Source organism: Pithys albifrons, chromosome 1 (genome assembly GCF_047495875.1).
Source record: "Pithys albifrons albifrons isolate INPA30051 chromosome 1, PitAlb_v1, whole genome shotgun sequence".
NCBI classification, from domain to species: domain Eukaryota; kingdom Metazoa; phylum Chordata; class Aves; order Passeriformes; family Thamnophilidae; genus Pithys; species Pithys albifrons.
Window position 1 is genome coordinate 115,779,420 of NC_092458.1, and position 121,898 is coordinate 115,901,317.

General features: G+C 41.7%; 4 protein-coding genes across 4 annotated transcripts; 2 read left to right on the forward strand and 2 right to left on the reverse strand.

Annotated features, from left to right (window-relative positions):
• Positions 1-45,938: 45,938 nt before the first annotated feature.
• Positions 45,939-57,312, reverse strand: C1H3orf38 (chromosome 1 C3orf38 homolog). The gene is made up of 3 exons (XM_071564323.1): positions 57,032-57,312; positions 54,252-54,472; positions 45,939-51,459 (listed from the first exon to the last, which is right to left on the reverse strand). Exons 1-3 carry the CDS (start codon positions 57,162-57,164, stop codon positions 50,884-50,886), a joined length of 930 nt encoding a protein of 309 aa, XP_071420424.1. The 5' UTR covers positions 57,165-57,312; the 3' UTR covers positions 45,939-50,883.
• Positions 57,313-62,998: 5,686 nt separating this feature from the next.
• ZNF654 (zinc finger protein 654) lies at positions 62,999-97,068 on the reverse strand. The gene is made up of 9 exons (XM_071564337.1): positions 96,897-97,068; positions 87,003-87,148; positions 82,708-82,789; positions 80,463-80,598; positions 76,282-76,484; positions 75,455-75,594; positions 70,797-70,938; positions 66,257-68,582; positions 62,999-65,579 (listed from the first exon to the last, which is right to left on the reverse strand). The coding sequence occupies exons 1-9, from the start codon at positions 97,026-97,028 to the stop codon at positions 65,572-65,574; spliced, it is 3,315 nt and encodes a 1,104-aa protein (XP_071420438.1). The 5' UTR covers positions 97,029-97,068; the 3' UTR covers positions 62,999-65,571.
• Positions 97,069-97,374: 306 nt separating this feature from the next.
• Positions 97,375-104,301, forward strand: CGGBP1 (CGG triplet repeat binding protein 1). The gene is made up of 2 exons (XM_071564353.1): positions 97,375-97,512; positions 99,854-104,301. The coding sequence occupies exon 2, from the start codon at positions 99,876-99,878 to the stop codon at positions 100,377-100,379; it is 504 nt and encodes a 167-aa protein (XP_071420454.1). The 5' UTR covers positions 97,375-97,512; positions 99,854-99,875; the 3' UTR covers positions 100,380-104,301.
• Positions 104,302-108,732: 4,431 nt separating this feature from the next.
• Positions 108,733-118,790, forward strand: BTLA (B and T lymphocyte associated). Its single transcript, XM_071573136.1, has 6 exons — positions 108,733-108,972; positions 115,161-115,472; positions 116,421-116,456; positions 117,113-117,244; positions 117,522-117,568; positions 118,253-118,790. Exons 1-6 carry the CDS (start codon positions 108,813-108,815, stop codon positions 118,568-118,570), a joined length of 1,005 nt encoding a protein of 334 aa, XP_071429237.1. The 5' UTR covers positions 108,733-108,812; the 3' UTR covers positions 118,571-118,790.
• Positions 118,791-121,898: the final 3,108 nt, after the last annotated feature.

Genomic DNA, 121,898 nt, shown 5'->3' on the forward strand with positions numbered 1-121,898 from the left:
AGGGTGGCACAGGGTTTGTAAACAGGTCCCACACGGCTGAGAACAGCAGTTTGATATTCCTGGATGGCAGAGAGCAACCCATGAAGATTTCTGGGGCTCCTCCTCTTTCTTTCCACTGTTTGGAAATGACCCACATACTGAAAACTGCAACACCCAGCAGGTTTTCACCCCTTTATTTCCAGCTCCAGCTGGCTGGAATTACTGAAAAATTAAATTCATTTCAGCACAGAATCAACACTGGGACACAAGTAAATGCCTGGTGTAGTGAAAAGTCAAGCTGTTGCAAAGCTAAATAACATCTCCCTTCTTCATGTCACCCTCTGAACTCCAGCCCTCATCCTGCAAAGCCAGACATCAATAATTACTGCCCCAAGCCAACGAGACCACCATGAACAGGCAGACCAGAGCAATGGCTTAAGCTTCTCATTGCAACACTGGGGAGAATTTCCATGCCTGTTTCAGAAAAATAAATTCTGCAACTGCAGTTATTTGATTAATTCTATAAAAAGCTCCAGTTCTACATACAGTAGAAAAGTCCCTCTCTAGGATCATTTCTCTATTAATGAGCAGGTCCAAGTGAGCCCAACACAGAACAAGAGTGACTTTTGAAACAGATTCCCTTCTCATTAACTCCTAATCATTGCAAATATCAAACTACAGCACACGATGGGAAATCAAGGCATTCTTTGGCCTAAAAATTCAGATAGGATGAAACTGCATTTGGGGAAAAATAGGTTTTGCAGCACCATATCCATTAAAAAAAATACACATTATAGACTTTATAATGAGTTGTCTCCCCATATTAAGAAATTTCTGAAGGATATGTGACAAATCATGAGGCTGATGACAATTGCAAGAAGTGCAAGAAGGAAGCACAACACCAACAGCCTTGTTAGACCTGGAGGAAAAATGAGAGAGTCTTTTGGGGGCTGAAGAGGTTGGTTATCAATTTTTAATTTAAGTAGGTTAAGATCTTACAGGTCTTCCTCGTATTCACTTCAGATACCAAGGCAATCCTTGATGTGGGGTTTGTTCCTTAATATGAAAGTCTGGGTTTATATCTGTAATTCAATCATTGACATTCTACATGAACATGAAAAAATAGATCACATTTTTCCATGATCAAGCATTCTATATGTGGGGACTTGTTGAAATTCCACACATTTTCTCCCCTACTATTCTAAAAACTGAAGTTTTCCCTCATGGATACTTCTGAAAGCAACTTGCTGTCTAGAAAAATAATTAATGGAAACCCAAGTCTTAAACAAGAGTGGAAAGACAGTCACAGAGTTGTGTTTGCAAATCTTCCCAAGGCTGCTCCACATTTTCGCCTTTGAATAACAGCAAACAAAGAATGCTTGACAGGTCAGAAGGAAATCAGGAGTATTAAATTATCACCTACTCACACATCTCATTGTATGGGAATGAAACAAATTCTGGTTGGTAAACAAAGACTTGTGTGAGCAGAACAATCAACTAAAAAAATAATGAGTATTGTCTGGGACTCCATCCTTGCACCAGTGGTTTTATCCAGAAAATATACATGTACTTGAAGAATATCTTATTTTTACTTTCCTAAGAACCCTTCATGCCAAGGTGTATAGAGTTGGTTAAAAATAGCCACATCTGTCTTTCCTATGAAACACATGAGGAAATTACTTCACTGCTTCTACTCATCTTAAAACACAGAAAGAAAAAAAAGGTAAAAATAATAGACATGCCAGGTAGCAGATTAACTTAAACATTAAGTGCAGACCATTGAGAAGAGAATGAGTAATTATACTTAACTCACTGGTGATGGCTCTGGTCTCCAGCTCTCCACTGCTCTCAATCAAGAGCAATTCTGCTCAAGTTAGTCAAATTGACTGAGGTGAAATTGGTGCAAGATCAATATCCAGTTCAAGAACTAATGAAACCCAGAAGAGAGTTTTTGTAGGGTCTTTTGTTTTCAAGAGAGAAGGTCAGTAGGGGAAGAGGCAGCAGTTTATTGTAGACATTTAAAACTTGGCTCAAGTTCAGTCCTTTCCCCATAAAATATGAAAAAGAAAATTGATGTCTCAAAGTACCAATGTTTTTTCAGTCTTGTTTTGGGGGTCCTTGAGGAAGTTTTTGGATGTTGTTTGGTGGAGGGGAATGGTTGTGTCACTATTTTTAACAGAAACTCCAGAATTTGATGACATTTTAGAGTGGAAAGAAACATTTGAAGAAAATGTTGTCTAGCCTGAGGATTTAAATACAGTTTTATTGATAAAGCTTTTATTCTTTAGCATTGGAAAAACACCATATGTTACACTCTAGGCACATTATCCAGCCTTTGTAATCTTATGTATTTATTTATTTATTAGAATAGTTTAATGCATTTCTGAAGCTGGAAATGGAAAATGGGTTCACTAACAAGGCTGGTCCCTCCCTGGTGCTGCAGGGCTGAACTCCTCCTGCCCACCCAGCAGTGGGACAGAGCCCTTGTGCAGGGGGTGGGCACAGGGCAGGGCCTGCCTGCATTTCAGCTTTCAGGTACCTGGAAGGATCAGGAAGATGCTCAGACTGCAATTTTGGGAATGTAAAATTCCAGTCTGTGATACATCCCAAAGGTTTTACCCTCCCAACAGCTTCTCTCCCTTCCCAGCACATTTACAAAAAGCTGTACCATGAGCCAGAACATACATCTCAGTCAGCTTTAAAACCCTAAAGAACCTTGAAATAACAAAGTCCTCTGGGTGGTTTTTTCTTTTCCCAAGTCAGTCAAGCCCATAGCACATCAAATAAATGTACCTCCAAAGACACAGGGAAGGGAGGGGAGGGCAAAGCTGACTGTCTCTGTGCACAAACATCACAAGAGACAGGGACTGCTGAACATGAGGGCTCTGCAGGGAGAGCCAGTCAGAAACAGTCCCTCTGCACCTCACCTTGGATCAGGAGAGAAGCATTCCCTCCTTGTGACTTCCCTAAGTGCCCCTTTTAATGCCACTTTCTCCAGGAATAGTCTCTACCAACAGGATTCAGCAAGTGCTGCATGCCCAGGAGGACTCCAGCTGGTCTTCGGCCACCAACAGCTTACAGCTCTACACATTCACACAGAACTTACCACCAGACTTAGAAAACTGTGGTGAAATTCACTTAACACATCCATCACTCAAAGTATAGTTAAAAAACCTAAAGTTGGTCCCATGTCCTACAATTCTTCCCCAATTCTGAAGAAGACACAGAATTTGCTCTTTCTTTCCCCAGTTATGTGTTTGGGGAGACTCCATGCTTACACTGACACATACAAGAGCACAAGTTTTAAAGGGGAATTCGTTTTCTTTGGAGGGGTAGGTGGGATTTTTTTTTGTTTGAGTTTTGGGGTGGGTTTGGTTTAGCATTTTTTTGGGGGGGAGGATGTTTTGCTGTGGTGTTTTGTTTCTCTTTTTTTTTTTGGGGGGGGGGGGGGAGGGTGGAGCAGGGGAAGCAGAGGTGGTGAGTTTTTGTGATTGGTTTGGTTTTTGTTTATTTGGGAGTTTTTAAGTGAATAACTTGCCACAACAGATATTTGATTTTTTTAAACACTGCATGAGCTTATATTCACTCCTCAACATCATAACACCAGCTAGCAATTTTACAGGATGACATTTTCAGAGGTAGTACTTCCACATGTCAGAGCTGACCCTTCAAGAACCTGAAATTTTAAATGTGCTAGAAAGTTTACTTTTTAAGTAAAATTATTTTTTTAATAAATTTGTACTCATACTCATCACAGAGATAACATATAAATGATGCCCTTTGTCTACAGCCATTATAGACTCCACTGCCCATCTTCCATACACATAAAAACAATTTAATGTACCAATTTTGCAGGTATGCTATTTATCGGGGTCCTAAAGGATTTACCAGCTGGCTCTACAGCCTCTTTATTTAGCAGCTACATTGGTCATCTGCCCCTCACTCTATCAGCCACATTGCACAGCAAAAGTGATCCCAACAGCATAAACTAAAAGAAACTTTTTCCATGGGTAAGAAGGTTGTACAGGACAGAGGCGAGTACCAAGGAAAAGAAAAGGGCACCCAAATAAAGTCAGAGCTTGAACAAAAGAAGGAAAAGGCCACAAGAGCCTGGGGAGTTGTAACCCTCAGAGCACCTCGAGGGTCACAAATAGTTCCTCCTTTGCCACCAGCAAAACAGCAGCCTCAGCTTTTTCTGCCCTGCCCAAAATCTCCTCACGGACTTCCACTGCCAAAGGCAAATCCCTGTTATTTCTGTGCCTGGACTCGGCTCTGGGCAGTTTGCTCTGTATCTGCTCTGCTGGAACAGCCCTTATCTCTAAGGTTCATTAGGCAGAGGTGAAAACACTCTGGGGGCCACTCTCTCTGATAGGAGGAGCTTCCCTGTGCTCCAGGGGCAAGTGAGATGTACTCAACCTCAGAGCACAATTATTTATAGGAGTGATATTTAAAACACTAACATTTATGCTAAGTGTACAAATAATCAGTACTCCTGTAAAATTATATACTGATATAGACAATAAAAACCAAATTAAAAGGGTTTAGTTTTGCCTTTTAAAACAACCTTGAAAATACAGATGAAATCACACCCTGCCTGAAATCATCAAGTAACCATATACCAAATAAACTCCTCCAAAGGTGATCTATGGTGCTTATTACTGGTATTAAAAATGTGCTTAGTGTCATCTCATACCATCCAGTAAAATATGCATTTACTGTATTCAAGCACAACAATATAAAAGAAAAAAAAAGCAATTCTCGCTCTGGAACCTGTACCTTTTCCCTCTTTCCTTTTGATTTGTTTCAGTGCTCAGAGAATTGAGTATCTCCAAGAGAGAGATGTCCCATCTCTCAGCAATCCCTGCTACAGCCCTGTGTGACTGGAAAACGCCGAGTAGCCACAGAAGGAACCTCTGAGAACCCAGAGCTGAACAAAGCCCCTGAAGCAGCCATGGGCAAGCCTTCCTGTCACTGAAGGGGTTACCAGGAAATACAATTACAGCAGTTGAGCCAATTCAGATTTTTTATTATTATATTTATTTTTCCCCATGAACTGCCTCCCTTGTCCTGGGCCCATTCCATCTTTACCAGCAGATTAAGATCAGTATGTCCATCCACCCACTGCAGATCTCTTCATGATCACCACACACCTCTCTGTAAAAGCTCACTTTTCACATCACATGCCTGCTGCTTCATTTTCCCAGTTTGAAAAGGCACACATCTAAAAGTTGAATTTGCTCTGGAGAAACGAAATCCAAACCTCAAAAGAGACTCCCACCGGCCAAAAAAAAAAAACAACAACAACAACACCCTCCGCCCCCAAAAAATAAAATGAACAAAAAACTAAAACACAAAAAACCCACACCAAAACCCCTCCAAAACACAAAAGAAAACAAAAACTAAAACTTGTACTAAACTGGATGTGGGGAAGATGGCTGGAGACAGACAAATCATGTTTCCATACACACTGGTATAAGTAATCCTGGGAATATTCACATGTTCACCTGTCACATGTCCATTGAAGTAGCTTGACAATGCAGGCAGTGATTCCAGCATGGGAAGTCTGATATGATTGTGCTCATGTAGACAACTTCTGGCATGTGCAGAAATTCCCAAGGGTAGCTACATAGTCCTGTTTTCCTTGCAGTGGGGTCTCCAGAATACCCAGAGATTAACAGAATAAACTGGCACTTACTGTCCCTAAGTTATTTCTCTCAAAAGATAAGGAAGGATGGATATAATTGTTTTCCCATTCATATACATGCTGTCTAAAAGTCATGGAAATCTTTGTTCCTGGCTTCTCCATAGAACACTCTACTCTCAACACCACAATTCCCCACATGGAAATTGGTTTCCTGGGCTCAGACTTGTGAGGCAATGATGTCTGTACTATGGTGTATTGTTCAAAACTATGACACAAGACCAGGGGAAAAAAAAGGCAGAGAACAATAGTGCACCTCTGTTGAACTATTATTGCATTCTTTTTGGTTTTCACAAGCTGTCTAAATATTTTGACCAAAATTTCATCAACATGCAGGTATGCAAAATTTGATTAAAAAAAAAAAATCAAGCCAAGTTAGAGATTACTACTATTAAAAAAAATTTTAAACCCAAACAAACAAAAAAATCAAAACAAAACTCCACTCCGGATTTATTCAATATTCTGCTTTGTATATCCACAATTTATGATAATCCCATGGTCAGTTTGTTTCCTTGGGATCCAGAGTGCCATCACAGCACACTTGGAATTGCTCTACATTGTATGCCTTGAACTACCAGAGTCACATTAAAGACCAAGTGAGGCTTTCAAGGAGAACTTTTGACAGATTTTGACAAAATTAAGACTATAGAGGGCCTGGTTTCCACAAATTACTTCATAGCTGTGTTTTATTGGCTTCTTAGACAGGAAGAGAAGCAGAATTTGCTTCACCCACAAAAGCAATAGAAGGTTTTCCTCGTTGTTAATGAGAAACATTATCTTACCAGAGAGCTGGGTCTTCTCATTTTCATTTATACAGGAGATTGATTAACACTTAACTAATTGGCACATGCAAATAAGCATTAGCCTGATTTGTTTTTCTTTACAACTCAACTACTATAATTTAGATACTCATTTAGATTAAAATCTGTTATTATTTTTGAAGGTAATCATCTGCCTGTTGTCGAAAATAAAACAGCAAAATATATTACTAATTCTATCTTGCATATGTTTCAGAAAACAGGTCATTAACTTGACTTAAAAATAAGCACAAAAAGAGCAAAGCTTCACTTCACAATATTGGAATCAGGTCTCCTAATACAGGAGACACATTTTGGGTATTGAAGTAGGGTCAAATAATTAGAGGATAACTATGCAATCAGATGCAATCACATCTGAAGTGATGAAGTTTTCCACCAGAAAACTTCTGCAATGTAACTGGAAGTAGGTAAGAACCCAGACTGGCTTTGGAATCCCCACAGCAAATCAAAGAGATGCAGAACAGGTTTTCTAGCAGTGATTTATAAGGAAGGTCTCCAGGGTGTTTATTCTCCCGCCCACCTGCCCTTTCCCACTATTCCTGGCAAGGCTTATTTCAGGGAACATATTAAGAATGACTGTGTGGCTGGATGGGACAGGGCAGTTGTTTTTCAGGCATTTCTGTGGTTTGAAGTCCTTTTTGGATATTTTGGGTTGAGTGAGAACAGGTGGTTGGATGCTGCTGTTCAGCAAATCAGCAGTACCAGAGCAGAGACCTCACAGCAGCAACTGTGTGTGGCTCAGCTCATTTTGTGACTTAGGAAACAACACACCCTGATACAGAAATTATTCCAAAAAAAACTTTCCCTCTGCTGTCTTCTTGCACTTTTACTGGTGGAGAGAAGACTTGAAGGGATCAAACGGATGCAAATAATTAATTTTATTACTTAGTGTCTCATATATAACTAACGTAGCTTAAGTATGTACTTTGCATTATAAAGACTTAAACTTTCCCTGGGTGTTCATCCACTTTCTCTTCTTCATATATCTCTTTCTTTAACAAGCCAGTACCAAGATAAGCAGCTTGAAGTTATTATTACACCCAAGCACATCACTGACCTCTTGCAAACTGAATTAGAAAGAGCAAAGCAAGGACACCTCCTTGTCCTCCCTGGGACAGTTTCTGTGCTCTCTGCAGAGCTCAGCATAATCACTCTCCACAAAGCTACTTCAGCAATAAAAATGGGCTGTAAACATGTCAGGAGATGAAGGTGTTAACTCCAGACAATAAAATATTGAAACTGGGGCACATGGTTTAAAGCAGGACTAGTGCTGGTAGTCAGAGTGGCAGTGCTGGATGCCAGGTCAGCTCCCAGGCAGAGCACAGCACCACATTAGTTTCCATTCATTTTAAAATCCTTCTCTGTCAGCTCAGAGCAAACCACTCTTAACACTACCATGGCACGTCTCAGCGAAACAAATGTTGCCCAGGATCAACATGTTGCTCCCAGATCCATCTCTGAATGTTGTTGACTCATTTTGGAAGTCATTTCCCTCTGGGATAAGGACATTACCTCTTACACACTCTGAAAAGCAACACAGGCAGATCGAGCAGAAGTAAATGGGCCTGTTGTGAGGACCAGTCACCTCCTCAACTTGTATAAGGAATGGTATAGGGAATGTATATTCCCTTTGGTGTAGGGAATATAGAAAAGCTGACCACAAAAAAATTGACTACACAGAGCATTTTCTTGTGTAAAACAGTTCATCACACTCAAGAGGAACAGGTGAAAAGGAATCATGAGAGACAGAACTTACCACTCAACCTCTACACAGAATCAAAAACTACTTAAGAAAAACTTAAAATTTCTAAGTTACAAGTATATAGGGCAGATCACAATCAAATAAGCTCTACACCAAACAACTTGAGAAGGTTACCAGGAATACAGAAAAAAGTATGTGCAATCTCCATTAAAGTCTAAAATAATTTAGAAGCTTTAACTAAAATGTCAGCATGTGTCAAGAAATATTAACTTATATAATAGTGCAGCATTTTGCTTGCCAGATAGTTAGAATGCCAAGTTGCTATAATATTACTTCATGCTTTTCAAAGTGTTCTTACATGACTACAATAACTCAGCATGATTGAAACAGCAGTAAATTTTTTCCTGTTTAATTTGCACTTTCCATTTTATCCTACAACTGCTACGAACACAGCTATATTTGGTTACAATTCCAAACCTGTAATGACTTAGATTAAGAATGCATGTTTTCATATACCTAGACTGAGCTGGTCTTTAAGGAGCTGAACACTTCAGCACTCATTCAATCAAATAGCTCATAATTCTATATCATAATCTTATACAAACCTTTGCATCCCTATATGCCTTGAAACATAAACACTGAATCAACCACCCTTTTAAGGATCCAAGTCCACAAGGACCTCCGTTTGACAAACACCTATTAGCACATCTAAGCTCTCAGAGGAACCAGTCCCAGGGCCATACAACAGTTTTGGTGATTACTACCAGAATATTAAGGTAGAGTAGAGCCCTTTCCTTCAGCATAAATACAAGCCTGAATCATCTGGACCTTAAAACGTGGCAAACAGTGGACAGAATTATATTAAGACTTAGGAAAGATGTTCCATAATACAAAGTAGCTGTAAACTAGCTTTGATCTAGGCTAAAAGAGGATTGTTTTTTAACCAAGAACCCCCTAGAGATGCCTGAAATTCTGTAACCTGTACCAGACAGCAAAGCCATACAGAATTATCCTACCCCTTTGCCAACACCCAGTGCATTTTTAATTGCACTTCATATGTTCCTTTCAATGCCCAATTTAAAATCTTTGAGACAAGATGGCTGAACTGGCAAGGAAGTAACAAAGACTAAAAGAAGGTTCTGTCCTGCAAGGCAGAACTGGATTTCCATAAATATATGTGGCACAGACACCAAACTCCTGGTGGTTACCACAATGATCACTGGATACATCCCGTTTTTTAAACGTGGTCATAATTTATGTCTGTTTTTCTGGGAACCTGAATCCTGTGCCTGCATTTTAGCTCTCCCTAACCACAACTAATAAATTAATAAATGGATAGTTAAATAACTTGCTAGACAAACCATTGGGACCACTAACCAGATAGGAGGATGAATACAATATTAAATAAAAGGGGGGGTTTACCTCTTAGTTGTTAGATATTTATTCAGCTTTAAAACAGTGGTATTTTAAAGCCAAAAAGCACAGCCAGAGCCAGCTGCATTCAGTCCACATTTCAAAAACATACAGACTTAAACATATTTGGTTTTTTAAAAATATTTTCAATCTTCCTTCCAAAATGTATCACATAATTAGATATTGTATATTTTTTAATAGGAAATACAGTACATGTGAATTGATAGCCTGACACAGAAATCAATATATCATTATCTGACTTTTGCTTCCAAGCCACCAACAAACAAGAAAACACTGGAGATTAAGAAGGTAGAATTTCCTGCTGGCAGCATTTTAGTAACTGGTGCAAGATATGACACGGAATCAAGGCCAGTAATTTCCAAACTGGGTGCAGGTAGGTCTGTGCAGGCTGTCCCAGACCTCTGGAAGCATCCACGGGAACATGTGGAACTCGACATCCAACAGAGGACTTGGATTTACCAGGCAGTGCAAAGGACTTGGGCACACCTTGAAAGCCAGAACACTTAATGCAGAATATACAGCACCTGATCTAATCTGTTCAACTCTGACCTTGGGATGTAAACAGAGTTCCCATGGCCTCAGTGAGCTCATTGAGAACAAAACAATGCCCAGATGAAAGTGGGAGATTTCAACAAGGTATAGGATTATTTCCTTGGGAAGGGTTCTGCTTGAACAATTCGAGAAGTGGGCCCATGTACTGAAAGAAAAAGGGGTTTGAACTGACAGAGTAGGTTTGAATTAGATATTAGGGAGAAATGATTCCCTGTGAGGCTCATGAGGGCCTGGCACAGGTGGGGCAGAGCAGCTGTGGCTGCCCCAACCCTGGGAATGTCCAAGGCCAGGCTGGATGGGGCTTGGAGCAACCTGGGATAGTGGGAGGTGCCCCTGCCCATGGCAGGGGGTGGCTGGAACAAGATGAGCTTCAGGCTCCCTTCCAACCCAAACCATTATACAATAAATAACCATGAACCAGAAATGGCACGAAATGGTGGAAAAGCCAAATGAAAACAGATCTTGTTTCACACTGGTTTTTTCCCCCCAGTTAAAAAACAAAACCAAAACAAAACAAAACCAAAAACCCCCACATTTTTACAGTTCTATAACTTTTCAATACAGAATAAAATCATCACTAAATATAAGCAACTTCTAAAAATCCACTCACCTAAATGTCAAATTTTCAGTCTGTACATATCATGTACTGTGAGTCAGTGACAACAAGTAGTTCCCACAGTAATGGAACAACTGCTTAAAAACATGAGCAGGTTTTTCAACCACAGTTTTTTCAAATATGCTCTGGCTGAAAGTATCTGTGCCAAATTTCGATTCACAAACTGTTTCCAAGGCTGAGATATCATCTAGGTAGGAATGAGGGAAGGAAAAAACAACAAACCACCACCCACACTATTATGACAAATCTAAAGTTGAATCTAAAATATACACACATTAAAAAACAGAACCACATGAGCACACAAAGATTTTAATGCTGTCCCATAACCAGATACCACAGAGGTCCATAGCAGAGGGTGAAGATGTGACTGCTCCTAAGGAGCTGGAATACAGATCGTTCACTGGGACACTTCCATGAGAGTTCTGAATTTGGAAGCCAAGCTGAATTCTCTCCACAAGAAAGCCTGTGTTCCAATTATACTTAATCATCCCTCTGTACCTTTTAGTGCTAATTTACATGAAAACTAAATTTTTTTACTACCAGAACAGCTGTAAGGAAAGCCTGGGAGGGGATCTATCCATGCAGAGAAATAAGAGGTCTGCACTTAGAAGTCATAGAAATTCAGAATTTTACTTAGTTTCATTGCAACACTTTTTAAGACAGTCACGGGTCATTCTTAGTGTGCCTGTATCAGAAATAGAGGCAACTCCACTGAGTTCAGTGAGGGTGTAGAAACTTGACATGAACCTGGTCTGTAACCCAGAAAGAAAACAGCAGCCCAGAACATTATTCTGTTGGTCCCTTAAAGGTCTCTTTGGCAAAGTCCACAAAGAAATAAGGAGAACTCAAGTGGCTTGCTAGAACATGATCACAAGAAAGGGGAAGTGGGAACATAAAACAGACTTTTTCAAGGGGGAAAAAAAAAGGAAAGAAAGAAAAAATTCACTTGGGGAAAAAAAATGGACTAGTTTTATATTCATGTTTTGAGAAGTCACAGCTACATCTCTTTCTGGAGATGAGCAGAACAAAAAAGTGTGACAAAGCAACCTATCAGCAAACTACTCTAGTTTTTGACTGTGAGGGACGTTGCAAGGATGGATTTAATTCTTGGCACTGTCAGCCACCAGCACACTTGGCAGGCAGCTCTGGATTTGTAGTGCTGAGGGAGGGGACTGAACTTGGGGACCTGCTGCCTTGATCTTTGTCCTGTTTCTGCACAGCTCACCCACAGATGTGCTGCTGCTTCTGCTGCTTCCACTCAGTGTCAGACACACCCTTTTGTTTACTTCCACTCTGCTCCCCTCATTGTTGTTCTCCAACACACAGAATGTTTCTTGCCCAGTGCATGTATTTATCTGTGCATGAAGTGATGTCTAGTTTGCAGGGACAAGCGTATCACCTGAAGAAATCATCTAACATTGATTTTCAGGTCCAGCATTTCAGCTTCCCTGCTGCTGTCATGAAGAATAAGGCTGCCCTGCCTGAAATCCTGAGCTCAAACAAAAATACAGACTTCCTCTTTCTTTTTAATTTCTCTGAAATTAAAATCTGAAAACCACACAAGGCCAGAAACCTACTCAAAAAGAAAAACAGAAGTGTAAGAATCTCTTGCAGCTCCCGAACTCCAAACCCAGAACTGCTGAACCACTCGAACATACTTCTGCATGGTGACATCTGGTCAGGATTTATTTCATTCTAACATTTAATTCTACTTTATTTTTCAACCATCCTAATTTAAAAATTCTCCTAAAAAGAGTGAAGACCACAGCTACAGCCTGGGAGAATGTGTGTGTGAGACCAAGGCAGCTGCAAAGCTGAGCAAACCTTGCTTGTGCCCTCACTTTTGCAGCTCACCAGAGCAGCAGAGTTTGCTGAACCTGCATCCTCACAAGCTCTGACACATTTCCCTGTGCCAGTAGATTTTCATACAAGACAGATGTGTGTATGTAAATAGTTAATAGATCATGTCCTTTTCATAAAGGCAGCTCATCTGACAATAATAAACAAAAACTTGCAAACACAGCACATAAGAAAATGCCTGAAGATACTCCAATTTACATTAAAGACAGATGTTATAACCTCAAGCATTCTGCCTTCCCAAGGATCATTTTTTGTTCTGTCAAGCATACCTGTATGTTTCACACAAAGTTAAATTAAAAAAAAATAACAACCACACCCAGGCAAGCAAATCTGATACTACTTTTTATTTCTTGTACATGAAACAGAAGATGACTGTAAAGGGCTCAACAGACTTGAGCTAAAGGTGGATGCTTCAAAGTTGTCAGTTTGAACATAAAGACAATGAGTGCACTGTCACAAAAGCAAATTTTACATGAGATTTTAATGGGGAACCTTATTCTACTTATTTGGTTTAGCCTTTTCTTTCACCCAAATAAGGATTTCAATTTGCAAAAACCCTCCCAGCCATGTCCCTCAAAAGAAAGGAAACACTTCATTCCAGACATATTCGGGGAGTTGGGGAGCAGGAAATAGGTCAATGGTTTTGCAAGACATTTACATTTTAGCCAAACATGTTTGAATGGGGTTATTTTTTGTCCAGTCAGTTCTACCCAACACTGTGATTTCCCACCACCCCTGTCACTGCACAGCACAGAGGGGAGGCAGGAATTTGTGTGCTCCCATGAAATGCAGCTCATGGGAGGCACTGAAACCAGGCAAATGGCATCTGTTGGATGCTCCCTCTCTCCCTCCCCTGGCACGAACCCCACAGAGCTGGAGCACAAGTGGCTGAGCAGCTGCTCCTGGTGGCTCTACTCCCAGGCAGGAGCTGCTTCTCCTGCAGCCATACACTCAGACTGGATGCTGGGCAACCTGCTGCTGGAGCCCTCTCATCTGTCTTTCTTCCTGGGAAACTGCATTTCCTACAGAACCTGCTCCTCATACTCTCTCTGGGTCTCTCACTGCAGCTTCTCTCTTCTCTCTTCCCACTCCCAGCCCTCTCCTTGCAGTAGCTATAACTGGAACGTGCCTTTTCACAGCACAAGTGGTTTGTACTCACAGGCACTGCCTCCTCCCAAAAAAACCCCTTGAGATCACTGTTTTCAGGCTACACAGTGCAAAATGCATCATACCCCTCTGTGCACACTTTGGGCACTGGCACAACCAAAAGGCAGAGGCACACACAGTCTGAAGATTTGTTTTCAGAGGAAGAAAGAAGGTTTGTTTTTTTTCTTCCTCAGTGGATAGCATAGTCCATGCCCCTGGGGGGCAGCCCCAAGGTAACCAGTCGTCCCAAAGAGTGAATCCTATGGCCATTCCTCCTGTTTTGCTCCATCTACACTAAGCTGACTGCATAAGAACTCAGCTCTGTTGTGCCAGGTATCCTTCATACATTATAATTTTACTTTCTGCTTGTGCTACCAGAACAAGTTTCCTCCCAAGTTGTTTTTTTTGTCTTGCAGAAAGACAAAGAATGTTATAAAAAGTTTCAACTTTCACTCCTTAGAACTGGTTAGCAGAAATTATTGTTATCTTGCTATGTCATGTGATTAAGTCTCAAACATCTTTTCAGATAAAAGGAGTTTATCATTTCACACTTTAATAAGAGCTGAGTGAGAGCCTAAAGCTAAAAAAGTCCTCATCACACCAACAAGAAAATGATCCAGAACCATCTTAGGCAAATATCTTAATAAGTAAAGGAAAACTTTCACCCTCTCACTTTAGAAACAGAGATAGACCAAATTAGTCAGATCCTCTTTAAAGATTTACTTGGGAGGAAGGAAGGGAAGAGAACAGAGGCAAATAGTTGGAGTAATTTTCAAAAGAAACTTCCAGCAGCACATTAGAGACCAAGAAACATTGGTCTGCTCCCATTTATACCACAGAAATGCTAGTTCTGGGCTCTAGCATGGATTTCACATCAGACAAAAGACCACACACAATTTCCCAGCACTGGCAGGAGTTCAAACAAGCCCACACACTTCTGGGAGGGGACAAGCCCTCAATAGCTTGACCTAAACTAGGAACAAGCCTTAAATCTGCTGCAAATATGCAGAGCAAATTTAGACATGCTAAGTACTTAAGCTCTGAAAGTGGGGGAATCTGTAAATTAAAATAAAATAGAGGAGGGGGAAATTATGCTTTGCAAGTGATGGTTGGTTGAAGTGCAAGAACATCAGAATGCTGTGGTAGCACTTTAGTCTGCTTGGCTGGGAGCCTGTCAGTGGAGAGGAAGCAGAAATATTCCAGCTAGTCCATTGCTCCAGGTAAACTATTTTCCTGGAGCAGAATCACTACTCATTCCAGCTGCAGAATCCCTCCCCAAAAAAATCACTTCAATCCATCTTGAATTTTTTAATAAACAAGTTTTATAGACCACATAGAAAGCATTCCTCATGTCACTCATGTTCAAGTTTTTGGGGGTTTTTTAATCCCTGATGAAGCCCTAAAGCATATTTTGCATAGGCCAAGGAGGAATCCATATGAAACAGATGCAGTTACATAAAATGTGGTCAAAGACTTCCTGACTCCAAGATCTATGAGGCTGTGGAATATTCTCCCAAAGGAAGCAGAGGAGGCTCCAACATGTGAGACCTTTAAAACTGGTACCAGCAGAAGAATGGCAGACGTTAACTCTGTAGTAACTAAAGGATATTGCTGATATAGTAGCTGCTCCTGGAATTTGAAGTTTGTCATGGTTACCCTCAATAGGAAGGCCAATTAAACACTGTAAAATCCAACAAAGGACCGTATAAATCTATTTGCATGGTTTTCTTAATCTTTAATAGGTTTTTGCAGCACAGGAACCAGATGTACTTTTATTGAGCTGGGACCTTAAATATGGTGTAATTCATATGGCCAAAATAACTAGGTAATAATAGTGAATTTACATGGGGACCATAATAATTATGGGATATTTCTCTTTATGACACATAAGCAAAAGTTAACCACAAATGTAATTTACAAACTAATATTTTCATATATGAAATAAGCTACATAAGTAAGTGGCAGTGGGACTGCACTGAAAAAGAAAACTCCATTTCAGGAAGGAAAGACATTCTGTGTTACCATAGCTGGATTCTGTTTATGTCCCAACTGAACAGCAAGGAAGGGACCCCCCTCCAAGTGTGGATCCCCTTCCTGGCCAGGGGAAGGGAAGGAAATCCTCACCTCCCAACATCACCTCTCCCCAAGGCCAGGCTTTAAGATGGAGCTTTACAGCCCAAAGGCTTCCAAGTTCCATCTCAAGGATTAGGAACTCCTGAGCACATCCAGTGAAGCCACACGTGGAGCTGCAGAGTCCTGGGCTGTGAACAGAGCCCTGAAAATTCACCCTCATTCTCACATTGCCAGAGCAGCCTCTCAGGCAGCCAATGCTTAGCCTTTCATTCCTTCATGTATTTAATAAAAGCCATTCCCAGCCCGATTGGCTTTGCGCCTTCCCCAGACTTTTCCTTGCAGCTGCCCCAAAGAGATGATTTCAGAAAAAGGAAAAAAATCTCAGCACTGACTGCCATACACTGCTGTCTATTTGTGCAAAGGACTGGCTGGGTAAATAACACCTACAATTTTCTCCCTTTTCTCTTCAAGAGTTGTGTTCTAATACAAAGTTTCTCCCCTAAAAGTAACAGGATTTAAGTCAAATTGCACCATTCTTCTATTGAGTCACATAGATCAGAGAATAATAGAAGAGCAGTTCTTAGTACTAGATTAAGGCTGTGCGTTTATAAGACCAGATTTTTGTTTCTTCAAGTGATATTCAGAAAAAGGCACCTGAAAATCATCTGAAAACTTTCGATGAATTCTGATTGAAACAACAAAAATAGCAAGTTAAGTTTCTCATCTGCATTGAGTTTGCATCATCAGGTGACAGCTCAGGCAGCCAAATTAGTCAAACACAGTAATACAGGGACAGTAACACCTCATCCATGACACTGTCTGCTTTAACTTCTCAGGAGGCTTTTCATCTATGCAAAAATTTTATTAAATTTTTTCTGACGCTTCCAGATTTATTGATAGCCTAAAATATTTTACTCTTTACAGAGAGCAGCATTCACTGGAAACAAAGATTTTTACATTGTAAATGGGAAGGGGCGGGGAGATTCTTATTACCCTACTTTAGTTTAATTAAATCAAATCATTGAAAGAAGGACTTTCAAAGTCCTACGCAGCATTAACAACTCTCTCAGGGTATTAGCTTCTAACAAGTCTCTTCCAGAGTATCACAGAAATTCCCCATAAGTAACTGCCTCTACACTGGATAGAAATACTCAAGCTCGTTTTGAGTACAATGGATAATGTACCAGTAATCTTGGAAACTGAGTAACTCGGCTTTATTAGAGGGCTCTCCTATGGCAACTATACCTGTTACAGAATCCCAGACTATTCCAAGTTGGAAAGGACCCCCAAGGACCATTGCATCCAACTTTTCAGTCAATGGCCCACACAGGGGATTGAACCCAGACCTTAGTGTTATTATAACCAAGTTTTAACCAACTGAGCCAATCTCAGGGTCAAGCACCACTCCCTTCTAAAAAAAAAAATCAAAAGTTAAAGCATATACAGTTGTCATAAAAGGGGATAAATTCTGTTAACTCCTCAATTTAACTACAGAGCAGAGGAGGTGGGCTGGAAACCAGCACACAACTCTCAGCAAATGCACCTTGGTCACCTTGTGGCAGAGTCTGTGTCCAGCCCAGGTAACACTGACAGCCTTGCAGGGTCCCACTGCTCACCAACACCATTTTTAAGGTGCAGATACACATCCTCCACCACACAAACTGTGTTGGTATCCAACAGTCCATCAGCAGCACCTTCATCACCTCAACAACTTGTCTGACTCCAGATAAGAAAGTGTTTGCAGGGGAAAGGCTTTGTTCTCCATCACCCATCACACACCACCTGCTCCTGCCAACACCCAGATATTAATTGTGCAGCATTCCCAAACAAGAGCTCCCTGCTTTGTCACCATTCAAAAATCAATTCTGCCAAGAGCAACTGGAGCTTATAAAGCACAGCTAATAATTAATTACACTCCAATGGTCTTCCAGCTAACTCCCATACATCACAGGCTGTTGGATGCTTTTAATCAAAGTGCTTCATTATCATATAGCAATGTATCACTTTTTTTCTTTTTAAGGATGGCATTTTTATAGCAGTAACCTTAAACTTTCCAGCCACACATCTTCTAGTAAAGAGATGCCATGAGCAACTAGAGCTGTGATAGCAAACTATTCATTCCTTTAGTAAGTGAAGTGGCATCCACACACTTTGGGGAGAAAAAAATAACATTTTTCCTGCTTCCATCCAGCCATATGAAGCACCTGTTCTATCAGCAGAGGGTGGTATTAATGAATTCCCTGGTGCAGTGCTGCAATCCATATCCTGTGCAGGGATAGGAACTGGACTCAATGATCCTTATAAGTCCCTTCCAACTGCATATTCCATGAATCTGTGGTATTCTCTATGTTAACCAATCTAATCCACCACTGAAAACCCAATCCTGCACAAATGGTCAAAGCTTTCACATTTCCTCCAAAGCACTTTCCTCAGGGGGCTGGACAGCAGGGACAGCACAAGACAGAAACCACAACTTAAAAATCTGGATTATGAGACAACCACCAGACATGAGGGGTCATGTCTGGTCACCTCTGCCATTGAGTTCTGCATTTTCTTCTGTCAAATAACACAGATTCCTTCTCACACATGCTCAATGTAATATCAACTAGTCTCCAAAATGCATAATAAATGCTGTCTTAAAGCCCCTTCTAAACCATTCCCAGCAGTGGAGTTTCACCCTCTACACAAATGTCTGTTATGAAAGAATTGGCCTAAAAGTGAAAATACATATCATAGATTCATTTAGGTTGGAAAAGGTTCCATAAATGTAAAAAACACCACATTATACAGAGTTTTATTTCTGCCCTGCTGTTAATCTCTTCTCATCTCTAGAGTATTTTAAATAATGCAAGTTAAGATCCTTTTGCACTCTCACAGAAGGCATTTCTGGACCAAACAGGCAGATACAGAAGTTTCTGTAGCACCACACACCCTTGCTGGCACTTGGCCTCAATTCTTGCCTGCTTGTGGTGTGAGAAAGGGTATTTGCAGTGTTCAGAAGCAATCAAGATACAACATAAATAGCAGAAGTATTTTAAGGAAGATTTCTAGGCAGCTCTGCCCACCATGAAATGAATTTTAAATTGTCCCTTTAGCAAATAAGTTACTTTTACACACATGGTAATAGAAAGATAAGGAAAATATAAGCTAATGCTGAGACAGTGGCACTAAATGTCATGTACTGAAAACCCACACATGCTTTTACCTCGTCCTCACAAAATAAACAGTGTTAACATACAAGTCAACTTGAAAATTTGAGGTATTTTCAATTAGTGCAATCACATCTCTACTCTCACAAGTAATCATCATTTGGGTTCTGACAACATCTGGGACTTCTGTTTCCAGAATGTTTATAAAATTCACCATCCTACAACATTAAAGCAAAACAAGCAGTTCAGAAATATGTTTTCCAATAAGATATATTGAGGTAAGAATGAACAATTAAGCTCCAACTCCTCAAGCTGCAGTGTCCAAGTATTTCCTCAACTACAGAAGGCATGCAAAGCCTTGGTTCATTTGAATACACTAATTGCCCGTGAGATGCACCATTTCCTGACCTTCTGTTGCTCTTACACAAAGGTCTCATCTCATTTCATTAAAGCTGGTTGGCTGGAGAGCATTTGTGCAGGAACAGGGACTGCTGCCAGCACAGCACACGTTGCTGCAGAACTGGGGAGAGGTGAAAGATGTGGGGTACTTGGCTGGACAAACACTGTAGGTCCCTCCTGACCAAAAATACTCTATTGTTAACCAGCATCTGTGCCCTCCAACAGCAGGTGGCCAATCTGCCCCAGGAGTCAGGCAGGTTGGGCTCCAGAGAGTGCCAACACTGATGGCACTTCCCTGTTTGCCACTGCTGCAAAGCTCGGGATGTGGAGGACAGCCCTCCCTTAGACACACACACACACTTTTCATCCAGTGTTTAAACATCAACTTGTCCCATGGATTGCCATTTCTCACCATGATGGCCCCATCTGATGGTGCCAAGCTAACCAAGGAGGTGAGGTGGTTCCTTTTCTCCTGCACGAATCAGAAACCAACCCTTGGCCTCACACTGACTCCCAGATAGGTTGTCCCTGACATTCCTAGGACAGAAATGTTTGCTTCCTGACACACAAATACAGCTACATGATAAAACAGCTGGCAAGAGATGCCTCCTGGGAAGGAGAGTTCTCATGAGAGGCTAAAGCCCCAAGGGTTGGTTGCTGGGAGCCATCTCCTGAGGTGTTGCAGTTGCTGAGCTCACATGACTGATGCTCATCCCCTGATCTGCAGGAGCCTGGAGTATTGGGATGGGACTCCTTGTCACTGCTGCTCCTCTGACAGACCTGGAAAACCTGGGGGTCTGGCAGCACTTGGAACATCATAAGCACCCTGGGTTCCTCTTATTATAAATATTTAGAAACCCAAGATTACTTAGTGTCCTAAGGCATGCTCACCCTGAAATGCCAGCCTGGGCAGTTGCTGCCCAGGTGCAGGTACTGACAGGCTCTCACACATTTCCACCTGAGGCACAAATGTGTCCACAGGGTATAACTCACCTCCTGAAAAGTCTCTCTTTCAAATCTATCTGCCCATTGAGAGATGTCATTATTCAAAACAACAAGCTTAAAGAGGTCGAAGGCATGGGAATAATTCTGAATCAGGGGTACGAAGTTACTGCCACAAATGAAAGGTCATTTTGCCAATTATCTCCTGCACATATTTTGTATTAAATTCTGCATTATTATTAGGTTCACTGGGTTTTCTTCTGATTGCTATATGGAGAACTATTTACATAAAGCATAAGGTTAAATTATAAGTCACTGGAAAATTATGATGATGGGTTTCAGTTTAATAAGCAGTGCTATAAGGAAAAGTATATGTATGCATATATATAAAATGCACATATATAAAATAGATATACTGTGCTTAATTGACTGAAAAAGCCTTCTTAAGTGCTGTCCTTCCCAGGCAAGAAAAGCAGCATAGGAAGGGTTTCAGATCAGAGTAAGTGATTAAGGTAGTTTAGAAGAGTTCAGTTTTCTTTATGACTTAACATTCTGATTGAGAAATTTTTTTTAATCACATTGTGCTACCATTAACACCCAATTTCAATCCTGAATAGAAGTCTCTGAAACCATAATTAAAGCAAAATTTTGCACTATGGGTTTTTTTCCCCTCACTGCCCCCTCCCAGTTTGTTTCAAAGCAGTGGCCTGAGTCAGAGCAGAGAAGCTGGAGGGCACCAGTGCCCTGCTCACCTGGGACTGCTGGTCATGGGTGGGGGCCAGGCTCGAAGCCCACGGGCTGCTGGTGCCAGAGACAGATGCCTCTCAGAAAGGAGTGTGGAGCTGTGCAGATGGCACCAGCAAGGCATCCTTGGCTGCTTTAACTGAGGGGATGTTGTTATCCCACAGAGAAGTGTCTCTGAGCAGAGAGAAGAGGAGCAGGGGAGGGAAGGATCTGCTTTCAAGAGGGAGAGATTTTCAGCCAGATTGAATAGCAGCAGATAAAATTCTCAGGCTTGAAAAGCAACGATCTGGCCCAGAGGGCTGAAATCTGGAGAAGTGATAAGTAACCATGATAGAGTCTATCAGAAGAAGCAGCAGTGTGACACTTTGGGGAACTTACTTAGATGTCTGAAGAGTAACCCTCTGAGCAGGGGAAAAAAAGGAAGGGGGGAATTAGAGGCTCTAATACTTGAATCAGTACCAGGAGAGATTTTCTTGGGCAAATTCGGTAGAGCTGAGCATAATTTACTGTATAGGAAGAAAGCTCAAATTTATTAATTAAATTTTAAGAGTAATTTAATGTGAAATTGAGTTAAAAAGATGAAAATAATGCCAAAAAAACCCACCAAGGGTGATGTCAATAATGACATTTTATTGTGGTTAGATCAAAAACACCCCAGGACAACCCACTGTTCCCTGCTGCACAGGGCAGAGAACTTCACCTAAGTGCATGGGTAAAGCAGCACAGCCACACTGACCAACTGGAATCCAATGGGATAACCTTTCATCTGGATAACACCCCCACCCCTGCCAGAAAAAAAATGCAGAGAAAATAACAGAGAGGAGTTATTTCAGCTCTAGTCCTGACTAACAGGGGAGTAGGAGAATATCAATTCAGAATTTGACATATGGGAGTAATAAATAACACTTTGAATTAAAGCAATCAAAAAAAGCACGTGTACAGATATATATACACAATTATTTTAAGCAAAACAGCCTTCCTTCTGATCTAGAGGAACAGAACGCATAGCAAGACCACCACAGCTGTGCCAGAAAGAAGCACTTGAAAACAGAAAGAAACATAAATCATATGTCAGAAACAAGTTTACATGACTGAGGAATACAAAAGAACCAACATTAATCAAAGTGCATTAAAGACAAGACACAAAGCTAACCAGAAAAGAACAAAATGCATCAAGAATGACTTGGTTGGAAAACAACAAGAGGAAACAAAGAAAAGTGAGGCTTCCTTTCTAAGGAGAAGGCAATGATGCATTTAGTGCTTTGTGTCCGAGATTTCAGCAAGAGGGGAAATGCCCTCCTCCAATGGGAGAGCAGAGCAAGGGCTGCATAGATGGTTTCAAACCAGCTGTAACATATGGACAACATTCCCAAGTAAGACCTAAGAAGCTGCAGGAAGGGATCTCCAAAGAAGGCAGGAGCATCCTTATGAACCAAAGAGGCACAGAGAGAAACCAGAAGGCTGGAGGGAGGCAAACAGCACTGAATAATGATGAGGAAAGACCACCTGCTCCTTGTATGGGGACAGAGAATCTCTCAGCCCAAGGCCACTGCAAGAACTACCCCAGCCCTATAAAACTCTTGGTACGTGGTACCTGATGTGATCCAAGGGTGCAGGTTCCCACTGGCAGCCCACCCTCTGGGCTGTTAGGGAGGACTCTCACTTGGATAAAACACAGTTTCCTCACTTAGTAGGGTACAACTGTTGAGAAGCTGGACAGCTTTCAAGAAATTAAATTCCTAAATTAATGGCAACAATAGGATAAAATTGTCTTTTCTAGTGTTTTCTCCTTCTCTCCTCATTTTCCTCCTGTACAATGCCTTTCAAAGGCTAAATAGACAGGTACTTCTCTGCAGTTCTGCAGTGCCCACTTGATCTCCATGGGAAGTTCTCCATCAATACAGGATAATTAGGAAATTGCATGCTGCTTGGATCAGTAAGAGCACACATCTTTCTGTAGTGCTTACAAAGTGGTAGGCTTGCTCCAGTAACACCTAAATTAGGTCAGCATTCCCCTATCATTATCTTTGACTCCTCTGGGAAGGCAAATAGCAGAGAGGAAACATGTGAGTGCCACCTCTAACCCAGCTGTGCCTGCACACCTGCCAAGGACCCAAACCCTGCTGGCCTCAAACACACAGCACATGCACATCTGCAAAACAAAGGGAATTTTAAACAGTGTTGGGAAGTAAACTACAACCAGTAAGATCTCTAAAACAAGTTAATCATATAAGACATGTGAGAAAGTGTATTTTGAGACAGCAGAAGCTGCTGTTAATCTGATGTGCAGTTACGTGTATGGTGATGCATTGCATGCCCAGTGTGGGAGGATTCCTGAAAATCCTCCTTAAACAAACATTAAACTCTTTGGAAAGTTAAAATGGTGGAGAATTTTCCCTACACTAATACTAGCTTAAATCAGTTTCCATAGGAGAAATACATTTCCACTCTAGTAGGTAGAAAATACTAGACCAGGTTTATGCTTTCAGCATGATTAACAATGCTCACTGCATGAGTAATGCCAAGAATGCACCAGCACTGAGGTTTTAACTACTCACAGTTGAATAAAGTTTTACATTTTAAACTGTTGCTGCTGAAATGTTAACTGTAGTCTCTTTATATTTAATAAATTTTCCATTTCTTGGGAAAACAATGTTATTTCATTAAAGTTGTAGCTCACAAACCCCAGCTCCAGAAGCTTAGAACTGGATAAACTTGATCCCATCTGATCACCAGGAGCTCTGCAAGGAGGGCAGCTCTCATCATATCACCTCAACAGCAGCAGAAGGCAGAGCAAAGGATTTGGGCTCAAAGAAAAACGCTGTAAACATCAGTCAAGTGATTTCTACGGGGCAAGTCATCTACATATTCAAGGGTAGACAAGTTTTCATTTGCTTCACAAGATATACAAACCAGATTTTAGGAAGGAACAGCAAGGAAAAAAAAGCAGCACATTTCCACTAAGGACAACTTCAGTGGACTTGATTGCACTCTGGGAGACTACTTTTTTTCATGTTTCCTCCAGTGTTGTAGTTCAATAAATCTATCTCAAGATCTTCTAGAAATCAAGCATGAGATGTTGCTCCTGTAAGCCCCAACCAGGCACCGCAGTGGTGACGTACGGGAACAGCTTGTCATGATTTGATCTCAAATGATTTTCAATAATGCTTTGCTGTGGCAATAATTTGCATTCTTATTAAGATGAATTAAGATCATCGTGTTGTATCATGACATACCTAATTAATACAAAGCAACTTTGTAGCTTTATCAGTAACGTGAATTGCCAGGTAAAGCCCAAAGTCCTTGCACTAAAAAGCTTATAGTGTTGTTACCTTTCTATATTTTCACTGCATGAACTCTACAAATCCTTTCTGTGGCTTCTTTGTGTATTATAAAGCATTGCATGGGCACAGAGGCAGCATTTTGCTTAACATATAGTGGGAGTACAAGTATTGTCTTAATACTTGTACTGTTTCTGACTGGATATAAATACACTCCAGTGGATTTAGTTAATGGAAAGATAACCATTTATAAAACTTGATATTGGATCCATTTGGATCAGGACCAGGTATAGGAGCTCTGTGTGAAAGTAAGTGATGGGGAATAGGAGGCATTCCCTCTACCCCCATATGCTCTTTTCTTTTGACTTGGGAACACGATATAATTTTAAATACAGTCTCTCCAAGCAGCATGATGGAGAAATTTCCTCTCTAAAAAGCAGGAAGCTATTTTTCAAAGGCTACCTTTTAATTTTGAAAAAGACTGCATTCAAGCCAGAAGATCAGCTACCAATATTTAAGTGATCTGAAGCATGACAAGCTTAGCCAGCAATAGAAAACCCATACAATCTATCCACTATTGTCTGAGGGTTAATATAGTTATAGCAAGCCTATTACTTCTGAGCCTCCTAATGAAAAATGTTCTATTTAACAAAGTGAACATCAACATCCTGAAGAGGTTCTTCTGCTATCTGTCTTCTACCTTTAATTTTAATTAAGGAAACAAATGGACAGTAAATTTGAAGCAAAGAATCAACATTAATCTCTAAATCAAAACGATTTACATTGAGATTACAATTAATCACATGCATGAAATATCTTATTTAATAGGGTGATGCCCTCAGTTACTTTGTTTAATCACTAAAACAATTCAATTTCCAAAATTAGAATTTGGAAGCAGTCCAAACATAACCCATTAGGATTATCAATCCAGCAAGAACAGTGACACTAAACCTCTGAAAAAATAAACTCCTCAAAACTTTTTTATTCCTACACTGAAGAATGTAAAGTGGGCCCAGACAGAGTGACCCTCAGCTAAAAACAGGGAGGGGCAACACAAAATCTAATCAAGGAGTGACCCCAGGATGTTTGCAGTGACACTTGTGGGTGACATTACTCCATCCCCATTCAAAGAAAGGCCATTAGCAAACAGAGAAACTTCACCATATCCCACAATTTCCCTCCAATCACACTGGATGTGTGCTTGGCTAATTAACACAGACAAGATTTTTGCCACCACCAGCAGAGAGGACACAGCCTGAGATTGCACTCAGAATTGCCGGCTGCCATGTGGGATATTGCACAGAGCTCAGATGCCCAGACAGGCTGGCATCAAAATGTGGGCTCCAGGGTACAGCAGCAACACCTTCCACAGCTGGAGGAGCCTTGAGTCCAACCTCTTCCTTCAGCCACCTTATTTAGAGTCAATATAACCATTGTCCATGCCTTTCTGTTGGCAAAAGGGGAGAATCGCATCTCCCTAAGAAGAATCTCCTGTTCTGGAGGTGTGTGGTGGGATTTCAGAAGGCAAACCAATGCAGGATTTATTCTCTCTGTAATATTTTAGCCAGCACATCAAAACATGGCTACAACACTTCACCAAAGCATCAATTTACACACACACGTGTCTTTTACCTCAAGCCAAATGCCATAAGTCTTTAGATTCTGCCTCAGCAAGATTAACACAAGACTATTCATTATGTGATCAATAAGCCTGTCCTCTCACAGGTTCTTTTTCTTGCCCCACTCAACTTGCACTCTGTGGCAGGAGAGATGTATTTAAAGGAGGGGTGTACATTAACTGAAGACTGTTCAATGATTTCTGTTCTCATCTTGTACTCTAGCACTATGTCTCCACACTTAAAAAAAAATTTAAAAAGAAAGAAAAAAGGAACGGGGAGGAAAAAATCAAGAAGAAACCAGATCATGGTGCTCTTGGTGGCCCAAACTGTTTGTGTGTGCCTGTGTCGTATCTTACTAGAGAGCAGTCACATACTGCTTTCTTACCTAAATGACACTCCTCATCTAAAAATTCATTTTTCAAGTTGATTTTCCGTGCTCCACATCTTCAGAGCTGCACTGCCAGCAGAGGAGAACAAGTCCTTCTGGCTCCCTGCCCCCTCCATGTGCCAAATCTCCTCCAGTGGCACCTCAGCCACTTTCCCTTTTTCGTCCCTCAGATGGTTCCAGCCACTCCCTGCTCTGCAAACCAACCGGCAGAGCCAGCAAAGCAAAAACACCCCCAGCTCCAAAGCCAGACCTGCCCCTGGGACCCACCCCAGCACATCCCCACCTTCAACCCAGGCTGCCAAAACCTCACGGGGAGACACTCACTCACCTCAGCCAGGGGACAACCCCAACAGACAGCAAAAATTAGTTACCCCTCAAACCATCAGCCCATCTCACTGCCCAGAACAGGTGAGCAAAACGAATCCTTCCTCCAGCTTTCAGGAACATACAGATTTACCCAGCAGAGCAGGGAGCCCAGAGGTGCTCTGGGCAGAGCAGAGGCAGAACCAACACACAGGGCATGAACACACTCTGGACATTTTCCTCAAGCACATGCTGAAATGCACAACAGAAGGAGAGGAAGTGGCAGAAACAAAGGGGCAGGACTGAAGTCCAGACCCACCACAGACCATGACAGGTCAGGGGGTCTCTTCACACTGGTGGGGAGGGAGATTGGATGGCACTGGGGAGCTCCTGCACCCCCACCCTGGGCCCTGCTGGTGGAGGTGGGCACTGGAGGGACAACAAGCAATTTGGCAGCCTTTCCATCCAAGCCCTACAGGAGGGGCAATAAAACCATGATGACCCAGGGCTGGAGCAGATTACAAGCCTAAACTCTCACTCAGTACAGTGTGTTGGCTGAATATTACCAAAATGCAAACTGCATAAGCAGCTCAATAAAACATGCAGGACAGTGAGGGACATCATTACAGTCTAATGAAAACCTCACAAATATGGGAAAGCTGTCACCATGCTCAATATTTTACTGCTGTGTTGTATTACGGGATTTTTAGGAAGCTTCAGTTTATGCTTCCTCAGGTAAAAATGTGCTTTTATATCACACAACTCTCTTGGGCAGTTCTTTCTGAGAAGATGACACATGCCACACAGGGGATTAGAGTGAGGACTGTTCTCTAACCAGTTTTCTAAAAAAATGTTGGGCTTTTTTTCCCCCTCCAGGGGCACTACAGGCTTCCATTTGCCTGGGTTGCTAATGTATGTGAAGGAAGTACCTTACCTGCACAGTTAATGCAAAAACATGACATTGGAGTGAGCACCATTTTATAAAAAACAAAATTCTTCCCAGACAGCTTGTCTTCCTGACATTTCAACTACCATGTTACTTTCAGGCAAGAAATAAAGAATATTAACCAACAAATCAAGTAAAGACACCTTGGGTGTTTTGGAATGCAACAAGTTTCCTAAATAATTCTTGCTTTTGTTGGTGCAAACCCAGAAGGATACACACAGAAGCAACACATCTTAGCTCTTCTGAACACCCACAGCAATTTAAAGGGACTCAAGAGCAAGGCATTAGAACTCTCTGTTTCACAAAATCTACTATGAAAAATTCAGCAAGAAGGTATAAAGATCTGGAACCAAAGGTGGTGAGAAGGAGGCATCCCACTTCCCAAGCCTGGCCACTTGCTCCAGCAAGACAAGTCAGCATTTCCCTCTGAGCTGTGCCAGCTGGAGGCTCCCTGGGCACTGCCAGTGAGTCCAGGCTGGTTGACAGCAGACTCATGGCCACTGCCATGCCACACAGCTTCCTCAGGCCCCTGGAGCTGGGGAGGGAGGATTGATCACATTAGTGGGGAAATGGGACACCTCACATGGGGGGAAACCAATCCTGCCCAGAGCAGTGCCAGTTCTGAGGAAAGAGTGATTAATGGGGAAGAATTGATCCTCCCAGTCCTTGTCAGGAGTCCAGCTGCTGCCTTAAACAAAGAGGTCTATGTGTAAAATGCTACCAGGCAGTCACTCAAATCATGCCACAGCTTATAATGCCTTCCCTCACTTCAGTCCACCCTTCCTTTTTAACAGCTACTTATGCATTAAAAACCCTCTTTTTCTACCCACTCCTAAACCTGACAGTGGCAAACACCCTTAGGTATGGCAGCCTTACCCCCACAGCTGCCCCCAGACCACCTCCCACTTTCTCTAACAAACAAGGCTATGAAAAGTTTTCAGAAAAATCCAAGGCGTCCAAAGAACAGAGACAGATGAAGGGAGGTCTAGTGGAGCTTCATTGTGCAAAATAAAGTTACTCAACAGATGACAAAGGAGATAGGAGGGAAATATGCATAGCTTTCCTGGCTGATGTGTACTGTCTAAAAATCCAGCTTGGGCTACACACAATAAAGTATTAATTGTTGTCTTTTGGAAGTACACATCTATGAAACTTAATTTCTTTAATCCTGATACATTTCCTGTATTAATTCTGTGGCGAGGCAGAAGAGTCACATCAATGTGTCTGTGAAGGGCAGGAGCACACAGCTCTCCTTCAGAGCCAACCCTCCAATCTCATTAACTGCATCAGCACCCTCAGGGCCCACTGTTGGCACAGGGTGTCCTCAAAAGAGGGAGAGCAGAGGAGAGCACCCCACACAAGCAGAGAGTTGACTGCTCCATCTGCCTCCAGAACAGTCCCCAGGGCAAAGCTCTGCTTACAAAAAGGGGCTTTGCAAATACCACGCGAGATGAGCACAGCAGCACACGCAGCTTTTGGCATCTGTTTATCATTAAGGAAAACCTCACCTGGATGGCTGGGGAAACAGCCCACCTGCTTTGAAAAACAGGCTTCATCTTTTCTCCCAGCAATCTGCTTGTGCTGAGTGATGCTTTAAAAACACACCAAGCCACAGTGCTAACACTGAAGCATTTCCTTACCCAGGCAGGCAGGGATAAGATCTGCATCTCACAAAAGGCCAACATATGGTGCTGATAGCTCCCTGATTATGTCAACATTTATTAGGTAAGTAAAAATCACCAGCTTTCTTTAAAGGAAGGAGCCCAGATGCCTGCAATTAATATTTCTCCACCCCAATGAAAAAACTGTAAGGTAATTCCTAATATCTCTACTTGAAAAGGCTCAAAACTCACAAATTATGTCATTAGAAATAGCAACTGGTAACAAGAGGTTCAGTATAATGTATTTTCATTAGCCGAGGCTAATTGGAGCCAAATGAGTAAAACAATGCAGTGAGAGCAGGCAACAGAAATCCTTGAGTCTTTAGGAGCAGAAATAAATGAGGGTAATCAGTGGTGGATGCAGAATACAACACGTTCAATTAATATAAATAGGAGAGCAGTCAACTGCAGCACTCCTGGGGCACAGACAGAGCTGGTGGGCAGCAGATGTCTCACAGTATCACACAAACACCAGCAGGATGGCAGCCTGACCCAGGGAACACACAGGGGTTTAAGGGACACCCAAAAAAACCCTCTCAAATTGCTACAGGAGGGAATTCTGCTGAGCTGGGTGGAGAAACCAGCCCAGAGCTCAGGAGGAGATGGGAAGAGGGGAGGAGGCAGTGCCTGTCACCTTGGAGAACAGACAGCCATGGCAGCTCTCCCCTTGGCAGCTCTGCCCCTTTGCCACCTGCACACACAGATATTTTGTGGGGGTGGATTGTCTGATCCATCCTCCTCCTCCAGCTTTTCATCACGTCAATTTAATTGTTACAGTAACGATAGCAAATTGATTTTGCAATTTCAGCTTTCAGACACTTCTGAAGTGAGAACAACCAACCTTGTCTTTCACTTCAATCTCCTCCTCAATAAGATCAAGGCTGCTGTCCTTCAATTTCCTCTTCTTTTACAAGGGAGAATAATGATGAGTTCCCTCTTCAGCATTTGCTTCTGGTCCAATGTGTGGCAGAGCATGAATTTCTTTTGGTTCTGTTCCCATTAGGCAAAACTCCTTTTTTAATATTATGCTTTGGGATTCAAGGCTTTCAAGACTATGTTGCTTTATAGCCCAAAAGTCGTGTATGCTTTTTTAAGTTACTGGCATTTTTATGCAATTTATATATATAATTTTTTTTTTGCAATTCCCAAATAGGAATAGCCAATAATTCTTTTTTTGTTTTGCAAGTACAAAGCTCAGAGACCCACACCCTGTACAGCAAACACTGAAGTCTACCGTGCAAAACCTGCTGAATTTAAGCAAATTATATGAAAGCTTAATGAGCTATCTGTCACTTACATCCACAAACATCCTGCCTTTCATATTCTTCAAAACAACAATAAAATTCCACATTAATGAAATCACAATTTCATGATCACTGACTCATCTTGGTCTTTCATCACTTACCATCAATTTAAGCAGCATATGATAAACATGTTTCCAGTTAAAGGCTGATTTTATATTATAGCAATTCATTTATTTTTGTTTTACCATTTGGAGTCACACAGATTTTGACAGGCTTTTTGTTCTTAACTCCAATATCCCCCTCCTTCCCATTCTCTCCCAGAAGAAAACAGATTTCACACTAAAGAAATCTGGGGGGGAAAGACAGATGTGCAATACTATGGAGGTCAAAAAGTCATGTCATTTTGCAACTGAAGGCGAGTTTTTTTCTCAGAGCATTTTTCTTTTGTGCTCTATTGCGTGGCTGGTGAATGAAGATTAGGGCAGACAGCAAATTAGACAGGAGCTATCTATGCAATTCAGCCACAAGAAGAAATAGTCAAACACACAAGAAGACACATCAGGAATGGTTTAGGGAAGAGTTGCACACAGGAGCAAAGAGTTAGAAGAAATTATGTGTACTCAGTCATGCAAAAGTACTCATGGGCAGCTGACCATTCACATCCATGAGCTGTTAAAATATGCTCCAAATTCCTGAAGCTTGCCCAGACTTTTGTCTATTAGGCCTATTGGTTGGTCCTAGAAATCCATCTATGAATCTACATCAAACTAAAACAAAAAAGTTCCTAGTGCAAAATCAAACAGCCCCAATCCTGCACCAGATTTTAGAAGGATGCTGAGGCTGCCTCATCCAAACAACATTTTAAGTAGAGGCCAACTTCAGACCCTGCTATTGCTGAATCTAGAAATTCACAGAAAAAGTTAAGCTGAAAAAAAAAAAGGATCCAAGTAATCCACTAAACGTTTCATTTCTTCTCCACCAGTCCAATTGTGCTGAGATACATTAATTTTTTGCTGTCCTGTGTGATGGAAACAAAACAAGGTCTAAGCAGAGCATGCAGATAACCTGAAATAAGTGCAAGTTCATGTCTGATCTGACCAAGGCACAGCCAGACAAAGGATCACTCCCTGCATCCCTTACAGACACTGCAAAAGAAGCCTGACAGGTTTAAATGATTTTTTTCCTGAGAACAATGCCTTCCAGAGATATTTTCCTGTGGAATACTGGAGAAAAAGAGCAGATGAATGATGTCCATGCACTTTTTTGGTCAGTGAAATGAAACAAATTCTGCTCCCTTCCTCCCTCAGTGGCATATGATGAGGAGAAACTTGAAGGAAATACCTATACATCCAGTAAGAGATTCAATAACTTATTTTACAGCAAGAGAAGAATCTGTAAGGATAAGAGAAGAGTTAACACTTATTTGACATGAATTCCTAGACCCAATTAAGATAGCAGTGAAGCTCCCAGGAAGTCTAGAGATTCGCCCCTTCTGCTCTTCTGTATTCCTCCTCCCATTTTTAAGTCATAAAGCATAAAAACAGTTAAAAAATCCAAACAAACAAACAACCTGAGTTATTTCTGTAAAACAACCTCCCCAAAAGACAAAACCTCAAACCCATACTCATTTAAAATAGTATTTAACCTAAAACCTCAAGAAAATGTAAAGCAACAGTTAAAATCCCTGTGTGAATACTCTCATGTGGAAAAAAATCTGGTGACATTTATTTCTGTTTTGGAAACTAATCAGGATGAGTATTTTTATTAACAAATATATATTCTGAGATAAAAGTAATTTTCTAGAAGTCAGCAGGAGGAAACATAAGTCAAAAAGTGTTATTCCCAAGCAGCATCCAAACCACCTTCAGGGCCAAATCTTACATTTTTTGCTATATAGCAGTGTTTTGCTTTCATATGAAATAGTGGAAGAAGGGACAAGGGAATTGACAGAAAAAATAATTTGCACATTTTCCAGCATATAACTGACATCTGTTTTTGTAGATCTTAAAACAACTCAGTTAAGTCCCCACTAGGAGAGTCTTGAAGGATCTGCTTAAGGAATGAAGTGCATCCAACTTCAATCAATCTCATGTCAGTGCATTGAACACAACAGTGAGTGCAGCCTGAACTCGCTTTTTTGAGTTTTAAGCTGCCCCTCTAAGATCTTATTCCTTCCCAGAACAGACACACTTCAGGTTCCTGCAGATAAACAGAGCTTGTTGAAGAACCTGTTTTCCCTCATGATACATAAAATTTGGTTTAGCTTTTACTATATAGGTCATAGTATGTAGGGCAAGCAACTTGTGAGCCAGATCATTGACACCAGAGGTGCTGCTACACAGCCTACCTGCAGCAATCCATTTTTCCAACAGCAAGTCCATCCCCAAGGTTTATTGGGCAGATTGCTCAGGTTCAACTCCTCTACTCCACATTAATAGACATGTTTGGGCAGCAGTGCCCAAAAGCTCCCTGTTTCCCACCAGCACTGCATCTTTGGCTTTGTCCTATATTGCCTTTGCTATGGAGGGAAAAGGAAATAGTGGCTTCCAAAGACAATAATAGAAGAGGGCACACTAATTGAAAATCACTCTCTCAGGCTTGGATATCAACCATCAAAACTGCAAGAGCTGCCCTAGTGACCTTCCTATCGATACCAGCTAGGACAGGCATCTTGGAACTTTATTTTCCTAGAAAAAATAAAGCCCTATTAAATCCACAGAGCCTGGTATCACTGTGTAACAGAAAAATATTACAGGTATTTGGTGCAATAAAATCAACCAGCACCCGGCTAAAGTGAAAGGCCCCAAAATTCTCCTGAGCAGCTTCTACTTTGATGAACATTTTCCAACTTTCAGGCACAAATACAAAGAGTTCTATTTCATTTGCTGTAAAGATATGAACATTTCAGCTGCAGTTTTCACAGGTGCTTTAAACATTAAAGCATCAGAGGAAGGTCAGCATGGTTTCTAACTGTCCTCCTTAGCATACAAGTTTCAACTCTCCTTTCTCCTACCTATCTCTTACAAAAAGTGATTCTCTGTCCTTTTTATGTTTAAAAAGGAGACCGCTTTGCTCTCGAGCAATACCATTAGTAATTAAAATTAGAGAAACTAAGGGATGAGAGAAAAAGAGCAACGAGACTTCATGAAGGACTTCCAATAGACATGAGGAATTAAGGGTTGTCAGAAAATTCACCAACTGCCTAAAAGCACTAAGACAAACAGAGGCTGTATTCATTAAAAAAAAAGGCAGATAATCAAAAATGCTTCACTCTCACCAACACTATGACAATAGCAACAAACTCAGCAGCCACTGAGTAACAAATCCAGAACGTTATTGCACTCAAAAGCACCACAGCACCATTTACTGCCATTGCTCCAAGGCAGATGTCCCTCACAGCATGTCCTCAGACCTCTCCAATTCAGAGCACCATAAAGCACAGCATTCTGTGTTCAGGATATACTAGAATTAAGACTTTGAGACCAAGATTAATTCCTGAATGATTTCAGAACACATTAGCTCATGGCCAGCAGCCACTGTTCAGTTCTGCAGACAGAGGGAGAACAAAGGCTGCTGGTCATGAGGCCTCTTCTATTCTGGAAGGGCTTCCACCACAACAGTGAAAATCAAGACAGTAAGGAGTAACTTCATCATTCCATCCAGTACCATCACCACTTCATTCAGCTACTTTTAATTTTTGCTCCAATAGCTCTCCACAAACAAACTCTAGTAAGGCTTTCTTCCTATCTCTAAAAATTATCAAACAAGCTCCTAGCAGCAATAACCTCTCTCCCTGATCACCATGTCTGTTCTGGGAGCCAGACCCACCTGGACACCTGAAAGAGCAGCAAGCAAGAAAAAGTGCAATGTGACCCAGCTCACATAGACTGGTTCAGTAACTCTTGGGCCACACAAAAGTATTCTCACCACCCACTGCCTTTCCCCAGTCTATATTCAATTCACACAAACCACACAGGATGAGATTTTTACACCATCTGAAGTGAGACACGTGCCACAGTTTGTTCGAAAGTTCACACAACGTTATTTTCACTGTTGTTTTTATCTGTGCCATCAGATGTGGTTATAAAATGTCAAAAATAAACTTTACACCTCTCTTTGTGAGAGGCTCTCACCAACCTTCTCTGCTCCAGGATGTCCTGGGGTCAGCCAAGGTGTCCTTCTGCTAGGAGAAAAGTTTGCTCCACACAGACAGGAACTCTTCTAAAAAATTCCAAGGAGGCCTCAGAGAAAAACTCCCTCCTGCTCCTGAGGAGATAAAACTTCACCCCCTGTGCTGCCTGATTTTTGTATTGCACTCCCATCATTCACTGCCATTGACAACTCAGATGCAATTAATCACCCATGATTGCATAGACCAAGACACCACACTAGACAGCAATTAGTAATTAGCATACACATGTAACTTTGCAGTCCCAGTAACACTTTACAAGCAGCAGCTAATCAGGGTTTAAACTCGTTTCACCTGTGCCTCGTTAGTCCCCTCCTTTCTCGCTGAGCTCTTGTTCACCTGCAGGGAATCTCCCTCCTCTCCCAGTTGTGACCAATCTGTATTCTGCCCTGACCACTCCTTTCTGGCTCCCTCATCTCCTCTTTTCCCACTCAGGCATCCTTGTTCCAATTGAAAAACCCACCTGGAGCAGTTGGAATATGCCTAAGTATCCTAATGAACAGTGAGATGTGGCAAAAGAGACATTTACAGCTTTCCAATGAAAGGAAACCTGACTGACAGGAAGAGGGTGAGGTGTGTTTGCCTCCACGTGAGAACAGCAGAGAAGTACAGAAGAGAAAGAATTGGCAGAAAAGAGGAAAAGGACACAGTGTCCATTAACATTTATTTTTTTACAAGCTTTTAGGTGTAGTGAGTTCTCTCATTGCAAGACACAGTACCATGTGAGCCCGCAGCAAAAACCAGAAGCTGATGCTGACAGACATTTCAAAAGCACACAAAATACATACCTCTGGTTTCAGTCCCTACAAATTTCCAGACATTCACAGAATTGAAGCAAGATGTGGATAAAATTCACCTTGTGTTCCAGAAAGAACAAAACCATAAAATAAATACCAAAGATTCAAAATAAGTCTTTTTCTTTCCATTCAGGATGGCGATAGATAGATAGATAGATAGATAGATAGATAGATAGATAGATAGATAGATAGATAGGAAGAACCAGAAATTTTAAGGAGAGAATGAATAATTTTGGGGATGTGTTTGGCTTTCAGAGCTATGGGCACACATTGCCAGCTCATGTCCAGCTTTTCATCCACGAGGACTCCCTCAGTCCTTTCGCTGTTCTCAGTAAGTTCATCTCTCAGTCTGTCCTCATGTCTGAGATTGTCATGGCCCAGGTGCAGCACTTTACATTTCTTTATCACCTTTACTGATTTATGAATAACTTTTAAAGCACTTTTTTGCAAGTTTCTAAGATTCTGAAAAGTGCAATTCTCAAAATGCCTTTTAAGCCAAATGATGAGGAAGCTCTGCTGCAGCTGCTCAAGTCTGACAACCTGATGGAGGAGACTGTCCAACAAAAGGCAGAGATCCATAAATAGCTCAGATGGTGATACCAGACCCCTCAGAATCCCTGAGGAGGTTCAGAAGAGGTGGATCACTCTTGGTCTCACCCTTGTTAGTGCCGCAATGGTTCCACACTTCCAGGTGCACTGTGGTCATGCACAGTTTCTAGCACAAACTGTGTTTCCTCCCTTGATAAATAACTTGTCTTTTTGAAGAACATTTCAGGGTTCTTGTGAGGTGTTGCAGACACCTAAGGTGGGAATTTGCTCATGCTCACACTGTGTGCTTTGGATACTCAGAGCCTGATTGCCTGGTGTGAGGCAAGAAACCCTCCTAAAGGTGACACAGAGTGGGGCCATTTTATTTCCAACTTTCTTTCACAAGACAATTTGATTTCCTGGAACAATCTGGCAATTTGACATAGGAAACCTCCCATTTTCCCAAGGACCCACAGTATTAGTTGATGACATCCCCCTCCTCTGCTCTATCCGGTGGCAAAAGGCAGCTGCAGCTGCTGGTCCTTCCTCTGAGGCTCTGCATGAAGTTCTGCAGTTTGGGAAACACCTCAGGGCTTGTGAAGATGTTCTGCAGGCACAGGGAGAACAGGGGATGAGAAAAGAAAAGGAAAAAAAAAAGATGGGCTAATATTTGTAAAGGGTAAAAAAGAGACTTTGCTAATTCATTGCTACCCATTCTTTCCATGCAGCAAGACAATGTGCTTTGGAGCCTCTAGAGTGTTCAAATACCACACACTCTTGGCCTTTTTGGAGGGTTCCCCAGGTGACACTGAGAGTCCACAAGGCTGTTCCCATCTCTTGCCCTCTGGGCAACTCCTGCAGGAATCCCACACATCCCATCCAGCCCCCTGGAATTCCATAGACAAGGCTCAAGCAGGTAACCTGCTGCCTCCTGGCATCAGGGCAGCACATCTGAGACCTTCGTGCTCTTCCACTTGGTCTTCTGGCTGGAGGGAATCTCCAAAGACACTCCCAAGTGCAGGCAGGGACTCCACCACAGAGCAGCATCTGCACCACAGAGCAGCACCTGCCTGGGTTGCACAGCAGAATGCTGTTTGAAAACCAACCCACGGGATGGTCATGCCAGGGATTACTTTAGTTTTCTGGTGACAGGAAACAAAACAAGTATTGTGGTGAAGCAGGGTCAATAAATTACGTGCAGCAGAGTTAATGCAGGTGTTCTTTCTTGGCCAAGGCTTCACATGGAGCAGGCAAGGGACTTGAGGGGTGACTGAGGCAGGGAAATTTGAGATTAGTGGTGCTGCCTTCAGCAGAAAACTGATTATTTGGAATTAATGTTAATAAATCCAGCTCACTTTTCCTATACTCACTCCCCCTTGTCCCACTCCTTCTACACAGACTCCTTGCACGCTGCTGGCCCATTACTGTAGCCAGCACCAAACAAACCTCTTCTCTTTTCTTTGTGTCACATGTATCCACTGATACAAACCTTTGTGCCTCTTGCCATGGCTGACGTGCCAGCCAGAGCTAGAAATCTTCACTTGGCATGAATTTCCATCTGAAAGGAATACTTTGAAGAAAGCCTGTGGGCTGGAGCCAAGGCAAAAAGCTCCTCACTGCCTGCAGCAAATGCTGCTTTTCCAGTGTGAAAGTGTGAGCCACTGCCCTCCAAACCACTCTTCCCATGGATCTGTCCCAGGCTGGAGCCTGTCATCATCACAGCAGGAGGAGGAAGAGGCTTTTACAGTGGGATGGGAATTGCCAACAGCACAAATATTGTTTCTTCACAAAGGAAACAAACTTCAGTCTGAGGTTTTGGCCAGCAATGTGTCCCTAATGCAAACAGCCCTCAGTTGCACTGCTCTGTGAAGGGTGACTCGATCTCACAGGGAGAGGCAGAACCACAGGCAGCAGCTGGAAGCTAAACCCAAGTGATTTAAAACAAAAAGCAAAGTACACATTTTTAACAGCTACCCACTGAAATGAACTGCCAGGGGTTGAAGCTTAAATTTTTTCAGATCAAGACTAGGTGCCTTCTCAGCATCAGAAGTTGTTGCACTTGGAAGAAAAGCAGACTTGAGCAAGACTTGTTGAGTCGCAAATACCCTTGCATGGGGTGAGCACTGCAAAAGAATGAAGCTTTGCAGAGCCGGGGTTTCAGCAGGAATATTAGAAATGGCCATTATTGGTGCTGCGACTCTTTTAACTTGAGCCATTAGCTGGATTTGGAGTCTTGTCAGCAGCGTCCCTCTGGAGAGGAAGTGGGCACTGGAGTTGGGAGAGTCTTCACACTGTTCGTCCCTGAGCACCGGACGAATTGCATAAGAACAGACAGTAACTTTATTGGAGAGTCAAAGCCCTTCACAGTCACCTCAGCGACACAAATCCTCTCTCGACTTTCATTACGAGCATCCCCATCAGCTTTTCTGCCGCCTCTCCAGCGCGTCTGATATCTGTTGCTGCAACAACCACATGGCTGTGCCCCAGGCAACTCCGACCCTTAAATTCCCCTCCAGACTCTGGGGCAAAATCGCCTGGGGTTTTTTTGGTCAGTATTTTTTACTGCTTCAGGCACCCATTTCTTGAAGAATCGCTTCCTCGCGGAGCGAGGCAGGGGGAGAGGGCAGAGCCCTCCCCGGCTCCATCTCCGCAGCCGAGCCGTGACTGCTAAAACATTCCAGTGCCATCGGCCAGGCGAGGTGGGCTCGCCCGGCACGGAGGATGCGGGCGGGATGCAGCAGCGCCGGGATCCATCCCAGGCAAGGGATGTAGACGGGATGCAGCAGCGCCGGGATCCATCCCGGCCGGGAGGATGTCTGTGCGTTACTCTCCGCGCTGCTGCTGCTGTCACCCCGCGGCGCTCGGCTGGGGCGCTCGTTCCCTGTCGCCGGGAGGTGCCCTGGCCGCGCGGGGTCCCTTTCCCATGGGATGCGGGAAAGGCACAGCGCGGTCCCGGCGCTAAATCGGCCCTAAGCCCGGCTCGGCACCCACAGTCGCCCTCTCGCGGCCGCGAGCTGGAAATGCAGCGCCGTGGCCACCGCGGGGCAACAGCGCCGTGCCGTGGCCCCCTCCCGCAACTGCAGTGAGCAAGTCCCACCCCGACGTTACCGTTTCCATCCAAGGTTTGCAATCCCACTTATTTCCTTGCAATTGCGGCTAGAAGGATCTTCCCCGGAAAGAATTTCCTTCGTGTAGAATGAATTTGGTTGCCACAGACTTGTTGTGGGCGGTTGTTTGGCCTGTGCGCCAAGTGAAGTGTGGTGTAGCATTGCTCTATGCTGGTGGTCATGAGCTTTGGATGTTAGTGCAGTGGCCCTGGAAGAGGTTATCAATTACTTTTAATGTGTGCAGTCACTTGATTCAAGACTTTTGTGCCGTCTGCTAACGCTTTCACTAAGGGTCTCTTGCTTGTAGGGCTGTTACTCCCTGAGAGATGAGTATGATGGTACAGACAAAGCATCCCGGACAGGAGCACTGCTGGTACATCACACGTGCTGGGGTTTCCATATTCATGACATTTGCCAGGCAGAATCAATCACATACAAGTACACCACACACCACTCAGGTATAACACACTACCCACAGAACGGCAGATTTCCCCACTATGACCCCCACAAGCCCATGCCCTGTGCCTATTCATGCTCAGCAGTGTACCCACTCCCACACTCCTGGCCCAGCTGGCAGGTAACCAGCTACTCTTCACCCTTCTGGTTCCTCTGCACTCTGTTCCCTTCACCAGAGGACTCCTCATCTCCGTGATGATCTCTTGAAATGCCTTTTGTCTCTGACAGCTAATTGCCCTGCCCCTCACCTGCTGAGATTAGCTGCTTTTCTACTGGGAAAAAAAAGAATAAAAAAGGAACTCTGAGAATAATAGAGTTCAGAAAGCTTTCAAGTCCAAAAATAGATAAATAAAGGGAAGGAGGGAGGGAGAATTGCATGCTTCTTTTGATGAATTCCCTCTCTCCCCCCACCCCCAAAGACCGTGTGGTAAATAAAATGAAGTACAGCCCTGACAGACACAAACCTTGACTGTCTGTTTATAGGTGGTGAGAGTGCCAATATTCCAGAGGGACTGTGCAAAACGAAGCTGTCAGTGAATTGAAGCACATGTTACAGAGTGTGAAGGTACATGCTTCACATTAAAAACAAATTCTTCAGACTGTGCAAAATACCCTAAATCTACATCTGCCACACTAAGTTATTTCTATTATGTTCTTAAAACTCATCCTGAATTTTATTTTCCACATCTTGGAAGTGTTAGATCTGCAAAACAGTGTTATAACTGCAGCTGCCGTGAAGTTCAGCTCTGAATAAGTACATAGCTGAGTGTTGGCTGGAATTCTGATTTGTACCTCTGAATACTTTTCCATCTTTTGGAAGCTGCCCCAGTTTGAGAGAAGCACCACTTCTGCCTCCCACTGCAGTGCTCACTGCCCCCACCACACATCGGGGTGATGTGAAGGTGTTATCTGTTCACACCTGACTCACCCCAGCTCCATCACCACCTTTTCCTATTTGCCTCCTCTCAGCCCCTCAGCAACTCCCTGTGCAGCTGCTTTTGATTCTGAATTTCCATTACTTTGACCCAAACTGATTCCACAGCCACTGGAAATACTTTGAAGGAGCACAAAGAAGCCTAACAAGGCCAGGCAAATGACTTTTTTCTTTAATCCTTCATTGCTGTTACACCTACTGACAGAGGCAGCAGACGCGAGGATGGTTTGTGCTGCACAGCAATTTACACTGTAAATTTTGAGTAAGGTCTTTGATCACACCAGAATGTATTATCTGTATTATCAGGCAAATACAACCCAAGAGAAATGTGCTCAGTTAGGAGATATGGTTTAATATCAGCTAATCATAATAATCAATAAATTGATTTTCATAGAATTGTATCTACATTATATAAAGTCACCTGCATGAGATTGCAGTTGGATTTTCCAAGTGCCATTTCTCAGCAGTAAGAATTTTATAAAAGCTTTCCTCACAACCAAAGCCACACACTTTTCTATCATCCTAATAGAACAGTGTCACAGGTTTGCATCTGCAGTTCAACAACAAATTAAAACTGATTATTTTTTTATCTGCACACACAGGAACACACAGGTTGCAGCACAGCAAAAGGCAAATCTCTTCCCCGTTAACAGCTCCAAAACAGGCCAGTTTGCTCCCTCTGATCCCATTTTTACTTGGAAGTGGAGGAGAAGAACACTGAGTATTTCTTCTCTGCTCCTACACATGGACAGAGCTGGAAAATATCATCTTTCTCTGGTTGGACTTTGCCAATGGAAATAGAACAAAACATTTTAGCTCAGCACTCCTGACTCACAGCTCTTCCTACAGGACATTGTCTGAGAAATCTCTTTCCTCAGAAAACAGTTCAACCCTTTCCCATCCTTCAGCTGGAGCCAAAGACATCAGCGCAACCTTGCCAGGTCTGAGTTGTGTCTCTGCAGATCATTCAAAGTCCTGACCTGACATGAAACAAAACCTCAAAAAGGAAAAAAAAAAAGAAAATAAAGACAAGAAAAAAATCCCTCCTACCTGTTATGGATTCCAAATCTTGGCTCAGGTATCAATTAAAAATTATGAAGAAAGCCACATGGAAAGAAGTGCTGGAAACTATTATTTTCCCTGACTTCTCAAAATCAAGGTCCCCAGTGCTTACTGGAGTTTTTTACATTACATTTTTATATCATTGCATCCTCCCCTCAGGTGTATGTTGTGAGCAGACAGACCACCTTGGACCCCACATTTCCCCAGACCCTGGAGCAGAGGAGACCAATCCCTGACCCTCAGGCCACGGTGGGTCACGGTCCCCTCACAGTTTGTCACTTTGTTTGCTCCAAGACACTCAGAGTGACCAACACCCTGATTCCAGCAAAGCCTTGGTGTTCCTTGTGCTGCAGCACCACCAGGAAAGCAAACATGGATGTGCCACACGGCAGGGAAGGAGGACTCTGCAACACCCACTGACATCATCAGCACCCTGTGTGTGGATGCTTTTGGGACAGCCACTGGCACCCTCTCCTACACACACCAGCAAAGCCACCCAATTCATCCTGGAAAGCTGCTCTCCTGACCAGAATCCCCCTGCACTGAGGCATTTTCTGCACATACAGCAAGTTTAGGTGAATATTACAATTCCAGGCATGTGAACTTCTCTGCACTACAACTACAAGTTGTATCTTGTTCACTCCAGCACTCAGAGCGGTGTATTGCAGAACAAAAAACACCTCCCACAAAGAGGCTTCACCTCAGTGAGAAAGATCTTGCAGAATCCTGATGAATGCTGTGAGGGCTTCCTGCCCTGGGTGCACACAGAGCTCACTCAGTGCTGCTCAAGGACAGGAACTGAACTGCTGCTTTGCTCTCAAGTCTGCCCTTCAAGGAAATTCACAGGCAACTGTGCTGTCAGAGGTGAATCCCCAGCCCCGAGAAAAAGGGCAGTTGTGTGAATAACTCCTCGGGGATAGCATGAAATTAGAAAAAAAAAAAGTGACTTGGTCAATGTGAAATGTTACTTTGGTTGAGAAGAAAAAGGGCCACTTCTGTCTGTACATTAAATATGAGAACAGATGCATTTAGATGCAACATTTGCAACAACCAGGACAACAATCCCCAGCACTACTGCAAGAGACAACTTGCTTCCCCTTCTACTTGCTTCAGGTTTTATGATACACCTCTGGATTTAGAAATTAAAAAGAAGAAAAAAGAGGGGGGAAGGAAAAAAGGATCTTAATGAGGTTGCAATATTCAGCCTGGCCTTGCTCCTTGAGGATACTGCCTGGTGTGCACTCAGCAGCTGAGATGGTCCACAAAGCACAAAGTTAGAGGGTGGCAGGCTGGGCAATATGGGAGTCTGTAAGAGCAGCACAGAGCAGGTCACATATGCATTCAAAGAGAAGAATGAACACAAGAATTTGAAATTAAAACATACTCAATACCAGACACTCAGGAGCACACAGTTCACCTGAAAACATTCACCTGCAGAGATCAAACTACAGCACAAAAAAGTAGTTACAAATAGAAACCAATGTAGAAGCCCTTCACTTTTGACCTGGGATCTGAAGCCATACTTTTCTGGCCCAATTTTACTGCTGTTCAGAAACTGTAATACTACAAAAATATCTTTAGAGAAAGCAATACATATAGTACTCACTTTTGCACCTGGCAAGTCTACCTAACCTAGTTAGGATTTGCCAGGTTCAAAATAGACACTGGAGATTTGAAGTGTGGCAGGTGACTCAGGCAAACATCATCTTCCACATACAAAACCCAGTTGATGGATTATTTTTTTAAATGGATCCAGGACAGATCTGCAAGTCCTTTTCTTACCACAGTGAACTACAGTCCACAGTGCAACAGAGGACTCTCCAGGTTAATGATGTTGCCCAAAGCACCCTGTGCATGGTGGGAGAAAGTGCAGAGCCATCTTCCCTCTTGAGGGAACAAAAAATTAGCTCAGAGAAGAAAAAACTTCCTTTAAACAAGTGGGAGTGGGAGAAGGGGAACAACCTTCCAGGACCACCAGTTCCCTTTTGCACACTGAGAGTGTATTAGCAGCTTGTGGGGACACTGAGAGCACAAGGAATCTATAAATGAAGCAAAACTCAGAATTTCAAAGTGAAAGAAGATAACAGCAGTAAAAATAATTTTCTTCTAAGCCCATTTCCTAATTTGCAATGCTCTAGTTACTGTCAGCAGATAGGAAAATGGGAGGGCTCTAATTCTCTCCAGTTGCAAAGTCCAGATTTAGGGCACTCTGTGTACAAGTGAATTGGACACACATAACACTCCCAAAACACTGATGGTACCTGCACCGCCTCCATGCAATTGCAACATGCCACAGTCACTAATTATACTCTCAAATTCATAGAATGGCATGAGAAATCTCAGTTTCTGTCAGTACAAACAAGCTGCAGGACAGCTTTGCTTAGCAACTTCCTACATGTGAAGCTGCACACACATCCAGGACACACCAGGATAACCAGACACTCTGACCTCTGCTCAGGTCTCCTGGAGGACAGGGCTGGTGCTGTTTTCAGAAGAGCTGCAGAGCTGTCTCTGAGTCATGGAACCACTGAAAACAGTCAATCCACAGACCAGTTTCTCCCCATGGAGCCTCAGACTACTTGGGGCCCACAGCCAGATATTTTCCATGACAGATCATTAGATAGAATAGATAGATAGTATATATATATAAACTATTTAAACCTCATACTTAGCAGTGTCAGCTGGCTGCCAAAATTTGTCAGCTAGAGCTTGTGAGCATCCAACATTCTTTAGGTTTGAATCAAAGCCTTCTGCTACATAGTGCAAAAGTATTAGGGCAAACAGTGATTGCACTCCCAGTGCAAAATTGCTTTGCTTGGTTTTCCCCGATGCAAAAACCTCTAGCAGTGTTTTAATTAGAATGCTCCAACATGGTATTTTTTATGATCCAATGGGTTTGCTGTCACCACTCAGTACAGCAGTGCCACTGCTTGTGTTCAGCAGGCAGCTGTCAGTGGGTGGCACACTGGGCCAGAGCAAGAGCTGCCTTGTCCGTCACTCCCTGCTCCCTTGCCAGCCCTCCTGGGCTCCAGCTACACAACCTGACAGATTCATAAGACCATCCCAGTTGGAGCCAATAATCATAGAATCATAGAATGGATTGGGTTGGACAAGACCTCTGAGATCATCAAGTCCAACCCTTGGTCCAACTCCAGTCCCTTTACCAGATCATGGCACTCAGGGCCACGGCCAAGCTCAGTTGAAAAACCTTCAGGGATGGGGAATCCACCCCCTCTCTGGGCAGCCCATTCCAATGCCTGAGCACTCTCTCTAGAAAGAATTTTTTTCTGATCTCCAACTTCAATTTCCCCTGGCAGAGCTTAAGCCCATGCCCCCTTGTCATGGAATATGGAAAATCAACTGAAATTCAGTTCACTTAGGGGAGAATTTGCCCTTCTGTTCCTCTGAAAGCCTTTGTCCTCACTATTAACCCTTCACGAAAACCAAAGTAATTTGTGTATTAGTCTCCTGCCTCCAGCAGAGCCCTTTCCCTTTGTATCTGGGGAAAGCAGATGTTGAAGTAAGCAGAAAGAGACTTTTACGATAATTACAGTAGATGCAAAGTCCTGTGTGCCATAGTGGCACTTGGATCACTGTCAGTTTGTGTCACAGACACCACCAGCAGTAGCACCAACACATTTCAATGCAGAAATGGGTCTGCAGGCAGCCAGGGGAACCCACAGCACCCATCCAGACACTTTGCAGGGGCTGCCAACACACTGGAAGGTGCAGGAGATACATGGAAAGAGGCATTGTTGGAGACACAGCTGGAGACTGCTTGGAAGGAGGTGCTTTATGCCCAAGAGGGGCACAGCTGAGGGACCCTCACTGGGGCAGGGACAACCCTGAGGGGCCACAGCCAAGCCACAGTGGAGCAGGGACATCCCTGAGTGAAGCAGCTCTCTGACCCCATGGCAGAGCTGAAGGTAACACCCAGCAAAAGCAAAGTATGAGAAGGACCAGGAAGGTGTTTTTGACTGAGGTTGAACCTGAGGAAGGGAGAGAAACAGAGCTTCCCTAAGCATTTTAATTCACTTCTTTTCTTTCTTCTCAACCCTCAAAACAGCAATTAAAACTGTGTTAATAGGCGGTAAATTCAGGCTTGTAAGAGTTCCTCAAGTCAAGAGAGTTTTGCTGGTGAGGATGCACACACTGCCACGCCCCTTTGCAACTGAGAGCTCACACTTTGGTCACTGTCATCATGTCCCAGATGTGACAGTGCCATGCCACAGACAAAACTGAAAATTGAACTGTAAATTGAAAATATTGAGATCCTTTTAGTGCCATAACATCTATTTTTAATGGCAACGTTTACAGTGTTTCTCATAAGACAAAGTTTCTAATTCCAGGTTAAAAAAATGACTGTTCATGTGAGCCTTTCAAATGCACGTCAGCTAACAAGTAATCAAAGTATTTTGCTGTAATAAACCTTCATAAGGGAACACCAGAGGAAAATCCTAAAGTTCAACTCAATGCATCATGCTAATCTGCAGAATGGGATTTTCCTGCCACTAATCTTGTTAGAGCAAGGGCACTGTGCAAATATATCTAAACACATAATTACTGAGGAGATATTAAAATGATCCATTTATTTCAATAAAAAATGCAAACTTTGAGAGGAATTCATTAATACTCAGAATCCAGCCACACAATAAATAATACTAATGAGCTGAGAAAAAGGAATAGATGAACAAGTACTGACATGATGTCTTATGCTTATTGCTGTTAAAGAGGAACTGACAATTACTCCATTTGAAATATAATTCTCACAAGAGAAACGCTAGAAAGTGAGAGAAAGACTTGTTAAAACTATGCATGTACATATATATACAGATTTGAAAAAGGCATTAGGATGAAAAGCAATTTAACTTACTCCTAAGGAGGCCATATGACCATTTTCATCACCCCTGGGCTGTGTTTACATTAGCAAACAGGGCTGTGCAACAGGAGCATGAAACAGCTGTTGGCAAGATGCTGCCAGCACAGAACTGTCCCTTTGCTGGGGGAGAACTGCCAGCCAGCTCCAGGGTGGTCCTGCACACTGCCTGCCTCACCCCAGGGGCAGGGGGAGCATCTCTCCAGTTCGGGTTTGTCCCAAGGCAATTCCAGGGGTGCTCTGTAATGTGAATCAGAGCACATTGACTGTGTGTGGCAGCAAACATGGAATCTCCTTCACAAACAGCCTCCTTGACTTGCACTGAATGTTTCCTACTCAGGACGTTGCAAATGGCTCACTCTGGGACAAACAGATACACTCACTCACACTTTCTAAATGATCCAATGGCAATGAGGGGCACCTAAAATAGCCTTTTCAGCAACAACGGGGCTGCGATAGTTGTCAAGAGAGAATTATTAAATATTCCTTATGCTCACAAGCTTCTGCAATTTGCTAAGAGGATAAATCAAACCTCCTGGTTTTGCATTTTGGAATTTTAATATGGCCATTGAAGTAGTGCACCTGGAGTTAGCCAGGCAGCTTCAGGGGATGTTTGCAAGTGTGTGGCTGTGGCACTTGGGGACGTGGCTCAGCACTGCACACAGGGGTGCTGGGCTGATGGTTGGACTCTGAAGTCTTTCCCAACCTCTATGATTTTATGATTTTATCCTCTGGTCTTTGAGGAGTAACCTGAGAGAGAAGAAGAAGCTGGAGAAGCGAACATGCAAAGACAGCTGTCATAAGTAGTTATTACGGTTATTATTTTGACCACAAATCTGCTCCCCCATCCCCAGAGTTTGTTTGTGTAGTTAAAAGGATTTAAGAGTACCTCAATCTACTCAAAAACAAGTCACGAGGTATCTGTGAAAATGGCTGTCCAGAGCTGAGACACTGCAATCCAGTATGACAGGCAAAAAAATCAAGTGGCAAACCCACAAAAGATACACTAAAAGAAAATGGAAAATACAAAGATTAAAAACTCTTCCTGACACTTACCTAAGTGGAAAGAGGCATCTCCTCATTGTTTTCTGTCTGCCACCTGCAAGTTTTACTCAATTCACCAGTTCTTATCACAAAAACCCTCAGCTTTGTTCTAATACATGTCTCTAAAGAGCCTCTGTAAGGGCAATTACCACTGACAAGTCCAATAAAGGCTCTGGCTTTTGTTCTTTCTGTAAGTTTATCAAGGCAAGGTAAGGACATTTCTTAGTTTTCATTCTGCTCTGTACAAAATGTGATGGGCTGGGCACGTCTGGCATCTCTGTTCAAACAGTTTCTAGTATATTTAATTTGGCTGTTTCCTTTGCATTTTTAATGAGAACTGGGGAACCTGAGGAGGGGAAGAAAAAATGAAGGTACACTTGGATCTCAGCATGATGCAGATACATATTACCTCTGAATGGAGGTAATTCTTCTCTTGTTGGCCTGAGAGGTGATTAAAATTTGAAATTATGAGCAATATTGAGAAAAAGTAACAATGCTGCCTTAAGGGTCCCAGTCATCACAGTTAGGCAGTCTGGGAAAAAAATAGGGAAGCGGATGGCAAAAGAAATGTATTTGTTAGCAAGTCAGCTGAAATTTTATTGCCAGGAAGCTCCCTTATCACCACAGTATTTCTCTCTACAACCCTAGAACAACAGGTATCCTGAGTATCACAGCCTGACGGGTTGCAATCTTTTAAAACCTCCTTTCAGATGCTTATCAAGGGCTGAGGGATTGCCTCCAGCTCCAGGCAAGCGATGAATCTGCCACCAGATGTCACCCACAGGCCACTCTGACTGCTGCGACTCCACCAAGCCTCTGGATTTCCTCCAGACAGAGCGGGGATGGTTATAGCGCTGTTGTCACCCCTGCAGCTACACGAGGTTGCTCCTTTCTACTACTGAGCTGAAAATGAGTTTTTAAAAAAAAAGAGGATTCCTTGCAATCAACCGGCATCACTGCATATTCCAGGTTTACTTTTGTGGCAGACAGGCTGTGGGATGATGGAGAGGTTTAAATCCAGAGGAGATGCAGAATTCTGGATGGACTGAGGTTGACATGCTCAGAGGATCAGAATGGAGACCACAGGACCTCCCTCCATTCTAATCCCAGCAGAAAGGAGGAACAACATTGTGGTACTGAGACCATACATCTGAGAAGGGAGAATCAGGATATTCTGCTGCTGAAGCCAAAAAACCATGTCAAACTCCCTCCTCAGGTGCCAAGCCACAACCACACCCCCGACTCCCATTAGGTAGAGCAATCAGAAATAAAAGGCATTTATGACCAGAGCCACTCAAACTCCACCCAAACGTGAAGAAAAAGTATTAAAGTAAGTTGAGGATAGGGGGAAAGTGGGAGCAGACCTACACTGAAACTGCTGGAATCAGTCAAGGGGCTGAGTCCATGTTCTCCTTGCATAGGGACACCTATAGTGAGAATTATATTCTATGTGCATGAAATGCTGCTTTTAGGACTAGACCTTTTGTTTGTGCTTACCTCAGAGCATATGAGTAAATTGCTTCATATCAGAGCTTGTGCTTGCTTAATATATATACCAGCAGATCGCTTTAAAGCATATTTTTGCAGCAGATACCATCAATGATAACCTTTGAACCTTATTAACATGTCACAATTTGTATTAATTGTGTTATTCTGTGAACTGTTCAGGTGAGTCCTTTGAGCTGCTGGCAGCTGAAAACACCCTGGCAGGGCCTGCTGAGGGGTCTGGGGTCTGCTGAGCCCTCCCTAAAAGGGTGGTCAAAGTACCCACTAACCTTTTCAACCTCTTGGTGAAGGGTCTCACTATGAGGAACACAGAGAGACAGGGACTGACTAAAGTAACAGGAACAAATTACAGTGCTGAACACAACAAAATACTTAGTAGAATTACAGACTGTCACGCTGACTGTTGGAAAGTCACCCATTTGGGCTTTTGGTAGGTTTTGTCCTCACCTGTACAGGAATGCAAATGTCAACACATAAAAGGAAACTCATTTGAACTTCAAATTTTGGTTGATTTCTAATTATTATACATCAGTAGCTGAAGAAGCTACAACTAACTGTTTATCGGCAAAGAACATTCCAACATAGTATTCGAACTTGAGCTTAGAAATTATTTTAGAAAATTTTAAGGATAAAACAAGATCCAGGCTGTTCATAACAATCAGTTCTGTGCATACCTGAATCTTCCTGTTTCCCCTCACCCACCCACACTTTACCATTTGTCCTCTTTAACAAACATAGGAAGAGTTCTTTTGGTATAGGGAATGTTTCCATTTTCACAGTTTGAATTGATGAAGCTATAAAATTAAAACAAAACATACAAACAATCCAAACAAGGTGCATAAAAAGGCGTTTTCACTTAATTTCACTTCTAATTCCATATAAATAAATAAAGTTAAAAAAATAAAGTTCTGCAATGTCAATAATTTCAGTCATTAAGTAGTATTTGGATACTTTTCCTAGTATGGCCTATTGTTGTAACCACCCAGTGTTAAGACACTGACTTTTAGTCCATGTAATAAAGCAGCTCAGAGCACAGAAAATACTTACTTTGAGGAAACATACAAAAATCACAGCTATTATATTAAGAACTCTGTTATAATGATATACTAATAACTATCAAAGCATTTGGTTCATACAGTGCTGCTGCAAGTCATGGAATGAACTACTTGATCCAAGAGAGTCAGTGCTAGAAATGGGTACCTGGGCAACCATCTCAAACTTGTCTGCCTGGGGACACAGATAGAACAGTTTGGATTCATTACAAAGCTGGAATCATAAGGTAAAAGGAAAGGAAGCTATTCATGCAAAGGAAACAAAAAGACTTCAACAATGCCAAGTTCCCTGCAATGTCCTATTGAACCACATTCAGAACACGAACAGCAGCTGCCTCCATTCCTCAGGCACAGAATTTTGTCTGCCCTCTCCAAAAGCTCCTAAAGCAGCAGATGGTTTCTTGGGACTTAGATGTCCATTTAGACACTCGCCCATGCCAAATTCCAAAAGCCAGATGCAATGACTTCCTTCTGCACCTCAGGTAAGAGTTTAAACTGGGGTCCTGACGAGAAGCAATCTGCAGTCTGTGGACCTGAAGTCCTCCAGCTCATTCCACGCTCCTGACAACCCATATCCAAATGTAACCATGTTTTGTAACATGAATAACCAAACTAACTCCGCTCTAACTACAGTGCAAACCCTGAAATATTTCGTAGCTCTTGGAAAGCTGCCCGTGAGCATCACCTCTGGTAAAACCTTAGACAGAGTGTCTCAGGAAAGAGCCCCTGCATGGCTGCAGCCACCCCACCCTTCATCCAGCTGTGAAAAAACTGCTCAGAATTTCTGAGGCTCAAACACAGTCAGCTCCTGCCCATCATAGAACGCTCGCAGCTGGTGTGGCTCATATTTTATGCAGGGCTTCTCAATTTGCATCCCAGGCTCCAGAGCATTGTGTCCCACTATTTTCAGATTCACAAGTTTTATTTTCCAGGTGTTATTCCTGACGGGACAGCTGATGAGTCCAAAGATCTGTTCAAAGATGCCCAAACAGGTGTTGTCCCTGTGCACTGTACCAGCCACTGCCACCAGAACCAAGCCATGTGGGGACATGGCACATTTCAGTCCACTGCCTTGCAAGTTGGGGTTGAAGAGAAGACATTCCTCTTTAACCAGCGAGAGCAGACGAAGGCTCACCATGTCTGCACCAACGTACTGCTCCACGTTTTTTTCCAAAGTGTTGTAACAGAACTTCATTTTGGCATCCTCCCAGAAATGCTGTGGTCCCCATGTTTCTCCAGATTTTACTCCCAAGGGATGTTGAGAATTCAGGAGTTCAAAGTACCACTGACAGAATTCTCCTCCTAGACCATCAAAGCCATCTGGTGGTGACTTTTGTCCCTCTCCATGACTCTGCAATCAAACAAAACTTTTTTAGAACTATTGAGTCTTAAAATTACCACCCAGAACAACATAAAATCATATACATACTTATTTTAAACATTTAAGTATTCTTCAAGTGTTCTGTGACAGTGTGTTTGAAGAGAAACATCAAAGTAAAATCTCATTTATTTTTAGAAATATGATTATCTTGAGAATTGAGCAGGTCCTTTGAATTACACTTAGAAGAGTTTTGTCTTGGTCTGCTTATAAACAAAAAGTCCTGGTTCTACAGAAAAAGGACAGGAGAAGGATTTTCAACAACTTCCATGAGACCGAGATTCTCATACTGAGACAAAACTTCTGCTGAGTGAAGTGTCTGGGTTAGTAACTCTCTGTTCTCCTTTACATTTCCAAATGAATGTTCCAGACTCAACCTGAAAATCTAACCTCTTATTAAGGCATATCAATTCACTGAAAAGTGCTTATAAATAAGCAATTTTGTTGACATTTTTTCCTGTTTCATGTTGCCTTCAGCCTCATCCTTTGGGTGGCTTTTGATTTGGTGAATAGTATTTCTTGAGAAGTTAATTTTTGAATAGTGCTGATTTATTATGGGGGTATTTCACCTGAGTCAGTGGGATGTGCCAAAAAACCGCACAACTAATCCAGGAAGAACTGAAACCCAAAGCATTAATGTGCTCCTGAACCTTTCCTCCACCAGATCATGTAACCCTGTTTGAAAATAAGACTGCCAAAAATAACCTAAAATATGTTTAGTCACTTTAACAGGTGATGTTTGTGGTCTTCACCATATTTCTAATAGGAAAAGCATCAAAGAAAACTGTAACTTATGTACATTTGCTCCTCCAAACAGACAAAAGACTTGAGGAACCTGTTACTTTTGCAGTTGTCCAACTGATCACTTCAAACAGACTGAGCCAATAAAATATTAGGACAGGAGGGATTTTCACAGGGCAGCACAGGCTTGCTCTGGGAATAAGGACAACTCCACTCAGCCTGCCAGAACATCCTTCCTTCAGACTGTCATAAAATCCTCTGATTTCTCTGAAAATAGGGAAGACTTTTTCTTCAGGAAAATGATCCAAATGAAGATGCATGACCTCCAACATTAAGGTGATGTGTTTCTTGGAACTAAATGTACAGTTTCTTTGTAGGGCTTCTCAGTATTTGTGACTTGACAACAATACTGGTTTTAGAAACAAATCAAATGACAAGTTGGTTAAAACCAAAGTCTAATAAGTATTAAATTAACAAGTAATTAAGCATGAAAAGTTTGGAGTCTTCTATATAAAAATGCTGTAATTGTTTCACATTCAAGCGTAATTAATTTCTAATTGTGTTACACAGGTTCAAGTGTGTAACACAATTAGAAATTAATTACCCATTTGCTCAAAGTGGTCAGGGCCACAGGAATGATGAGAAAACAAATGCAAAGAAAGATGTATGGGATAAATAAATCAGTTGAGTTTCTCCTACTTTGTGAATGTGTTTTAAGTACTTTGGAGACTTTCCCTGCTTATTACAACAGGTTTTCACAGCAACTGAGCTCAGACAGCCCAGGTGTTGGGGCTGCTGCCCACGAGGGCTCTGGAGCACAGCAAGGTGGCCAATGAGAACTGCAGGGCAAACATCCAGGACAAATGAAAATGTTGAAAGTTCATTACACTGCCAGGATTTGCTAAATGCCAAAGTTTTGAACTTCCAAATAACCCGGAATTACCAAAACACATTTAGTTACACTGTGTTAAGTGTTATATCAGGGGACAACAAAGGACATGGACCCGGCACTGCTACAAACTGGACATTTCAAGTATATAAATTTGGTAAAATCCACTCTGTGCTCTAAAACTGCAAGAAATAGAAGGAAAACAGCTTACAAAGAGTGAGTGATACTTTGATTGCACTGTCTCTAAAAGCAAAACAAGACCACTTTAAAAAAGGCACTTTTCTCTCTATTCCCTCACTGCCACCACCACATTTTAAACCACAGTCTGTCAGGTGTTCTTGCCCTGTGATCCACTATCAACACCGTCTCTTTGCTCTGCTCTGGGGTCAGCCCTGCCAAAGGGACCACTACTAGTGCCTGTGTGGCTGAAGGATGACTGGGAATCCTGGATCTATAACAAGAGTTTAAGAAGATCCATGCCCCTAAAAGATTACAAGGGCCTCTGCAGGCCTTCTGTGCCACTTTCACACTGCCTTCAGTTGTCCTTGAATCCACAAAATTTTTTATGAACGTCCTCTATTTTAATTTACAGTACAATTTAAAAATTAAAACCATGGAGAAGATCCTATACAGTGGAGTTCAAATGCACAAAAATACTGTGTAAAATGCAGAAGACTGTGCTCTACATTTCATTGCACTGTCATTGTGCTACAATCATGGTGTTGTCTCAGGAACTGGGGAGTTGTGATTATATTAGTGTGGAAATAAAACAGATTTCACTCCATTTCTGGCAGCCTTCAGGAGCCTGGGTAGAACTTCACTTTCACAAAATGCTGTGCATTGTCTGAAGTGGTTTAAAACTTTGGTATTAGAACTATTGTCCAAGGGAGTGCAGGAGGAATCAGAGATTATAGTGATACATTGGCACAGACACCTTTAAATGAGGTCCTTAAGAAAAACCAAAAACAAAACAAAAACAAACAAAACACCAACCAAACAAAAAACCAACCAAGAGCTAAAAAAGATTTGGTATCTTCCTAAATTTGTGAATAGCCATATATTGGGTGTGGATTACAACACTTACACGGGTCATCCTGCTGAGCACCCTCGGGTGGTTCCTGAGAGCAACACTCACCTCTGCCCATGGTTTTCTCTGCCCTGAGCCCGAGGCACTCGCTGGGAGCTGCCCACTCCAGTATTGCCTCACTCGCTCAATGAGGAGATGCTTCTCCGAGGAAGGAGGAGCTGGAATTCCTTGGGATGCCAAATACTTGAAGATTATTTCTCGGTAGACCTTCCTGCGCCTCAGAAGTTCTTCCACGTTTTGGCTGTAAACCAACACGGCATGAATGGCCTCTGCAAGCAAAGAAACTGAAGTCAGGAGTTGCTTCTCTCACAATAAAAACCCTAAACATACCCGACCAGCACCTGCAAACACAGTACAAGACAAGGCTAAATGAAATGAAGAGATTGAAAAGTTTGTTTGCAAACAAAACTGACCGAAAGGAATTAGACATAGAAGATACCCAAAGGCTTGCAAACACTGTTTGGAAAACAGTGGTAGTTTTACTGAAGACTTCGATAGCTTGTAATCCCTAATTCCAGTATTCATGGCTGCCTGGAACTTTGTATTTTTTAAGACTTATGAAATTAATACAACTTTTTCTTCCAAATAAAATCACTAATATTCTTCAAGCATTCTGGTTATAAAGTTCAAGTGCATCAAGAAGAGTAACAATTCTTGCACAGAACACACTTCACCTGCACTTCCTGAGACAGAGCCAGACTTAACTAGAACATAAGGTTATTTAAAATGAAATCATTGAGGGATTCCTCCTCCACATCACCACACAGCCCTCAGCAAAGGCTGATCTTGGTTTCCTTCTCCATTTGGGAAGCTCTGGGATATTCCAAAAGAAGCCATTCAGTTTCTTGGAAGCAAGATTACACAGGAAAAGAAGAACCAGGCAAATCTTTCATGGTTCCTCCAAAGATGGAAGGTGAATCATTTCCAGCATCAGTGGGTAGTTCACATGAGTTGGTCAAAGAATACATTGTTATTTTGAAAAAAATGCAAGTTTTCAAATGTTCCCTGTGAGCAGAACACTGACAGAAATGCAGGCAGAAAGATAAGGAAGGTTTGTCCCTTGGACAAGAGTTCTAACACCAGAGGTTTAAGGCATTTCAGACAATGCACAGCAGTTTGTGAAAGTGAAGTTCTACCCAGGCTCCTGACAGCTGCCAGAAATGGAGTGAAATCTGTTTTATTTCCACACTAATATAATCACAACTCCCCAGTTCCTGAGACAACACCATGATTGTAGCACAGTGACAGTGCAATAAAATGCAGCACTAGAAAATTCAGCTACAAGGCTCACTCAGTGGCAAAATCAGGAAACACAACAAACCTGAATTCAGTTTTAAAGTAGTTGCAGCAAACAGTTCTCACCTGCACTGAGGCTGGTACTTAATACGGGACCTATAAAAACCCTAAGTATAAGTCTAAAAAAACCCATGGGTCCTACAAAAACCTTCAATCTAAACAATAATAAAGGCTAAAGTTAAAAAAATCTATCTTTTAATATAGTCTATAACTACTACAGAACACAGACTAAAATGCAAGGAGAAAAATCTACCAGCAGACGACCTTTCAAAGAAATGTGTTTGGCAATTACAGGTCTGAGTGATGTCACATGAAACACACTCAAGGTTTTGGGATGTGCATATTTCAGGGCTACATACTGAGAGGGTTAGGGTTTAAAAAATTAACCTGGCCCTAATAAAAATAATAACACAATAAAATAACCCTAATAAAAAGGTAACTTTTATGAAACAAATCTCAGCAAAGCCATTGGGGGGTGGTCACAACCGGGAAGGGTTCTGTGCTGTGAAGAAATTAAGTTCAGTGTTAGATTTGTGTTTTACCCTTTTAGAACCTGAAAGCAAAGGTCATTAACGTCAACAGGAAGAGACTCCTGAGCTTTTGATACGCTTTGAGGGGACACAGAAGGTGCTGCCTGGAGGGGAGGAGGTCTGAAAGAGAAAAAGCAGCGCTGGAGCTGAAAATCTACCCCAAGCCAGGGGTGTTGGGGCTTAGAGATGCAAAAAGAACTGACAATAATTACAGCATAGAAACTACAGATAGTCAGTCAAGCAATTTTAAGAAACAAGAAGAAGGGAGACTGAGGAGCCAGCAAGGCAACACCCAGTTAATTCTGAACCACGTGCGAAGTTTTGGAGAAGTTGAGAGTGGTCACATAGAATAATCCCCTAGATAACATATGTATAAACCCCTAGTTAACATATATTACTATAATCCATCCTCCTTATTAACGTTTCCTGGCCACAAGAACTTTAAACTGCGTGTCACATGTTCAATAAACATTCTAGTTTTCACCTCCATACCTGGGATAGGTAGTTCTCATACACTCTCACACATATAGGCTAATAAATGTTGGGAAATGCCATGAACATGTAACAGGAACACAAAATGAATGACCACGAAGCCACACCGGGCACAGTGAGAACCCCTCGGTGGGCACCCCCGGGCACCCACCTGGGTGCTGGGCGGTGTGAAATAAAACACTGCGTGGCTCCTGAGACTCACAAATGGTGTGTTAGAAGTTAAAGCTTCCTCCAAGCGCCGCTTTCAGCCAACACCCGCGGCCACCTCAAGTTCCCCAGGCCTGATCCTCCCGAGAACTGACCCCCGAGGCCTGAACTCCCCCAGGCCCGAACCCTTCGGCCCGAACCCCCCCAGGCCTCTGGGCAGCGCAGCCCCGGTGCTGCCCGGCTTCCCGAGGCGCCCCCGGCACCCCCAGCACAGGGGCCGGCGCAGGGCCCGGAGCCGCCGCCGCAGAGCCCGCCTGGGCCCGGGCAGGCCCCGCCGCTCCGGGGCCGGCGCTGCCCGCGCACCTTGGCGGCTCTCCGGGTGAACCAGGCGGCTGGTGACGGTGTCGGTGAGCGCCATGAGCTCCTCGGTGTCCAGCAGCTCCAGCAGGTCCCGGCAGCCGGCCCGCTCCCGCTCGCTCAGCCCCGGCTGCGCCATCGCGGCCCCGCCCGGCACGGCCGTGGAGCCGCCTGGGAGCGCCCCGGGCCCGGCCCCGACCCGGGCACGGGGGGAGAGCGCAGGTATATGAAATGCAGATCCTGTGCGTGGGAGCAGTTTGGAGGTGTAACCAAGCACCCTTCCCTTCCGGCGGGGCGCGGAGTGGCGCTGATCCCCGGGAAAGGGACCTGGGCAGGGAGGGACGGGAGGAGGCAGCACCCTGGGGCGGGGAGGGACAACAGCCCTGTCCTGGAGCCGGGAAGGACCATTCCTGTCCCGGAGCCGGGTGGGACCATTCCTGTCCTAGGGAGCATCAGGGAGGGGATTGTCCCGTTCTGCTCTGCACTGGGGCGGCCTCACCTGCAGTATTGGGTCAGTTTGTGGTGACACAATAAAAGGAAGGTATTCAGCCATTGGAGTGTCCAAAGGAGGGCAACAACGGTGGGGAAGGGCTTTAGGAAGGGTACATGGTGTGTTCAGCTAGAGAAGAGACTCAAAGGAGACCTCACGGCCGGCGAAAACTTCCTCACGAGGGTAAACAAAGGGTAGGTGTTGATCTCTTCACTCAGGACCAGAGGAAGTTCACAAGTGTTCACTTCAATGACAAGTCTTCATCGTTGCTGCAGAGCCCACACAGTCCTGTCACGGCCTGGAACTGAAGGACTCCTCCAAACTCTTCCAGCAGGATCCAGCTGTGCATCAGATCCTCGGGAATGGCTCAGTGGCCTCTTGTGGTCCAGGCAGATGCTCCCGGCGGAAACAGCCTTTGGAAGTCAACTGAAAGGCTTCAAGCTGTGGTAGCATCAATGATCAACTCATCTTTGAGTATCTGAGATGCAGGCCCAGGGACACCAAGCAAGTCATCCACCTGTGGCTGAGGGAGCTATGGGATCCCTTGGGAATTAATGCCAAGCAGGAGATCTGTCTCCCCAGGAGTGGGAGATCTGACAGCACAGCACCTGCTTAAGGAAAGGAAGTTCTATGAACAAAGTTGCTTTTTTTCCACTTGCAAGGCCTCAACCTTGTGCTGCTCCTTCTCTTGGCAGTATTTGCTCCATTGGGGGCAGGACAGCCAGAAATGGTCATTCATGAGACAAAGGAGGAAAGATGAACAAAAAAGGGACAAGAAGTAACAGAAACTCCAGCTGAGCCAATTGCCATAAGCCAAGAAAAACAAAGGTGTGGCAGAAAAGGTGAGCACTCCCACCAACCGCCTGCTTTAACAGGGGTGTGCAAGGAGGCCACTTTTGGTGCTATAGCTGCCTGGGAGTTCAAAACCAGGAAGACCCAGATTCTGCAGACACACAACCTGTCACTTGCAGACAAAGTTAAAATTACTAATGATGCTTTTGCAAAAACCACTAACACATTGTGGCAGGCTCTGTTCAGATCTGTAGTAACAAATGCTTGCCCTCAAAATCCTGTAAACCAACAACAGAACACCTACAGGAACAGAGAACACATTGCTACTCCCTGTACCATCCATATGTTTTACATGATTGTTTCCTCTTTGAGATCTAAAAACAGTCCATGCAGATCTCCCAGGTTCCTCAGAAGGAAAACCAACACACGTTCAGCTTTGAGTAATAGCTGTTCCCTTGAGCTCAAAATAGACCAGAACAGCTGACCCAATTTTGCCCATGAATTTCAAGTCCAACGTTCAGATAAAAATTGAGTCCTAGAGCATCTGGAAGGACTGAACATAATAATGCTCATTGTCTGCTGGGCCAAATTTCCCCTCACGTGTACACTGATTTAATGTTCTTGATGTAGTTGGGGCAACCTGTAACAGCTTCTGTTGACAAACTAAAGCTCATGCATGGCCTTGCAATTCCATATTCCACACAGCCAGTTACTTGCACGCTCTTCATGGACAAGAAAGACCTCCCACCACAACATGGAGTGCATCATTCTGCTTATCTGCAGAGTTTACAGAGCAAAATTACTGGGGTCACCCTTTATTGGGGTAATGTAGATCAGCTTTGCGGTGGTCAGAGGAGGCAGAGACAGCTCAGGCTGCAGTGGGATCAGAAGGCTCACCCAAGAAAAAGGACTTGATTTCCAGTAACACCTTCACTTTTAGCTACTCCTGGATACAACCTGCCAGCACACTATTGGTCACTGGTTCACCTCACATACATGGAAAGATTCTACTGGCTATAAGACATCCACATTCTACAGGTGGCTCTCTGGTCCTTAAGGATGCACTCATCAGTCACCTCAGACCTTAAGAGATCCACACACACTGTCACCCCCACACAAAATCATCAAAAATGGGGACTACATGTTCATTTAGCTGTTGAAATTTTGAATCCTGCAAAATAAAAATTAGAAAATGCATCTGAGAAATTACCTTTTCTTCATTTTGTTTATATTTTAACAATTCAGATTTTTTAGATTTCAAGAGAGTAATATCTAAGTAAATCCTGTAGAACTTGGGGGTGAGGGGGGTGGAGGGGTGGGGGGGTGGAGAATAAAACATCAAGATGCCATTTTTAAAATTAGATTGTTTGCTGTATTTTCAGTAAGTAATGGGAGGGCAGGGGGTGGGAAGGGAGGGGCAGACTTGCCTCCAAATGCTCCCATTTCCACTAACCCTTAGAGAGGAAAAATGCATTGTCATCACAGAGACTGGAGAGACGTTTCAATATTCAGAACTGATGTCTTCCCCCTATCCTTTTTTTAAACCAAGGCTAGGCCTTTCAGCAGGATTATACCTTCTAAGTGCTTCCCTTTGGAGGTGGTGGTGGAATAAAGGAAATAATCTCAGAAGCAGGTTTAATTTTCTTCTTTGTCATAACTCAGACTTCCCTAGAGCTGTTATACAAACTTTTAACTGACCTGAACATTGAGCAGGAATGTAAACCAGCATTCCTAAAGGGGAATAAAAAGGAAAATTATTAGCCTGTATAAACCAAAGGTGAATAGAACTCCTGCAATATTAAACTGCTTTCATAATTCAAGGAATCACTGTGTGGGATCCCCTCTCTGGCCCACTCCCAGTTCAGAATTTTATTTACTGCAAAATACATCCCTAAAATGTTAACTGCCCTCTTATTTCCATATTACTCTGTGAAGTAACTGTGGCCAAAGAGGGATCTCTTCCTGTCCTTGCCTCGACCCACAAGCCTTTTGTTGTATTTTCTCTTCTATGTTCATGGAGTAGGGGAGTGATGGAGCAGCTTTGGTGTCCAGTCAAGGTCAAACCACCACACTTCCTTCAAATGCTACGCAAAATAAACGAGACATTACAATACAAGCAAACACAGACATTTTAGTGCCATCTGTAGCTGTTTTATGGGTGGGCAGAGTCATGAACTATAATAAGGATCTTAAACACTTAAGTGGCACTGGCCTCTGCAATCCCACCCTAAAATTTTCAGCAAGTTAGCTTAATGTTGATTATGCTGACAGGCAAAGGTGACATTTGCTGAAATGTATTATAAAAATAGAAAACAGCAAGTAGCAATCACATGATGCATTTTCAGTTTCACTGTACCTCCCATTCAATTACACTTCAGAACCTTCATATTTATATTCATAGAAAGATACTTACAAATATATATTGATATATACCTACAAATATATATTTATATATACCTACAAATATATATTTATATATACCTACAAATATATATTTATATATTTATACCTCCTGTCTGCCATAATTATTTTTTCTTACACAATTCTAAAAATAGTTCCCAATGATCTTCTCAACTTTCCAGATACTGAACTGTGTATGTACAAAATTATCTGCATACTCAAGAACCTCAAATCTGGCATTTGTCTTAAACTTCTGTAAACTTTTTCAAGCACCCCTGAGCACCTGTTTGGTCTTTCAAGGTCTAATTGTTGGGTGTTTCCGTGATCCAGACATCTCAGCCTTCCCTTGGGCTCAGGGCTCAGAGTTCAGTCCTCACAGTCCAGCTCTGTAACACCAAACTCAAAGAACACTGAGAATTTACAGCACTGTGAATGATAACTCTACATAAACCAGCATTTTTAGATTACAGTATTGAACTTTTAGAAGTAAAAGGAAAAAAAAGCAGCTGCACTGTCCTTATCTCTAGATTAGAGCATTCAGTCGAGGGGACTAAACATAGCAAGGAAAGACAAGTGTAGCACACCAGAGTTACTCTCTATTAGCAGCACTATCAGAAACAAACAGAAGCTCAGAGTGCACCAGCTGAGGCTCAGCTCTGTGTATTGGTGCCAACCCATCTGCCCAAGAGGTTTAGGCCAGCAGTTTGTACTTGTAATGCAAAATCACTGAAGAACTTGACTCATTTTATGATGGAGGAAGACAACCCACCAGAAGCATCTTTTAACAGCTGCATCCAGACTTGTGTGTGGCCTCAGATTTGGCTTTTGAGCCCTAGGAAATCACTTCAGCAGTTCAATGCCCCTCCCAGCCTCCCATTCTGAAGCTGAGTTTAGTCAAATCCAAATACCCACATACCTGACACACCAAGACTTGGCATCTTTACAGAGGTGCCGTGGGACTGTCACATACCAAACATAACACACCAACTGTGAATATTGCTGCAGTATTTTCAGAGTGATTCTCCAAAACACAAGATCAATTTCTATCAACAACAAGGACAATGTTTTATTGAACAAATCTATGTACAGTACAAAAAGGTTTTTAAAATGAAACACTACTGTAGATTTATTGCAGTTTGATGGCTCAGTTTTAATTTGTACTCTTATATAAAATGCAAAGTAAAATAATTTAACATTCAACAAGGAAGCACAAATTTCCTTTCTTGCTGAACCTGTAACAGCTTTTACAAATTAAGAGTCCCAAAATGCATACACTGCATTTAATCAGAAAGGTGTTATACAGTACCAAATAAATTAAGAAAATAGTAACACTACCACCCCCTTTGGGTCTTTTGTTCATAGCACTGGTGTTAAACAATAAAAGAAATGAGTACAGCTGAACCTTCAGTGTGATATTAAAATCACAAAGTTTAATGTTATAAATTATCCAAACTATACAATTTATATAATTTTAATGAATATGGCTAAAGAACCAAAGTACCAGTGGCCTTTTCCCCACAGATATGACCACTTTCACCCTACTTTCAGTATTCCTTTTTTGTGAGAGGTGCCTACTGAGCAGCAACTCTTTGCCATTAGAACTTACATGACCTTTACAGTGAAACATGATCGGGTTAGAGAAGAGAGTCTGAAAAGCAAAGTCCAAATCCAAGTTACAGCCAACTGGAGGAATGTTATTAGAATACAATTATCAGCAATGAATGCACAGACTTTGATCCAACAAAGCTCCCAAGCCCATGGATAACTCCAGGCAGCTTTTAGGGAATTGCAGGCTTACATTACACGTGTACTTGAGTATTTATTGAATCAAAGGGATACATCTTCAAGGATTTCTAATTATAGCATACAATGCTTAATGCCTGAGAAAAAAACCAAAACAAGTTTCAAATCTAGATTTTTAACCTTTTTCAGCCCCAAAAGTTGCAGGCTTAGTATATGGCAATACTCAACATACCAAAGAATCCTTAAAAAGCATGTAGAATTATCCCACACACATTACAAGTCTCTCTTTGCTTCTGATTAAAGTTCCTTAATACTGCAACTGAGAATACCTACAGGTATCAGAGAACAGCTTAAAGAAAATGCAATGTCTTTTGAAGTAAAAATCATGATTTAAAAATGTTACCACTCACTTGCTACTTCAGGTCAATTTAACCTATTTCTGGTGTTAGGTGATGCTGATTTTCACCTACAGAACAATTCAGGTTTCCTGTTTTCCAGAGTGTACACACTGAACATGATGTAAACAAATGGTGGTGTCCAAGAAAAGCATCTTTGAACAAAATGAGTTTAATGCAGGTACAAAAAATTATGGTCACAGTTTATGCATGTACACAGATGTATTTATCTACACACTTAAACCAAAGAAAATACAAGTCTCAATCATGTTTGTAAAGCATCTTCAAACACATGGAACTCCAGGGAAAAGGCAAAAAAGCACCAAAGATTAAAGGTACATTGGAAAGATTTCACACAAACATTTTTGTCATATCTATTGACTCAGTTTTCAGATTTTTAGAACTGCAATACTGTAAAATTAACCTTTTCTTTCCAGATATATTTAAGCAAATTTAACTAGATTAACATTGTTAAGCAAAGAAAGGGGAGCCTGGGAACATTCAACATGAAAATTGGGTCCTTAAAAATTAGTTGGTAACTTGAAAGTAAAAAATATCAAAGTGCATTTGTCTGATAAGGACCTCATTAATTTAAAACAAACTTCTAATGTATTTATATATGTAAATATATATATATAGTGTGTATATATGTATATATAATGAATGATGCATTTAAATCCGCTTTTTTGCAACTGCAAAAAAAATTCTTTGGTGCCTCAAATGTCATACAAATCTCAAAGTGGACCATCATCAGTATTAATGTAATGCACACATACCTGTGATCATAATTTTATCACCTTTTTTGTCAATCCAACTCAAAGTTAAGGCAAAAATTTCCTAGAATTCAACAGTAAGATTTTTGAATTTGCATTCTTTTTACCTCCCACAGGAGGGGAAAAGAAAGCAGAATTAATGCAAACACCTGTTTACTTTCACAGACCATGATTAGCAGAGGCGTTACTGAACTACTGAGTTTAGTTCCAGCACTACTGCCCAGCCTATCCTACAACAAAACCCTTGGGTTTGCAAGTGTGAGCCATTGCTACAAAGAACAGGGATTTTCGTGCACTTCTTGATTTTTTAGCATTAGTTTTGACATATCTGTTGATTTAAGCCCTACACACACTGTGATGAACTATTCCACAAATAAACCAGCTGAGCAGGAGCACTTGGGCTTTGCTATCCTACATTTCTGTGGTGATTCCACCTCTGAACACCAGTTCTCACCACTACATTCCCCTGCCTACAAACAGTAAAACTTTACCCGCATAGAACATGATCCCAAATAAAAAGCTGTTAGGTGGCAAGACAGGAGAAGATAAATTAGGGGTTAAATTAGCACAGTAATTGGACAATGTGCATGTTTGCCACACCTCTGCTTGGGGTGGGAAGACCAAAAACTACAATGGCATCCTTTGGGTTTCCAAATGTCCTGTATTTCAGTGTTCCATATAGAGCTGAAGGGCTCACACTTCCTGTCTTCAGATCCTGATTGTTTCTGTGAACAGTGAATTTCAAATAAAGTGCTTAACATTTAAGTAACTCCTTCACCAGTTTCTGGGAAAGGCAATCTTTTCAAGGGATGCTACTAAATAAGGTTACAATGTGTCTTAGAGTCCATATCTATTTTCTCCCTTTCTCCAGACAGTAAATAAGTAGTTACAGTACTGAGTTGTGACCTACCACCATTTACCACACATATGAGACAGGCTCCTCCTCATCTTTCTTTTCCCCCCTAACCTGACCTGTGCTCTGCTTTCATCTGCCTTCTCAAGTTCTTTTCAGTCATATCAACAGCTGAAGGACCCCTCTATCCGCATAACAATTGTTTAACCCTGCTCTGTAGTGCAAGCTTCACCCCCCTCAAAATTCTGCATGTTTCCATCGTTTCTGTTAAACCCCACGTGCTCTGTGCATGTGCTGTTTGCATTGGCCTTCCCACACTCACAGATGTTTTACAGGACACTCTTTATGTCCACCTTTACCTTGGCCTTGCAAAGGGCTTCTGTGGCATGGATCTGATTTCCACTGTGTATTGTATAAGTTTTACACTTCATATCACATCAACTCACTTTTCCTTTCATGTCCTGTATTTCATGATTTTTGGCTATTCCAGCATTCCATCTAAAGATTTCTTTCCACATTCCTCTTTGGATTCTGAGTGTAAGTTCATTAAATGAGCATATAATGGACTCAGCACTTCAACTTTGTAAAAACAATTCATGGTTCCTATGCATTTCTTCTCCACAGTATAAAAACTTAAAACCTTCTGGAATGATTCCTTCCCAGCTGTGTGGACAGACACCCCACTGACAACACAAACTAAAGCAGCTTTCAGAAGTGGCTGGGTTGATTTCCACAAGGCAATTAACACCTCTGCTTCCTCTGCCTGCTCACCTGTATGCCTTATTTCCCTTAAACCTTCCTGTTAGAGAGACTGTGCCATTCAGCTTCCACCATACATTTGGAATGAACATGGCTTTTCCAATAACTGGTACTTTGGGGATTTTGTAGCAACCTTTCTGGACTCAAGACCTGCAGAGCTCCTATTACTCCTCTGTGAGTTTTGTCTAGAAAATGTGCTTTGTCTTTATCAAGGTCATGTTTCTCTATAGAAATTTGAGACTGCTTCATGTTTAAGGCCAACAGGGAAATGAACTGATGCTTCTTCTCGTAGTGTTTCCTTACACCACTCCTTATCTGATACTTTTCTCCACAACTTTGAATCAGGCACCTGTAAAAGAAAATGCACTGGGATCAGAGAGTAAATAATTACTTAATCTACAACAATCCTTATGCTTTTCCACATGTTTAGTTTCAAATACCCAAGGAAAGGCAGACTGAATTGACTGAAGGGAAGTTCTGGCCAGGTGGGGGTTGGTCTCTTCTCCCAGGCACTCAGCAATAGGACAAGGGGGCACAGGCTCAAACTCTGCCAGGGGAAATTGAAGTAGGGGATCAGAAAAAAGTTCTTTGCAGAGAGAGTGCTCAGGCATTGGAATGGGCTGCCCAGAGAGGGGGTGGATTCCCCATCCCTGGAGGTTTTTCAACTGAGCTTGGCTGTGGCCCTGAGTGCCATGATCTGGTAAAGGGACTGGAGTTGGCCCAAGGGTTGGACTTGATGATCTCGGAGGTCTTTTCCAACCCAATCCATTCTATGACTCTATGATTCTGTTTTAGAGGAAGTCTTTTCAATCAGAGTTGCCTACAAATTCTCACCACCTCTTTCTTATTCTACACAGTATGTCCAATTTACAAGTCCAATTAGCAGAGCACTGTGATTTAATTGTCTAAGTTCTTGCATGCTGCAATTGCTTTCAAGTTGTGTCAGGTTGCCTGTTTTCCAAGACCATTTTCTGATTAGTATTTACCCCCAAAGAAACCAACTCAGAAGGACTGCAAAAGACTTACTTTCATCATCTGAATCGAATCCAAAGAGCGTCTGACACTTCTTTTGTGCAAGGTGAGCCTCAAGTGCTTCTGAATTACAGTAGATGGTCAAGCAGTTGCCACATCTAAATCTTTCTGTTGTTTTGCTACAAATTTTGTCATGTTCAGAATAAGCATCTACTTCATCAGCCAAAATTTTTCTCCGTTTTGGCATGCTAATGTAACGTTCATCGAGATAACTTGGAGGCAATGGTCTAACATAGGGTTTTGTTAAGATGACACCATATGAAGTAGTCTCTGTTGTCTGATTTGGTTTAGAAGGTACTTGTGAGGCAGCAGCAGCAGCATTATTATTTTGTGGTGCATCATGACAATTCTGTAAAACTGGTAACACTGACCCATTTTCTGTCCTTGTTTCATCTGCCACTCTGTCCAAAGGTGTTTGTGAGGACTTGGACGACGCCTGATCTGGGTCACTGTGCCCATTGACTAGTTGGTCACTAACGACATTACAGGTTTCAGAATTTGGCTGTAACACAGGTGTCTTTTGGTCTATCGAACTTAAAACTGGAGCAGTACCCTCAGATGAACTTTCATTCCCATTGTGAATTACATTATTTGCTTTCTTCTCCACACTTTGAATATATGTCTTTGGTTCTGTAGAATCCTTCCTTGATTTCCAAGTTGGTATTGGTAAATCTACAGATTCTTTTTCATTAATAGATTCATCATCGTCCTGGAAACTACAAAGTTCTGAAGGACCATCTAAACAATCTTTTTCATTTGCATCTTCCGAACATTCTGATGTTTTATTTAGATAATGCTGAGCCTCGTGTTCGTACAGCAAAGGGAGCTCCTCAAACAGCTCAGAGCAGTCTGAGAAGTTGCACTGAGCTTTAAACCCACTGTGACTTTTTGTATGTTCTGCAAGCTCAGTTGACAGCTTAAACCTCTGATTACAATTAAAGTGTAAACAAAAGTAAACATTTGGATACACATGTCTCTTCAGGTGGTCTACAAAATGCTGGGAATCAGCAAATTTTCTCTGGCAGAACCGGCATTTTCCTTTATTCCATTTCATTATGTGTTGCTGCACCTTCAGATCAGTTGGATGACTTTTTCTTGCATGTTTATTGAGGAATCTTATCTTTTTAAACACTCTAGGACAACCATTAGCAGGGCACTTAAAGGTTCCTTCTTCATCCAAAGCACCAATGTCTTTTTGAGGGCAAAAAGCTCCATTCACTTTGTGCAAAACAGGTGACTCTTTACTGGAGCTCTCATCATCTTCAGGCAAACTTTCTGTACTTAAAGCATCAGGAACATTATTAAAACAGCTGTCACTACTATTTTCAGTAGCATCATCCTGGTCACTTAGATGGTTTTCCACTGCATCAAAAACCTGTTCTGCATTCCCATCCTCCTCTTGGACCACTTGCTCAGCACTTGGAGCTATTGCAGCCTCTGGTTCAGCACTTTTGGAACCGTCAGAATTCCCATTCTCAAGAGACAGAGAAACATCAGAATGTTCCCCTTCATTGGGAGCAGGAGCCTGCTGACTAGCCTCAAGCACTGCAGCAAGATGTTGCCTTTCTATCTTCCTGACATGATTCCTCAGGTGCTTCAGCATAAGTCCTTTTTGCCTGAACTTTCTGGTGCAAAGTACACAGGAAAAGCTGCCCTTTTTCTGGTGGGCTTGTGCGTGCTTCACAATGTCATCACCCAGAAACTCCTTGTTGCATATCACACAGTGGTGCCTCAGCTCAGTCTGATCCACCACTTTGGATGCCTCAAGAGCCTCGTGGTTCTTTTTGGCATTGCCTTTGGACCGGGCTCTGGAGCAGTTCCCAGGCTCAAGCTCCCCATTGCTCACCTCTGTTAAACCCACACGTCCCTCACTCAGAGCCCTGCACTCTCCTATTTTCTCTCTGTTTGCAGTGGAGTTTTCCAGTGTACTTTCACTTACACCATCCAAGGCTTTATCCCCCAACAATGCTAAACAGTTCTGCTTGATCATCAAGAAATTCCAAAACTCGGGATCGAAAAACAAACCCTTTTTCAAAATTGGAAGCAATTCAAAACGCACACGGTTTTGAACAGAACTAGTGCACTCATTGTACTCCTCATCTGCACATTTATATAAATGTTCAACAGTGTAATAAGATTCCAAGGTGCGCTCAAGGAAAAAGATTGAAAGAGCACAAATTCGCAGGATCTCCAAGTCATTTGGCAGAAAATGGGCAATTGCTTTATAAATAAGACTCTTCATGTTGGGATCTTCACGGAGGTCCAACTGTAGGGCACATCCACATATCTCAACACAGATCTGAAGACCATCCTCACCAACCTGCAGAAAGGAAATCACAGTGTACATAATTACAAAGTATGCATAATGCTATTTTCCTTATGGGTTTACAGAAATCTACAACTTGAAAGTAAAATAAAAATACAAAACCCACAGAAATAGAAATCAAAACTCAACTAGTATAAACAATGCCCAAACACCAACATCCCATATATTTGACAATCAATCACAGACTATTCCGAGTTGGAAGGGACCCACAAGGATCATCGAGTCCAACTCAAGTCAATGGCCCACACAGGGGATTGAACCCATGACCTTGGCATTATTACAACCAAGTTTTAACCAACTGAGCCAATCTCAGGGCTATTTATATTCATCTACTTGTAAAACAAGAGTTCAGAAAGCATCCTGCTAAGAAACTTCACCTAAAAGCATGTACATTCTTAAATACTATGTAAACAAGATAATAAATACAGCTAAAAAAATGCTCAAAAATAACATTTGGTTTGCACTGAAAGCGACACAGCTACTGTCAATAAAGTCTCAGATACTTTTGCCCTGTGCAGTTCTGTAGTTAAAGACAACTGATTATTTGTGGATATGAACCAAGACTACAAGAAATCGTATCTGATCTCTCAGTATCTCCTGTCTGTCTCTTCCCTGTCTAGGCTGTTCCACACTGTAATTGGACAGTTACTTTATATTCTGCCCCTGTTCTAAGCCGTTCAGGTGTGTGTGGCTTGGCTTCGCAAACGAAGATTTGGGAAGGGCTGTCCCCACGTGGGTGTGCCCTTCCAGCCTGCGCAGTGCGTTTTAGGTGAGGCTCAGCGTGTGCAGAACTGGCCCCACCGTTTAAGTCCTGAGGTTCATCTGCCACGGCCGAGTGAGCTTGGACAGTGCCAGTGAAGTCCTCAGGACTAGAACCTACAGCACCCGGCATTTCCCAGGAGGTCTCCCATCCAAGTACTAATCCGGGGCTGACCCTGCTTAGCGTCCGAGATCTGACGGGATCGGATGTCAGGGAGGCATTTAGTCGTTCAGGTAGCACTGCATAAAAACAGGGTAAGACAGCTTGCAATTTTGAACATCAACCACCAGGGAAACTGTAACAACCCATGGCCAAGCATTCTACAAGGCTTGACTTTTCAGAATTGATAAACCATCCCTCCAATGAGAATTCCTACTCCACACTTCAGGGTGGGGCTCCTGGCATGAGCTTGTAACTCAGAGGGATGATCAGAAACATGTTGCCCAACAGGCAGAAGATTAAAGTCAAAAGAGTTTCAGAAAGTTCAGAAATAATTAATACTTTCTATATGTAACTGTTTGTTAACAAATACAGAAAATGCTCCATACATAGTGGGTTATTAAAAAATAAGACTATGCAGATACAAACAGAAGTTACCAATACCACCACAGGCACTTCTGAATCCATACAGAGATGAAACTCTTAATTTCAAATTAAGCAAATTACTGCATTTAGATCTCTACAGCAGCCCCCATGACAAAACAATTGACAATTCATTTAGGGCATAAAATACGAAGAAGGCACAGCCCCAAGGAGCATTTGGATGATCCTCTCAGGCACCTCTCAGGGTGTGACTCCTGGGGATGGGCCTGTGCAGGGCCAGGAGTTGGACTCCACGATCCTTGGGAGTCCCTTCCAACTCAGGATTCTGGGACATCTTTTGCAGGTGTTTGTGCAGAGGGGTACAAGACTAACATCTGAAGCATGAAATACAGTACAATTTTCTAAAACAAAATAGTGTCTTCTCCTGTATTAGTCGAGCTCTTCCTTTATGTTATATTAAGCATTTTTTTCAGACTTCATTACAACTGGTGAAAGGATTCAGAATTTAGTAAGGATGAAGGATGGATACAATTACACAAATCCCATTTCCTTAAGAAGCCAGGCTGAAAAAACCCCACAAACTGATAAATCTTTCACATTATTCCATGTACTTATGATTAATTTACCCATTTATTTATAGAGGAGGACATTCCCCAAACTTACTGCAGAAAAAGAAAAGCTCAGAATTCAGTAAAAAAATAAATCTTAAAAACACACAGCTAATCAAGAGCAATCATAATATTGAAGCACAGTCTGGAACTTGACAAAATTTTTAAGGTTTTAGTGTCCTTCCCTACCTCTTTATTTTTAACCTTCCACAAAAACTGGTCATTACACAATATAAACATCACTTTTAACTAGTTATAAAAAGACTGGTGGATGAGGTAAAAACAAACAAAACTTACTTCATCCTTAATGACTTTCATGAAAGGGAAAATTACTCTGACATTTGTAGCAATTCTCAGAAGCTGGTAGCAGTGGTCGACAAATACTTGTTTTGAAGGGTTTGATTTAAGTTGCAGTTTACTCCAAATGAAGATCAGGTCCCTATTAAGTAGAGATTAAAAAATTCCAATTAGATTGAGTTTTAGAACTCTATCACTAAAGACAATTCTTTGCATATTCTGCGACTAAAATCTTATTTGAGGGTGTAATACCAATTTAAGTAATATCACAATGTGCACAATGGAAAATGCAACTTCATTACTTTGTTTAAGTGTTCAGGGTATCTCCTATCACTGAGCCAATTAAATATTCAACAAAATATAAATGTATCCAGCTTAGTTTCAGAGAACTTCACAATAAAACCAGATGGTAAGAGCTCTAGCCCTTAAAGCACAGGCAATAAACACCAGGCTGAATAGCAGGCCCTGTGTGTTCTTGGGATTAAGCTGCTTTCAGTGCAAGGATGAAGATCCTTCAGGAAAGGAAGCTTTTGACTGTGGAAAATGGAAGCATTGTGGAAAGCTAACTTGTTCTGTGGCCCAGGGACAGCAAACAGTGATGTTCTCCAGTTCTGTGCATCACAACACTCTGCCAAGTGGCAGTTCCATGAAGGGCTCAGGCTCTACAGCTAGTCATCCCTCCCTGTGATCCTCAGTCAAACATTCCTGCCTCAGACAAGGAAACACAAGCACAGATTGCTGGACTCTGCAGCAGAGCTCCTACACAGGTCATGGGCTCAGCCTATAAAATACAGCTAACTGAGCAATTTACAGCCGGTGAGGTCTATGCACTTTAATTCAGAGACTGGGAAAGGCAACTGGACTTAACTTTTAGTGATAAGATTTGCCAGCACAAGGATTTCACGCAGGAGTAGATAAAGTCAGGACTCTTCAGACAGAAATCCCACCACATCACACTGAAAACAGGACCAATTGGCTTCTGTTTTCTGGAAGAAGATGCTCTTCTATTCTACCAGTCTCCTCCCTCAGAAAACAAACCTAGTTACTGACAAAATATTTGACTCATCCTCCAGAGTCTCTGGTCTGTGCCAGGTACAAATCCAACCCTTTGAGATTAAGCTTCTCTTACTAAGACCAATGCCTGAATGAAGTGACAGAACTGCCTATGACAATACACCAACTGCACTTTTCAATTTAGGACAGCTCTCCAGTTCTGCTTGACGTTTTAAGAGCTAGACACGAGAGCCTGGTTGTTTCTTTCATTCAGAGCCCAAGAAAACTAAAGTTGAGAGAACAATCAAGCTTACATGGGGGAAACTGAAAAGTAAGACCTTATAAGCAGCTCTATGCACAAAAAAACATTAGTCTTACAGCTTTTCTAAAAATACAAGCTGTTCACCTCTGCCTTTACCAGGCTGGAAATTTGCTTTCTACATCTTTGCAAACTTCATAAACCAGTTTGAAACCAGTATCTTCATGGACATTCACAACAACTCAGTAAAAGTCTCAATCTGAAGTACAAAAATAAGAACTGAGTATTTTTGCTGTTACATGTTACCACAACTGAATAATCCAGATTATTCCCTGCTTTGCCTCAGACCATTCCAGAGCAAGCCACTTCAACACTAATCCCAAAAAATGTGAGAAAACTTAAATTATCCTTGTGAGAGATCAGTTGTTAAAGTGGTTTGTCGTGCTCAGACAAGTGTGACGGCTGGCACAAGGGAAGAGCTGGAAAAGGAATGGAGAAAACTGGAAGTAGAAGGAACAGCTCCATGGGTGAAGAACAAGGTGCGAACCACCATTTGATCCTGACATGAAACAGTATTTTAGTCTTATAGTCTTGTTTTTCTTGTAGGTGTGGTGGCTTCTTCTCAAGCATGTCTGACTTGGACAATCATCAAGGATTAAGGTGTTCTTGGAGAGCTGATTGGACTCTTTCAACCACTTCTATGCTCTGGACACCAACTTTAATGCTGAATTCAGCAGCACTTCAGATATTTCTGTGCCACTGACCAGGACACAGATGATAAACTTGAGATGACAAAGGCAGGGGTAGTTTTCTATTTGCACCATTATTATGGCAGAGTAGTATAGTACTTAAAGACCTTTATTTCTTGGATTGTATAACTTGGTTCACACTGAGACCTTTCCTAAACTTTATGGACTTGTCTTAGGGCAATTAAAATTGTTACTGTGAGATCACAGAACTCAGTACCTCCTTACCGGGGCAAAGATGCATTCCAGCCTCTCACCTACATAATACCATGTCTCCATCAGCAACAGAAGATGATGGTTAAACCCACCCTACCTTAGCTAGACCTAAACCCTTTGGTAACTACACGGTCTGGCTTTCCTTGGCTATGGAAAACACACTTGACCAAAAGTCTGATCAAACACACGGTAAAAACTCCTTGACTTACTTGGAATTTACTGCACAGGAATCCCTTGAAAACAGCCAAAATAGCATTTAAAATTTGCCTGGCAGAGAAGGAAGGCAATTCTGCTATGCCTGTTTACGACTGTTCCATCAAATAAGATGTTTCTTCAGGAAGAGACATCACCATGATAGTACAACATTATGGATTGCTCTCTCACCAATACCTTGTACAAAAATATTTCTAGTAAGACCAAGCACAGCTTGCCTTGTGATTAATTTGTAAGTGGGCTTTTAATTCAGAAAAGTAATTCAGTTCATCTAAATCTAGAATTTATTACTAAAGTCAATGAAAATAAGAGTTGTGTGACAGAGCTGCTTAAAGTTCATCTTTCTCTGAGATGACAGTAAGTAGTTTCAGCTTGAAGATTTCACATAGGTAGCAAATATCTGCTATTTACAACTTTGTAATCTATTTTGTTGTCTTAAATTTGCTACTAGTGTTGGCTGCTATATCTGCAAGGCCCTCAATTCCAGACAAGGTGAGATGATTTATGCTGTGCTGAAGACATTCAAATCTCCTCTAGGGAAAAATATGCTCCAAAAGTTAAATTAACCTGGCTCCTACTTCTCCAAAAATTTGAATTACAGCATAGTCATGCCTTCACAAGTTGTGTTGTAGTTTACATGATATATTAAACCTTACACAGAATTCTCTTGTTGGGAACACAATTGTTAAGGCTCAGCATCTGTGAAGAACAAAACAGCTGTTTGAGCTGCACAGACATAACTGCTCTGAACTCTTTCAAAGACCCTCAAGTTTTATATCCTGACTAGAAGATAAAAATACTAAGAGATCCAAGATTGTTTTCTTCTAAAACAGGTATCCAACAGCACTTGAGTCTCTTCTGGAATTTCATCTTTGGCATGTGCTTTGCCAGAACATAAGGAGGTACATCTTGTTTGGAGCAGTGATTTCAAAAGTGGGTGATGCTATAAGAGCAAGGCTAACATGATACTGTAGCAAAAGATGTAAGTGGTTTAATCCTAGTATCAAAAATGCATTTCTGTAAAGACTGAATCTCCAAAACAGAAAGCCCTAACTAATATATGTGGGTTACATCTGTCCACTTCCTCCAAAATCAGAAGTCAGGAGAGGCAGCATTTGGGCAGGAACCAGCAGAGACAGATCCCACTCCAGTCGGTCACGGGGCTCACACAAACTCTGCATCTTTTTGGTTGAACATCTTCCCTATGGGGACAGTCACATCCACCTTTTTCTGGACAGACTGAGTAAAAACCACCACCAGCTACTGCCAATGCATTCTACTATAAATGCATGTCAATAATAATCCCAAAGGTTTTGATTGAACAATTACTCATCCAATAGTTAAGGAAAAAAAATTAGTAACAACCAAATATATGAAGTCTGACCTTCATCACTTCCTCAAGACAAAAAAACATTTAAATTCCCTGAAATCTGGGAACACAGAAATTCCAGATAGATTCTAAATACCGTATGAAAATCAGTTATGGAGATTAATAATTTGATCTCAATTGATGGAATAAAAATACTAAATCTTTGCTAAGCTGTTTTGCTTTAGCAGCATAACCAAACGAACAAATAAAGCAAACTTTTTATCAAGGAATGCAGATGTTCCTTTAGGTACACAAATTATATATAAACAGCAGGATTATCTTCCTTAGCCAGCTTTCAGTCCTCAAAATGATGAAATTACCTGTTAACAACTCTCTAGAAAACTTTTTACCCCTAAAAATGTCCAAGTGATTGAATTCATATGAAGACATTCTTACTTAAATGTTTTCTAGAGGATCACCATTTATGTAATGGCTCTGTTTATGATGTGAAAGTTTCCATAATTAACAGCACATTTTCAGAATGACATATTCCCTTTACAGACACATTTAGACATACATTGCAACTACAGAGCAAAATTTCTTCATTGCTAGAGAGTCTACAGACTGCACATTGTTACATATTGCTAAAAATGCCACATTTCTAGGGATTTTTTATGTAAAGGCTGACTCTCCTGGTGCTCTGAAGCAATTGGTGTTATGTTCTGTGTACTCCCCCTGTACATGACTCTGTGTAAAAAGGCAAACAGGCACAACAGATGCATAAGGAACATTTAAAAACTGTGTCAGAACGTTGTCATTTGATATTTGAAACTTGCACTACATCTGTGAGTGAGATGAGTTCCACTGTGGCAACAAGCATTTATCTCCTGCCAAGCTGCTTCCCCAGAAATAAAGTATTTACCATATACAATACATGTCCCCATTTTGGAGCTGTGGGACTAGGAAGGATTCACAAAGCTGTAAGGCTAAGGTAGTCTTCCCTTCTTTTTCAGTGTTGCAGATGATCTCAATTCCACTCTTGCAATCAGTCCTCAACAAGTGCTATACAATTAAAATAAAATCAATTTAGATAAATTGGCTAACATGAAATAAAATCCTATCAGACCTTGCTATACTAAAGCAGCTACTGAAAACTTCAGGAATTGCTTTTAACAGAGGATGTCTTTGGAATAGCTGGACTTATCTATTTCTTGGAGTCATGACCATCAGGATATTGGTCTGAGAAATTAAAACACTGCACAAAAGCACTTTTTTGCACGATGGGAGCTTGTTCTTAAAACAAGAGAAGCAGGGCCACATTCAGCTCAAGTGCCATTTACAAACAGGGGCATCATTAAAAAATTTTAAGGGTAACAAAACTGTATAATGTACAGAACACTGGACTGGCATCAATTAGGCTCAAGTTTTTTTACTAAAATAATAGTCTATAGTAAAATAGTCAATACACTGAAGTTACAAAATATCAATGATTTAGGTTATTTAGAGAATATAACCACAAGTACACTTGAACCAAAAAAAATGCATTTCTGTCAACAAAACTTGTAGGAACTTAACATTTACCTCTTCAAATCTTAAGCCAGCATTGAGTTAAGCATCATCAGTGTAGTTGCCTGATTTTATGACATTTGGTTCTACAAAACCAGAGTTCCATATGCTCCTCTTGACAAGTTGTATACAGCAAGTACAAAGCACCACTTCATTAAAAAAATGTATACTGACAAACAATACCTCCTGGAATAGTTGATCTTCTAATGGTGACATATAAAGACAGGTGAAAAGAGCTTGATGGAAATACAGATCTTTACTGATATCTGGATGATTTATGCAAGATTTGATAAGAGCCATTGCCTCAGGGATGCGTTCACAGGCAATAAGGTATCTGGCACGGAGTTCAAAGAACAGTGGATTTTCAGAGCTTAAATATTTGTTAACTGTACAGAAAAGAAAGATTTAAAGGCAATTAGAATATCAAGTCCAACCAACAAATATTTTAAATGTAATGTTGTTTTAATAGTGCAACGTCAACAAATAATATAAAAAATAAAGCCTCTGCTAAAGATTCTATCAAATATTTAATTAAATACCATACATCTGTCCTGCTTGGAAACAGAAATTGTTATTTTTATTAAACCAGTAATCTAACAGTCAGTATTTTGTTTCTAACAGATTAACACAAGATGCTGCAAAGGATTAGTAAAATATATACTATATAGAAGATGTGAACATTGTTTTATAAATTCCCTCCTTTCTCAGCACTGGAGTCTGGGTGATTGTCACAAGTACAGGATTGACATCACTTCCAAAGCTATAATTATAAACACTTAAAACAACTCAGAATACTCATTAACCATTAAAATGTAAGACCTCAAAGTGGTGAAAAAAGTTAACTACAACCATAGAATCAGAATCCACAGGCTGTTGCCTTAAGTAGCTTTGAATGCCTTGATTTCGCTTGCCAAAGTGGAAAATACACCTTTTTCTTCCTCTAAAAGTGCTACTGGACACAATTCACATCTAAATACCTCTTAATTCTAGCCCCTGATTTCTGGAAATCTGTTTTTCAGATCTAAAAGATAATCTTAAAAATAACATTTGAGTGAAGTCATCTCAAAATACTTAACATTAAAGTAATTGGAAATAAGGAAATACCTAAGAAGACATGCTTTAGATCTCTATTAGAAACAGTATTTATGTAGCTCTTTATTTTTATGCAAGCTAATGGTGTAACATCCCAAAGGAACACTCAAGGAATATTATTCAAGGTGTCAGGTTTCAGACTGTAATTGTTAAAAGATGCACTGCAACATCTGCCATAAGTAAAAAAAAAAACAAACTCATTCCCACTATCCATTTGCACTTCTGGGAACAAACTCAGTGACCAAGAGGAGTGAAAGGGAAGTCAGTGTCTAACTGTGGTCATTAACTGCAAGAAAAAGTGATTCTACAGAAAAGTCATTAAAGCCAAGTCAAGGCCTCTTCTTTTTTAAATTAACATCCTTAGGATACTAAACCTCATCCTCAGTTTTGTCTGCAAACATTAACCAACAGATTACTGAATATTCCCACTGAAACATCAGGCTTTCGTCAAGAAAATGCTGCACATTTAACACCTGCCTGAAATATCCTTTTCCTTTCAATGAGGGAAGGCTTCAGGCCACAGAGCAGGTCCACTTGTTGGATCATTCCCAGCTTTTGTGGGGAGCTCTCAGGTCAGAAAGCCTCTGCTGCATAAAGGAGAGCCCCACTCTTGGAGCAGGCTCTGCTGCACCACTGACAGCAGGAGCTCCAGGGATGGGTCTCCAACAACCTCCAAACTCTCTGGAGTTCCTCTGCACACCAGGACACTCAGCTCCACCTCTGGCAGGACCAGTGCTCCTTCCTTCCAGTGATCCTTGCCTTGAGGAGGCCACACCTTGAGTGTTGTGTTCAGTTCTGGGCCCCTCAGTTCAGGAAAGAGATTGAGGGGCTGGAGCGGGGCCAGAGAAGAGCAACGAGGCTGGAGAAGGGACTGGAGCACAAGTGCTGTGGGGAGAGGCTGAGGGAGCTGGGGGTGTTTAGCCTGGAGAAGAGGAGGCTCAGAGGTGACCTCAGCACTGTCTGCAACTACCTGAAGGGAAGTTCTGGCCAGGTGGGGGTTGGTCTCTTCTCCCAGACACTCAGCAATAGGACAAGGGGACACGATGGCCTCAAGCTCTGCCAGGGGAAATTGAAGTTGGAGAGCAGAAGGCAATTCTTTGCAGAGAGAGTGCTCAGGCATTGGAATGGGCTGCCCAGAGAGGGGGTGGATTCCCCGTCCCTGGAGGTTTTTCAACTGACCCTGGCCGTGGCACTGAGTGCCATGATCTGGTAAAGGGACTGGAGTTGGACCAAGGGTTGGACTTGATGATCTCGGAGGTCTTTCCAAAACAATCAATTCTGTAATTCCCTGTAGTGGAAAGCTCTCTTTGCCCAAGGCAGCATGGAGAGCTCTTCCAACCCCCACCAAGCAAAACACAACTGCTGACTGTGGTGGCATTTAGGCAAGGCTGGGATACTTTAAGAACTGCCTGAGGAAGCACCATCTGTCCTCACCCAGGCAGTGGGAGGTGCAGGGTTTTGCTTTAGAGCCCCAGGTGCCACCTTGGAAAGCCACTAACTGAGTGCACCTCTGTGTGGTCTCTCCCAGATGCTCACAGGAGGCCACCTTATTTTCCCTGGTCTATGACAAGTTTATTGCTCCTGTATTTCATCCCTGCTATTTTTCCTCAAACCCAGCACCTGCCTTTCTTTCTAGCCATCACACAGCAGAATGCAGCAACTCCAAGTATGCTACACCTCCTGTAAACACAGACACAGCGAGGTTTGTGTTGGCCTAAGTTTCTCCACAATTAATGAATCCAAGACAGGATTATGCAGTTCACACAGTGAGTACTTATCAAATTGACTTTTGCAAGTAATGGTTGGTGATTCAGCAATAGGCAGTTTTCCCCAGTTAAAATAGTGATCCCTGAGGGAATTACATGGCCAAGTTTCAAAATAGGCACCAAATAATGCTGGCCTATAAAGCAGCACAGAATGTTTGCTTTCTGTAAGACTTCACAAGAGTCATATTTTAGAGGAAGGGAGACAAGAAAGAACGAGCTTCCCAAATGGAATTATCTAAAATAAAACACTTGTCATCACAGATGAGATGTCAAGGGTGTGTGGGGATATCAGAAGATAAAAAGGAGAGAAAGTATCTCAGCAGAGGGGAGAGAGATGCAGCTTGAAACCAAGTGATCATCTACTGACAACAGTTTCATTCCTCCTCTGCCAGGTTAAAAATAAGTAAACATCCTCAAACTGTTACCCAGAGAGGGTTCAAGATGATCAGAGAATCATTATGGCAAAGGATAAATTAATTCTCTGCTAGAGAGATTGAGACCTAACTTCACACCATAATCACCAAAACCATGCAATGCAGAACAAACCAAGGTTAATCTTTGATTTCATTTTGTCTCTGTAGGTATTTGACTAGAACTTTATCAGAAATATAATAAAAATAATGTGTAAATATGTTGTTCAAGCACTAGAGACCAACCAACAAAGACTACCCCTTTAATCATGTTAATTTATCAAAATACTTTTTCTGGTTAAAGAGTCAGGCTCACTGAGCTGTCCTGACTTTAATCCCCTTCCTCTCTACAGAATGAACACATGGTCATAAACACAGTAATGAGTTTGTGTCATGCACTACACCACAGTAACTAGAGAAGAATTAGCATCACTAACAAATAGAAACAACTTCTGAGAGATCCCCTGTGAACATTGCTGGTAAAAATGGTGCTGAAGATATTGGTAAACACTTTCCTGGAGTTTGGATGTTTTTCCTCTTATGAACTTGCATGAACATTGCAGTCATTTTGTTACAACTTTCTCCTGCTCCCAACTCTGGGAATTACACACACAAAACCAAAAGGCAGCTGTCAAATGTCATGGGCATTGCTGTGAACAGAAGCAAGAAAAGCCACATGCCCAAGTATTCAGAAATTAAGAGAAAAATTAAATGAGTCAGAGTGCCATGAGACACAAACACACATCAGATCAAATCCAATCATGTTATTTCAGGAGCCCAACTGAAGTCAAATCACTCTCCATGCTCCTTCAGGGCTTGCACACCCAGATTTGGTAAATCCATTCTATGAATTTTATGGACTACTCAGTAGCCACCTGTGTCTGAACAACCTGATCTCTACACTATAAAATAAGACTTAAATTAGCAGCAAAGACATTTAGCTTTCTTTCAAACTAAAGAGGGACCAGCACATCATATTACAGAAAAATAAACTGTGTGCAATTCCAGCTGACATGACCTGACTCTACTATTAAAAAAAAGCACAATGCAACAAATTTTTCAATATTCTAGAAAATTATTGTGGTAAATGAAGTACCTAATTCCTGTGACACAGGCTTTGCTTTAAGAATTGCTTGTAATACTGGATCCTCCCAGGGTCCACCATCTCGAATGATTCGAGTCACCAGTTCCAGGTTCATATTTCTGTATTTATTTAGAAGGTTCTGACATTCCTGCATGTAAAAAGAAAAGCAATTAGAATGAAGGAAAAGGTGCTCTCTAAAAATAGTTTGGCTACCCAAAAGATAGAAAACCCAGGCATGTTTAAGTATTTCCTTGGTCAGTAATTTGAGCTACAAAGTCATTCATTGACCAGACCCACACCAAGCCCTAAAGCAACAACTTTTATTATCCCAAACCAGCAATACAGAACTGTTGAATCCTGAGTGTTTTTGTCTTCTACAGGCACTGGGCAAGTCTTCCATTTGCAGAATGATGCAAAAACACCTTTCCTTGAGTTGCAGGTTTTAGTGGCACACCCTGAGAGGGCCCTTCACCTCGTGCCAATCTGCAGATTTAGGAATTTTGGTGCTGGATTTGTGATCCAGTGATGGCGTCGGAATTCCCAGAGGGAAAAACTGAATTTAGCCATGTGAGTCACCAGCCCTCAAACAATCATTCTCCAGATCAACATGTGTAAGAAACTGCCTATAATAGTATGAAATGCTTTAGCCACCCAGAATTTTCACTTATGTTCTTTCTCATCCCCACACCTTGTTATTTGCTGGTAAAGTGTCAATATTGACATTAATCAACAGAAAATTCTAATCATGAGCAATTTACCTAATTTTGAAACAAAAAAATGCAACTGAAGAATGGTTTCTATGCACACATAATTGCCTTCTTCCCATATGCTTTTTTGCTTTATGTTTTTATTTTCAAATCATTTTTTTTCTTCTATATTCAGATGAGTATGATGGGAAATAAAGGTTAAGTAACTGAAACAATGGTTTTCACTACCAGTCTGATGACCCAACTGATGCAGAAATTCTTCATTTAGAAAACTGTGAAAAGATATATTTAAAAAAATTCATTGTTTAAAAGTAAAAAGGCAATTGAGAACTGTAATATGAAAGCACAGAGGAGTCAGTACCATCACACTTTTTGCTGAAGTCTTTCTTACTCAGAGACTGGTTCTGACAAGCACTTATTGCAGGACTGACAAACTGTCCCACTGCTTGCCCACATTCTTCCACCAAGTGTAATCCAGCTGGTTTGATAATTAAGGTGAGAAGTGCTGATATATTAAAGTGTAGAAGCAGTAAAAGACAAGTGTCCACACAAAAGTAACAAAGGAGTAGCTATTTCTCAAATGACAGTTCCATGACCAGCGTTAACAGAAGACACAACTCTTGTTTTTATCCTTTCTTTCCCTACAAAATTTCCTCTCATGGTAGTAAAAGTGCTTGTGGTCCCATGCAGTGAACTAAACCCTCAGAATTAGGTTAAGGTTAAAAAAAAAATCAAAACCAAAACCCACACTTATCTGGAAAAAAAAATTAGGCAAGTTTTTAACCCAGGATCATTTATTTTATGCAGTTGTAGAGAGTCACACAAAACTTAAGCAATTTATGCAAGAACAGAACAGCCGGATGTACAAGTTTGGGCTGCCCTGAACACTGAGGGAGAGCTGCAATTTCAAATTTACTGTTCAAACTCACAATGAGGAAACAGGAGGTTTGATGTCATGACCAGCTACCTGACACTGGGTGGCATTAAATTCTAAACAGACATAAACAAGCAAAGCTTCCTGCTCTATATGGGAAATGCACAAAATATGACTAATAAGATTGGTACTGCAAAGAGAAGGACATCTTGCCCAGTCCAATTCAAATACAATACTGATGATAAATGGAAGAATATAAATTAATTTCCCTTCAAATATTGCCTCCCCCCCTTTTTGGGGGGTGAGTGTGTATTTAAACATAAGTAAAGCAGCCACTTTCTCTCACTATAATGGTCTATTTCCTCCAGGTTAGACATGCACCAGGTTAATTCGCTCAGAACTGGAATTTGTACCCAAAAAATCTGAACATTTTCTGTATAGAACTTCATGACCCACATCATAAAAGGCACACCACAAGGGACCTAAAACTATTCTCTTCAGGCAGGAAATACTTTCTTCTTTTGCTGTACGACAGTAGATATTACACTCTGCTTTTAAACAGAAGTTTTTATTTTGCAAGGGGATGCAAATTAGAGAGTCTGTAATATCTGCTAAAAACTGTCTTTACATCTACTAAAATGATATTAAAGGTTTATAAGAAAGTAGGCAACAGTACCTGGATTGAACCTAAAATATCTTTCAAAGGATCTTCATAGAACTCATCCTTTCCAAAGAACAGCAGCAATTCAAAAAAACTCCTAAAAAACAGAAGTAGTGACAAGTCAAACTAAACACATTAATTCAAAAAGTGAAACTATTTTGAGTTTATTAATTTTCACAGCACTAAAATCAAAATTTGGATTTTTGTGAATTCTAGACCTGTGCCCATGCTGGAGTCACTCCAATGTCTGGCTCGTGCCCACACTCTCCTGTTCCAGAAGTTTTATGTCACTCTGGTACTTTGTGCTGGATTTTGGCAGTTTGACTTCCCCACGTGCCCCTCAAACACATTTTTCACCAGGTATCAAGTGGCAAATACAGCTACATAAAGCCAACAAGACCAAATTGGCAATAACACTTTATATTTAAAAGGCATCTTAAAATCCCTTCTGCCACGCTTTTTTCACAAGTTCAGGCCATTAAGACTCACAGCACCTGCCTGATGCTTTCCCTGAATAACTCCTGTTTTCTCCATACACCATTACAACAGTGAGGCTCCTCAGAAGCCAAAGAATTTGTCAGATATGCAGCAATTTTGAGGAAGAAAGAAGACATCTGTAAAATTACTGTAGTGGGCACTGTGTATAAGGAGGTACAACCAAGGAACAGGAACTTCATGTGAAAGCAAATTCCCAACAATAGGTATGTTTAAGCATGATATGCACTTTCTACTAACCCATTTTACTTCATTTCAGCCTGTCTTGCTGCAACACCCACTGAAGTCTCTCTATGAAGGCATTAATTATTTTATCTTTCAAAAAAAACCTTTTGAAGATTACTTTCAAAGGGACAGCTTTGGGCAAATATGCAAACAAAACCACATTCATCTTTAATTTCACCACCACCAGGATTTAAGCAAACCAGGTCTCTGTGCAGCAACAAGTGTGACCCCCAAAGAGGTGGCACACACAGAGAAAAGCAGGTTACAGGTTTTAAGTCAAGATCTTTTAGCCTACAGGTTTTAAGTCAAATCTTGCCAGTGCAGTTTCTCTCTGACCACAGTCTTTGGTTGCAGCTGCTCTTAAAGCAAAAGGCAGGTTTTCATGAACAGCTGGACAAGGAACTCTTTCACAGAATAACTGAGCTCACTGCACTTATCCCCGAATTTAAAATCAAATCCAAAATACTTGAAGATAACACGCAAAGTGTCTCTAAAAAACAAAATGTTATGGTGTTAATAAAGCTAATTCAAACAAGTTAAAGAGCAGACTTAAAGCAATTTTTCCTCTAAATAACATTTTCAAAAATTCTGTGCATTAAAAAGGCCTTAATATTCACATAGACAAAATCAAGTTTTCTACAGGAATAATGACAAAGCATCATAAAATTTGGTTTCCTTTAGATTATGCAGCAGTATTTTTTTTCCTCACCAGTGACAAGCTATGCCAAAAACAAACCTAGACAAATTAAGCTACAAATACATTATCTTCAGTGACAGAATTTTTCTTCAGGTACATCCTTGAATCTCAATTCACTCATGGAACGAGAAGAACCACTACCTAAGTAAGTACTTTGTTCTGAAAAAACAGTTTCTCATTTCATGTTAAACAAAATTTAGTAGCATACTTGACTCTCAGGAAAGGTCAGATATGAGTCATGTCATGATCTGGAAAGCAGCCAGGCTAGACCTTAAATAATAAGACAAAACTAGTTATAGCAAGTCATGTGTGTTTGTGTTTAAATTTGCTCTGATTTAATGAGAATAGGACCTTGAAAAAAAATAATCTGTAAATCAACAGGGAGCAATTGTAAACTGTAATTTTCTTCTCTATCAATGCACCTGCTCATCACACTAATAAAGGACTAAGAAAGGAAGGTACCACAGTATTTCTGTTTCCTCACCACTTGTCCCCATTCAGTTAAAAGTACTGTGGGTCTTTCCAACTTGGCCCAGTTACCTTAAAGCATCTCCACTGCACATCCACATTGATATCTATCTGTATTTATCACATCACGACTTGGTATTGCTGGAGAACACTGGCACCAGTATCAAACCCCCTGGCATTAATGGCAATACAGATGCTCCATTTGATAGGAATAGCAAGGCTATTAAGTGTAGAAATAAAGCAGTTGACACTATTAGCAGTTTATTGTCTGGTTGCCAAGGAAATCTTACTCAAGCATGAAAACACAGGCAGATTTTTGCTTTTCAAGAAGTAAGATTTAACATATACACAATTTTCACAAGACATTGGAGGAGGTTTCCCAGGTAACTGCAACTACTGAACCCTGGGATGGATCCCTTTCAGTCCCATCACATGCAAAACTGTGCCAGTCAGGCAGAGTCAGAAGGAAAAATAATCCAACATTCTGGAATGGAAGCAAATCTCAGTGAGTAAACTCAGCTCCAAAACCCAAGACAGACAAGAGTGACAGGAATTCAATTCACTGCTCAATTAGCAGGAAGTGTCCAACCTACACACAACAAATAGCTGAATTTCCACCTTTTTACCTCCCAGACCTTCAGATTTAAAAGTACATACAAGCATGACCTGAATTTTAAGGGTTTTTCCTAAAAACCAGTAGCAGAGATCACCGTGGTTTGATGTAACTGCTGGTCAGTCACTCTCCAACACCTGGGCATTCTGGTTTTGAAAACTGTGCCCTTATGATTCCATGTCAAAGAGTTTCACACACACAAACCAGTCAGTATCTACAGTTCCCCCAACTCTTAAAGACAGCATATATTCTGTAAGTGAACCAAACAAAGCATTTACTCCTGTGTAATTAGCACTGACAGTGGAAAGGACACACAACCCAGCCCTCCTGACCAAGCAAATTAGGAGGGAAAGACTAGGAGAGCATTCCCTCCTGATAACCAGATGGGGGAACAAGACATTTCCACAAAAAATTCTTAACTGAGGGACTGAGTTGTATTTAAAAGGAAGCAGTTTAACCAGCTGAACAAATAAACCTGATTTACTCAACCCCAGCCTGCAATAAAGGCCGTGCTTGGTTTCTGTCCCCATCTGCTGAGAAAAGAAAGCAGCATTTCAGAACAAGAGAGAAATGGGACTTTTACTTATCTAGTTATCATTACCCTGACACTTTCAGTCCTCATGTGGGCAAATCACCAATGCACAAAAAAAACTGAAATTAGAGCAAGATTTATAGTGTAACATTCTCCAGTCCTTTGAGCTGAATGTGACTTTGGGTCAGTTAATTGTATAACAAGTAATTCTCATAAGCACTTTGATGACTCAAACATAAAAATCCATTTAAAAATAATTTACTTATTTCTTAAACATGACAAGAAAATTACCTTAAGAAATACTCAGTTTATTACATCACTAGAGGTAGAAGAGTGAAAACTTGAGATAATTTTAAGTAATTTATCTGTTGTGAAATGTTGGTCTTCAAATACTCTAAAGTAAGATTTTTATAGAGTAAGTCTGTATGGTGATCACTTCTTGCTTGAGATTATTCATTTTGCCAGAAATGCCTTGTAACAAAACACTGTGGCCAAGAAGGCCAATGGGATCCTGGCCTGGATCCAAACTAGCGTGGCCAGCAGGCCCAGGGCAGTGACCCTTCCCCTGGACTCTGCCTTGGGGAGGCCACACCTTGAGTGTTGTGTTCAGTTCTGGGCCCCTCAGGTCAGGAAAGAGATTGAGGGGCTGGAGCAGGGCCAGAGAAGAGCAACGAGGCTGGAGAAGGGACTGGAGCACAAGTGCTGTGGGGAGAGGCTGAGGGAGCTGGGGGTGTTTAGCCTGGAGAAGAGGAGGCTCAGAGGTGACCTCAGCACTGTCTGGAACTCCCTGAAGGGAAGTTCTGGCCAGGTGGGGGTTGGTCTCTTCTCCCAGGCACTCAGCAATAGGACAAGGGGGCACGATGGGCTCAAGCTCTGCCAGGGGAAATTGAAGTTGGAGAGCAGAAAAAACTTCTTTGCAGAGAGAGTGCTCAGGCATTGGAATGGGCTGCCCAGAGAGGGGGTGGATTCCCCATCCCTGGAGGTTTTTCCACTGAGCTTGGCCGTGGCACTGAGTGCCATGATCTGGTAAAGGGACTGGAGTTGGACCAAGGGTTGGACTTGATAATCTGGGAGGTCTTTTCCAACCCAATTGATTCTATGATTTTAACAGCCAACCTGGGACACAAAATGACTAAACTCAGTTCCAGGCTGTGTAGCTGCCAGGAATTGAGGATACATCTCCTGGTAACACCATCCTCTTACAAGCTCCTGGACATGTGACTCCATTGCTATTCTGATTTATACTGTAAAGGAAGAAACAAAAAACCTGCTGTACTTACAAAGCCAGGCTGCTCAACACAAACTGTACGTGTTCACATTCAGCTGGGAACGACACACAAGCAGAGGTGAAGCAGCAAAGCGCTGTCTGCAGCACCTGGAGCTGAGGCAAAGGAACCTGCCACCTTCCAGCATAGTCCTCCACAACCTGGGGACAGAAAGATGGAAATATGTCACAATGGAAGATATTCTTCTCTCTGGTCAGTGTTAATACTGTACCTGCTTTATCTCCTCTCCTCGCTCAGAACTGGAATTTGTACCCAAAAAACCTGAACGTTTTCTGTACAGAACTTCATGACCCACATCATAAAAGACACACCACAAGGGACGTAAAACTGTTCTCTTCAGGCAGGAAATACTTTCTTCTAATGTTGTACCACAGTAGATATTACACTCTGCATTTAAACCCACGTTTTTATTTTGCAAGGGGATGCAAATTAGAGAGTCTGTAACATCCAGACATTCCATTCTAAAAAACTTTCCAAAAGGGGAAAGACTGGCCTGCACTCCTCCAGCCTTTATGTCAGCAGGGAAAGACACAAACACAGCAGTCACCCTTCCTGATCTGACCAAGTGAGTCAGTTTGGCTTTTTTTATCCATATGATGGAACTCAGGCTAGTTATGCCCTTCTCTACAGTTACAGAACTGCATCACTATTTACAGAGACACAAGAAGGCGAAAAACAGATTTATTTTTTTTTAATAATAAAAGTCCTTGCCTGAACATCTAGCCAATCTTGTTTTTATTAGCGAGAGCAAATTTCCAGTGCTCTGCCCTCACTGGGAGGCTCAGTGACCCAGCAGCATCTGATCCTTCCACAGGGGTAACCCTACACTGGAGCCCTCTGAAAGGCTCAGTCCACTGGGAGTTTTACACTTGAGTCCATGTCTCAAACACAGAGCATCAAGTTCAGCAGGACGCACAACAGGAAAATAAATGTCTGCAAAGGCACCCACCACTCCTGAGACAGGTAACTGCTCTGCTGCAGCCCCCCAGCAAGGAGAAGGCCAAGGGCTCTGGGGTGTCTCTTTTTTAATCAACAATTAAGGTGTAACTCAGGCAGTGCTGTGTTTTCAGGACTGCAGATGGATGAAGTCATATTCTGTAGGTAAGTTCTGACTTTTCCACCATGAGATTGGTTCAGTTGGTTAAAACTTGGCTGTCATAACGCCAAGGTCATGGGTTCAATCCCCTGTGTGGGCCACTGACTTGAGTTGGACTCGATGATCCTTGTGGGTCCCTTCCAACTCAGAACAGTCTGTGATTCTACATTATTTTAATAATTTCTGTTTGAAAATCTGTTAGTTTAATACAGCAAAAATCTAGGTCAATGAAGGAGAATTAGCAGACTTTAGAGAAATATTTCCTCTTAAGACTACACAATTTTTAAGATAACACCACCTCACACACCTATCAAGAGTTCTCTGAAATAGTTTTAACAGAGCCCTTTGTATAGGAAACGACAAAAACCTTAGAAAAAACAAAGCAGACAGAAAGAAAACACATCCTTTAGTGGTGGCAGCCTCCAAATGGTCAGACAATGGTACAAAAAAAGCATCAGTTCCCACCATGGTGTTTCACAACACTTGGCCCTGAGAGGCACATATAGATACATTCATAAGTGATTGGAAGCAATAAAAAACATTTTGTGACAATACTGGTTTGTTTTCCTGGCTTAAAGTGTTAACTGTAAAGAACTGCAGAAAGGATTTAAGACAGGGAGTGACTGAACTCAGCACAGAGCAGTGGGCATTGGTACTTAGGGAACAAAACTGTAATTAAATGGTCTTCAGAGTGACAATTACCACCCAAAAGCAAGACTGTCTTATTATGGTAGATGATTTAATGAAAAATCACCTCAATGCTCATCCCAATGGCCAGGAAACCAAATTAAATAGAGAAGAGCAATGTAAAACAAAGCACAGTGTTAACTGCTCCAAACCACACCACAACCCCACGCTGAATAAAATCACATGTTGGTTTCCTACCTACCCATTTGCACCTCAAGATACAGAAGGCCTTAATGAGAGCTTGGAAGGAAGGCAGGGATTGCTAAGTAGCAAAAATAAATTTCACATACAGATCAATGCAACCAACGAGGACACCTCAGGCTGTAAAGAAAAGGCAGGTGCAGGGGGGACACCAAACAAGGGCAGCAGCAGGACCAAAATAAAGAACAGGGGGTAGTTCTTCACATAGTGTGCAACTGAGCTCTGCAGCTCCTTCCTGGGGTGATGCTGAGTGGCTGCAAGCCTTGAAAGGGGCTGCAGGAGCTGAAAAAGGTGCCCACCAAAAGTTACTGACTGCAGTAAATCAGCCAAACAAAATAGTTACAGAGGGGAAAGCTCCTGTATTTGCTCATCTCATTCTCCACTTGGGCATCTGTGAACCTTTGATATTTCAGTCCTAATGTTCCAGTGCAAACAACCAGCATTCAAAAGCAATACAGCAAAGGCTCCTCCTGATCTTAACAGTCAAGACACTGCAGTCTTGAAAAAGTGCACCCCAAACTCATCAGAATGAGTATGAACAGCCAAGTTTTTTCGAATATGGATACCTGAAACATTCCTCAGTCCCAGGAAAACAAAATAAAAAAAAAATCTAACATCAGTCAGTTCTCAGACTCGCATCCATCACCAGCAAAATATGGGGGGGATTGAGGGCAGGTGGAGAAAAACCTAAACTAAGTATAAAATAAATTCCAAATCACACTGCACCCACATTTTATGTGGAAGGGGCACATTTCTTTTGCAATTCTGTGTATAATTTAATGTCTGCTTTTAAGGCATCTCATGGAGTAACTTTTTCTACAATAGAAATCAACTCCTTTTTTGTTCAAAATACTCAACACTCAGTTTGAAACAGAACTGTAAGGCAGAACACAGGTAAAGGTTTATACCAAAAAAGAGACTCCAAAACAGCAAAGACACCCAAGTTTACCACTTCTGAAAGAAAACAAGTTGAAGGGACCTGCATGTGTTCACCCTCATGCTGTGAAGCTGCATCACCAGAGCACTCGAGAAAAATCAGACAGATATTGCTGCTTGAGTCCTAAATGTTTTATATCAAATTTATATTTATCAGGATATTTTTAACAGGCTCATTTCAATATAATCAAGTCAGCCACACAAAAACCACATAATATTCTCAAGTTCCTTGTCCAGTTAACAGTGCAGAGAATCAGAAGGGAGGCAACATTTTCATGAGACCTTCTGCAACAATTCTCTTCAAGAACTCTTAGGGTGCAATTTTCAGTTTTGTTTTTTGGGCTTTTTGTTTTCCCTTTCTCACTCAGTGCAGGCAAAGGTACTGAAAGGGAGGTTTTTCTGACACCAACCCCCAGCTCAGCTCCTTCTCCCACATCAATAAACTATTTCCCCTTTTTAATATGTTTGAATAATTCAGTACAAAACCCACGACTCAGATGTGTCCTATTAAGTACAAAATCAAGACCAGACTTATTAGAAGTTTCTAAGCACAAAGCTGAGGCAGCTGACTCCAAAAATAACAAGGGAGTAATTAAAGACCTGAACCAATGAAAAAATAACTTCTCAGAGTATTCATGTTTTAACTGATTAAATATACACATCTTTTAAGTGACTAAATATGCACATATAAAGTTACTGGACTACATTCCAAAGAGAAATAGCATTGCCAACAACTGCATTTGCAAATACACACAACAAATCTCTAATGCAGAGCTGGGCCTGAAGTTGCACAGCCTTTCCTGTTCCTCCCCACAACAAAAACAGAAACTACAAATTCCACCAATTTTCGAGTTGGTCATTACTGAGTTTCAAATGAAGTTACTCCCCTAAATTCTTGTGAGATTTAACAGCAAAGGAAGTCACCACAGGATTAAACCCACAACAGTTCTGTGAGAATTTCTGCTTTGTTTTCAAGCACAGGAAGGTTGTTGACAAACTTAGTGGTGGTCACTTGTCATAATAAACATATTTAGTGGTTGTCACAGAAGAGGTGAACCAAAAAGGATTTAAACTGCCAAGTGAAAACGGGGCACACTTAGAAAAAGTTTCCTGAAAATTAAAAGCTGTAATTAAAAGCAACACCTGCCATTGTTGCCTGATCAGCAGAAACACCAGAACAGCTCAGATACCAAAGTTCAGCTCTAGAAGAGAACTTGAGTAATACTGAACTTTACCTGGAAACACCACCAGAAATAATCACTTCTTTTTTATTGTCTTTTTTAACCTGTTCAGTGGATGGATGATGAATATTTTGTTCTATTTGCACACAAACAAGCAAACTGTGCCCTTACATTAAGGATTTCATTATCCAAACTGAGAGCAGAAAAGGCCTGAAGATTTCAGGGTGACATAAAATATTACTTGGCATATAAAAGTTTAAAATGGATGTATATAAAGGAACTAAGGAACTGCTTTACTGCAGTTCACATGTGGATATTACATAAGGAGTAACAAACATAATCACACTTCTGGCAAAAGAAAACCCATCACCCAGCAACAGTGTGACACATCCCATGGGAAGTTTGTGCCGAAGCTCTCCCCCTAAAGCCAAATGCTTCCCCCTCCCTTAATCACCAGAATCTCACCCATTCCCTCAGCCTGGAGGCAGAACAACCCTCAGACTGGGTTTCACAGATACCCAAAGAGATGTGCATGGTTACAGTCTGGCTCTTCTACAATGCCAAAAATTGTATATATAACGCTAGAAAAGCAGTTCTGGCTGATTGTAGCACTGTGGGAAATGCTCCTGTGCAAGATTTGTGCCTAAAAGATACTTATATTGAAAAGCAGAATTGTCCTCCTCATCTTTGGATTAGCACCCCACACCCCAACAGAAAGTCAATTAATTAAAGGAATTGAAAGATGAAAGGGAGAATGACAATCTTGTGAACACACACAATGTCTTTGTTCACATCACTAGTAATTAATAAAACACAACTTATGAGGTATTTCGTTAAGAACTACAATTATTTATTTCCCTCTTCTAAACAAAAGGCATTAACTTTGATTTTTGCATTACCTGCTGCACTCCTTGTGCCTTCCCTAAGTTGAAGTCAAGTTCATGTAACAAAAGCACAGACAGACAGAGCTCCATTCAACTGAGATCCTTCTTTGAGGAACAAAAACCTGCAACACCTTCCTAAGTTACAACCCTGACATATTTTTCCAAGCAAAACTCACAAGTTTATTTTCACAATAAAAGTCCACTTTAAGAACAGGTGTGAAAACCTGGAGAAGCAGCAATGCCAAGAGCTTCAAAGTGCCCAGTGGGAAAGTTCCAAAGAAAGGGAAGGAGAAAAACGTTCCAAAGATCAGGAAAAGTACACAATGCATTTGTACATTTGTGCAACATTTCCTTTTACAATACTTGTAAAAGTACTAACTCCTTAATGCCAGTTGTGAAACAGGGAGATGGTTTCTCAGGGTAAAGCCAAAGGAAACAGGCACAAGAGCTGACAGGAATTAAAAAAACACTACACGAGAAAATAGATTGTTAAAAGTTGCAGATTCTGCTTTTTCAGGAAAATAACCTTCAAAGATATTGCAGAAATCACTTTCCACTACCAGTGCTCGTGTGAGCAAGGGGTTTGTAGCTGAGCTTTAAAATCATATAGGCAGATCAAATATGGATTCCAGAGATCCAAAATGTATTAAGAGTCTGTCATAACTTAAGGGTTTGGGATGGTTTTGTTTGGAGACGGTGTAAGTAAAATACAAACACAACTTACCCATTATTGACTCGAAGATAAGAGACAAAAGCAAATACTTCCACATTTAAGCACAAAACAAAAAGGGTGGAAATGTGTTAATCCTAAAAGCAGAAGAACAAACTTTCCAAGTTGTGTTTTTTTCTACCTTCATCTCCACAAGTAAGACAGATCAGAGGCTGAGTCACACACCTCTGCAGTTCTGTCTGCTAAAATAAACCAGGAAACCTTCTCCACTGCACTACTAAATTTTACTTCTCAGCTTTTCAGTTTATAAGCCCAAGAATCATTTTGCCAGCAGTGACTCAGGATCCCCCCAGTTAATGCAGGCAAAGGAGATTTTCTTGATTTCAGGAGGGCTGTGAGCTGATGCCACAGTCAGGGCAGACCGAGGAGTGTTTACCCCTCCTGGCATCAATCACCTCGTTGCTTTAATGAACTCCCCTTGCCTTTATTTCAGTCAGCACCAAACAAAATAACATCCAGTGCAGCTCTGCAGCCACGTGGGCAACTTCAGAAATGCTGGAATATTTTGATAGTGCTTAATGTGAGGAGAAAAAGAAAATGCACATTCTGAAAAGGAAATGCACTTTCAAGCTGCTGATGAAACTGCAGCCCCTTCATGTGCAATGCAGTAGCTGTGCCCATTCTTCAGCTCACTGTTAAGGTTTATTTTCAAATAAATTCAATTTGGAAATCCATCCTTGCAATTACAGAAGTCCTCCCCTCCACCCTCATAACCATTTTTGGTTTTTCATAACTATTTTCCCTGCCCTTCACCATTTGTATTCCAGACACGCAGGAGTCTCTCAGCAGCTCTGGCTCCTTAGAAATCTTGGGAAATAATTTAAAATTCTGCAGATAACAAAAGCTGAAACTCCACAAAGCCTTTCCAAATGCTAACAGTGTTTCTTCCAGACACAAGCTTTCAAATTTCTTTAAACTTCCAAAGTAGTTACAGCCACCTTGCTCTTTTGCTTGACAAATTTGGGAACAGGGGATTTGCTTTGGAACTCCACAACTAAGAAATGCCACATCAGGGAATTTTAGACAGTAGAGAAACAGCTGGTGCGATGCACAAACTGGGCACTTGACTCATCGTCCAACTGTCTCTTCTCAGCTCCAGCCACAGAAATCTTCATTTTTGCTTTCTGCATGTCACCAACCTCAAAACAAGAATCTAAACAAAACATTTTATTGCATTTTGCCCTGGCAGATTCAGGCTGGGATGACTCTGTGTGACCCTGAACACCTACAACACCCAGACCTCAAAACTACTCATGGCCAACCCAATCTTGTGTCACTACACTGTGATTACTCGTGTATTTATGGTAATCCTGTCTTCCTTTTTAACTGTCACTTAATCTATCTGAAAGAAGCTGAGCTGCTCAAAGAACTGGAGCTGGCTGTTTACAGCAATTTTTTAACCTTTTTATATAATTCAAGGATTGAAGATGTGCACAGCAACACTTTGAGGTCCAAGCCACCCTCTCACTCTCCAAGATCAGTAAGAGATCCTCACTTTTGTTACAGAAAATGTATCCACAGACTGAAAACGCTTTATTTACACCTTCCTTCTTGTCCCCTGTGGCTCTTGCTGAGAGATGTGGCTGTGCACAGACCTCATACAGCAGCCAAACTACAAACAATCTAAAAACCATTATTTTCAGGTGACATCAGCCTTCATTACCACGGCTGAAACAGCCACATGATTTAATAGGGTGTTACTCTGAAATAAAAATGTTTCTTTTGGGTAGTTCAAACCCCCGGTACCATCACTAAGCAACTATTTGTACAACTGCTGTTCAACTTCAGCACAAAAACAGGACCACAGGAGGCAAACTGGGACATTTGGAAGTGCCAAATGACTATCAGGACAAGCCAAACTGTGTTATCAGTGCAGAGGGGAATGAGGTGGAAATCTGCACAACAGCCAAGTATGTCCTGCAGAAGGTCTGGGCAGAAAAGCACAAAGCTTTAGGTGTGACACAAACTAGATATAAAGGAAAAAGTGCATTTAAAAAGACATTGGGTGAGGGGAGAGAAAGGAAACTAAATTAATAAAGCAACACAGCATTTCAGAGAGATGATTTTTTTTCCAACAAAAGTTATGAGAAAGAGATGACCTAAACATGATACTTTGTGAAGAAGAAATATGTTTTATCCCTCCTTAAAGCCTCATCTGCAGGTACAGGAGGGCACAGGCCAGGATAATGACACACTGTCAATGAGGCAGCTGATGTGGAGCACACACAACTTGGTTTTGTCAAACCACAAATGTCACACTGCCAGTCACAGCACTACAATACACCCCTTAAAATCTGCATTTATGTAGTTAAACCAGGAGAAAACCCATCACTAAAAACAAGCTTAAAGAAAACACAGCTTATATTAATCCAGCACATGGCTGGTAACACCAGGCCAAACTTAAACAAACACACAATCCCTGCTGACAAAGTGTCACTCTATTAATTTACTCTCCTCAGGATTATTTAAACTGTGCATTGGTAAAAAGGAAATTAAAGATAAAAGCAACAGAGCCCTTTCCATGCTCAGAGCATTGGCTGCCCATGTGGAGAGTTCATCAAGGCAAAGCAGAATAAAGGAGGGGAGAGGGTTGGCTGTGCTGCCACACAAAAGGAACTGCAGGAGAAGTCAAGGTCAAGTGTTGTAGCTGCTCTACCAATAACTGTGATACAACTGTTCTGTAGGAAAACTCTTCCCTGGCCTTGTCCTCTTCTGTTCCCTGCTAATTCCCAGCTTGCTCTGGGAGAAGGGATTGGCATCAGCACGTGAAACAATCACCGTGTCTGCGCTTCCTGCTTAGGGCAACAAATCCAAAACACATTAAGGAGAAAGAAAAATTTCGGATAAACCCCTCAGTGTCCAGCAGAACTAAATGTCTCTCCAAGCAGCCCATGGAAACAAACATGGTCCTGATTCCTTTCATGTGCAGTTCACACCCAGACTTCCAAAAACATTCCCTCCTCCTTTCACTGGCTCCACAGTTTCCCCTCAAACATCCAAGTTTTGAGATACCATTGGAGAGGAGATATAAAAGCAACAATAAACCCAAAAAACAACCTGTGGGCTCAGTGAGCAGCACCTACCCGAGGTTATTACTGTAACAGTATCATTGTGATCCACACGTTACAGTAAATAATATTCCCAACAGATGAGGGGCTAAAACAGGAACAAAACAACAGCAGAGAAACATATTTATTCAAATTGCAGAAAACAACTGCAGTGGTGAGGTGAGAAGCCAAAAAAGCTGATGAGAGGAAGCAATTCTATATAAAATAACCTCTATTATGTTCTATATAAAACAACCTCTATAGTATAACATCTACACAAAATAACCTCTATCATGTTCTATATAAAATGATCTCTATTATGTTCTATATAAAATGATCTCTATTATGTTCTATATAAAATAATCTCTATTATTTTCTGTATAAAATAACCTCTAGACTGAGTTAGGGGACCCCCAAGTGCAGGGCTGCAACACCCCCAGCATCACTAACACTCCATCAGCAGGTGTTGGTGGGACAACTAAGGAAAGAACAACCTGTTGTTGCTCGTTACTTGGCAGGGCACAGATAAAAGGGGTACGAGGAGCATTCTGGGCCCGCATCGAGAAAAGGAAAAAAAGAAAAAAAAAATCGTAAAACAGCCTTGTCTAATCAGGCATTGGAATGGGCTGCCCAGAGAGGAGGTGGATTCCCCATCCCTGGAGGTTTTTCAACTGAGCTTGGCCGTGGCACTGAGTGCCATGATCTGGTAAAGGGACTGGAGTTGGCCCAAGGGTTGGACTTGATGATCCCGGAGGTCTTTTCCGACCCAATCAATTCCATGATTCTAATTCACCATTCTATGACTCTAATTTACCCACCGCTGCCTGGGCTGCCCCCGAGGGCCTTCCCCGCGGCCGGGGCAGCTTTGGCGGCAGCACCGCCGGCCCCGCACGTGTCCCGCAGCCGCCCCCGGCTCTCCCTGTCCCGCAGCCGCCCCGCGCCGGGACCCGCCTCGCCCTGCCTTGCCTCGCCCTGCCTTGCCTTGCCCTGCCCTGCCTTGCCTCCCCTCCCCAGGAGCCTCACGGCCCGCCCTGCCGAGCCCTCGCCCTGCCCGGGCCGCGCCGGCGCCACGGGCCGCCCCTTCCCCGCGGAGGGCCCGTTCCGGCGGGGCGGCGCGGCCGCTCACCTGGCAGAAACGGCGGCAGTAGTACTGGCTGCGGAGCAGCGCGGGCAGCCCCGGGGGCAGCCCCGGCGCCACCAGCGCCTCCAGCTCCTCGCTGAGCCGCTCCGACTCCTGGTCACTCTCATCTTCCGCCATGGCGGCCCCGCCGCCCCGCGCGTACCGAGCGCCCGCGGCCCCGCCCCGCCGGAAATCCCGCCCCCGCCCTGCCGCAACGCACGTTCATTGGCTCTCTCGACCTGTCAGTCAGCGGGTGTAACCTCTCTGGCCGCGCCCACCCGCCGAGACGCGCTGGGATTGGCTCAAAAGTCTTCCTATCTCTTCGTCCATTGGCTGCTTTATCTGTCTGTCATGCCGCGCTCCGCACCCTCCCGGAGACTCACCCGGCCATCAGCGCGCTGGCGCCCGCCCCCGCTCGCTTTCTATTGGGTGGAAGCGCTGCTCCTCTCGGCGCGCAGCCAATCGAAGCGCGGCTGGGCGGGGTGGGCGGGGCCGCGCGGCGGTGTCGGAGCTGCGGCGCGTCCGGCCCGGCCCGGCCTGGCCTGGCCCGGCGCGGCCTCGGCGGGACCGGCGGCGGCCCCGGGAGCGGGAGGAGGAGCAGGAGGAGGAGGCGGCACGGAGGGTAACGGGGCGCGGCACGGCGGGGAGGGGGCTGCGGGGCCTCCCCTGCGAACACACCTGCAAGGCCTGGGGAGCGTCGGGCGGGCCCTTCGCGCAGCGCCGGGTTTGGGCCCTTCAGCGCCAGTAGCGAACCCTGAGGGGCGAACGCGGCGAGTTCCGGGCCCGGGAGTAAAAGAGCCCCCCGGAAATGCCGTGTCTCGCCGCGGCCCCGCGGGTGGGGATGAGGCGCAAACACCCAGTTTGGTTTGTGGGGGTTTAGCAACAAGTTTCTGCCAGGGGAAGGTTTCACTCTCGGCGTGATTTCCCGAAACTCGTGGTCCTTTTCCGCTTGATTTTAGGACACGGTCACTCAGGAAACTCGTGGGCATAAATGGAATAAAAGCGACAAAAGAAGAAGGAAGGAAAGTTACGTTGGTGCTGGAAAAAGATGTATTACCTTTGTAGTGTAGTGAAGGGTTACAGGTCTGGAAAGTGACCAGCAGAGCAAAAAAAATAATTAGGAGAGTGGGTAATGCCAAGATCTTTGTCTACTTTTTTTTCAAAAGGTTGTAATCTGTTCATGTAGCAAGTGTTAAAAAAAAGTAATTTTGAAGACTGAATTACTATCTCTTCCTTTAGTTCCTGGGTGAGAAAAAGATATTCTGGGCAGCAGAAACTGCGTCCAGTCTTTTTTTTAAATGTTGCAACAGCAAATTGTGACAAAACTAGTGCAGAGAAGTTTATCTAGAGGTGTCACCATCTCTCAGTCTGCCTTATAAGCACAGGCAAGGCAAAACTCTTCAAAGCATTCATGCCTATAAATAAATGGCCAGGCCACATATTATATTTCTTAAAAAGAATAAATATATATGTGTATACACACATACATATTTTGAGAAATACTTAGAAGAAACACTTTATTGTGGTTATTTTTTGAGGAAATGGGTAATGTGGTGACCACTCATTTTGCTCAGGAAACCTTAAACCTGCACAGAGCTATAACTTGACCTCGACTTTACCTTGAGAAGGACTTTAATTATCTTAGCTGAGATTTACACCAGCTACCCCAGAGCTCAGCAGTACAGAGACACAGGTCTTGTTTGATTTTAGTGCACTTGGCGAGGTCATTGCCTGCTTTGACAACATGCTGTAATTCAGAGTGAGGGTAGAAGTGTCCCACTCCCTTAGTTATCACTTGCCTTCCTCAGAGGAGTTGTCATCTTTGAAAATACAGTTTCTTGTTTCACACTGAAATCTGTGCAGTTCCCTGTTCCCAGCAGAGACAAAATGCTTTGCTTTAGGCTCCAAGTTAAGGTTCAACCTCATAGTTGTGGTTTGGGCTGGAGCAAACCCAAAGGCCCTTTTCAAACGAGCGCTGACAAAGCTCATGTTTGGGTTTGTTTGGGTTTGGTTTCTTGTCAAGAGAGGAAGGAGGGTTTACTGGCTTTTGTAAGTGACAGTAGTGGTCTTCTTGCCTTCCATTTGGAGAACTAAACTTCTGCTAACAGGATAAATACATATTTTCAGGAAATAAACTGTAAAATCCTAACTCAACTTAATGAAAACTGTCAAATATGTTGAAAATACTAAGAAGAAAGCACCTTTTATCCTAAAGCATAAAGCATAGAAACATCTCTTCAAGAAAAGCAAAAAGCCTCTCTATTTGACTTTAAGTGATGAATAGATTGAGTTTTGAAGGTTCTGAGAGTTTTGAGGGTTGAGCTGAGTTGTAGAAACTAAAAAGTACTTTAGTCTGACACATAAGGAATCACAGAATGGATTGGGTCGGAAAAGACCTCCGAGATCATCAAGTCCAATCCTTGGTCCAACTCCAGTCCCTTTACCAGATCATGGCACTCAGTGCCACAGCCAAGCTCAGTTTAAAAACCTCCAGGGGTGGGGAATCCACCCCCTCTCTGGGCAGCCCATTCCAATGCCTGAGCACTCTCTCTGCAAAGAATTGCCTTCTGCTCTCCAACTTCAATTTCCCCTGGCAGAGCTTGAGCCACCCTTGTCCTATTGCTGAGTGCCTGGGAGAAGAGACCAACCCCCACCTGGCCAGAACTTCCCTTCAGGCAGTTCCAGACAGTGCTGAGGTCACCTCTGAGCCTCCTCTTCTCCAGGCTGAACACCCCCAGCTCCCTCAGCCTCTCCCCACAGCACTTGTGCTCAACTTCATTCTCCCATTTTTTTAGACTTTAAAATCAAAAGCCTTTCATTAACAGCTTCACATACGTGTCTTACATGTAATCAATTATCTTTTAGATATTAATAAGTGCTGTACTGGACATTCAGTACACTGCCCCCAGCAGTGTTTGGTTGGAATCATCACCACACCCTGACCCCAGTTTGGTTTTTTGCAGCCCTGCCTCGCCAGGGGCAGCCATGGAGCGGTTCGGGGTGAAGTCGGCGCCGTCGCGGAACCGCTCCAAGACGGCGCTGTACGTGACGCCGCAGGACCGGGTGAGCGAGTTCGGCAGCGAGCTGCACGAGGACGGGGGGAAGCTCTTCTGCACCTCCTGCAACGTGGTGCTCAACCACGTCCGCAAATCCGCCATCAACGACCACCTCAAGTCCAAAACGCACACCAAGCGCAAGGCCGAGTTCGAGGAGCAGAACGTGAGGAAGAAGCAGAGGACTCTGACGGCCTCCCTGCAGTGCAACAGCACTGCCCAGCCAGAGAAATCCAGTGTCATCCAGGACTTTGTGAAGATGTGCCTGGAAGCCAATATCCCACTGGAGAAGGCGGATCACCCGGCCGTACGAGCCTTCCTGTCCCGCCACGTGAAGAACGGCAGCTCCATACCCAAGTCAGACCAGCTCAGGAAAGCTTATCTGCCTGATGGGTATGACAATGAGAACCAGCTCATCAACACTGAAGACCGCTGAGGAGGAAGTGCTTTCATCATTGTTGTGAAGTTTTACATATTGATGGTGTGGTTTATTTTTATATTCATGCATATATACAGTGTTACATATTGATTTTACAAGCTATTTTGTATTCTTGTAGAAATGACAATCTATTCCTGGATTAGGGGGATGCCACAGGTTGTTGCTAACCCTGCTGTGGACTTCAGAACTCGTGGTGAATGTAGGGAATGTTGCTGGCATACCCCTTATCTCTGCTGAATCCAGCTGTAACTGACACCAAGGAAAAGGCACTTGGATGGAGGACCTCCCTTACACAAACTGCATCTGAATGTCCATGGAACACGGTGGGATAAGGGTTGTTAATCATGTCAGTGGATTGCTTTGTCCACTGTCCTGCCTGTGAGTGACCAAGAGGTGGTGCTGCACTTCTGAACTGCAAGGAGCTATGGAATGGTTAGTTCAAATGTAACTGCTCTGTTGGGGGAGAACTGCAAATTTCTGTTCAAGTTTGGTTTATGTTCTAAAACAAACATTTTTTCTTAGAGAACACTCTTACTGTATTTGGTGCAACTGTGGATGTGTTCATTAGCTTGAATAGCCTGTCTCTTGTGTTGATCTCTGAACTCCACAATTCTCACAGGGCCGGGAGTTCTGCATTTCTAAATCATGTCTGCCATGTCTGCATTTCTAAAATCACCGTTCCATTGTCTGGGTTTAACCTGCCCCCTTCAGTTCCAGTGCCAATCTCTGAAAGCTGAGCAGCCAAACCAGTACCTGAGTGTGGTTTGCAGTGCAGCTGCTGGCAAGTGAAACTTGGGCTGGACCGAGTTCTTAGGAGAGAGGATTAATGGCTTTTTCCTACCAGCAGGACTAAGGATGCAAAATCCAAATTGGGGGTGGGGGAGGCACTAAATTGTGGAGTGGAGAAAATTTTTTCATTATGCACAGGAGAAGAGACACCTCAGTCTTTCTCTGAAAGTTCTCTACATCTCCAGCCTTGTGATCAGTCTTTCAGCCAAGGGAGGTAAAGTGATTAAAGCAGTTTTCAAAACAGTTACTGCAAAGACTATTCAATCCCTGTAAGCACAAGTAGGAAAGCATTTCTGCTTCAAAGCTCTGCTGGAACTGCAGACCTGGGCTGTATTTCTTGCTCTCTGCCATGGCCACATCTGTGGGACTGGCTAAAAGTTCAGTGGGAAAATGAAGAATTTCAGTCACATTACCCACTCCAAAAAACTGTCAGTCTGTTACTGAACTGTCCCAAATTATTATGCCAAATAGTGCACCTAATGCAAAGTGCTCCAGAAGAAATGAAAGAGCATTGTGCAAAGTGCTGGAATACAACTGACTTCTACCTGCTCCAGATTCCCTTGGGATGCTCTGGGTTCAGAGAGGTGCCAAGCATCTTCTGCTAGCACAGAAATCCCCCCACTCAGTGGGGGCAGTGGCACAAAGAGGGCTTTAACTCCCTAGGGTGGAGCCAGTTGTCCAGCTTCCTTTCTGCAGCAGAGTTTCACAGTATTTCCTTTATTCCAGATATTTGTAATTGGTAAAGAGAGACAAAACCACCTGATTATTTTGTTTCTGTAATTATTTCCCTCGCTGTTTCTAAAGCAGTCTCTTTTGCCTGGCTGAGAAAGACTTACACACTTAGTAAAAACTGGGGGTTTGTGCACTTAGCTTCTGAAAAAAATGCACTTATCCTGCTAAGAAACCTTCTGGAATAAATGGACAAAAGTAAAAAGCAGGAGGCTGCCTATCCATGTGCCCCAGTCCAGGGGTGCTCAGGCCACTGCTGCTCCTCGGGGACTCCTCACAGTCACAGGAGTCCCCTGGTCTGGAGCTCCACACAGAAATAACAGTAACAATTTTCTAATCTAATCCTAACTATCAAAATATGCCTTCCAAAATATCATTTACTTTTGCACAAGCTTGGGTTTAGCTTAAAATCATGAGCTGCCTTGGGCTAAAACTCTTGTAAATCTTCTTAAGACAAGCCTTTTGTGTCCTGATGAGAATTTGAAGTGTTCTTGACCAGCTGCTGTTGTGTTACAGTAACACAACATCCTCACTTGAGTATTTTCGTTTTTTTAAAACATTATCAATGGAAGCAAGTGGAAAACAGTGAAGTATTGAGAAAAGAGGCCTCCATTAAACAAAACCATCTAGAGAAAATGGGATGATGAAAAGGTCTGAACTGGGGCCACTTAGCTCAGGTTTTGCTAATGTGGGGTTTTTCAGGCTGTACCCCATAACACTTCATATCAGATTCAATGTTGGATATTTTTCCCTCAACTGCAAACTGAAAGATGTTTTTAAAAACTTAATGGTAACATTAGGTAGGGTCCTGCACAACTTTTAAAAAAAATCAAGTTATTTTTCCAGTTTTACTTAAAAAAGTTGGCAACATCAAGGGTTTTTGTTTAAAAAAGAGAAAACCAATCATTCTCAATAAGGCAAGGGACTATTAGAATGCTTAGTTTCTCAAAAGCTGACTCTACTTATAAAGCATTCTGTGTACAGATTTACAGAATTAGTAGAGTTATGTAAGTATTTTCATTACTTCTTCTAGTACCAATTTATTTTTATGCAGAACCCCTGCAGTGGGTCCAGGCCTAGTGAGGAATGTTCAGCACAGCCAAGGCCACCAACTCAGAACAACTTGGAAGCAAAAGTTGGTCATCATCAGGATTTTCAGTGTAATGAACTTAATTGCAATGCACAGCAGCTTGTGGGATGTCTTAATAATGGGATATTTTCATTTAAAAAAGAGCCACAGCATTTTTCAAGCTTTTGGAAAATCAAGATGCTGGTCCATTGCAACAAAGAGTAAAAACAGAGTAAAGCAAGGAAAAATACAGCACTGCCAGGTTATTGTAGAAAGAATAATGTTTATAAATAAGTTTATAATCATGAACATAACCCAAATCATCAGACTGTTCTACTTTTAGAGGAAATGAGTGTAAATGGTCCCACTCAGTTGTGGAACAGAGTCCTGCAAACACTCAAATTCAGAGCATCGTTTTGCCAGCGTGGCTACAGTTGGATAAAGCATAACCTTTTAATTGCTATTGATCTGAGGGAAGATTTACAGCAAAAGTTTTCTGGTATATCCAAACTAACTTATAACTAAATCCTGTAATTAAGTTGTGTTATCAGCCTCCAAGGGGTTTTAATTTCTTGTGCAAGAACATTGCATTATTTTTTCTGTGTATTTCCTGTAAAGAAGAACACTTGCAGAAGGAAGGGGAGGATTCAAAGTCTACTTTTCACCTGACACACAAATGTGGGGACAAGCTGTAAGGGATACTTTTTGCCAGGTGGTTTTATTAATATATTTGAACTCTAAATGTAATATTAAAAAAGAGTAAAAATAAGAAATATTTTCTTCTCTGACCATGTACTTAAATTAGTTTAGTCAACTCAGCTAAAGTTACTCCAGAGTGCTTTTCTTGGAACAACACTTTCAAAGAGTAAAATAATGAAAATCAAAAAATTTGTGCAATTTTTGATCATTTTGAAGCTTCTAATTTGGCTGGTCCTTAAGGGGAGGTGAAACATTCAACATAATGAAAGGGGAATCTGTTTTTCAATTGGGAGACAAACTTGTTTTGCAAAGTATGGGATATTCTCATGATAGAAGGGCTATTTTTAGCCAGAGCCCCTTTTAACAATTCTGCTGAAGGAAGCAGTGAAATGCTCCCTGCAAGGTTTTGCAACATCATGAGCTGCTTTTCAGGAAAAGGAAAAAAAAAAAGAAAGCTGGAAGTTTGGCAAGGATAATCTCTATTTATATTTACCAATAAAGAGAGGCAAGACTCACTGTTGCATTCACATTGTACTCACTGCTACTTAACTCTTTGTGTAATTTGAGTGCTTGTTGTCTTTGTACAATTTCAAGGTTGTGTCTAACTTTCAAAATAAAATTTTTTTAACAAAGCTTCTCACTGTAATAATGGTATTGAAGTTTAGTCCCTTTTGGTCTAGTGAAGATGGTTTATTGCTGGTTTGGTGGTAGGGATGTTTAGCTGATGGAAAGTGGCCACAGAAATAGTTTTATTTTAAAAAGTCATGAACTTACGATTAGATACTTGAGTAAGACTGAAAATACCTGAGTCTTGCAGTGCCACAAGACTTTCTGGTGCAACAGTTAAGATTAGAGTAAGTGATTTAAGTTTTGATATTAAAACAATACAGGTTTTCACTTGGTAATGAGAAAGTGGTCTCTTTAAAAAATAGTTAAAAAAACCTTTTTATAGAATTTATGCATGATCTCTTATTTTGCCAATAAAGTGGATAAAGAACATGTGGTAATGATGTAAGACAGTAGGATGGCAGGGAAAAATGAAGGAACCCACCTGCTGCTGTTGTAGCTTAAGGTGATATCCAGGTGTGTATTGAAGCAGCTGATTTCTCTGTGCAGTCACACTGAAGTCTGTCCCAGGGCTGGTTATTGAAAACCTCTGTTTTCTGTCAAGTGTGTGGCTTTTTTCATGGTGACAGGAATTCCCTAATGACTCCTCCTGCTGCAGGTGAACACCAAGTGGAATGATTGTTAAGCATTTTGACATTGCAGGTACAGAATCTTGCAGCTCCCTGATCTTTCCAGGAAGAACTTCTACACTGTGGAAGGATCAGGGCTTTCCAAATGGGCTGCAAAAAGGTCACAGTTTGATCTCTGTCTCCTTTAGGGACTTCATAAAAATTGAGCAAATAACATCAGCCCATCAAAAATTGTCAAGGTGGATTTGACTGTTTACACGTTCTGAATTCTTACCTGCCTTGACATCTCATGGTGGGTCAACAAACTCATGCAACTTCTTGACTGATGACTTTATTAATCGTTACTTTCCCATTTTCAGTCATTTCCAGGTCACAGCACATTAAGAACAGGTGCTTTTTGTTACACTTCTCTGAAATGGAAAAGGAAAATAAAAATACCCTTTTGTAATGTTTTCCTGTGTGGACAATTCCTCTATGAAACAGCACGTGCAAAATCAATGTACTGGTGAGGATTTGTGTGGAAGTTATTGCAGAACTGGGTGAAATATAAAGTTTAGTAATTAGGCCATGATAAGTTCTTACAATGACATTTTTCTGACGGTATCAAGGCAGTTCCACCCATATCCAGGATGCAGGAGGATGAGGAATAGCACAACTGCTTTCAGGCCACAGTTATATTGATAATTAGGTTTGACATTTGGCATTTACACAGGCAAGGCAGCAGAGACTGGAGGAGAGACAGTTCTGCTTATGGCAGGTAATGATTTTTTGGTTTTTTCTTCCCCATCTCACCACTTTTGTTGTTTTTACAAGACGTTTGGAATTTGTGGGTCATGAGTAGAATCACAAAAGTTGAGGCTGAGGCAGGACACAGGGAGCTTCTGCAGCTCAGCTGAGGACATCACTCAGCAGTTCTGTTCAAAGCCAGAGGAAAAGTAATCAGGGGCTTTAGAGGTTCTTAGAGGGGGTTTGTTATATTGGTTTGCCTCAAGCGGTTTTTTAATCTGTCCTTCAGTGTACAAAATAGCTCTCAAATTCAGTACTGGATTTTACTGGAGTAAATGAGGCCTTCTCACCTTAATTATTCTCAAATTACCTTTAAATTGCTTTCTCGCTGGTTTCTGAAGCCTGTCATTACCACAAGACAAATCCAATAGCTACAATACCCAGGCTTTCACTTAGGGAAGCGTTTCATGCACAGGAAAACCCTGAGCAGAGTCTTAACCAACTCTGTGTTGAATGAACTGATACCCCTCGTGATGAGCATTCAGGGCCAGGCTCAGACTGCACTACAGAACCTGCTCTGTGTTCTTTGATTTAACAGGAGTTTAGCTCATCTCATTAAACTGAAATTGCTGAAGAAAAAGGGAGATGCAGAGAAACTCACATTGTGAGAGAAGAGAGGACTTGGGAAGGAACAAAGTGGCTGATCATTATCAGGATGTTACAGTCACATAACATTTGTTGTGTGCAATTCCTCCCTTGGCTGGGGATTCCTTGAAAGGACACTCCTCCAGGTTGGGAGAAAGATCTCCCCACCAGCCTTGGTCTGGGTGAGTTACATCAAATCTCTGCTTAATAATTATTTCTTTTTGCCATCTTTAATATAATTGCTTCAATAACTACTTCAACACAGTGCACTATCCTACCTTATACTACACTATTAGTACTTTCAGCTTTTGTCTTGTGTAGTAAATAATTCTGAGTAAGATCTTTCATCTGATAATTTGTGATAACAAATGATGCATTTTCTATAAATATTCTCATTTTGCCAATCCTTAAAACCTGCAGGACAATGTGATTCAATCACACCTCTGTAATTCCTTAAACTGTTGACATAATCCAAGGCTAAGGCTGGATTTAGCTGCACTCAGACTCCTCTCTGAGAAGGGGTTTAGAAAGCAGGGAGTCCTTTCTGCACCTCGTGACTCAAGGGCAGGGGTTTTTAATCAGTTTTGTCTAAGCCTTCCACTCCCACCCACAGCACTGGAAATGCTGTCTCACTTGTGTGGCTGCAGAGCAGGGTCTGATCACCTGCATCAGGAAAAAAGCAACCCCAAAGCACCACTTTGGTCTTGGGATATCATAGAGAAGCTCACAGGAATGTCTCAAGGTAGTAATACAGTCCCAACAAAAAAACATGCAAAACTCAGATTCTTTGCCACCTTCTAGGATGATTATCAATAAATAAACCCTACCAAAACAAACAAAACTCCCCAAAACAAACAGATACAAACCAACAACCCCAGAGCAACATTCCTTTATCTCCAACAGGAGATAAAGATGAGAGTATAGATGAGTGTCCAGCCTATTTGCTATTAAAAATACAAAGTAAAGAAACCTCACAATCCATGTACAGTGTGCAGACAGGGCATGTGTCCTCCTTCCTGTCACTCTGAGCCACCTCACCTCTCCCTAAATACTAATGAATGACAGAACCTGTCCTACAGTTCAGAACACTTTCACAAAGTTACCAAAAACCAACTGCCCTCCTAGAAAGCCAATCTCAAAGCACCACAGAGAACAGGCAGAACTTTTTTTTATGAAAAAAAGGTTCGATCTGTAGCAAGGGACTCGGCCCAGACCAGTTTGTCTAATAAGAGTACAGAAATTAAGTACAAACTACTAATATCACATCCCTGACATAAGCTTTGGATAACTCGACATCAACACAGGCAGAAATTGCTGTGTCAGGAAACCTCTTTGAATAACCACATTTTCTAAGCTAGACGTGGATTCACCACTAGGTGTCTTCACCCCCCAGAAATGCGATCTGTGGCAGGAGTGTTTTGGCTCCAGTGAAGGGATGCTGTGTGTGCAGTTACACTCAATGAGTTTTCTTTCATAAATATTTTCCATTTAGGCTGGATTGCAACTTTTGTAAGGCTTTTTCAGTTTCTCACAAGCATCAGGATGATTCTCCTGTGACCAGACACTTCCAAACAAAACACTTCAGAAAGTTGTTCCATTATTTTCTCCAAAAGTTACTTGGGGGAAAAAAAGAATCCTGATAATTAAAAATTCTATAAGAGCATATTATGCATATATTTTCTCTAGAAATCTTGAAATATTTAGAATAATTCAGTTGGAAGGCACCCTCTTGGCAGGTGTAAACTTCACCATTTTAACATAGGAGTTGGTTTATAACTTCATTAATTTCTTCTCCCTGGTTTCTGTTTGGGGTTCTGTTATTTGTATTATAGGCAGAAGTATAACTACCATATGCAAAGCTTCTGTTCAACTGGAATTTGGTTTTACCAAGAAACTTTGCATTGCCATCAGTTTTTGGGAAGGTTCAACTAAGAGCACAGATGTTTTAGAAATATGGAGAGAAAAGAGATATCAAGGACACGCTGGAAAAGGAACTCACAAAATCAAATCCAAATTATTTGGCCTTATTTTATGAGGATGCTAAAAATAAGTAGTAGAAACAATATTACAGTATTTCAAAGAATTTTATTTCTAATAGTGCTACTGTTTGTAATATCTATTGTTAAAAACAATCATAAAGACTAGTACTATAGTACTAGATTGTTTTAAATTAATCTAATACAAATTAAGAATACTCAGAACATGTTTCTGACTTCTACCGGCTTGTGAACAGTGAATTTGTTCAGCTTCCTAATTTCTTAATGTTGAATTGCAGTAATACCCAAGGACTGTACAAGTTTACAATGCTGCAGTGCATCCCTTCTCTCTGCTCCGTTGATGCTTTTAAGTTCAAACCTCACTGACAGGAGCATCTTTCAAAGACAAAAAACCACCTGCAGCTTTTGTTCATTGCACTGTGAGGGGAGAATGAGATGATGTCACACAATGGAGCAGTTCACGTTTCAACCACACACACACACATCATATTTTTTTCAGATTTGCTGCTTCCCCACCCCTTTTCTTGGCAGAAGAGCTGCCCGAAGGCCTCGGCTCAGACACAAAACCCAGGGAAACCACATGGGATGCAAAAGTCTATCGGAGCCACACCTTCCAAACCCACAGGAGCATCTCTTGGACAATGCCCAGACAGTGAAGGCTCCTTCAGTCATGTTGATTAAAAGGATACAACTCTACACTCTCCTAGTCACGCTGGCTCAGAGCAACAGTCACGTTTACGGTAAGATGTGGCCTTATAATTTAACCTGACAGTGTTTTTATTAAACATTATGGGTGGAGAACAGAAACCAAAGTAGTGCTCAGTGTACCCTGGAGATAACATGTCTTGTTTTATTACCATATCAGAGACTCCTAATTTGCCTGAAGAGGATGGTAATGGTAACAATTGAGAAATATTCAGTAACTGTAGACAAGAACTCCAGTACTGGGAGACCAAATACATTTTTCATTGTGGTCGTGGCCAAAGGCTCTGGCAGCATTCAAGTCTGTGCCTGAAATCTGGGAATCCTCTTAGCTCTGAGCTGGGTCCATTTTGCAGTCAAATTATCCTTACCAGAGAAGTGTTATCTGCAATTGTTTCGCTTAACCACATTTAATTATCGTCCCACTTTCAACTTTGAATTCTCAGAGTTTTTGAGTAAGAGGTTCCTCTAATTTGAGCTGATGTAAAGATAGCACTGAGCCCAATATACTTCTGATACCGTTTTGATTTTATTTCCTTGAATGAGGTTATTTTGTTTCAAGTTCTAATATTTCTTTTTCTGCACCTACTACAAAAATAAAAATAATGTTCATAGGAGCATTGCAGAGAGAAAAGTTTTGCAAGTCAGTCTTTACGGAACCATGTTTTGTTTTGGTTTTTTTTTAATATACTTACATTTTACCCAAAGGTTTTTCCAATGGTTTGGGTTTTTTTTGCATACATACATTTTACCCAAAGGTTTATCCAATGGTTTGGGGTTTTTTAACATACTTACATTTTACCCAAAGGTTTATCCAAACTTTCTTGGCTTTTATTTATTTAAAAGTAAGCTGAAAATTGAAACCAACTTATTTAAGCTTTGTATATTGCAAAATTTCCCTTACTCCAAACAGAAACAGAGTTGACCACTGAGATCTCACATACCACGTCAATAATGAGGGGAAAAAATTAAAAATTGTTTTTATGAAAGGGTTGTAATGAGTATTTCCCTATTGCAAGAGTCACGGAACACATGTTTTCATTTGGAATCATTACCCAGGGAGATTTTCTTACCTTGTGCAAATTAATTGTTGGTGGAAGAGCCTGGTCAGAAACACTCCAGTGACCTGAAAGAAAATGTGCTTTTAATCAGCTGGGATCTCACCGAGGAGTTTAAGTTTGAAGGTGAAATATAAAACTTCCATCTGTTACAGATTCTTGTCCTCTCTTGAAAAATGGACATTACAATATTCATCATGACCACCCATATTTGTGAGACTGAAAACTTGATACTTGGTGTAAAACTGTAAGTGGCTTCAGCTCATAACAGTATTACAGAAAGGGTAATTAAACTCACCTTGAAAAGCATAATTAGAACGTAATTGGCAGACAGGGCCTCTACCATGGTCTTCTCATAAGAGGAAAAAAAGCTGAAACCCTCAGAGGAAAAGCACACCAAGCCATGTGTGTGCTCAAGTTTATTTTGCTTGTGTCATTCTAATGACAATTAATGAACTCAAGAAATTCTCTCTCATTATTTTGATTTTTTTCCACCTGTTAAATTAAAACCCCACCCATTGTCCAGGATGTTGTGGTTTATATTGTTATTTAAGCCCAAATATTCACCAAGACATATTCCTGCCAAATGGCCTTTAAAGGAAATCTGTGAAATGTATTTTAAAAGTTTGCCTTAAATATTTGATTCTATACAAAACATGTCCCAAACCTTTTTGGTTTAAAAGGATTTTCTCCACTGCTTTTTGTCCATACAGTTTATTACCAAGTGAGGTGTGATTTGGGACAGAGGAAAAGTTAACTAGAGATTTTTGGGCATGTCCATTACCAATTCCCAAACTTAATTCTCCAAATTGATGGCTAAAAACATTTACCAAAGACCAGGTTTCTTCCTAAAATTTGAAAACCTGAAACCCAAATCATTGAGCCATCAGTCATTAATATTCAGCCATGAGTCAGTAATGACATACAAAAGCAATTATTATTTCTGGGCTCCAAGCACTGTCTTGTAAGAGCTAAAAAATAGTGAAAGGGAGTTTAATGTCTGATTCATTTAAGCCTCTGAAAATAAACCCTTTTGCAGGCTCTGAAAACACTAAAAATTGTCATACACACGGAAGTGAAAGCTGTAGCTTGTGTAGCTTATTAAGAAGTCCAAAAGATTGTTCTTATTTAACTATCAGGGGAAAAAATAATAAACCAAAAAAATCACAGAGTGAACTAGTGGTTTTACTTGGCAGGCACAGGGGGTTTTCCACAGGATCCACAAATGAAAAGTAAGAAAATTAAATCAAATTTCAGTGAGCTATTCTTTATTTCTACCAAAACTGCAGTGCAGTGGAATAAAGAGTGCAGGACAAGTTCCTCCCACACACTGTTCCCAAAGCCCAGCAGCACATTCCATAGGGAACCTTTGGAAGGAAGCAAGGATGGAGGCAGAGCTGCTTGGTGGGAGGAAATTTTCCTCTGGAGGCAGAATTTAACCAGAGCTGATTATATTGGAATTATTAAGTGAAGAATTACCACCAAAAGTGAAGGATCAACCACCAGAAGACAAAGGAGCAAAACTGTAGCTCATGTTTGCCTAAGGATTGGGAAAAAAGGAGAGACTATCCAAGCTCACCTGATGGGAGATAAAATAGCACATTTTATTTGAACTACCTTAAGAATATACTATATAGGGAAAGTAGAACAAGTAATGTCCTTATCAATAGGAGAGGATTTTTAATTAAAAAACAACAGTGACAAAACAAACAACTACAAAAACCCTAAACCAAACCAAACCAAACAACATCCCCCACAGAAACCAAAACCAAAGAACAAATTGTAACCAACTAAACCTTTTGTTAGCAGTGAAATATCTCCTTGTGATTGACAGAAATTAGACTTTCCATAGAAGTTTTCAATTTGGTTTTTTTAGGGGGAAGTTGGTTAGTTTTGGTTTGGTTGCTGCTGGTTTGATTTTTATTTTTTTCCCAAGGAGAATTTTTAAAAAGATGAAACTACATGATAAAATAATTAGCTGAAGTTATCAGAAAATATCTTTGCTGCAGAGACACACACATCCTTCTGGAAATATATGTTACATAGAATTGTATCAGAAAGAAAGCAGCTATCAGGGCACAATCTGAGCTTCATGAGTGACTTCCTGAAGCATTATCTTCCACAGAAATCATTGCTCAAAGAACTGAAAGCTTTACTTTCTAATTTGAGCTTTGAGTTTCCATTTTCAGCCTATTGATAACCATGTGCTGCTGTTGTGCTATGGCCAAGGCAGGGCTGTCCTGTTTGCCTGAAACCTGAAATTGTGCTTTCCTTTAATCACAGATAGAAGGGTCTAAGAGAAAGATAAGTGACCCTGTTTCATAACTAAAATGTGTCTTTTAGAATGGTCTTATTCAGGAAAGCAGAGAAAGGACTAGATATGCAGGCAGGGCATGCTCACTAAATACTACCTTGTGAATGTTAGAGCTGTTATCATTGCAATTATATAAATATATTAAATATATAAATAAAATATAAATGTGTATTATATATAATATATATATTTATATATATAGTTATATATACATACACACACATACATTTATTTTTTTTCATATATTAGTGTAGGCTACTCCTCAGGGCCACCAGTAACTCACACTCCACAAGCTTCCACAAAAACTAACCCCAATATTAATATTTTCATATCTAGAAATTTTTTCAAACTATGTAATCAACCTTCCTTCCTTCAATTTCAGCCCATTGTTTCTCCCCATACACAGCAGAGACATAAAAAAAAAAATAGTTGCATTCTTTTTTCCTCTCTCTAGATGATTTTATTACGTCCTTCCATCTGATTGCTTTTCTTTAAGTGAAAACAATTCACAAGAATTTCAAGCTTTACTTTGTGGCTTTTTTAGCATAGTCATGGTGCTCTCTGGCTTCTTTCCAGCTTGGAGAGACTCCAAGCATTGCCCTGCTCTTTCTGTAGAGCACTGGACAAGACCTAAATACATTTCCTCATTCTTAGCAGAACACAAAGCTTACCACGTGCCCCTCCTTATCTTCTTGAATTGAGCCTCCCTTTTAACAAATAATTTCTGTTAAATCTGATTTACTGCTGGTAATCTATTGATGGCTTTCTCTCTCCACTAACTACTGAAATAATATTTTCCTAGTTTTGCAATTTGCATTTGATGTGCATCTCATCCTCTGCCATGACTTTTCCAATGTTGCTCAGTTCTTTCATGCCTCTCATTCATAACCTGACCTTGATTACTGCTTTTGGAGGTTTCTTTCTTGTGTCTTTGAAAAGCTGCTCATGATTTGGCCAAGACAGCCTTTTACTGAGTGTTTACTCTTGTCATTTATGGGGTGCATCACCAGCTGTTTTCTTTGCATTTACCTCTGAGGAGTTTTATCTCCCACATCCCCAAACTTACCAAGGCTTTCTTTGCCAAACAAAACTAATTTTATTCTGCTGCTCTCATTCCTTCTCTTCTTAAGGATATTTAATGAATTGTGGCTTCTATTTCCCCTTGGTTTTTATCCAGATGTTTTTCATTAGTAAAAAGATGTTATTTGTACCCAGGGCTGTCATCCTCCTTGTTAATTTTCTCATCTCCATCCAAATTATCTGAATTTCCTCCACTTGCCCCTTCCACAAGGACCAGTTTTAAAGCCTCTCTCCAATTAGCTTACCTGTGTGTTTTTGCCATTCTACTCACCCCACTTCAAACCTCATTTCAAGCCATCCTGACTAAGGGAACACTTCAGATTTGGACCCCTCAAAGCAGAAACTTCCTGGGATTCCAAGCTCTGTGGGCAGATGAGTTTCATTATTCCACAAGGCAGAGATGTGGCAGAGACCACATTTTTTTGCAGTAGCTGCAAATAACACATACAGTTAATAACCCTCTCCTTGTTATCAAGCAAGACCAGGTACATTTAATAAGGCAAAATGAGAATAAACTTAGAGGTTTGAGTTCTAACTAATTTAGAGATGCCCATTTCCAAAGGCCACTTTGAAGAGAGTAAACTGGAAAATCAACAGCAGCAAAACATTGGTTTTGCCATGATGAATCCATGGACATACTGTGATCAAAACTCAGTATTACTGAGTGCTACACTCAGTAAAGTTATTATAAATAAATGAAATAAAAGTACATACATTTTTTACTAAAAATCAAAGTAAATAAAAGTTATTTATGCTGTGGAGTGTTCTGAGATATAGAAAGGCTTACAAACTAGAGATCATAAATAGAAATTGTTATTCTGACCATCCCAAGCTCCTGAATGCCCTATCCAGGTATTCCCAAGGATTGCTGTATCATGTGCATATCCTGGATGGCAGTGGGGACATTTTTGGCATTACAGTTTTGGCTGCTCACAGACCCCTCTGCTCTGCCCTCCCCTTCAGACTTCTCCCTACAAAACTTGCCTTAAGTACTTTTACATTTTTTCTACTCCTCTCCATCAGGCAGAAGAAACAGCTATAGTTAAGATTTCTAAGATACACATATTTCAGATATGGATATATTTATGAGCAATCACTCTCTCCATTGCACAAGCACAGTACTATAGGAGAACATTGGGCACATGGTTCTTACATAGTTTTTGTTACTTTAAATTAGCCAGAGAAATAAAGCATCACAAAAAACATGAAACTTTGCTAAAAGGTCAAGACATTCAATACCAAGACCCAGAGTTAAAGTGACTTGAACCCATAACTTGAAGTCTTAACTAAAAATGTAATAAAAATTTTAAAAGTAGATAATATATGTTTGCATTAAATGTAATTATTTTCAATATTACAATTATAAAAGTCTCTACTAAAATAGCACCTCTACTTCTGCAATTTAAGAAGAATTGTGAAGTAAGTGAATTAAATCTAAAAGTAACAGAAGATGTCTGTGAGAAGGACGACAGAGAAAGACCTGCTATGCATATCTTACATATTTTTTTTAAACTATTAATCCTCTAATTTGATTGAGATATAGAAAACAAGGGAAAGTTCACATCAGAGAAACTGCATTGAACAACCCTCCTGAAAACAAAAGAATGAGTAGTCTTGATGTTTCCTGCTCTCACTGTTCCCTGTGGAGATCAGATCAGCTGCAAGTGGACAAGGGAAGTCCTGAGTAATACCAGAGAAAAAAGCCTGGAATTAGTGTTATGGGGAGCACACAGCACACCCCACTGCTATGATTTGTGTTATGCTTTTTTTCCAGGGTTCAATGCCACAAGTTGTTCAACTGAAATTCAAGTTAAAAGACGCACCCAGTACACAACTCATATTGGAGGCTCTTTGACCATGGAGTGTCCAGTTCTCTACTGCAGGACAAAGCCCGGCCTGCAGTGGTGCAAGATGGAGGAGGCCAAATGTGTGCTGCTGGAGGAGGGCAGGAGAGAGTGGAAGTCTGACTCTGTGTTTGCTCTGGAGATTTCCCCAGTTCATCAGAACCACAGTGGACGTTTTCGGTGTCAAGGAACAGAAGGCAACTTGTCCATTGAGAGCCATGAAATAAAGGTCATTGTTGAAGGTGAGCCACCTGTGGCATGAAATAGCCCTTTTAAACCAAAGAATGACATTTACAGAAATGTTCCTTCTTGCTGGTAAGGGGCTTCTTCTGACAGGTTTGGCTGGTAGCACCATTGTGATGGTACCTGCTTTTATCCTACCTCTTGGAAGGCCAGAAACAAAAGGAAAGAATATAATAAAGGGATAACAGGAGGATCTGGCAGAGAAAGGCAAAGCTGCAATCCCAAACAGCCTTTAGTGGACTATTTGATAATGTAAAAATATCAGTTGGGACAAAAACAGCTTGTGGGAGGAAAGGCTGGTTAAAAATCACATGGGCTACACAGGACATAAATGAGTGTGTAGCAGCAGCCAACGAGGCCACAAAACTGTAGAGAGGACAAAGTAATTCCAGTGTCTTGTTGAGGATGGTCAGAGTATGATTTTGTACCCCAAGAAGTTCAAGAGCAGGAAAGCTCACAAGAGCTTTGAAGGATCCTGAGGAAAAGTGAGGTTTTTTTCATTAACTGAGGCACTTGGGATTCCAAGTGTAGATTATGACAAGCCACATCTGCTCTCCTCAATGCTGCTCTGCAGGTAGGAAGTGATCTGTGTGGCCATAGCATCCCCCTGCCCCCAGGCAATGAGTTGTAAGGGTGTTGTGTTCCCAGTTCCTCTCCTGGTAAGTTAATGAACTTTAAAACCTTGTTTAATGCTGCAACAGAGGGGCTAATAGAAAACTTACTGCAAAGGATATGCTCAGCTCATGATGCACATTTCCTCTGAAATATGTTCTGATTATCTATTTGTTTGAATGCCCAAGAGATCTGAAAGATAGAACTGCTTCACTGGCAGTGGGAGACAAACACATCATCCTCTTTCCTCCAAAACATCTTTCCCTTCGCTTGAGGCTGTTGGTGCAAAATGTCAGGTTGCTGTTTCACTTCCCTGTCTTGCTTTTCTCTTTCAGAAAAACCTGTAAACATTGCCACAGTTTCACCAGAAAGTAAGTTCTTATTTCACCTTTAAGAGAAAGGAACTAATCTGTATTGCTATGAATTTCTGGTTAGAATGCTTTGTGCAGTCAAGATCATTTTTAAACTCTTTGCTAAACTGGAATTGCTTTCTTCCTGCTTGAACAAAATATAGTCTCACAAGTGGGACAGTTTCCAAGGCTGGTACTGTCCAGAAATCAGAATAAAGGGGACAAAGCCAATTAAATTACCTCCTGGTGCTATACACAACACTTCTGGGACACTCTTTAATATCCCAGTAATAAATGGGTTCTACATACAAAGGGATAGAATCACATTTTACCATCACTTTTAACATAGCCTGAAATACAGGTTTTACTCACAGTGGGTCGTGGTTCACAATTACAATTGCAAAAATATGCTGGAAGGTCAGGGCATTCCTCTAATTCTGCCCTTTTCTTTGCATTTGCCAGGCATTATTCATGAATTACACCTTCCCATGGACTTTTCCTTCCAGTAGCTTCATACTTTATAGAATGCCCATGGAGCTCAGGTTCTCTCATGACATGCTGCACCAAACTGTAGAAAGTTTAAGTACATTAAAAACTCAGTTGCATCAGAAAAACATATTGCTAAAAAAAAAGCCTGGCATATTTCTCTATGTTAATACCTTCTAATGCAATTTTAGGTACCACTAACATCTCAGCAGAGTCTCAGAAATCTGAGAACTACAAGATATTGCTCATTACTTCAGCACCAGCGGGTCTGTGTTGTCTATTCACCATTGGATGCACGTTTTGGTGTCTAAGGAGGCGCCATGGTAAGTAGTTTTACCCCCTAAGCTTTGCCTAGGATGCATTGGATTACACTCCTCTTCAGGGCTCCATGGCAGTTGCACTGAAAGCTCCGGGAATCCCCTTACAATTTTCCATCTGATTGCTGTGATGGCCTTGTTGAGTGTCCCAGTTAAGATACTGAACCTTTAATTTGCCCCATATATTGTTCCCTTGCAGAGACAGAAGGATGGAAGCAAAGTAAGAACAAATAAAAACCTCAGACTTGACAATAGTCTTTTTTTTTCCCTTTCTTTTTTCCAGCAAAGCAAAAGAGAACTCCATTAACACAACAGAGAGAAGAGATCCTGGTATGTTTAACTTTTTCCATCATCAAAACCCGACCTTGTCCTGCATAACCTCATACCAAGAACGAATCTTTGTGCAGTGCAAAACATGGCAGAGGATCAGAGGGACCTTCTGTGTGCCTGGATGGTTTGTCTGGTGGGAGATCCCACCAGGGTTGAGCTGAGGGAAGGAACTAAGGGTCCTAGACAGAAAGAGACTTTAGGCATCTGAAGTCCTCTTAAAACACATTAACTTCTAAGTCTCATTCCAATAATAGTTTAGGCACCTGAAGCAACTGTGTTGGTCTCATTCAAACTGTCTAAGACAAAATATGACCCACAGAGCAAGAAAAAGGCCTGAAAAGAAAGAATTTAATATGTGACTAGCAGGAATTCACACAGGTCCTGCAATAATCCTTAAATGAGCAGTACAGAAGAGCTCTCACAAAATGCTGAATCAGTTTTGCCTTAAGTTAGCATCTTGCAAGAAAATACATGAGAGTTTAGGAAGGGAAATAAAATGCAGAGGAATGATTTCTAACTTTGTTTCAAAGAACAATGTAAAATACAGAGACCAGGTGAATCCAATCCACCTGCACTCAAAAGCAGTTTAAAGGGCATTAAACAGCTTGAACAAAATCTCACAAGACTCATATTTAGTAGGAGCACAGGCAACAAAGAGCTCTACTCTGTTCTGTTTGTTTGCAGGTTGGGAGTGCAGCAGCTGCTGCTGGAACAACTCAAGCTTCACAAGAAAGCTCCTCACCTTATAGTTCCATAGCCAGCCCACCACATGCCTTGAAGGACAACATCATTTATGACAACCATGTCCCTCCCTGGAATGCTCAGAGGACAGCACCTAATGCACCTTGCACCAATCCTTCCATCCCAGTTCTACCTGAAAGCCCAGATGGCCTGACTTATGCTGAACTAAATCATTCTGCTTCTGCAGGAAGATACCAGAGAAGGCAACCAATTGTGGTCAATGAAATTACAGAATATGCCTGCATAAATGTGCATCAATAAATGCAGCAAGGACTTCTGCAGATAACCATTGTGCAGCCTCAGTTCTAACTTCCCTCCAGGATGTTCATTCCCTTTTGGGAAAGCTTCTTTTTATTAGGAAGGACCAATGGATGCTCTGCTGTAACAAGAGAATTCAAAACACAGCCCGTGTCAACGAGTGGGTATTTTCACTGTGTGTTTGTTTCTTAAATATTGGAATAAAACCAGTCAGGGGATTTTTTTCCCCTTCCAATGTTCTATTTTTTGGTTAAGGCTTCAATATCCAAGAGGAGGAGGGGAAGGTTTTCCCAGGATAGAAACATGTAAAATGAACTTGTGAGGAAGATGATATCAAGTCAAATTTCTCCCAGGTAAAAGTTATGAATATTTGTAGGAGAATTTTTCTCTGAGTTTCTAAGAACATCCTTCCAAGGATCCAGCTTTTCATTCCAGTCCACTCTACCTCATGCAAAGTTCTCCAAGCATCATGAATGTCTAAAGCTATTATTAAACAAAATGGAGTGAATATTCGTGTGTGTTTGTACTTTGTGGAGGGGAAGGAAGAGAGGGTTGTCTTACAAAGAATTCTCACAAATAAGGTGTGAGAAAATATGGAAATATACTCTGGTTTTGTCTTGCTGGGATGATTGATTAGTTAAGGTATTGCATGTTGCTTTTGTCCACAGTGGATCAATGGAAATAACAAATGATCAGCAGCAACTGATCCCCAGTCAAAAATCAATTTTTCTTTTTCAAAAATAACTGCGTATAACTGTGTCATGCTAAGTTTTCTTCCCAACACTGGCACAAAAGTGATTCTGTTTCATGCCTAGGTTTGTGGAAAAGAAGACAAAAATGAGACAAAGATCAAGGTGCCTTTTGAAGTTCAAAAAGAACACTCATGCCCCTCATCTGCGCCAATTTTTCAGCTCTAGCTTGGACACCATCCATCTGCTCTTGCAAAATAAGGAATGTTCTTAAGATTACTCTTTGCCACACTTGCACCAGAGGTTTTTACAGCACCAAGCAGAGAGTCTTGAACTTGGTTACAAATTTGCACCCCAGTAGAAAAGGAAGGATGTACCAGGTCTCAGGCTGCAAGTAAAACATCAGAGGGTTTGTACTCAACATCATGGAAAAAAATAAGGCTCTTCTATCTTGATATTTCATCTTGGTAGCCAACCAACACCAAAGCTGTTAAGAACACACACATCCACCTTGCTCTTCTGGTGAACTACATGTTTATTGTGCTTATGTTGCACTTGCTATCTGCCTCCCCCTCCCCTTTGAACTCAGCCACAGTATCTGTGTGGATAAAAATCCATGGTCATTAGTTGTGTACTCAGTTTCTGCACTAAGTTGGTAGTTCAAGTCATTAAAGATGTTGAATTTTGTTTATTTTTTTAAATATATAAATTATCATTCTCGTAAATCATCGATAATCCTCATTCAAGCAAAACAAGTAGAAAACTGTCTTTAGAAAAATCCAGTCTGCTCTTTTTGTCTTGGTGGGCCAATCCTTGTATGACTACAGATAAATTACTTTAGGTGAAAGTCTGGGAAACTTGGAGTAAGTTATGTATGAAACAGCCCAGAAATAGACCTTTGATTGCATTTTTTGCTCAGGTGGTAAAAGTACAATTATTTTTATAGACTACAAGTAGCTCTGTCTCTCTGACACAGATTCTACCTCCTCGGTGGCCTTAAACTGAAAAACAAAGTCTGTTCAGGGCAGCCCCAGAATAACAACTGACATCTGGGACTACAATGGGACTGAACACAGGTGGAAGATGCATTGGACCATCAAAAGATGCAAAGGCTGGTGAAATCTTCACCTGGTTTGCTTCACCTGCACAGCAAGGCTGAGCCTTGGCATAATCAGGTCCCCAGAGAGCCAAGTTTGATTTGGAAGATGAGATTTTTGTAGATAAGCAGGAAGTGCCTCACCACCTCACCTACAAGCATAGAAAAGCAAAGCTCCACTCTTTCAAGCAGACAAATTGAAAGGCTGTGCCTTTTGAAGCAAGGAAACAAAAGGTGCTGACTGAAACTATCTGCCTCTCAGGGTGCAGATAATCCGTTCAGATAAAGTTCAGCATTGCTCAGTTTTCACAACATTTTGGAAGAAATGACAAAAAAGTTATTTCCAGCACCCACTGGCTTCAAAACTGGCCAGTGCATGGAAGGACTCAACTGTGTCACTGAAGGTGCTTCATATTCATCTGAGTCACCTTTAGAGTGTCACATTTGAGACATCATCCCCAACACTGGCTGTATAAGGCTGGTGGTGGTCTCCAAATTCCACATATCCACCTTGCAGCACCCCACTGGATGGGCAGGACATCAGTGGGGTGTCACCAGTGGGGGCAGAGCAGAGCCCTGGAAAGGGCCAGTCCTGGTTTAACCACACAGTGAAACCACACAAACATAACAGAGCACAAGGACACAAAGAAACATAGAACACAAGAAACAAGCAGGCTCAGGACCTCAGGAGGGAGATTCACAGCCCCCCTAAGTCATGGTCCAAGGGACTCCCATTTATATCACACCATTTCCTATGTCTTGCCTTCCCTTTGCTGTTTTTGCATCACACACTCTGCACAGGTAGAGTCACACAGGAAGCCCAGAGAACAGAAGCAAAGCTGCTCAGCTCTCAGTTACACCCACAAACCCACGCAGGAGGAAGACAGTGAAGTCTGTGGAACTGAAGGTCTGTTAGTGCCAGCAAAGCACATTAATGCTCTCCACTGCAGTCTCCTGCAAGGCAGGTACATGGGACTGGGTACTCCCTCCCCAGCAACCCACACAGCACACAAAACCTCTTAAAACATGGCATGAATAGGCTCATGGACAGTAAAACACATCAACCATCCTGGTTTCACTTTGCCCAGTTATTCCCACTGCCCCAAACTGTCCTTCCTTATAAAGACATAAAAAATTTAGAGCAGGGTGAAGTTTACTCATTTGCCAGCTCTTGTGCCCCAGATGTCTGCCAGGCAGGGCACTTCTCCTGGCAAACCACAAACTTTTTCATATTGCTAAATCAAGCAACAGCTTGCTGAGCCTTGTTTCTTCACCTACCTGTTTTGCAATACCCCCCACACCCCCCCATCCCCCCCATCCCCACAGTAGCCTGAGCCCCATTTTAGCTCACAAGGCTCACAGGCAGCAAGAACAGCAAACAGTGGGTGAGAAGCACAACTTGCACCTCCAGATAAATGGCATTGCCTCACATTGCTAATTTTCCCCCTAAGAGAGTGGCCAGGAGTGTAAATTTGTAGGAATGGTCCCAAAAAAACAAAGGAATTGGGTGTACAAAGTTTGTTCTTCAGCTCACCTGAGCTGCTCC

Coding starts and splice junctions, on each gene's coding strand:
- CGGBP1 (XM_071564353.1), top strand. CDS start 99,876: ATGGAGCGGTTCGGGGTGAAGTCGGCGCCGTCGCGGAACCGCTCCAAG.
- ZNF654 (XM_071564337.1), bottom strand. CDS start 97,028: ATGGCGGAAGATGAGAGTGACCAGGAGTCGGAGCGGCTCAGCGAGGAG. Junction 76,485..80,462: donor GCCTGTGTCACAGGAATTAG/GTACTTCATTTA, acceptor TTTTCTGTACAG/TTAACAAATATTTAAGCTCT. Junction 75,595..76,281: donor AAGATCAACTATTCCAGGAG/GTATTGTTTGTC, acceptor TTAATTGTATAG/CACTTGTTGAGGACTGATTG.
- BTLA (XM_071573136.1), top strand. CDS start 108,813: ATGGGATGCAAAAGTCTATCGGAGCCACACCTTCCAAACCCACAGGAG. Junction 115,473..116,420: donor AATAAAGGTCATTGTTGAAG/GTGAGCCACCTG, acceptor TTTCTCTTTCAG/AAAAACCTGTAAACATTGCC. Junction 117,569..118,252: donor AACAGAGAGAAGAGATCCTG/GTATGTTTAACT, acceptor GTTTGTTTGCAG/GTTGGGAGTGCAGCAGCTGC.
- C1H3orf38 (XM_071564323.1), bottom strand. CDS start 57,164: ATGGCGCAGCCGGGGCTGAGCGAGCGGGAGCGGGCCGGCTGCCGGGAC. Junction 54,473..57,031: donor TCACCCGGAGAGCCGCCAAG/GTGCGCGGGCAG, acceptor CTTTGCTTGCAG/AGGCCATTCATGCCGTGTTG. Junction 51,460..54,251: donor AGAGAAAACCATGGGCAGAG/GTGAGTGTTGCT, acceptor GTTTGATTGCAG/AGTCATGGAGAGGGACAAAA.